General features: G+C 40.3%; 5 protein-coding genes and 1 non-coding gene across 8 annotated transcripts in view; 3 read left to right on the top strand and 3 right to left on the bottom strand.

Annotated features, from left to right (window-relative positions):
* pdcd6 (programmed cell death 6) overlaps positions 1-4,893 on the top strand; it is a 22,655-nt gene extending 17,762 nt beyond the window's left edge. Inside the window, exons 3-6 of one of the 2 annotated variants that reach the window (XM_041065864.1) lie at positions 5-49; positions 2,290-2,448; positions 2,916-3,025; positions 4,061-4,893. In XM_041065864.1, coding sequence (XP_040921798.1) covers positions 5-49; positions 2,290-2,448; positions 2,916-3,025; positions 4,061-4,159 — 413 coding nt within the window. In that variant the 3' untranslated portion in view covers positions 4,160-4,893. Of the gene's footprint in view, positions 1-4; positions 50-2,289; positions 2,461-2,915; positions 3,026-4,060 lie in introns of both variants that reach the window. The other variant, XM_041065863.1, reaches the window with a different exon arrangement.
* A 19,015-nt stretch (positions 4,894-23,908) lies between these two features.
* Positions 23,909-72,918, top strand: bmp6 (bone morphogenetic protein 6). 2 transcript variants are annotated; one of them, XM_041065852.1, is made up of 7 exons: positions 23,909-24,825; positions 50,922-51,111; positions 59,540-59,688; positions 59,796-59,990; positions 67,585-67,661; positions 68,662-68,772; positions 69,285-72,918. In XM_041065852.1, exons 1-7 carry the CDS (start codon positions 24,417-24,419, stop codon positions 69,432-69,434), a joined length of 1,281 nt encoding a protein of 426 aa, XP_040921786.1. In that variant the 5' UTR covers positions 23,909-24,416; the 3' UTR covers positions 69,435-72,918. The 2 variants fall into 2 exon arrangements, with proteins under 2 accessions (XP_040921786.1, XP_040921785.1); XM_041065851.1 differs by having other exon boundaries at positions 50,919-51,111.
* On the top strand, positions 30,598-30,670 carry trnal-uaa. Its single transcript has one exon. It is a non-coding gene; the product is annotated as a tRNA-Leu (tRNA).
* On the bottom strand, positions 72,901-83,775 carry txndc5 (thioredoxin domain containing 5). Its single transcript, XM_041065854.1, has 11 exons — positions 83,545-83,775; positions 81,901-82,053; positions 81,293-81,398; positions 81,090-81,186; positions 78,067-78,182; positions 77,413-77,499; positions 76,988-77,137; positions 76,234-76,316; positions 75,515-75,644; positions 74,435-74,562; positions 72,901-74,345 (listed from the first exon to the last, which is right to left on the bottom strand). Exons 1-10 carry the CDS (start codon positions 83,730-83,732, stop codon positions 74,440-74,442), a joined length of 1,233 nt encoding a protein of 410 aa, XP_040921788.1. The 5' UTR covers positions 83,733-83,775; the 3' UTR covers positions 72,901-74,345; positions 74,435-74,439.
* Positions 83,776-95,765: 11,990 nt separating this feature from the next.
* Positions 95,766-101,671, bottom strand: bloc1s5 (biogenesis of lysosomal organelles complex-1, subunit 5, muted). Its single transcript, XM_041065866.1, has 5 exons — positions 101,376-101,671; positions 100,865-100,947; positions 98,121-98,253; positions 97,488-97,546; positions 95,766-97,046 (listed from the first exon to the last, which is right to left on the bottom strand). Exons 1-5 carry the CDS (start codon positions 101,392-101,394, stop codon positions 96,873-96,875), a joined length of 468 nt encoding a protein of 155 aa, XP_040921800.1. The 5' UTR covers positions 101,395-101,671; the 3' UTR covers positions 95,766-96,872.
* A 27,744-nt stretch (positions 101,672-129,415) lies between these two features.
* Positions 129,416-139,153, bottom strand: eef1e1 (eukaryotic translation elongation factor 1 epsilon 1). Its single transcript, XM_041065865.1, has 4 exons — positions 139,031-139,153; positions 138,033-138,230; positions 134,530-134,625; positions 129,416-131,564 (listed from the first exon to the last, which is right to left on the bottom strand). Exons 1-4 carry the CDS (start codon positions 139,112-139,114, stop codon positions 131,421-131,423), a joined length of 522 nt encoding a protein of 173 aa, XP_040921799.1. The 5' UTR covers positions 139,115-139,153; the 3' UTR covers positions 129,416-131,420.
* Between the last annotated feature and the right edge of the window lie 5,026 nt (positions 139,154-144,179).

Genomic DNA, 144,179 nt, shown 5'->3' with positions numbered 1-144,179 from the left:
ACAGGCACATGGACTCCTTTCAACCCAGTGACGGTCCGCTCCATCATATGTAAGTAACTGCTTCCATTGACATTGACCTCATTTTCACACAAGTGCGTTTTGTTCTCTGACTGTGCAAATTATTTTTTTGCCCCTTTCTCCATGACAACTGGATTAATTCATTAAGCTCTGAGAAATCTGAAGGCGCAGACAAACTTACACTGGCTTCAGTGTTGCTCTCGTGGAAACATGCAGTAAAGGGAGGAGGAGCATCAACAAGGAAATTGGAGAGCTAATCTCAAAAGGCAGCTGCCGATTGCCTCCGATTCCAAATATTGATCTGCACTTTTATGGAAGCTGTGCTATGCATGTGATATTAAAAACTTCTAACTCTGCAGTGTAGTTTAGAACCTTACTGGCAGCTTTTTCACTGCACTACTGTAGGTGAGATTGTACCTCACCTTACACATAAACACTACTTCTTGTACTATGAATATTTGAATTTATTTGCTTTTTGGAATCTGAAAGAATGTGGCCAATTTATTATTATTATTATTATTTTACATATTTTTTCTTACTGCAAACCGTTTGCACATTTCTGTAATTGTCTCCAGTTTAAAAAAAATATGTTAAAAAATGTTATTGCCTGGGTCTCTTACATACTTTGTAGGGCTGGCCTGCAACATCAGGGCCAGCCCTACAATGTTTTTTTCTAAAATGCACTCTGACAGGATATGAGTGCTGGTTAACATGAAGTCTTAACTAGGCAGAATGCAGTGTGATAACGTCATGAGTATTCTGTTACATCACCTTGTAAAATTTTGCGACTTTTCATGTAGGCTTTAGCTACTTTCCACTGAAAGTAGTTGTTCAAGTGCAAAAGTTTTCATCCCCTTACTATGAAATCACAAAAAGAGTAAAACAGAAATTTCAGTTAGTACAAATATTCCTTCATCATCAAAACTAATAAAAATCGTCAAAGAGTGTATCAAGTGAAAGTGATTGTGAAATAATGAAAATTACAATTTCAAATCTGTGTACGGGTTTCCTATTATATTCACATGCGGAAATAGGAAATGCCATGGCAAAACTTTCACCTTATTCTGTTCAAATCATTTCTCATTTGACTTTACTTTGTACTTTGGATCATTATCTTGTTGAAGGATCTACCTCTTGTAGCTTTTTGACTGATGGTAGGAGGCTTTACTTTAAAATCTGTCAATGTTGTCCTGCATTCATTCTTCCCTCCACTATATGCAGAGGTCCAGTGTCTGATGCAGACATACTCCCCCAAAACATCAATGATCCTCCACCATGTTTGACTGTGGGAATGGTTTTCCTCTCCTCACCGGCAATTTTTTTTCTCGCCACTCAAACTTGTTCAAATTATGACCAAATAATTTAACTGGTTTCCTTCAGGCCATATAATCTTGTTCCAAAACTCTTTTGATTTGTTTACATGCTCTTCTCCTTTTGTTTTGGATTCTTTCATAGCTCTTGAGCACATTTATTAGCAGCTCCAGCAGTTATTTTCCACTCCTTCACAGAGTCTTAGTGTGCCATTTCTGGATTATGGTCTTCACAGTTGGTACTAGTATCCCTGAATGCTTTGAAATATCTTTATATCCCTCTAAAGTTTTAAGAAAGTTTGCCAGTTTCAATTTGAGGTCTTCTTAGAGCTATTTCCCTGATCCCATTATTGTTGTTGCTCTCAGCAAACTGCTTGAGACTGTTCCAGGAGATCTGCCCACTTGCAAATATTAAAGTCAGGACTAATTTAACACACCTGGTGCCAGTCATTACCTAGAGGGTTTATCAGAGGGGATTTAAACTTTTGAGCTTGCTATTTAAGATATATTTTGACTTGGACTCAGCTATTTTAACATTTAGGCCATGCCATAAAGGTTTTCAAGGGGGAACCATATTTAAATGACTATGGAAGGCTATTTTGAAGATGAGCTGTGCAACAGACTATTGACTATTCACCCAAGATCTAAAAGGGATGCAAACGTTGCAACTCAACTGTAAATCATTTGTTAAATATTCCCCCAAGAAGCATGTCCTTTGATAAAACTCATTTTGTTGGGAGGTATTTGGAATGGACCAAATGGGGGTGAGGAGTGTGCACTGTGTGGACAATTATTAGGCAAGTTGTATTTTTAAGGATTCATTTTATTATGGAACAACTACAGTGTTTTCTGTCAATCCAAAATGTTAATAAATCTCAAACCTGAATATTTAAGAAAGTAAAAGTGAGGTTTTGGCTTTCTTATAACACCTCATTCTCGACCTGCTCACTCTTTCCTTCAGCCATGTTCGACAGGGAAAATAAAGGTGGGGTGAACTTCAATGAGTTTGCTGGTGTGTGGAAGTACATCACAGACTGGCAGAACATCTTCAGGACCTATGACAGGGACAACTCCGGCTTCATTGATAAGAACGAGCTTAAACAGGCACTGACTGGATTCGGTGAGGATAAAAGTATGCTTGTATATTTAAATTTTACCACTATGGTGAAGGGCTCCTTGGCTGTCTATAGGACTGTCCTTTCTGTGGGTCAGAAAGTCAGATTTCTTTTCAGTAGCTCTGTATGTGCTTGGAAAGACAAGCATGTCATAAGAACACTTGTAATATAGGATTAGTTTGGAATTTTATCCCTACTTTTCACTCACCGCTCATGTAGTAAATATTTTGTTAGTGAGCAACCTATCACTGTTGTATCAGTGATAGGTTAAATTAAAAAAAAAAAAAGAATTTTAGGAACTGTTAAGGTCCAGGCAATTACTAGGTGTTCATAATGAAGGCTAGCCAAGAAGTCAAAAATCAATTTGAGAACTTCACAGTTGTCAAAATATAGACGTTTAAAGGGAGAATGTGTTGGATGCTTTGTGAAATGTTGACTATATTCCCGATGTCACATTTGCTCTTGTGTGCAGGCTATCGTCTATCAGACCACTTCTACAGCACGCTGATAGAGAAGTTTGACCGCCAGAGGAAGGGACAGGTGGCCTTCGATGACTTCATCCAGTGCTGTATTGTACTACAGGTGATACATTTACACTAAATCAAAACAGACTATATATAATACGATTTATCCATTTTGTTCACATGTATGCACATACAATCACTTCAGAAAGTATTCAGACCCGTTCACTTTTGCACACTGTATTGTATGTATATTAAAGATATGATAATATTGATTTATTTTGTCTTTCTCAAACCTGGATGTGTCATGATGTGTCACCCCAGTGAGATACTTCTCCATTCTCCAAAGTTTGCAGAATGAGTTCTCACTTGCCTAGTCAAGTGAGAAATCACCATGGCAACATGGTGCTCCAACTCCAAAACATTTGTTCCGCCTGCAACATGTTCTGACCTAGAACAAAAAAAAAAAAAAAAAAAAAAAAAAAAAAAAAAAACACCCAGGAGGACCTTTCTGTAGGTCTTGAACACCCTTTCTTGGACCTACAGAAAGTGGTCCACAGCTCCGGTGACATCATCATCATGGTCAAAGTGGCAGCCACTGAGCTCCTTCTTCATCTTGGGGAAGATGTAGTGGTCTGACGGTGCCAAATGAGGTCAAATCAGGCCAATGACTTCTTTTGGTGCTAAAACCCTTGAGACTGTGGTATCAGATGACCACATAAAGGCCGATGTTCATTTTCTTTGACTGTTCTAACTTGCAATTTTCAATTACCAGAAACAGAAATACCACAAAAGTTACTCATTTCAAACTTTCTGCATAATCACTCAGAGTTTAACAACATGTGCATGTAACAAGAGCTGTGTACCTCATCCTCTTCTACCTTCAGCCATGAATTTATCAGTCACCCCTTGAATAGGGTAAACAAGCACTTATGCCATTCAGTAAGCCAATGCTGAACATGCTAGTTGTGCTAGTAAATACTTGAAATGCATGTGATATGAAGATGTAAAGTCATGATTGAAACACACAAACACCTAATTTGTGTGAATACATGTATATACATTTGTATTGGAGTCTCTAGAGCAATGAGAAATTAGTTTGGTGTTACAATGTTCAAAAAGTGAAATTTATTATTATTGCCCCTTGTTTCCACAGAGGTTGACCGATGTGTTCAGGCGGTATGATACAGACCAGGATGGCTGGATTCAGGTTTCATATGAGCAGTATCTTTCCATGGTCTTTAATATAGTATAACACACATGGATCACCACAGAAGAGCACAACTGGACACCACTGTGCCAAAGCTACCGGCACCTCCGAATGTTTGCCATGGTGGACACTACAAGTTTTTTTTTAACTTGATTTTTATCCCTGATTTGGCTGTTCACACAAATTTATCATCACACTATTTGTTTGGAAATACAGCTACAGTGCTTGATGTATTTTTTTAAAAATCTTGTAGTGTTTTCTTCGTTGACCAATCTGAAATGTCAGTGTTGGGGCTCTTGGTTGGGGAATATTACGGACACATCTGTCTTTCTGTTTGTCAGTCTGTCTGTTACTGTCAACAAACTTTTTAATGTCTTAACTTTAATTAATACAATTAAAAAAGAACTCTGTTGAGAGTAAAATGATGCATTGTAAATATGATCTAAAATGCATTGCATGATTTTCAGGGAGAATTAGCCCCACTTTGAAGCATGCTTTCCCTTTCTCTTATCTGTCCCTCAGCCCTATTTTGCTCAAAGCCATGTTTACAAAAACTGTGAAAACAGGTGGTGTTCTGCTTTGAGATTCACTGATATGCCAGCTTATATGCCATATTTGTACAAACTTATTTTTAACAGCAAATCTTAAAATGCTAAATTATAGAATTTTTGGTAGAGGGTAAGCATAATGCCTTTAGTATGGCTAATTTTTTTGTGCATGATGCCTTAAAATGTGTAAAAACCAAACAAAACAGATCTTTTATTAAAAAATAAAAATGATATGGAGTCTGCTTTTATTATTTACAGGACAACAAAGTCACGTTGCATTGCAGTGGGAAATGATAGAATCAACATAGCTAAATGTCGCCCTCTGCTGTATGTCTGTAGTTTGTACCACTGCAATGCACCTATATGTGATACAAAACCTTGTGTATGTGTGTTTCCCTTTGAAACATTTTTGTTTGTTGACAGAAATTTTTGGAGCTACCTCCTAAAATTTCTGTCAATAGATATTTAACATTTTATCAAAGTAAAATATCTGGATAGTCAATAAAGGCAAGTTGTAGCAATAAAATCCTACAAGAATGGGTGAAGACACACAAACAGGAATTTGTGTAAGCATGCAGCAATTACTGTAGAAGGCAGCTGAAGCAGCCATAATATCGGTACAAATTTTGCATACCAGTGCTAGCTTCATCCTTCATCAGTTATGATAGTAAATAAATAGAAGCAAAAAGCTGTCATAATTGATAATTTTTTACATTACAGTTGGCATAGAAAAAATGTCAACAATAAAAAAAAGAAGAAAGAAAAAAGCGGCAAAACTCATATTGTATAATTAAACACATCTATAAGTTTAACTTTCACAAACTTTTTTACAGATACTTTCACTTACAAGAGACAAGAGTAAGTAGCCATCATCACTAATATTTTTAGTCCCATCTGTAGTTTTTCTGCAATGACGTGTTAAAATGTGTGCTGTGAAAAGGGCCTATTGTTGCTTAACTAGAATAGCTTCCATTATTTTATTATTGAATAATCAAATTCACGTCATAAAATAGTGAGAAAATGCCACCACATGTTGTCAGCACCTAAGGTAATGTAAATGAATAGTTTTGTTCTGCCAGCAGTCCAAAAACACAAAACTCAAAGCAATCCAGTTCGCAATGAAAATAAGAAAAATCTTCATGTCTGATAAGCTAAAACCAGAAAATCTTTCGAACTTTTTGCTGAAGGCACTTATCAAAATAGTTAACGTTTTTTAACTGACTAATCATTTCAGAGCTATTCATACTGGTTTATACTGTTTAAATTTTTGTTATAGATGAATATGAATAGAATAGCCTGTGTGAGCGAGGTGGCATTCAGTAAGTTTGTTTTCCTCGCTGTTCTATGTTGGATGCAGTTGCCCCTGGCTGCGGTTGACAGTTGGTTCCCTGGAATGACTCTAAACAATGTTTAGAGTCAGCTGTCTGCTGCAACCTTAAGCCGCAATCACTGGCACACTCACACATACTCATAAACACTCACAGAGACAGAGTGAGAGCCAAGGCCCTCACCTCAACCTAGACCATCTCTTTCATTGTCTAATTCTCGTTTTTTTTTATCTAATTTATCCACATAAGATGATTTACATTCCATTGCCTTCTCTCCTACTGTGAGGTTTAAACTTAATGTCTCTGGATCAGCCTCTTTCTAAGTGTTGTGGTCCTTATTAGTTTCTGTCTATGCATCTTTCTTACTCTTTGTCATTAGTTGCAGGTCAGACTGCGGTCTCAGAGTGAAGGGGGTCTGTGGCTACCGTGGCAATGACCGCCCGCCAAGTTGCATAATGTGGTGAACCAGCAGACGGTGAGGTGTCTGCTGGAGGAGGTGCAGACCTTTGATAAAGACTTGAATGTGGCTTTCCTGCATGGGGAAGGTGAGAGATTTGCAAGGGATAGGATAGGATAGTTATTTATGAAGGTAGAGCCAGCGGCCAGTTAGCTTAGCAAAGAAAAGCCTGACTGGAATCAAGGAAAATGGCTAGTCCGGCTCTCTCTAAGGGTCGCAAAATCCACCTACCAGCACCTCTAAAACACCCTAATTAACATGTGATATGTGGTTTGCTTGATTTATGCAAAAAAACAAAAAAGAAAAACACAAACGACTGAAAAACTGTGTATAAAAGATATGTTGTGATTTTACGGGGGTCATAGGGATCTTCAACTTCTTTCATCCTTCCTCAACCCTTAATCTCCTTGTCTTCTCCGTCCTCAGAACTTGACCCAGCTTCTCTGCCTCGTCTTTTTCTTCTGCATCTCTTTTTCCAGCCCTTGCTCTGTCAAGTACTTAGATCTAGCCAAAATGCAGAGGTGACCAGACTTGTGCACACACACTTATGAGGTGTGCTGCTCTGCGTCACCTGCCCAAAGCTAGAATCATTCCACACTCCTAATACCTGTAAAAATAATCATGACACACAGTGAATGAGCTCCTCCCCTCAGTGGAAATACTGTCTTCAACCTGTCTGCTGCATAAAATTTACTGCAGCTTCAACATGCACAAGCACTTTGTTTGTTACTTTAGAGGTTGGATCCTCTCCAGATGCTCCTGAGTGGCACTAGTCTCAGCACACTGAAAACAGTGTGTGTTAGACAGTAATTAGCTTGTATTAAATGGGTTAGCAATGAGCACTACAGTTCATTATTCCTAGGAAAAGTAGCTCTTCCACAATTCCCACAGTGTGTGGATGTAGTGTTTCTAAAAGCATAAGGAATCTATTTTGTTCAAATTAAATCAAATGTGACTAATCTGATCTGTTTTTTTTTTTTTTTTTTTTTTTGAACATATGAAACTAAGAGCACTTGCTTTATGCGACTTTTGAATATACCTACACACATTTGGAGTGTTTGGGATTTGTATTTCTATGGGAGTTCATGGTCAGGGACAATCCGGATGTCAACACAGCTGTGTCACTACAGGCACATGATAGGCTGAACTGAGATGAAGTCAATTTTATTTGTAAACCCTCATTAGTCCCATAAAACCATATTGTACCATCCTAAAAAATTGTTTTTGGTTTCATCAAGTGACAAACTTTTTTTAAAGAGGTCACTTAAACTACAAAAAACGAAAAAACAAAAAACAGCAATTTCACTAACCTCGCAAGACATCAGTGTAGTTTATTTTTATATGTCCAAGAATTGAAAAATACAATCAAGTAAGACACAGATAAATGGAATTTGGTTGTGGTTCTCACAAATTACATTAAAACATTCAGCAGCAACATCTCTTTTATAAGAGAACAGTTGGTGTTTCAGTTTGTCTACAGGGCATAGACAGTTTTCCTAGTTTTTATACTAGGAAAAGCTTATAGCTTATAACATTAACACTTGTTCTTCGCAACTCCCAGTAAGCAATGAGAGTGTGACAGTGAGTCAGCATGCACAATACCTGGACCAGAACTGAAGCAGCTAAATGCAATTCAGGCATCATTCATTATTTATTCATAACAGTGCTTTATCTACTGTGAAATGTCTAAATGTGTTTGGTGAAATAGATATATTGTTGAAACAGGAAAGGGTCTTCCCCAAACTGCTACCTTAATTTTAAACACACACGTCTTAAATAGTGGTTCCCAACACTTCTGGCTTAAGATGAAACCATGTCTGTTTCAATCAGGAGAGACTACAAGGAACAAAAGGAATTAGAAAGTTTGAAGGAACTTACTGAACACAGGTACACAGGCTTAGGCCCCGGCATGAAGCAGATCGCGGTGGGAAGCGATCCTGATGATTACAAGCTTCCCACATGTAAGAAACCCCCCCGCTAAGAAGGCATGCATAAGGATGTAGTCTTCCTGACTGAACTTTCATTACGCTTGATTTGTGACTCTACATCTGTTTCTCAGTTTTGACAAGGTAAACCAAAGACTGATTTTTTCCTTTGTTTTACATGAAACATTTGAGGCTTAAAGTGGTTAAAACAAAAAAACATAAAAGACGACGAATCAGAGGAACATCTGAAAAATCTTCTTCTTACTACCCTGTTGCCCTGTTGCCACATGTTAGAAATATTGACCACTTGAGGGCAGACATGACTGTCCACAAACTTTTGGAAATAATACTTACTTCTATCTATATGCTACAGAAGAAGTAGTCCCTATGCAAACTGTTTACAGTGTGTTCAGCATGGAGATTTTTTTTTCATAGGGAGTTTTGGGAGCTCTGTCACATGGCTGTGCCAATAAACACGACACACACACACACGACACACTGTTTTTCTGTTTGCCCTGCGCTGACCCACAGTTGTAATCAAAGTTCCCAGCTGATGGGTGTTCTTGGCACATGTGTTCATTATAATATTTTCATTTCTTTTTAATTATTGTCACATTTCAGAGGGAGGAGAATTTTATGAGTTCCTGCCTGAGACTGTGACATAGTGCTTGTAGCCCTCTTGGGCAATGTTGTAATTACCACATGACTCTAACATAAGGGGTTGTGGTTGGAGTATGTTAGTCCTCCATTAATGAGAATATTGTGTGTGTGTGTGTGTGTGTGTGTGTGTGTGTGTGTGTGTGTGTGTGTGTGTGTGTGTGTGTGTGTGTGTGTGTGTGTGTGTGTGTGATGATGATATATATATATATATATATATATATATATATATATATATATATATATAGTGGTTTTGCTATAGTTGGAAGGAGTTGGCTCTGCTGGCAGATCTGAGAGCAGTGGAGGAGAGTGGGGTTATGGGGATGTTCTGTCCACCTCATGCTACTGCCACTAGCAATATTGGTGATGGGACAGTACTACTAATCATTGCATACTAATAAACCTCCCTTAAGAGTTCAAATAATTCTTTAAGATTCTGCATGAATGGATCAGTTTCTCATTGCATCTGCTTCTCTTCTCTTTTTCCGAAGGACATAGAGGTTTAGGGAGCTCCATCCCTGAACTGCTGCTGATGTCGGCTTCCATTTTACGCTCAGCTTCTGCCAATATTCATGCTGCTGTTACTACCTCGAGCTACTTTGACTACTTCTATTTCTTATTCTTCCTCTCATACTAGTGATACTAATAGGCATTCTGTTTGTCTTTTAATTTTTCTTATAGTTTTCTCATAGGAGTAGTTCTGCTGCTACCCACTGTAGCTGTAGAAGAACCAGGAGTCTACCAATCTCTCTACCTTATCTTGTTTTGCTGCTCCTTCCTTCTGTCTATATTTGCTTAGCTAATTATATCTGTTCACGAAAGTATCTGTATTTTTTCTCTTTTTTTCTTTGCATCCAAGCATAGATCATCCGTCTCCTAATGCCAGGAAGTCAACACTGTTTCTATTTTTCAACTTTTTCACTCTGTCCTCTGTTATCTCCCCAACCTCCTCTTGTTTGTGAGGGAGGATGGAGTCATAGCGCGATAACACCAATGACCGTGACCTTTTGGCATCACGGCCAGAGTCTGCTGGGCAGTCTTGATAAGTACAAGAGGAAGCAACCAGCTGCCAGGTTTCCATTGCAGGGCCAAACATGGCTTACATATTATTGATGTCACACAGTTTCCTCATAAACAACACTTTTCTTTTTTGGCGTCTCGTAGCTAACTTGGCATGCTTTGCTCGCTGACTCAGCTATAGTTTTTAGAAGAACAAGTAGTACTTTGGATCTTCTGCTGTAAACATTTTAAGCTAATCCTGATCCCAGCAAGTTGTATTTGGCTTCACTATGTAAAAGTGGCCTGTGTTGAACTGTTGCAGCATCTCTCATATAGCTGTCACTGCTTTAGCCATTCTGCTAGAGGGCTTAAAATATGACCATGGTGTTTATAAATACAACTGTTGTATTATAATTTACTGGCAGTACTAGATTTAGAGTGTAAACATATAGGGCTTATCACCCCAGGCCTGTAATTTAACAGGAGAACATCCTGGCAATTCTCTTGCCTGTCTATCTGTTTTTTCTCACAAACAGTCTGGTGGCAAGTTCTCACTGCCAGACTATTCTCCATGTCTCTGCTACATTTCACTGGAGTTAAAGTTCTATTTTTCCATCATTATTCTAGATGTTATGTTCATTTCAGTTAATCTTGTATCCTCTCCTATGTTTTCATTTAGCAGTGTAATTAGAGCATCCATTGTAGTATTAAGTTTTAGTACATTTTTAAATATTCACACGTATCACGTATTTTAAAAATAAAATATGTCTTCTACATGGATGATCACTGAATGTTGCTTGAAAATTAACAGTCAAGTTTATGGTAGATCGATCTTGGATAGGTCTGTCAAAATAAAAAAAAGAGTAGAGGTAGAAATAGAAGATGTTTGAAGGGAGGAACCCTGATTAGGGGAGATACAAAAGATACATGATGCCAGGGTTATAATTTTAACAATAGTTTATCATGCATCTCTAGACACAAACTGACAACTGATTAAAAAATCTCAGTCTGCACTCTGTATGTCCCATTAATGATGAAATTAATCCATCCTTAATACTTGCACTCAAACCTCTTCTACCAGCTTAAAACTACGTTTAGGGAGGGAGAAATGGGCATTTCTGTGGTTTTGATACTTTAAGTTGCACATTTCCTCCCTGTAATTAATTCTTAGCCTCTTGATTGCCACACATCTTCAAGGATTGTTTGCCTTGGTTTGTTAGTCCTCTCTTTCAGCTTAGTTGAAACCTCTGTGGTTTTCATTTAGCAGAGTGATAATTGCTCTGACTGCAAGTTTTGAGCATTTTTATACCCATAACCATACCCTACTGTAGTTGCACACTGCACAACCAGTGTCTTCACCTTTTCATGCCTTTAGTTAGTGTATTTTAAAGCCTGCTTCCAGTGAAGAAATATTGGCAAAATTTAATTGGCCAGAGTTACTAATTTCTCTTCAAGACCTGAAGTAAAAAACAAACAACAAAAAAGTTATATAGTTTATAGTGGAAAACATTCATTTAAACATTCTTAATTTTCCCATCATTAAACAACTGAAAACCCAACTTCCCTCTCCATCTGTATCTCTGTGGGATGAACAGTTTATTTAAAGATCCTGTATTTCTTACAGATTACTTCCTTTTAATGGTTGAATTCTGTACCCATTCATCTGTCGGGCACAGATTTACAGCAGGCGGAGGGAACTGCTGGTGGTTTTGGAGTTGAAAAACCTTCAGAGGCTTGCTGCATCCACTCTGATGTGGGCCAATGGCAACCACAAGGATCTGACAGCTTTCTGACACGTGATTGGCTGCTTAACCTGCGGCTTCCTGTATGGGGGTCCCTCTGCCCCGCCAAGGAGGAAGTGAGAAGGAGGAGATGGCTGCGTCACTGGAATCTGGTATTAGTGTCTAATGCTTGTGCTTGGTGAATTTTGAGAGACGTGAATTAAAAACCACCATGATTACCCAATTCCCTTATGCTATTTAAGTTCCTCTAGAAGATCACAAAGCCAAAAAAAAAAAAAAGCTGACATCAGGAAGGCCAGGAAGGAAAAAGTTTGGTAATACTTCATTCTTCATTTCTTTAAATTGAGAAATTAAATCAACCTAATGTTTGATTTAATTTGATTATTGAAGACCCAGAGGACAAATCCACACTTCGTTTTGCAGATGGTGACTGATAATCTTGTATCAACATTATGACTAGGATCACAACATTTTCTTCTATAAATAGAGGATCTGAAGCCACTATTTTCTGTCTCAGCCATACTCTTTAAGCCAAACATGCCTTTTGAGTTGAAACTACTTCAAGGAATTGCTCTCCAGTCTCTCAGCTTCCACTTGGTGTTGGTCTTTGGAAATTCCCACAAAAAGGACACATCAGAGATGTGAGATGGGGGGGGGGGGGGGGGGGGGGGGTACTGGAGATGAGTGTCGTGGATAAGAAATCCTTCCGATTGCTGATAGCGGTGGTGCCAACAGCAGCACCAAAAGGCAGACAGATTGAAGGTCAGTCTGGCTCTTTATCTATCTGTCTTTGAGACAGGCTCTGTCTTTCTTGCCTCATTCCAGCTCTGTGTGCCTCTTACTGTTTCTGTCCAGTCTCCTGTCTCTCACTCTGTTGCTTCTTTTTAACAACATAAAGAAGCTCTAGATGCACTAATCAACATCACCCCTGAGAAGTAGTTCTAGATGGGTTATGTAGAAAGACTGTGTGTGTGTGTGTGTGTGTGTGTGTGTGTGTGTGTGTGTGTGTGTGTGTGTGTGTGTGTGTGAAAGTTGCTGCACAGACACAGTAGTTTATGAATATTTTTGGGCATGTATGTGTATATAGTTACAACTGGTGCAAGACAAAGTTCCCTGAAGCAGAACCCTGGATGAAACACACTCAACACTCTACAAGGAGCTGTACTATTTTTGTAGCTGGATTACAACAAAAGGAATTAAAGTGCCATTTACTTTGTGTTTCATCAACTCAGAGTTCTCAGCCATAGACTGAGCTGTATATGTAATTTACATTTCAGTCGAATACAATCCTGTAATGTAGGATGACTGAAAAATTTATAGGAACCTACCTGCTCCCCCACCTAATCACAGTCCTCTGTCTGTCAGAGTGCCATATGTGCTGACTAAACCCAAACCGGACCCCTAGATCACATGCATTACCACTATTATTCCATGTATTCCAGTATAATTTATTTAAACAGCATTAAGGCCAGAAGTATATTATGTATTTCTAAGTGTTTCTTTAGCTATTTTCACACAGCTTAAGTGACCTTAAACCAACCTACTGGCACAGTGGCCTACATTTCCTTTGACCTTGTGCTGTTAAGTAAGTTAAATATGTGAAGTAAGACCCCCACCCCGATAGTCTGGTCATATTTTTCACTGGCTCAGGAATTTCCAAATGTGGTAGAGCAATAGTATAGCAGGAAAGTGTAGATATTTCCATTTAGGCTGCAATGCAGACTGCTTTCTGGATGTAAGATGTGGCTACAACTCAAAATTACATTCAAATTGTCCATCAGCATTTCCTGTAACCCAATGTAGTGTTTTTTAATTGCTGGCTTCTTCCAACCAACAGTCCAAAACTCAATCAGATAGTAAATTCATAAAGATATAAAACAGAAAATGCTGACATTTGAGAAGTCGAACTAGAGAATGTTCAATGTTCATTTTCTTATGATAAAAGACTTAAACAATCAATCAAAATTGCTCATTAATTTTCTGCAGAATTTCAGGCTTAGTGACCTTTAAATGTGGTGGAGCACAAAAGCATTGGTGTAGACGTTCCATGGCACATTTTGGCACCTGAGTGACTTTGGTACACACTGCTCTGCACTTGGACAGAGGTATATTTCATATCGAACATCTCATCTTTTTCCAGGAATTCCCCTGATTAATGGAGGCAACAGTGTCACTCCCATGTCTTATTGGTCTGTCAAGAGCCCTTGACCTAATTCCAACTAAACAGCCACAGAAAAGCTTTCACCTACTGACTGGCTAATAGAGTTGTTCTGATGGACAAGGTATTAGAGATAGTCTGTGTGTCCATCATGTGTTGTGTCATGAATTGGACAGGGTGCACACCTCAACAAATTTCAACCAAAATGCATCTTTGGCACTGAGTATTGAAAAGTGTTAAGTCCTGAAAGTTGACATTGAATGCTTGGTTAGATTCTTAAGCTTGTTTGTTTTAACTTTAATCAGATGTTTCTCAATGTAAAACATAAAGATTCTAATTTTGTTAGACTATGTTTTCTTCAGGCAAATTTATTTAACCCTATTCCTGTACACTATGCAATTTGTGATATTCAATGCTTTGTCAAATTTGTTAAATGAAAAAAGAGCTAAAATATGTTTATGCATACAAAAAAGTATTGTATTTGTAGTAGTCAAATATAGTCATCCTGTAGTAGTCAAATATAGTCAGATTCTTCTGCTCAAAAAGCAAAACATGTAGGAGATAAAAAAAAGAAAGAAATTCAGGAAACACTGTTTTAATAAATCATAGTCCAATGCAGCATACAAGAATGTTAAGAGTGTATATTGTAGTTAGTATCGTTGGACATTTGATGGCAAATGGTAGAGATGTGAAGACCAGATATGGGAGAGGCTCAAAGTCACCTGGCTGCTGGGGGGAAGTAGAAATCATTATTCACTGTGGAGAACAGTGTTGTTGACGCCACAACAATCAAGCCTGTTACCCATTTTCATTCAGGAAACAATGTTTTTAAGAAGAACACTTGTAAGCATGATCAAAGCTATGCAAGCATTTCAACATGGCATTCCCAGTATTATATTAATGCATGAATGCTCCCAAATCCTTAAATCCCCAAAAAAAGCCTTTCCATGTGCTCTTCACATTTCGATCTTTGATTCTCTCCCCTTCCTTCGCAGACATTAGGAGAAGATTATCTTAATTCTTTTAGGAAGGTACTGTTCCCACAGTCAGCCCTCAGCCGATTTGGCCTCTCTGAGAGATGATCACTTTGCAGGGATTTAACATCAGAAGGAAACCTGTATGTATATCCTATGTTGTAAAGGGCTGGATTTCCAAGTGCATGCAAAATGTCTTCTATGTGTTCATCTGTGTCACTAACACCATGTTCTAACCACAGGGCTAGGTCAGCTCCTTCCCTCAGCAGTGTCTGCAGGTGGACCACTCCTCGGCCATGTATGGGTTCTATAATGCTCCTTGCTTCATATAGACACTTCTGCCGTAGTAAGTTTTCAGTTGTCAGCTTCATATGACATACTCTACATGCAACATACAACAGAATATCAAAGTATAGGATGTTGTTATGGTGATGTAGATTTTTGCCCTCTTGCCTACCGGTTCTGTTCACTTAAGCACAAACTTTGCAGTGCACCAACTGACTTTTTTTTTTAAAGTAATACAACTATAGTGATGTTGTACTGAAAGGGTAAGAACTTAATTGACCCTGTTGTAATATTTAAATTTTGTTTTAAAATGTAGGTTTTGTGTGTGGGTTGTAACAGTCAGTTGTGAGCAGTAATTTTAGTTTTTCACATCACATCAAGAATATATTGAGGCTTTAACTTTCAATTCTTGATGCAACACACACAGTTATCTCTGTCTTCACCAAACATAGTTTTAACCCAGATTTATCAAACTAAACTGTAGGGGTGTGCCATCTAAGTCACCTCATGATACGATTCGATTATGATTCACAGTGCTACGATTCGACAATTCACCGATTATCGATTTTTTTCCCACATAGAATGTTTCTTTTCTCACTCTGTAGTTACTTGTAAAATAACGTATATTTTTAAATATCCATTCATTCAAGTAAAACACGTTTAGCTCTATCTTTTCTTTATTATTAACTTTAGCAATTTCCCAGCATTTAGAAAATATAAAACTTCTTTTAAACAAAACGCCTCCACACTGTCGCTTTTAAACCTGACATGTGAACTGCACGCTGTGACACATTACACGCCGCCATCTCTTGGACTGAGGTCCATCTCCTAAAATTAGGGCCCTATAAATTCCGTTTTATTTTTTCCCAAATTCAGTTTTTTCCATTTTAATTTTTGGGAATTATGTTTTTTTCCATTATAGTTTTTGGGAATCTTTTTTCGTTTTTAAGTGTACACAAATTAAATAGAAATTAACTGTTGAGTAGTTGCATCTATCAATGAAGACAACATCCACAAAAAAGTATTAGTTTTCAACTCCTCCGATAAAAGAAAAAAACATTAGCTCACACGTACTTCCAAGTGTGTTTGATTTATTGATGTAGATTAAAAACAATAATAGTAATACTAAAATAAAAATATATATTGTGTGGCTGTACTGACATGATTCTGATTTGATTATTTTATTATGAACATGTAACTTAAAAAATATCTGTTAAAAAAGAAAAGAAAAAAATAAGGAAAGGAAATTGACAATAGTTCTATTACAATTTGATATCTTGATTTACATGTCCAGAAAGTAATCCTTTTAAATCGTATTGTATGTGCATGCCAGCCAGATTGTTTCTCATATGGATTTTGGACACTATATGGTCACTACGCGTATTCTTGCGTTTCCAGTCAACGGAGCGTTGACAGAATATGCTACACTCGACGCTGGCCCCTCAGTACAGAGCCGAGCAGTTCGCGTCGAGTTTCGCATTTTTTCGCCGACGAACACAGAGCCGTAGGTAGCAGCTTCGCATTTTCAATTCAATTCAATTCAATTTTATTTATATAGCGCCTTCCACAATCAAAATTGTCTCAAAGCGCTTTACAGAGACCCAGAGCCTGACCCCAGAGCAAGCACTTAAGGCGACAGTGGCAAGAAAAAACCTTTAACCCTTTAACAGGTAGAAACCTTGAGCAGAACCTGGCTCAGATGGGGGACCCTCCTGCCGATGGCCGGGCTGGGTGAAAGGAGGAAGATAGGACAGCTAGGAATGGAGGAGAGGGGGAGAAGGACATGCAGCATAATACAGACAATGGACAATATTAGTGGGTCAGCATTTATATTACAGTTAGTGAACAGTTATTGGATAATGTATGCTCAGCAGATTACAGTTATAATAGGAAACAGAGCACAGAGGCAAAAAGCTGTCATGACTGGTAATTATTTACATTACAGTCTGCAAAGAATATTAATCCAATATTTATCTGTAGCAGAATGGAACATTAAACGTGTAAGAAATGGATCATTGTGAACAATAAACAGCAGCAGGTGGGTGGAGCCAGGACCACAGAACATGCAGCTCCGGAGCCAGAGATACCTGCAGAAAGGTACAGAAAAAGAGAGACCACAGAGAAACAAACACAGGACTACGGGACAGAGAGGACACAGAGTTAATGACATGTAATAAAGGCTTATAAATTTGAGAATGGGACTGAGGAGGGAAAAAGAGAGAAGAAGAAGTACGCAGTAGATCATGGGATGTCCCCCAGCAGCCTAGGCCTATAGCAGCATAACTAGGGGATGATTCAGTTGCCTGAGCCAGCCCTACTAAGGGCGATATCCTTAACTGTAACAGTGTCTATAGAGATAATTGTGACTAACTATAAGTTTAATAAATAACTAACTAGGACTGTAACTACAGCTAATTATAAGCTTTATCAAACAAGAAGGTTTTAAGCTTAGTTTTAAAATTAGAGAGGGCTGCTTCCCGAACCCAAACTGGCAGTTGGTTCCATAGGAGAGGGGCCTGATAGCTAAAGGATCGGCCTCCCATTCTACTTTTAGAGATTTTGGGAACCATAAGCAAACCTGCATTCTGAGAACGAAGCAATCTGTTGGGATGATATGGTACTATCAGCTCTTTAAGATATGAAGGAGCCTGGCCATTGAGGGCCTTATATGTAAGGAGAAGGATTTTAAAATCAATTCTGGATTTTACAGGAAGCCAATGGAAAGAAGTTAGTACAGGAGTAATATGATCTCTCTTGCTAATTCCAGTCAGTACTCTTGCTGCAGCATTTTGGATCAGCTGGAGGCTTTTTAGAGAGTTAACTGGACATCCTGATAATAGGGAATTACAGTAGTCCAGTCTAGAAGTAACAAAAGCATGGACTAATTTTTCAGCATCACTCTGCGACAGAATGTTCCTAATCTTACTGATATTGCGCAGGTGAAAGAAGGCGGTCCTAGAGACTTGTTTTATGTGTGAGTTAAAGGACAAATCCTGATCAAAAATAACTCCAAGGTTTCTCACAGTCGTACTGGAGGCTAAATTAATGCCATCCAGAGTAACTATATGATTAGATAAACTTTTTCTGAGGTGTTTGGGACCAAACAAAATAACCTCAGTTTTGTCTGAATTCAGAAGAAGAAAGTTACAGGTCATCCAGGCCTTTATGCCTTTAAGACATGCCTGAAGTATGGCTAACTGATCTGGTTCGTTTGGCTTCATAGATAAATATAGCTGGGTATCATCCGCATAGCAGTGGAAATTTATTCCATGCTTCCTGATAATATTGCCTAAGGGAAACATGTATAAGGTGAACAATATCGGTCCAAGCACAGAACCCTGTGGAACTCCATGACTTACTCTGGTATATATGGAGGGATCATCATTAACATGAACAAACTGGTATCTATCTGATAGATATGATTTAAACCAGTCTAGTGCTCTTCCTTTAATCCCAATAACATGTTCCAATCTTTCCAATAGGATACTATGATCAATAGTGTCAAATGCAGCACTAAGATCTAGCAGGACAAGTATAGAGGCGAGTCCATTATCTGATGCTATGAGAAGGTCGTTGGTAACTTTCACCAGTGCTGTCTCTGTGCTATGATGAGCTCTGAATCCTGACTGAAAAACTTCAAACAAACCGTTCCTATGTAGATGGTCACACAACTGAGTTGCAACAGCCTTTTCAAGAATTTTAGAATTAAAGGGGAGATTGGATATAGGTCTATAGTTTGCCAAAATGTCAGAGTCCAGAGAAGGCTTTTTAAGTAAAGGTTTGATAACTGCAACCTTAAAAGCCTGTGGAACATATGTTACCAAAGAGTGAATTCAGACAAAAACTCTGAGTAAGCAGCAGGTGGACGATACACCACAGCAAATAGTACTGGTTTTTCTGTCTTCCAATTTGGATGTGAGAGGCTGAGGATAAGGCTTTCAAATGTGCTATATTTCGGCTTAGGTCTAGGATTAATTAGTAAACTTGAGTGGTAGATTGCTGCCACTCCTCCTCCTCGGCCTGTGCCTCGAGGAATGTGATAATTAATATGACTAGCAGGGGTTGACTCATTTAGACTGACATACTCTTCCTCCTGCAGCCAGGTCTCAGTCAGACAGAATAAGTCAATCTGCTGATCCATTATCAAATCATTTACTAACAGAGATTTAGACAAGAGAGATCTAATGTTTAATAGCCCACATCTAATTGTGGTGTCTTTAGGTTCTGATACTTTTGTAGTATTAATTTTTTTTGAGGTTTTTATGAATAACACCTCTTGCATTTTTTAATTTATACACTTTTTGTTCACGGGGAGCAGACACAGTCTCTATATGATAAAGGGAATCGTTAGAATGGTAGGAATAGTAAGAATCATGGGTGGGTGACAGCTCTAGAGAAACTGCAGAGAAGCCTGTAGGACTGCAACTCTGCCTCCTGGTCTCAACTCTGGGTTGTCATGACTTTGGTTGTCTAATAAAATCTGTCATATTTCTAGATATGAGAGCTGCACCATTCAAAGTGGGATGGATGCCGTCTCTCCTAATCAGACCAGGTTTTCCCCAAAAGGTTTTCCAGTTATCAATGAAGGCCACGTCGTTTGCTGGACACCACCTAGACAGCCAGCGACGGAATGAAGACATGCGGCTAAACATGTCATCACTGGTCAAATCGGGCAGGGGTCCAGAGAACACTACGGAGTCCGACATTGTTTTGGCAAAGTTACACACCGATTCCACATTAATTTTTGTGACCTCCGATTGGCGTAATCGGGTGTCATTACCGCCGACGTGAATAACGATCTTACCAAATCTACGTTTATCCTTAGCCAGCAGTTTTAAATACGATTCAACGTCGCCCGCTCTGGCCCCAGGAACGCATTTAACTATGGTCGCTGGAGTCTCTAACTTCACATTTCGCAAAATGGAGCTGCCAATAACCAGAGTTTTTTCCTCAGCGGGTGTGTCGCTGATTGGGGAAAATCTGTTTGAAACATGAAGCGGTTGATGGTGAACCACGGGCCGTTGTTTCATGCTATGCTTCCTTCGGACTGCCACCCAGCCGCCCTGGCTTCCCGGCTGCTCGGGAGCTAACGTAGGACGGCTAGCTGTAGCTAATCTAGGCTGGTCCGCATCAGCTACAGGGGACTGACTAGCTAGCGCTGCTACGGGGCGATTATCTATGGTGCGGAGCCGAGCCTCTACTTCCCTCAGTCTCGCCTCCAATGCTACAAAAATGCTACATTTATTACACATACCATTATCGCTAAAGGAGGCAGAGGAGTAACTAAACATCTCACACACCGTGCAAGAGAGAGGAGAGACAGCAGGAGAGACAGCAGGAGAAAGAGAAGCCATTGCTAACAGCTAGGCTAGCGGACCAGAGATAGAGTGATTAGATTAGAGTGTAGTGTTAGAGTGCATTGTTTTGAAGAGGGGGCTTAGTTTGTGGAAGGGTTGGCTTGTTGTGCCACCCAGATTTGCTTCCCTCCGTGCAGTTTTCCCCAGACACACGTTCCTCTTCCACGCGAAAACAGCATTGCACTCAAATTATGTCAAATATCGATATTCCGATGTCAATATTCCGCGTTAAAAAATAGATTCCGTTTTAGTCGGCCAATTCCGCGATTCAGTGATCGCGGAAATCATAGGGCCCTATAATATGTCCGGGGGGCACGCGCAACTTTTTTTTCTTTCCGACCGCTGCACTTTCCTTCCGTTATTAAAAGAATTGATTTTTGAACATTTATGAATCGATTCTGAATCGTCAAGTGTCGCGTCACGGCACACCCCTACTAAACTGTCATTTTTTCATTTGCATATCAGACTATTACTTTGAATTAAACTTTTTTTTAAATTTGTGAATTAGAAATATACATATTATTTAAAGAAATGGACTTGCACCTTTTATTTATTTGTTATTTCTAAGAAAGAAATCAGTAGGGGGAATCTATGAGACAGCTTTATGTGCTGGGTGATGCAGCGCTATAGGAAGGCTGTGACCACAAAAGTAATTCAACACAAAAGGCTACAAAGGCATCAAAAGCAGCAAACCTGCAACAGCTCACCATTGTTCATTTGACTTAGAGTAAAAAACACTTGATAAGTGGGATAAGACGAGTGCTTGTGTACATGTGCATGCATGTACACAAGCACTCATCAATGCACGTGTGAGTGTACCTTAGTAGATAGATAGATAGATAGATAGATAGATAGAGATACTTTATTAATCCCCGTGGGGAAATTCGTTTGTAGCAGCAGTAACAAGGAGACAATAAATACACTCTATAAAGGAAAAAATAATTTTGTAAAAGAAATGCAATATATACAGGAGGGGGTCTTATATACACATACAGACACACACACACACATAGCAGCAGACAATTGCACATATATATATATATATATATATATACAATATATATATATATATAACAGATATATACAGTTAATGTAACTGATATTTATAGGGCACCCTAGATGATGCATTAGTCCAGGTTTGTGAGCACAGACACAGATGTGTTATAGCGTCTGATGGCGGACGGCAGGAATGACTTCCTGTACCGTTCCTTAGAGCACCGTGGTAGCAGAAGTCTGTTGCTGAAGCTGCTTCCCAGATTGTTCACAGTTTCATGGAGTGGGTGGGAGGGACTGTCCATGATTGTCCTCAGCTTTGACAGCATTCTGTCCCTCGCCACCTCCTCCAGGTTGGCAAGTTTAAAGCCAACAACAGACCCTGCTTTTTTAATGAGTTTATCCAGTCTGTTGGCATCCTTTGCTTTAATGCCAGCACCACAGCAAAGAAGATGGTGCTCGCCATTACAGACTGGTAGAACATGTGGAATAGTAACCATAGGAATATAATTATTGGAGAAGCTTCAGCACTTACTGTCAGATCTGTGCCAGGTAAAAGAATTCTTACGATTCTGGAGAACACTTCCCCTTAATTTTATGTGTTAGAGAGCTGTGTGTGTATTTCAGTCAAGCACATAAAACACATACTCAAAGCACACATTCAGGGCTTGGTGATTATTGTGTGCAAGTGTGTGTGGACCCCTCTGTGATCTTTTAAAGCTCTTTAGTAAAACTGTCCCACAGGAAGAACTAAAACCAAGATGTATAGTGATGTGTGTGTGTGAGTAAAAGAGATAGATATGGACAGACAAAGACCTCATTAGGTCTAAGGAGGTGTCCTGTCTAGACAGTTTGATGACAGGACACAGAATCTCTGTTCAATGCTTCCTCCCCCTCCCTCTGCTTCCAATTCACCATACACACATCCCCTGCTGCATTCAGGGATACACACACACACACACACACACACACACACACACACACACACACACACACACACACACACACACATACACACACAGTTGCTCAATGTCAAGAAAAACATTAAGGACATTTAAATGCTTTTTTGCTGCAATTGTGCAACTCTAGCTCTAGCCAGTAACATACAAAAACATGGATCATTCTGTAATTTATATAAAGAGAAATAGCAGTAATCTGTCCTTTTTTTGAAGGTATACATGCATGAAATCTAGTCAGGGAGTCACTCACCTGTGTGTGAGTGCCTGCGTGCATGCTTGTGTGTGTGTGTTTGGTGGTGATATGTGTTGCTTTGATGCTGGTTCTTGCTTTTCACATACTGATAAGACAGGCTCTGGCAGCAGCAGCAGTAGCAGAGAAGCAGGGAGATATGGACACCTTGGGGCCTTATCACCAGGACTATCACAGTCTTAAGGACCGTGAAGACATAACACAGGTTAGGGTGAAAGAAATGATAGGAAGAAGAGGAAGGAGACAGAGAAATAAGGATTTTAAAGAAGTCCTTTTTCTGTTCAGATATATCTGATGGAGAGAGCGATATAAATAAAGACATTTTATTTATTTATTTAGAGATCTGTGGTATAGCACACAATATATAGCTCCCTGGTTTTCACATAAGGCATTTTAGTTTTATTTTACTTAAAAGGGCGATGACGGAGATGACACGCCATCCTGTAGCTGCTTTAACCTTTTGATTGTAATTAGATCAGCTGGGGGTAATTTTCATAGTATTTTAAATGGGACCAGATCACCTCCGCTCTGCTTACGTTCTCTGTCATTGCTTGCTGTTTCCCACTCCATCGTCAGGGGTCGTAACACACACGGGACATTTACTCTACTTCAACTGAGTAGACACACCTTAATCCTGAATATATAAAGATGTGAACCCTGCGTCATTTTGGCAGATTTCACAATTTCATATACGTCCTAAGCTTTTTAGATTCAAGGAGTAAATTAGGTTTTTATTTTATTAACTAATTACGTTGTTACACGTAAAGCGCAACTACGCAAACTTTATTAGGCAGAAATCTAACCCTAATTTCAAAAACATACTGCAGAAAACTAACGTGCAGCTGGCCAGTTTTAAGTTATAATCATATCCCAACAACACTATTTATAACATATAGTCTTGAGGTTTATAAAAAATGTCATAAAGTAGGCTGTAACTGTAACATGTACTGTACATAATACGCAATACAGTTGCAAAGACTTGACGTGTTTATTATAATAGACGGGCTGTTATTCTGCAGCGAATAAAATATAGAAAAATGATGTTAGAGCTGTCCCTTCAGAATGAAGAGCTCCACCTCTAGTTACGGAGTGGGCGGTTTCTCAGCACACGTACTCACATAGAAGCAAACAGACGTACATGCGCGCGCGCACATATGGAACCTCAACCTGCTGATTTCTGTTAGACCCTCATACACAGCCTGCAGAAGTAGTAGTAATATAGAGCAGTTCAAATATTGTAAGGCGGTCTTAGAACTCAAATTTAGAAACTCATATTTTGGGAAGCAGACATATCCGTATGCGTAAAATGGCTTATTTTAGAGGAGTTCTTTTACTGGTGAACTTCGAGTCTATCGAAGTCTTTTGACCGACTTACCGGAGCGCCCACAATAAACTTTCAGATGGTCCGCTTTATCCTGAGGCACTACAGCGCACTACAGGAATCAGAAATGAAAGCAGCACCCACACTGTTCAGCGCATTTTGTTTTAGGAAGGGTTTCAAATGGCTTGATACGCGACTCTGTTTTCGCTTTTGATCTGTAGCTGCGACAGATAACAGCGCTCGGACAGACACTGGTTACCATTACGCTCGTTTCACATTTTGGACAGGCGACTAGAAGGCTCTAAGGCGGACACACTTGGGACTCCAGAGAGCAGAAGTGGACGACACCATGACCAGCTGCTGGCTTGCCTTGGTCGGATTGTGGTGGAGCGCGTATTACTGCATGTTCCCAGTCGCGGGGAGTAGGTATTCACTGGATGGAAACAACGAAGCGCACCCGGGTTTCATCCACCGGCGGCTGCGGACGCACGAGAAGAGGGAGATGCAGAAGGAGATCCTGTCCATCCTCGGGCTGCCCCACAGACCGAGACCGCATCTGTCTCGCGGAAAGTACAACTCCGCTCCACTTTTCATGTTGGACTTATACAACACCATATCAAGCGACGAGAAAAGCAAAGTGGAAGGCATTCTGGACGGACATCAGTCCGCGCGGACAACCCAGAGTCCTCCTCTGGCCACATATCAAGAAACTGCCTTTCTAAATGATGCAGACATGGTGATGAGCTTCGTTAATTTAGGTAAGTGATTTGAAATTAGTTCATTAGTTCGGGTTATTTGTGAATTCATTGTGTGTAAAGGCGCGTTTGGAAAGTATTTTCTAGTTTCATAAAGCCTGAATCAAAAAAATGAATCAACTGAAAAATCTCAGTAGGGGAGGAAATGTGAGCAGGTGTGGGGAACAAGGGTGAAGACAAGACAAGAAGAATCTTATTTGACACAAATTTGATAAAAACTCAGTTCAGTGGGACGTTTTTTCTAAAACTGACGTATGAATGAATGAGTTAAGCCTTGTGCTTATCATGAAATTAAATCAGCTTTCACACTGTACCTGTGCTCGCCACACCTGGAGCTCATAGTTTACGCACAGAGGAAAAACAGACCTAACATCACGCACGTGTAGTGTTGGAACACGAACTGGCTCATTGTGTAAACCACACAGAGGCCGAATAACTTCCTCATCTCCTCTGTGGGTTAGAAAAACTGATGAGGTTTCTAGCCTATTGTTTCGGAGTTATTTATTGTTACTCCTCTCTCCGGGTAGATTGGCCCTCCTCGGCTCATTTATAGGACCGAAATTCTGCGGTCAGCTTTGCTGTGCAGTGTACTCCTTGATTTATGTCTTTGTGAGAAAAATAGACCTAGGCCTATGTCCTCAGCAAACCATCAACCGACACCACTGCTGTTTGTGTGTGTGTGTGTGTGTGTGTGTGTGTGTGTGTGTGTGTGTGTGTGTGTGTGTGTATAAAGATATTTCTGCTGTTGACCTCCAGCGCAGCGGTTGTGTGTGCGCGTGTAAATTGCGTCGCATTGTTTGTGTTACCCAAACAGATTTATCTTTAATTAGCTCCAGTGACGATAAAGAGTGAGACTTTAACGAGTTTGTAACATAAAAGCCAAAAGCCCTTCCTTCCATTACCATCTCCAGTGTTTACTGGGAGACTCTAAACAGAGCGCTGGAAGATAAACAGAGTCAGAGAGGCTTAAATCCAGATTGATTGTCATTTTGCTTGGGAACTGAGGGCATTGTCATAATATAGCCATGAGAACGGTGGGAGTGTGTCATTGCTGAAGAATGAGGACTCGTATTGTTTTTCTGACTTTCAACAGCTCTTAAAACAGGAAGTGTTTTATATATTTTACGTCCTCACCTTTATAAACCATTTAATCAGAATCAGAATCAGAATCAGAAAACTTTATTGCCAGGTATGTTACACATACAAGGAATTTGACGTGGTGTTGTTGGTGCAAGTTTGAACAAGAAAAGAAAGTTTTAATACTAAAATAAGAGAAAGAGGAAAGTACTAAGTGGAAGAAAGTCTGTACAAATAATAACAATATAATGTCACATAGTACCACACATGAAGAAGAGAATTAGGTTGGAGTGCCATGTTTTTACATATTGATCCTCTGAGTATTGGTGTTGCAAAATGTAGTGATGAAAGCCAGATATCCAGACAGAAGGTGGTCATTGTTTCGATCTCAAATATCGAGAGCCCCTCTGTTGGCTTTTCCTTGGGGGTGTGTCATGGTGATGGTGGGGCATTTGTGTGTCTGCGGTTTTGGTATTCCTGTGCTGTGTCAGTTTGAGGTTCTACTCCAGTGCACATCTGGCTCTCCACTTTGATTAATCACGTCCTGTGCATCTTTTGACGATTCCCTCAGATTTCTGTGGTGACTGGGGGATTAGGTTGCCATCTCTTCCAGCTGTACACAGAGTCCTAACCGCCCTGGAGGAGGAACCAGCTTCCTCCCTGAATGTGATTGTAATTAATGTTGGACAGGCCAAGGCTTTCCATCTGCTTTACAAATAAGGCCTTGCACGACTACCGTGTGTCATCACTGTCCGATTAGTTTTTAATGTGTCTCTTTGCTCAGTTGGAGCAGTTTGTGTGCTGTGACTTAGAGGGCTTCAGAAGAAAGATGATTGAAACACTTCTGGGTGGTCTTTCTTGTTTAAAAACTGGCCTAAAAAAATCTGGATATCATGTGTGGCCAAAGTGAAACTACAAATTAGAATCAAGATAAATGAAAGGAAGAAAGGCAAAGAGGACAAACAATCTGTCTGAAGCAATCTGAAAAATATGGGGCTAGATTAACAGATGGAGCCTAAAGCAGAGTTATCCATGGAAAGGTACTTTACCTGAATAATCTGTTTGTTAAGTCAGATCAAAGTGAGGAAGTCAGCAGTTCTTGTTACACTGATGATCTGATTAAAAACCGGATTCACCTGTTGCATTAGTAGATCATCCCTGTGTGTAGATGTAAGAATCTCAGACTTTAAACTGACCCATAGCAAATAAAATGATGACAGTGATTTAAGCTTTGGCCCTAACTGATGTCTTTCACAGCCAGCTGTGGCAGTAGCACAGATAGAGAGCTCATTTTCTGAGGGTATTCTCCTGGGACACAGATAGATTTAAGAGCCTCTGTGTTACATCCAGTCTCAAGTGCACTCTCTGCAAACTATGCACCCCCCCACCCCCCCTTCAGTCATCTGCTCTTCTTAGCTTTCATCACTTGTTCAGAATCATCCACTGAAAACCAGAAGAATATTTTCCAGCTCCTTTTTCATCTTTATTCCTAGAATAGCATGTTCATCACTGTGTTGTGGACATCCTGCTTTCCATTGAGGTCTAGTGAAGTCACACTGTTTGCTGGATGACTCATACTGTGTGACATGCGACAGCTCTGAACATGTCCTAATGCTCAGCGGTGCACTCAGGTAAAGGCAGTGGTCTTTGAATAAACACACTGACTTTGAACATGAAATTAAGTGATTCTTTTACTCTCAAGAGAAAACAATGATTATCTTACATTAAGCTGTCACATAAAAAGAATTTGGTAGTAGTTGATGTTCAGGACATCCTGAGAAGTCCTGCCACAAATACCCATGCTATGTGCTGTTTTAAATACAAACTCCAGTTGAGATGTCATTAGTAGAAAAACTCCTACCCTTTTTATTTATTTGTCTCCAGTGACAGACCTTCTGTAAGTCTCTCACAGGGCAGTATATTGTAGAGTAAGTGGGGAGACATTGACCAGTAACTGGTGAGGTGCATTCCAGTGGAAAACAAATACGAGAGGTCAGTGCTTGCTAAATTAATGAGGGGCAACATATTGCTGAACAAATATCTGAATCCGCTGTGAGAACTATAATAGCATGCAGGGGAAATCTTTGCTATTCCTATCAGGTTTGGTTTTTGTGGCCGAGCTGTTAGCTGTGAGTCAAGGGTGCACAGAAATGGTTTTGGTTTCATGGGGTCACAGAACAGGAACTCCAAATGTTGTTCGTGTGTCATCTACATTTAACTATGATGAGTTTGCTCGGCCCATAGCTCTCCAATCTCAGGCAGGCAAACAAACAGGTGTGGAGACCTCTCTAAGCGAGGCCTATTGGTTTGTTCTTCCAACCTTTTCTGTTTATTTACCAGGTTTTACCAGGGGGAAGGTCACATAATAATCAAGGGAAATCTATCCATGGATTTAGAGTCATTCTTGTTTTTCTACTTTTCCTACTGTTTTATTTATAATTAACAGGTGAACTAGACCCCACCCATGTGACTGATCAATCTGATTTCTCTTCAAAGGCCTATTTAGATATTGTTGGTTAAAATAATGAATAAAGAATTTTATTCAATACACTTTTGTTTACACTTAGCCACATATATGTGTTCACTGTTTTCCCTGGCTACTGGTGAAATTAGGGTTTGTGATAGTTTTAACGCACCTGAAACTGTTTGATAATGGCCAAAAGTGTATTCAGTTTTGCAGTTTAGTTACCATTAATTATGACTTTGACTTGCCTGGATTATTTTTTAAATTATTTTACGCTATTGTGTACGTCTCTGTCATCATGACTATCCTCATTCTCTTCATTTCCTCTCTCCTGTCTGTCTTTGCACAACCCATCACATGGCTGTAGTTGAGCTGTCATAAGCCCTCTTAGCTCTTACCTAAACACCCAAGCTTTCTACCAACCTACCTCCCACACTTTAAAGGTAAACAAGACAGAAAGCTTTAAGAAGTGGGTTTTCAAGAGATTAGCTTGGTCCAGACAGCCCTAGGCTTATTCTGAACTAAAGCACCCTTTCAGTTACTGTTTTCTTTGTCTTATGATGCCTGGTTGCATTTCTCAGTGCCTAAGCTACTTCCAGTGAAACTTGTTCCAAAGCCCCAGCATGATCAAATAATTAGTTGGCTTCAATCAAAGAGTCAATTGTCTGATGCAGAAGGAAGCTTTAGAAAAAAATCACTAAACTGTCTTGAAACGTTTCCTGCAAAGCCTCAGAGACCAGAACAGAGCAGAACATATGGCCACCCGTTGTCTCACCTCAGCTTCAAATATACCATAAACCCCATTAGCCAGAAGTTAAGCAAGGAATTCAGGATATGCTGAAACAGAATAAAGGATCTTTTTTTGAGAAAGAAACTTGGCAGTTGAAACTGCAATGGTGAGAAAAATGACATTAACAAACTACAAACATCTTTCTGTTTTCATATGTTTACAGAATCAGATATTTGACTGCTGTGAACTTGTAGCAATGTTCAAAATGGCCCAAAATATACAAATAATTCTGGTTATTGAGTTACAGTGTTTGTTTTAAAGTGCTTCCTTTTTCTTATGTTTGGATTGTATTGGTTGTCAAGCTCTCTGGCAAAACATACAGCTGCCTCAAGAAACAAACAGGGTTGATGGGGAAAACATATCGGGTTATGTCTTTTCCAGTCCAGCTTTAAATCTGTCATAAAAGACGAGGTGTTACAGCTCAATTCTATTGTCCTTCTGAGTTCTTGCTTACAGACCTTACAATGTAGATGAGCGTGTGCATGTCTCCCACACCCCACCCCCACTCTGATAATATCTCTCCCTCTCAAGCCATAACCGTTTGACTTGATAAGATAGCAGCTGAGATTGGGGCTACAGTACAGAGATTACTTTTCTTCTCTCTCTCTCTCTCTCTCTCTCTCTCTCTCTCTCTCTCTCTCTCTCTATCTATCTATCTATCTATCTATCAAACCGAGCTGATAACCCTGGTGGAATATATGATTAGGACACGCTACTTCCATTTATCACCTCTGGGTACAGGCATAGGGGAATTTGTTCTGTTTGCTCTGCTGTGCCTCAATGAGGATGGGGTAGAACTTACACTTTCCTCTCTCACATCTGTTGTTTTCTGTTGTAGAACAGTTTCTGCTCTGTCTTCACACGCTTTCTTTGTTTTGCCCATGCTACAAATCATTGCTGTTTTACTTAACATCGGCCTGGAAAACACCTCAGAAGGACTCTTGACCACAAGGGTGTGCAGTAAGAAGCAGCTGATCTGAAACAGGCTGATGGCCTCCTTCAGGAGCTCATATAAACAGACAGCACATGATATATTAGGCCATTGGCCCTGTTATAAACATATTGATGTTGTGCATATTGTGTGATTGAATCTTTTTTAATGATAAGACTGAAGTTTTGAGGATTACTGTGCAGCCATTCAGTGTAAATCAGTAACTGTAGTTTAGTACATTTGCATAGCCCATATACATGTGTATTTTTGTGTATTTTTATGTGTGTATTTTTACTCCAGCTCTTTTTGCAAAAAGTGCTTTAAAACTTTGTGTTAAACATCTATGTAGGAGGAGGCCATGCAGAGGAGATTTTAGCAGACACTAACTTAGTGTCTGAATTAGTGCTTATGTGCTTGTATGAGGCTGGTGTTTGTATATCTGAAGTTTTTAGATGTAAAAAGGGGAGACAAAAAGGCACACAGAGTGGGCACAGATGCCTTTTTCCCTGAGCTGCCCGGTTAGCTCAGTCGGTAGAGCATGAGACTTAATCTCTCGGGGTCGTGGGTTTGAGCCCCACTCCAGGTGGCACCGCCTCCCATGGGTCCACCACCCATGGGAGGTGCCATAGGACTTAGGTGTATTGTGGACTGGGTGGCAGTTGCCCCTGCGACCCGGGCCCAGACCCAGATAAGTGGCAGACGATAACATGAAATTTTCCCCTGATGTCTGTGTTTTTGTCAGGTGGGTTGTGGGGAAGTTTTTGGTTATTGTAAGAAGGGAACATAGGTGTGCATATACACTGCGGAATTATGAACACATGGATACCACAGGTGGCATTAGTGCACACTAAATCTCTGACTGAAGATCTGGACTGAGTTGGAAATCACATCTCATCTCCCTGTTTTTAGAAGGCAATATTAATGATACGTATGTTTGTGTTTTACCTTACATTTTCAAATCCTAACAGCTTAACCAGTGTCACCTTGTTACAGTGGTAACAGCAAGTGTTAGTAGAGTGGGTCATCCACTAATCAGAAGGTTGGTGGTTTGATCCCCACCTCCCCCAGTCTGCATGTTGAAGTGTTTTTGCCCCCAGTGCATCATCTGTGTGTGTGTGTGTGTGTGTGTGTGTGTGTGTATGTGTGTGTATGTGTGCGTGTGTTAGTAAAAGCGCTAGATGAATGTGACTTTTAGTGTAAAGAGTAGTCAACAAAACTAGAATAGTGCTATATAAATGCAGTGCATTTACCATTATAAAATATAATACATACATAAAATATAAATAAATTTAATCTTAGGCTTCACAGTACAGGAGACAAATCTTTTTGTAAACACTGGTAGGTATGTCTTTGGAATTTAGGGTCTGTCACAGTGTTAAAAGAGGTTGTGAACCTATGAACCTCTGACCTCACACTCGGCATGTGCTTGTGTGCCCAGTAAACTCCATTAGTTATTGTAATGGACCCAGTCATTTGCTCTGCCAGAGAGGCTCATTCTAGTAATGGAAATGACCAGTGCCAACAGGAATGGTGTAAATGTCACGGTAAACATTCCTCCAGTCACATTCTTCTGTGATGCCACTGGGAAGCCTGCTGGGATTTATTGCTAGTCAGTAAAAAGCAGAAGAAGCGAGAGAAAGGAGGAAACTGGATGCTTTTTGTTTTTTCATGCCATTCTAATTATAGAGACTGTTGACTGCTGTCTGACACCAACAATTGTTCCATCTCCAAAGTCACTGAATCAGGGGCATGGTGTGACCAGCAAAAATGTTTAGCTGCACTTGACAGATTGACCAAAGACCAAAGTGGTTGCACTCTTGATCTATACATTGCACTGTTGCCACAGGATTGGCTGATTGGATCATTGCATGAATAAGCAGGTGTACAGGTGTTCCTAATAAAGTGCTCTGTGGGCATATTTGTTTAACTACTGGACTGACTTCCATGAAATTTGGTACAGACATTCACAGTCCTCTCAGGATGAATTGCTGTAACTTTGGGGTTCACCTGACTTTTCCTTTTAGTGTCAGGATCAGGCTGAATTTTAAATTGTCCCGGTATTTTGGTTTATGACCATATACTCTGATTGGGCACATCAGCCTGTGCTGTACTTTGTGTTTAGTGTTAATAAGCAAATGTTAGTATGTAAACACCCAAAAGTAAGATGGTTAACATGGTAAACATTATACCTTCTTTGGGGGCAGCCGTGACACAGCAAGTTAAGAGTGCGACTTTGGACCGCCCGGAGATCGGAGGGTCGCCGGTTCTATTTCTCGACCAAGCATTGATATGCACAACGGATATGGGTGGTGATGAAGGAGACGTGCCCCGCCTCTGCGACCATGGCTGTGGTGACCCTGAGCAATGCACCGATACACCCCAGCTCCCCTGGCTGCTCACCAGGGAAGCCCCCTGCCCCAGCGTCTCTAGTGCATGTACATGCTTGTGTGTGTGTTTCATTCACTTGGTGTGGGTAAAATGCAGAGAGTAATTTCCCCAGCTTGAGGGGTTAATAAAGGAAAAAACTTAACCCATCAGTGATAATATGTGCCCTCCAGGAATTATCTTGTGTTAAACTCTTGCAATTCATTTTTGCTGATCAACCCACTTCCCCATAACTGACTTGTTTTTGTGTATGTGATTCCATACCATTTTCCAAAATGCTATGGAATGACTTCTTACACAGATGTTAAGTTGTTGCACTGAGTCTGATGTTTGGACGTTTGCAAGAAAAAGAGAACAAATGTATTTCTGTTGGTGTCAAATTCAACAGGTCTTGTGGCTACACTGCATTCTGGTCCTTGATATTTCTTGTCAGAATTTTAACAAATTTTTAGAGAATATTTTATATTCCTGTAAATAAATTTACTTAACAGCTGGAGTTTTCTTGTAAGGCCAGGGTCAAGGGTTAGGGATTGAACTGAATGTAGTCAAATACAGATGTATGACTTGACGTGTGTGCCTGCAGTGATAATTAGAGCATATTTGAATATACTTGTCAGACAGCATGGATTCCAACCTGGTTATACAAGAAGTCTCCCTCAAACTTTGGTGTCACATCAAAAGCAGCGTCCCTCGGCCCCTCAAATGTTCAGGGGATGGTCATATCTCTAAAGAAGATATGTCTGAACCAACCACAAGGCCATAGTGGATAAAAAGGCCTCCTGTGAGTGCCGATGCTACTCACCCTCCTCCGTTCCAGCTGCGCTGCTGCTGACAAATTTACAAGCCCTAGGCTGACCCACAGGGTGACTTTCCAAACATGATACTGACAGCAAAACAGTTGGAGACAGAAGAGATGCCTGGAGGAAGGAAGAAGAGAGCTGAGAAAAAGAAGAGGAGGACAAGGAAGAGAAGCAAGATGTGTACATGCTGTGTTTGTGTCAGATTATATAATTTTAAAATCATAAAAATACACCATGATTTAGCTAGCAAATGCCATTTCATCACTGTTTATCACATATGTTCTTTACTAAAAAATTTTTTTGGCTTGAATGAAGAATTGAATTCAAATTTGAATGATTTTCATTCCACTTTCCTAATTCAATACATCATTGTTCGCTAATAGTTGTGGAAGACAAGCACTGAGTCATAATAAAACTGCAGGTGCAGAAAAAAAAAGATTAAGGCAAACGCAGGTGAGACAGAAATGAGATGAAAAAGCATGGTGGTATTTATTATCTCAATGGATACAACATTACACTAATTTGTCTGGAGGTTAGGGGTTTGACTGCCAATGAGACCACCCAAAACAAAAATGTATCCACTCCCAGTGCCGTGAGGCTTTCTGGATAAAAGGGTCTTATCACTAAGGATGTGCAGGGGAAACTCTGCCCAGTCTTTCCTCCTGTGTGGACACTGTCCACACCTCCAAGCAGCCAGTCTCCTGGATAGCTTATCAGAGTTTAAAAGTGCAGTATGAATCCTTTTCCAGCAGGAAGCTTTCCATTTTTCAGTACATTTACAGAATGTTTCTCATTGTCAGTGTCTTTGTTATACACGTACTCTATGATATGTACTGTTTAAAATATCTGAGATTAGCTGCTGTCTAAGCCCAGCTGGTACTGTGTACACTCTGACATGAATGTAACTCATGACATTTATCTAATGAACAGAATAACACAGAATTTATTCATTCAGGCTATGAGAAAAAATAGTGCTCAGTCTTTCTCTTTCATAACTGTTATCTGCTATGTTACCTCTAATGTGGTCCAGAAGATCTTCTCCAAAGAACCATGCAAATACATGGCAGTAATCAGTATATGAACCTTCAGCCAGTTAAAGATGAGAATATCTTATTTTTGTAGTTTTGGCTATCTGTTGACTATCAATAATATAAACATGATATCTGCTGTTTTCAAGTGCAGATTAAGAGCATAGAACCTGCCTCATTCTGGGTATTATAGTACTAATGTCAACATGTATGAAAATGCTGTTTCTTCCAAATGTACCTGACACTAGATGTATGCCAGATGTTTTATGTTAGTGCAAAAAATATTAGATGACTGCAGTCAAAACTTCACTCAAACTATTTCAATACAGGATCCACACAGAGACTTCACTACTATTTCATTTTTTCTGACATAATGTGATGCATTTTCCATCCAAAGCTATTTCAATCAGGAGAGACTACAAGAAACAAAATTTATTGAATACAGGTAGAATAGGCTTTTGGTGCTTAGGCCCCAGCAGGAAGCAGATCCCCATGGGAAGCTATCTTGATGATTAGAAGCTTCCCATGTGTAAGAAAACCCCCCCAAGAGCCCAGCCACTGGTGGTGATGAGAATGGGTTTGAGGTTGTGCTGCCTTCTTGGGAGCCTTCAGAGAGGAGGGCTTGATTGGGTATGGCCAGCAACCAAAGTTGAGGTGCTGGAGGGGAGCACTGCTGAAATGACAGCTGAATGACAGCAGAGAAGGAGATTTAAAGTTAATGAGGGATTGGCTAGAGGTGAGCATGTTGGTTTCTGGTTGGATGAAGGCAGGAGAGAGGTGGTGTAGCTTGGAATGAGTGGGAAACTGAGCTTGACAAAGAAGGCATGCGCAAGGATGTAGTCTTCCTGGCTGAACTTTTGCTAAGCTTCATCAGTCTGCACCAACAGAATGTAGGCTGTCAGCAAGTCCCACACTGAAACTCTGAATGCACATCAAAATTTGCACATTTGCAAAAACTGATCATATAGTCTGATAACTACTGGTAGAATTAATTTAAATGCCATAAACAGAATGTAACCATGTGAGCTGTTGTACAATAAAACCTGTGTTTCTTGTGTGCAAATCTATCCACCACCTTCTATTACTCTGTACCATATAAAATTCAAAGCTTTGATCAGAGTGCAGGAGCTGATCGCTAATTCTGCACTATGAGTTAAGCATGGGGCCCTACACCGCAGGACTGAGAGTGAGCTGCTAGCGTCTCATCCACACGTTGATGCTCCTGTCAGTGTCAAAGCCTCCAAGTGGGACACTTTGGTCTCACTCGTTGATTTCAGGGCTGCGGAAAAATGAGCGTGTCCACCCGGCTGTCATGTTTCCATCACTGCTGATGAAAGTTGGAACTGATAAATACCTGGTGGTGAGAACCACATATTTATTTGACCAAGGAATGAATGCTGATTGTACCCTTTACCCCTGAAGACAAAAGACAGATGTTAATGGGTGTTGGCGAGCTTTTTATCCAGTATGAAAGGTTCTCCAGTGTCCTTGAGTGGCCCAGCCAAAGCACAGATTTGAACCCCACAGAGCATCTGTAGAGAGACCTGAAGATAGCAGTTCATCTGACAGAGGCTGAGAGGATCTGCCAGGACAAATTGGGTAAACTACCCAAACTCATGTCTGCAAAGCTTGTAGAGACTTGCCCCAGAAGACTTGAAGCTGTAATTGCCTCCAGATGTGGTTCAACAAAGGGCTGTTTTAAGAGTTTGAATTCTTTTGTGAACGAGAGATTTCAGATTTAGCTACTTTCTGAAGCCACTGTATTTTGGTTTGTTTTCTAGTCCGCTCATGTGAGCGCACTTTACTGACCCATCAATAGTGTCGAAGAGAGGTAAAATCCCTAAATACATACATATGTTTAAAAAACTGTAACAAAGTAGAAAACATTGTCAAGCGGATTTACTTGCTAAATTTCTCCTTTAATGTACTGCATTGTAGATTGAGGGAACAGTGTTTTGGGAACAGTTCCCTCTGGTGTTCCCCATACTGAAATAACACATAATTTTGAAAGGCAGTTTGGATGAGCATTTCTTGCTTTCAGCAAAAACTCAAATAACACGAAGAAAACCAGATTTCTCCTCACTTTCATCTCACCAATATTGTGTTGACATTACGGACAGATGTATTTCTAGGAGCATTGATTATTTTTCTTCGGATTTTCCTCAAGGTCCACCTGCTTTTTGAATATCCATGTATCTGGTTACCACTGCTATTGTTGGAGCTGTGCCGGTGTGTAAAACAAGCAGTAGGTCTAACATGTATGTCAGCGCAGGGGGAGGATTGAGGCTGTGCTAGAGCCGGCATGTGCTCGCACTCTAAGCCAGTGAAATGCATTGTGGTTGTCACAGACTTTCCAAAGGGACTCCCACCAAGGCTCAACTGTCTAAATGACAGAAATAGTGAAGGGGAAAGAAAGGCTGAGAGGTGAGGATTGGGAGACAGAATGGTAGAGATGCAGAGAAGGGGAGGTTAATTGTGTGAGTGGGAGGGAAACTACAGTCCCAAACAGCATCACAGAATGAGCTGGTCTTCTACCTAGTGGATGTGGAATGCAAAGCCACCAATATTTTGACTTCTCCTCTGGAAACAGCTGTGTTTCCCCTTTTTCAAAGATATTTTTTCCTTATTTATCAGATCCCTCAGGAGAAATCCATCTCTTGGCCCTGACACTGGCTTCCTCTGCTAAATCTGGGGGCCAGACTGGCCGATCCCAGTCACACACATTTACACACACACACTCACATACACACCTGCTGCCCAAAAGCAGACATTAACAACAGATCACTATAGCATGCCTTTTTACTGCCTGTACTTGTGCACATTTAAAGAGGCACATGGACACATAAGACACACAGAAGTATGTGCAAACACAGACAAGTGAAGGCACAGGCAAGGACTATTTTAGGTCTACCTGTTATTCTACATTTAAGGATTTCCTTTTGTGACCAAGCAACAGTCAAAAATCACTTTTTTTCTTTACTTTATGCAGTAATTTTTAAGCTGATAGTCACAGACCCAGACAAACCCTCCTCTGCTAGCCATACAAATGTTTTCCCCCTGTATCATATGGCAACCAAAGGACAGCAATTCCTTTTTTGTGCAGTGTATTGAGCGATTAATGATCTGGTGGAAGAGTATTTTTATATATACAATTATGTTTTCTTCTCTCACATTAAGTGAGTTGCTTTTTTTCTGAACCTGGATTTGGGTAGGCTAAGTCAATGGGCCACTTCTCAACAACTGTGTGTATGACTAATGTTTTGATACACACTGCATCTTCTAAGGACTTGTTTTACTCTGGGTTCAGCTGTTTGGACAGCAGTACTGTGTGTTTGTTTTTACAAGGGCTTTAGGTGAAATCTCAACCAGCCATTAACGTCCATTTAGACCTGTAAGTGTTCAAACAGACACAAATGCTGTATAAAGATGGGTTTAAAGTTTGAATGTGTATGTGCACACTGTCATGACTAGGGCAAGGACTGGGACCCAAATGCGCGACCCCACAAATTCAAAAATAATAGTGTTTATTCTAACAAAGTTTCAAACAAGGAACACCCATAAAGGGGAAAAAAAACAAAAACAAAAATACAAAACATGAACTCAAAATCACTCTTAGAGAGGAAAAAGACTGGACAACCTGAGAAACCAAATCCAAACAAGAAACAAAGTAACAAATGATACACAACTTGACTTGAAACACAATGACTTGATCACTGGACAAAAGACAAGACGAGAGACAAGAATGAACTGACAAGAACACAGGGAATCGACGAGACTTAAATACACAAAGAAAGGGGCAACAGGTGAAACCAATTAGGGAGGGGCAGACAATCACAAATGGAGGGAACCAAGAAAAAGACAGGAAGTAGAACAAGACAAGATACACAAGGGCTATGGTTTCAAAATAAAACAGGAACTACTAACAAAATTTAACAACCTAAACAAGATTCCAAGAGTCCACAAAGGGGTTCAAAACATAAAAGTGTTCAGAAAACAGCCCCCCTTAGGGGACATGTAAATCAAGATATCAAATTGTGAATTTCCTTTCCCTATTTTTTTCTTTTCGTTTTTTAACAGATATTTTTTAAATTTACATTTTCATAATAAAATAATCAAATCAGAATCATCAGTACAGCCACACAATATATAATTTTTATTTTAGTATTACTATTATTGTTTTTAATCTACATCAATAAATGAAACACATTTAGAAGTACATGTGTGAGCTAATGTTTTTTTCTTTTATCAGAGGAGTTGAAAACTAATACTTTTTTGTGGATGTTGTCTTCATTGATAGATGCAACTACTCAACAGTTAATTTCAATTTAATTTGTGTACATTTTAGTCATTTACATTAGAAACACTCTGTTTTTGGGTAGATTCCCAAAAACTATAATGGAAAAAACAGAATTTGGGAAAAAATGAAACAGAATTTATAGGGCCCTAATTTTAGGAGATGGACCTCAGTCCAAGAGATGGCGGCGTGTAATGTGTCACGGTTTAAAAGCGATAGTGTGGAGACATTTTGTTTAAAAGAAGTTTTATAGTTTCTAAATGCTGGGAAATTGCTAAAGATAAAGAAAAGTTAAAGAAAAGTTAAAGAAAAGATAGAGATAAATGTGTTTTACTTCAATGAATGGATATTTAAAAATATACATTATTTTACAAGTAACTACAGAGTGAGAAAAGAAACATTCTATGTGTGAAAAAATCGGTGAATTGTCGAATCGAAGCACTGTGAATCATAATCGAATCGTGAGGTGACTTAGATGGCACACCCCTAATTATGATCAGCAGAATTGCTAGAATGACCTAAAGGTAGAGCCAAAATTCTGTCATATCTTCTTGCCAAAGTGTGCAGAGGACAATAGAAGTAATAGCTGAACCTTTAACAATGGCAGCACATTAAACTACATTATGTTAGGTAACATTACATTCAGCTATGTTACGTTAAACTAATTTACGTTATGCTATGTTACAGCTAGGTTATGTTAAAGCTAGGCTAAAAACTAACTTTATATTACATTATGGTATATTACTGTGGTGAAAAACAAGGAAAGAAAAGGGCACAGCATAGTTAGTGGATCTTCATCTTAATCCTAAAAAAACAGTGCTTCAAAAGATGGAATAAAATCTCCTCTTGACACACAGGTATGTCATAAACAGCTACCTGGAGGCTAGCAGGAGAGAGCTGATGACTGCCACCACTCAGCTGTCAGTCCACTGATGGAAATACTGATATTACACAGTCCAACAGCCATACCACGGTTATCTATCTGTTAGCAAAGCCCCAGGAGGGACACAATTACAGCATATTATCTGCATGTCATCAGGGTTAGACACACACACACACACACACACACACACACACAAACCCACACACATTGCACACAAATTTAAAATCTCAAACTGACAAAAGATAGATGTGTATTCAGACCTCATTTTATCATTTTGCATGGAATGCAGGTCAGTAGTGAGAGAGCTTGGGGTGGTGGGAACAAAAGTCAAATACTCTACTCTCTTTTGATGTGTAGGAGTTTGTGTATCCTTTGTGTGTGTGTGTGTGTGTGTGTGTGTGTGTGTGTGTGTGTGTGTGTGTGTGTGTGTGTGTGTGTGTGTGTGTGTGTGTGTGTCTGGGACAGTATGCCTGACCTTATGTGTCATGGTTTTGGATGGGTATTTAGAAAAAGCCCAAATGGTTTTTCAGACATTATATGGAGGAAGATAGCTGTAAAAAAAAAAAAAAAAAGGGATTATATGGTTCAAATGGGGCCTTTGTTCTTGGGGATGCCTGTCCAGTGAGGTCATTATGTACTGTAACCTGTGGGAGGTAACAGAAGAAGAGCAGGCTGGATATCCAGGCCACTCATGAATGTGTTTCTGTGTGTCTGTGTGCTGGAGGAGAAAATGCAGTATGTTCAAAATGCATGCTTTCATGCAACTCTAATTTTTAACATTATATGTTATAACACAACTGATTTCATGTTAGACTGGACTGACATAAAAAGCTTAAATTTCTACACAATTAATCAAGCTCGCATTTAGGTCACTAGAAAGACATCTTTAATGTTTCAGTGCTTAATGTTTCTGCTAGAGATTTCATGTTCTGATGATGTTTTCATTGTTAGTTTGTAGCATTCTCACATAGTTGCTGCTCATACTAGCTACCAGGGTCTTCTTATTTTTGCCCAAATAAATCTGCTGGACACATAAAACACATCACTTCCTGTACACCAGAGGAAGACACCCCTTCACCTTCTGTTTTTAACTGGAAAGTTAAAAGTTTTCATGGAGCCTCTGTAAGTTCAATTACTGTCTTTTCAGTTATCTAACATTGCTGCAAATTGTTACTTTAGCCTGAAATATAACTATCTTTGCTAAAACATTTCTCAGCCTTTCTCAACTGTATGCCATGAACATGGAACATCAAATCATGTAATCATGCAACAGCAAAGTGCTGAAAACACTTAATTGATGTCTGCTGGACACACAGAGTGGAACTTTTGGCTTCCTCTTCTCTATTTGCTAATGGGACCTGACAGTCAGCAAATGGACTGGTCTCACTGCCTCATATCTTTGCTACGGACTGATGCTTCTGCCTGGCCCTGAATTTTCAGACCCCTGACTTCTGCAAGTGTGTGCGTAACAAAATGTGTGTGGAAATGTGAGTGTAAGCCCCTCCGTCCTCTTTTTCTCACGTTTGTGAGTTCCAGTAATGTTGGTCCTGTGGCACTCAGTGTATTGGCTTTGATGCTGGGTCAAGGGAGAAGATCAGAGTAAATAATGACTCCCCAGAGACACACACACACGCATGCACACACCCACCCATGCCACTGATGACTCCCAGCAGACTAGAAGCCCCTTCGTCTGTACCTCAACCCCAGAAGCTACCCTGCCAGCTGCTTGACTACAAAAAGCCAAAACACTCAGCAGAAGGCAGAAACAGCTCTTGGTGGCAGCCAATCTCAGCGGCAACGTATCAGGCAGCTCACACCACTGCGGTGTGTGTGTACAGTAAACTGGCAGTATTCATATGCTTTGCAAGAATCAACAGCTCATTATCTTCCCACATTGCATCAATGCCAAGGTTAAAGACTTTGAAACATAAAATCTGGCTTGAGCCTCTTAAGAAAGACTGTTTACAGCACAAAGATTTCCAGATGTTTTTCTTTCTTAATTCAATAGTAGCAATCTGTGAAGAGTTGTGATTGTATCAACTACAAATGTTTCCAAAGAAAGTCAGTCTGTCCAGCCAAACCCTTAATTAGATGGGACTTTGCAGAAATTAACGATAAATGGAAAACATAGACATATCTGACCTATCCTCAGAAACCATCAAGTCTGAAAGAAAAACCAGACAGATTATGGACTGTAATTACATAAACACAGATGAATTCCTCTCATGCCTTGGACGTCAAGAACATTTTTTTGTTGGTTTAGCCATCCGCAAAGTCTTTAACAATGTTGACAGGTTCTTGGTGTTCAAAAATTAAATTGAGGGGTGTTTTGCTTTTTTCTTTTTACTTTCCTACATTCACTTTCATTTTGTCTCCCTCCTTCCTTTCACTGTGGTGCATTATGGATCAGAGGAAATAGTAATTTATAGACTTAATTAGAAAGTAGAGATGTTTAAGAGGGTCTTCAGGATTCAGTTTAGGCATTCTTTGCATGCATAAAACCCCTAACAAAGAGTGGTTATTCAGAAGATTCTGGAATGGTGTCTGTATAGCAGACAAAAGCTCAATCTCATGTTTTTTCAGCTACACTGGCTTCTTGTTTCCATGATAATTCAAGGTAAGTGGTTAGGTTTAAATCTTGGGTACAATTCAGAATCATCATCCATATGATGATAGAAAAATGCACGGATTGTGGTGGCAGGTGGGCATGGAGTTCACCTCCTGCCACAAACTGGCAATTAACATCAGAGCTTTTATTTAGCATAACCATGTTCTTTCCCAGACTTTAACCATACTGTAGTTGCCATTTGTAGATACTGCAGAAAGCAATAATGCACACTAACAGACTAACACCGTAACAGACCTGCACACCTCCCAAAATCTTTAATCTGGCCTGTAGCACAAACACATAGACTTAACATGCTCCTGTCTGAGGGGAAGAGATTTGCAAGAGTATTTTACATGTCTTCAACTGTGGGAGGATGACAAAATCCTGTTTAACTTGGCAGTGTGGACCAAATCTCATCATCTGTCACCAAACTGGTACTTAGTAAAAGCTTACTGATAGATCTTCCTTAAGACTCTGTTATCTTGGTCACAGGTGTTCAGTAATCTGCATTACTGGTAACTTATCACTGGATACATTCACAGAAGATGCAGTTTTGATGTGAAACCTAATTCTCAAGTAATGTGGACCATATTATTCTCGTGGTTTCCTGCACGACATAAGCTTCAATACCACGATGGAAAAGTTAATTAATTCTCTAGCTTGGAGGCTTGACACCCTGAATAACCCCTATTTTTAAATAGATAGATGTTATCTGATGACATAATTACTTTTGAGAAACCCATCCATAATGTTCCCTGTAGTTACTTTTAACAATTGAGTTTTGATAAAGGTGTGAAAAACTATTTTGGCAAGGGGAGGTGGTTTTTGGTTATTTTACTCTGTGGCTGTGGGACGTCTGAGGGATTGGTCGGACGGCATCAGGAGTGTGAGCTGCAGCGCTGACCACTAACCACAGACCACATACTAGTCAGCCTGTCAACCAGTGCTAGGCCTCTCCTGCACAGTCCTGCTTTTTCTGCTTCACATCCAAGATTTCAGTTTTTCTGTATTCGTTCCTTCTTTCTGTCCTTCCTTCCACTTACAGATTTCATCCCACTCTCTGTTTCTTACTTTTCCATCAGACCTCCAAAGTTGTTGTTGCATCCTCACAAACTGTGTTTATTGACCGCTGCTCTTTATTTTTACTCAGATTCTCTCTGTCAGATTCACTCTTGTCTCTTCTTCTGCCTTTTTCTGCCTGTTTGTGTGCTCATCCAGCTCCCTGCCTTCTGCATAGACAGCCTTCTGTCTACGCAGAGCCTTCTGGCTCAAAGTTTCACACACTGGCCTTTCTTTTCCGCTTTTCCTTCCTTTGCCTCTTAAAGGGGCATGCATCCCAGTTTATGGAAAGCCAGCCTGTTATGCCAAAATATGTCCTACAAAGCTGGTTTGTAGGGGATTGAGATTTTTTTCCCCAAATAATGCAGATTTGCAGGCTGTTCATTTGATTTTTTTTTTTATCCCACTGCAGTTAAATTATGTGTTGTTCAGAAAGTGTAGTATTTCATTCATTTATTTCCAGACATTCCCTTATCGTATAAAGAAAATGATCACTGATGTGATATTTCTATTTTTAGATTTTCCTGTCATAACTTGATGTATTTATCATGTTATCATATGTATCATTGTCCCTTTGGTCTCCATGTCTTCCTCTCTGCGGTAACTGACTAACCAACTAACTTTGTCTTTCTTCACCTGCTCTTGTCATCTTAACTTCTCCCCATGTTATCTTCTTCTGTGATGTCACTTTAACTGACATGTACTTTTATATATTGACATTAACAATATGGTGTTTTGCTCTATTCCATTTCAACTTATATATTACAAATTATTCACCCAAAAACTGTCTACCACAAAAAACATTCATTCATTCCCCTGCCCCCTTCCTGTTTCCTCTTAATATGTTTCTTTCACTGCTTTTCTCTCAATCCTACTTTCCCTGCTTTTGTTACAGGTCTCAGGCTGAGAACCCATAAACAGATAAGGTTTTCTGTTCAATGCAGCTTCGCTCTGTCGAATTTATTTGCCAACATGCAAAATATACTTCTTGCTGTATTCTCTTTTTTTTTCTCTTTATGATTTTATCCATACAAAAATTCACAATATCAAAAATAAACAAAATACTTAATCTGGTTACAATCCTCTACTTTAAAGTAAATCATAATCTTCCTTTACAATAAAAAAATAATTAAGTTCAACCAGTCTACTACTGTGTTAATGTGTCCTTATTCATCATTTAAGCTGAGCTGTATTTACATTTAGTACACAATACTGCACGATTTAGTAGAAAATCCATAGACTGTATAAGACATGGACGTAGCACCCGTGACGTCACCCATTGGTTTCGGGGAGTCGTTTTTGTGACCAAACCATGGGCATTTGAACTGCGCCATCTTGAATTTTAGTGGGAGTGTACTTTCCATATTTGGCGAAGAGGCGGTTACTCTACGGGTCAACCGGGGTCAGCCGGCCGAGAACACGGCCACTTAGCTCGGAGCAACCGAGCTAGCCGAAGGCTAATCAGCTAGGCTAACAAGCTAAGCGGCAGCTACACGCAGCTACATCCATCACACGACAGTCCCCTAGTCCGACCCGACTGCTCGACCCCGTGTAACCGCGACACACAGCATTCAACAGAGATCATAATGTTGCTGCTGTGTTTTAAACATGACTGTTTCAGATAGAGAGGTTTTAGATGGAGCTGCAGGGTTTGGTGGAGTTGTGGGGGGAAATTTATTTCTAGCCTGTTATTTAACTGTGAAACAATCATTATTTCATATTAATAAAATATATTAAAAAGTTAAAACATTATTATTATTATTGTTATTGTTGTCATTATTATTGATGATGTTTAATGAGTGAACGATAAAAAAATAATGATGATAATAATATATTAAAATGTTTAATACTTAATATTTACCGGCTTTCGCTGCTGCCTCCACCCACTATCCACTTACAGTTACAGCAGCACACAAACAACGGCAGCCGCTTACTGATGGAGCTGCTCTGTCCATGTAATGTCGGACTTTTTAAACAGAAAAATGAGACGAAATAAAGTTGTAGCCTTGTATTGCCGCAATAAACGGACTCTGAGAGCACGGAACACACCGCAACAGCGTTCCTAACATTAGCTGCTCCGGTCCTCTATCTGTATCAGCAGCGACCAGAAATCGTCAATTAAGTCATAAGCCAGCGGCAAAATATGCCGGTACTAATTAGCGCAAACATCCAGGTAAAATAGTGAGAAATTTACTTACCAAAAAAACTGCAACACAGACTCCTTAGACGGTCGGTTAGTACAGTCTACGCTACAACAAGCCATACTGTCACAAAAACCTATCCGAACATTGGCAAACAAACACGGACACTGCAGCCCCTGTCAGCCCCTGGAGGTAGCCGGAGGCCTCTGGATGTAGCCGCCTAGCCCAGCCGATGCTTTAGCAAAGAGCTAACTGCCAGTTCCTGTCTATGGGACAGTCACTCAACGTAACCACGCCCCAATTTATTAAGCCTAAATAACACTTAAACGGTTGTGGTACAAAAAAAATCACCCCCCTCACAGTGTTCACGGAGGTGGAAACTATCAATAGAGACCAAAAACAAAAAATGTACCAGGCTGTAAATATGATTTTTTAGGCTGTAAAGTTGGCTATTTTAACATGGGGGTCAATGGAGAATTGCTCACTTCTGGAGCCAGCCCCCAGCGGCAGCCGAGGAACTGCAGCTTTTTGAACGCGGAAGTGATCCTCACTGCTGAAACCTACAGCTCCCCCCTTGAGAAAATCTTTAAAAAAAACTATCAATCATGACAACTGCATGTCAATTTAGAAGAGATGCATGAGCTGAAGACTTGCAAAGTAACCTTCCAAGGTGCTAAACAAAACCAGGAATACATCAGAACCACAACACGGTAACCTAAATAAGCTATCACACCAATAAGATCTCACTTTTACCCAAAATGAAATGTGCTCGAGCCAAAATCAGGACCCTATTTGCATATTATGTTAATTTCAATGAAACGTTTATGGACAGCGCCATCTTAGATCACACAAGAAAAACTAAAGGGAAACAATATCTGTATTACTCTCACAAAATCGATTTCACACTCATTTTAGGTGTTTAATAACACGTGTATGTAGTTATGCAAGGTTTTGTTTTTTTTGTTTTTTAAACTTCACAAACCTGTAGAAAACAGGAGAAAAGGATGAGACAGGCGACACGTACTTCTGTTCAATGCAGCTTTGCTCCATCGAATGCGGAAGCAAGCGAGTCCGCTGGAAAAAGAGGGTCCTTTGGAGAAGCACAGCGCCACACTGCCTCCTACTGGCGATACAGATATGCAACTCTGTTGCAGAGAGGGCTTGCCGAGAAGCCATAATTAACCTTTACGGCTCACATTCAGCTGTTTTCCTCACAGAAATAATACACCCAAAGTAAAATCATGAATTAAAAAAATAATTATTTTGTATACACTATTAAAAATATATAAACAAAATTACAGAAAATGTGACCATACATTTTGTGTGCGTCACACTTTCTTTCCTTCGAAACTTTCATTCATATATCCTCACTCTTTCTCTGCCTGTATCAACATTTGATCAGCCATCATTTACTCTCTCCTCTGCTCTGGTCTTCTTACTCACTCTCTTTCTGCCTCTTGTGTCTATCTGTTTCACGTAGGAGATTAAAATCACCCACAGTGTTTAAGTGAATCATCTGAGAATTTCCCTACTATTGTCAGGTTTTCTGGTTAACTCTACCTCTGTGTGTTTGTGCATGTGTTAAAGGGATTAAGAATGAAAGTAGTGGACTGATGACTTTGTCATTTTACATGTTTTCATATATTTTCCCAAAAATCCTGACCAATTATTGTGGTAATAAAGCAAAGTTATAAATTACACTTACAATTAACACACTTTTCTTACAGTTTCCATTGCACATTGTTTGCACTACATCACTAATATGATTACTTTCTTCCCATCTTTCGAATCACTTTGAATAAAGTCCTCCCTGAGTCATCCAAATATAAATCCCTTTTCCCTTTTTTTGTGTTCCAATCTCAAAGCTCACATCATGGTAGATTAGCACAGAGGTTACGCTCCCTGTACGACTTCCTTTTGATTTTAGATCTGAAGCCTCAGTGGAGTTCAATGGAAATCCAAACTGAGGAGTTGTAGAAGCAGCTGGAATGCTTCTTAGCTGCTAACAGCTGCTCTTCGCTGCTAACAGTGTGCCTCCCAAGCCACTTCACATTGGGCTGCAGTGATAAAGTGTAAGATATGGGAGATGATAGACTGTGGCTATCTTCATATTTCATGGTTGCTGGTGAGTTATTAAATGAGCTGAGGAGTGCCCTGAGATTTTGTTAGAATGTGAAGGGAATAAATGCTACAATAAATACGTCAATGTGAATTTCATTAAAACCTAACAAAATGAGTGCATACGTTTTCCACTTGGTGAAAACAGTTTTCTCCTTTGCCAGAATCTTTTTCATTCCTCTTGTATGATTGCATTAAATTTAGTAACATTTTTGAGGAAATGCAAAGTATAACAAGTTGCCAGCTGAATTCTAGTACCAGGCTATTTACAACCTTGCTGCTTCACTGGAACTGGTTACTGGAAGTCACTGTGGCTGTACAGGACAACTCCCAGAATATGTGCGGGTGTGTTTGTAACAGGCATGTTCCTGGTTACACAAAGTTAAATAATGGCTGTAAACAAGTAAGAAAACCCCACTTGCTGCATTTAAAAGGTATTGGAAAGACATAACTAATGAGCAGCCTGGTGTTGAAAAAAACTTTCAGGTCAAAGAAGAAAGCTAGCAAAGTGGAATTCAGCCTGGAATAATGCATGAAGGCCCCCAAGTCATTTAATATTTTAGCACAGGTGTCTGACATTTTGTACAGTCAACAGCAGATGTAATAAATATTTGATATATGTGGAACTCCTCCTGACTTTGTCACCACCTACGATAAGTTTATAAAAGAGGTTTTGGGCCAAAAGTCAGTAGATTCCTAAACAGGGAATTTGACATTTTAAAGCTGTTGGTCATTCAGCCTGGGGGTGTTGAAGGGAGTGTTGTAAAGTCATTTAGAGTACCATAACCTCTGCTGAAGGCCTCCACACATACACTCACAGAAGCTTAATAATACATCAAATTTATATAGCGCTTTTCCGGGTGCTCAAAGACGCTGGACAACAAGCAGATAGCAACAAGCAGTATACAACAAATGAAAACGAGCTTAGCTGATCCATCTACCCTTCAGCACAAGACCAGACCAGATGTCACACACAGCTACTGTGACATCTGTGTGTGTGTGTTTGTGTGTGTGAGCAGCTTGTGGAGTAAGAAGATGAAATGGTCACTGTTGAATCTGATAGAAGTCACCCCGGTGTGAATAATCTCATTCTCTTTAGGTGGTGTCCTTTGCTTCAGTGGAAGCTGTCTAAAGAACAGAGAGGCAGAACTGGCTGAAAACTGAAATCCTTTAACTATCATAATTTGTTTTGACCGAGTCACATCACACACATTTAAATTTTTCTCAGAAATGCAATGAAGCCAGAATGTCATCCCACCCAGCCTTCTCAGCTCAGTTTGTTACTTAGGTCAGCATTTATGCAATTTGGAAATGTCTGGGGATAAGGGGAACTTTGACCTTCCTAGGTGTGGGAACAAGGTGGGACTGGTACTTTTGGGAGAGTCTGATTGGTTCCAGTGTTTCCACATCAACATTTTCTTTTCAGCTGTGACTCAGGGAATGTGTCATTGGTTCATTTTGGGTAGGTCCCCACATCATGAAATTACCAGAAGGTTTTTATAAATTCTAGTTACCTCAGGTTTGGGCTCTTAAAGTATCCAAAATAAATTGAAATATGTATTGAAAAAAAGTATAAATATTGGCTTCACTTTAACAAATGAGATAGGTGCTAATTAGTGAGTTTAGGGTTGGTAGGTTGATTTTGTGAGCTTCAGATGGAACTAGTACCCAATCTTTATGCTAAGCTAACTAGTTGCTAGCTGAACTTTAATAAGCGTACAGAAATGAGTGATATCAACGTTCTCATCTAACTCTTAACAACAAAGCAAAAGTGTATTTCCCAAATTATTCCTTTAACTAAAATCCTGCATGCTGGGGTAGGTACAGCAGTAGCAGTAGAGGACTACACTGAGTGGAAATTAGAGTGGAGATGGTATGTGTGGTAGTGTGTAGCACACAAGAAAGTATTTAAATCAGTGAGAGTGTGATGGAGTAAGAATAGAGTGTACTGATAAGTGTTTTTTGGTCCTTAAGCAATCATGTTACTAGTTTTTTGTGTGTTTTGCAGACTACAGCACATATATGAGGCTTATCATTTACTGTTTATGTCTGTGTGAATATTTCTGTACATGACCTTCTAGTTGCATTCAACATGCCCACCCTTTATTCATCTCCTTCTTCTCAATTTGTGTGTCTGTTGACTGTTGCTGTGGGAGAAAAACCTCTAGCTGAGACAGGAACCAATTCCCCAGAGAGCATGTTACCATTATGGTGCATATTGCACTTAAAAGCATAGAAGGGAGCACTTTTGTTGGTTTTTGTCATTTCACGCTGTCAGAAGTGGTTGCAGAATGTCTCTAAGTTTGCTGCCACTGAAAAAATCACGGGCCTTTGCTTTGGACTGATGATAACAGGTTTATTTAGGGGAACTGGAAGCCACAAGACCTATTAGAACTGTATAGTATAAATCATATGTGATCATTTTAAAGGCTTCTATGGTTCACCTCAGTGCAGTGTTTGTGAGAAGGATATCCACTTCTATATTTACACAGAAACCCTCTTTGTGAATATGTAGTTTCATCCTATTTGTAGAAAATGCATCATGTATGTGAGACAAGCCATTGAAAAGGCATTGTAAAGCTCAAAAATGGTAATACTGTAAATTCAGATTCAGACTCAGATTCAGAGAACTTTATTTGTCCTTGGGGGACAATGTAAGGCACATGTGAGCAGCTTGACGTGGAAAACAAAACACTTTAAAAAAAAAATAGAACAGTACACAATATAAACAAAAGCTATGCAAAGTGGATAAAGTGCAGACGGGGTATTAAATTACATTTAACTGATCTGCTTAAGTGCAAATCCAATCTAATCATGATTTCCTGTGATGAGCAGGAACGGAAGACTTACATAATAGTATTTAACTTCATGCAGAGAAAATAAATAAGCTTTATCCATGCCAATAAAACTTATTTGAATTTGAAATAACTAGTTTTTCACTTGTCTCTCAGCATTATTATTCCCTGTCTCTTTCAAAGAATCAAAATGCAGTTTATCCAAGTACAGACCAAAGTAAGTAAATAACATGAAGAGCAATATATACAGCATATATTTACAGTATATTATGTGCATTTGTGTGTGTGTCCAGGTCATTCACTATTCCCTCAGGTTGTGGTATGTTGATATATATTGGGCAGAAAGATATACACTGTCTCCTTCTCCTCTGAGTATTTTTATTTTTTTTAAATTTGGAGCTATAGTGTGGTTAAGTAAATGTTCCTTATTTCACTGAATGATTCACAATTTTAGGAGGAAGTGCATCTCTGCCTCAACCTCACTAGTTTAACAGTGACCACATGTTCTGTTTTCTTTTGGTTGCTATGTTCGGGTCCCTGAGCCCATACGTGATTAGGATCTGCCTCTGCTATCTATCTGTCTGTCTATATATCTATCTTTCTATGTAGTTGAGCGATTCTACCAATTCATAATCTCTGTTTAACATTCTAATCTTCTCTGGCTCTTTGTCTTTGTGGATAATATTGTTGCACTTTGTGTATGTGTCTGTTTCCATCCCACAGTAGAGTATGACAGCGAGCTTTCTCCACAGCGGCGTCACCACAGGGAGTTTAAGTTCAACCTCTCGCAGATCCCCGAAGGGGAGGCCATCACGGCAGCTGAGTTTCGTGTCTACAAGGAGTGTGTGAGCCGCACCTTTCGCAACGATACGTTTATACTCAAAGTCTACCAGGTGGTCAAGGAGCACCCCGACAGGTAACACACTCACACACAAAGCTTTTAAGGAAGATAACAGGAAGATGTTCAAATAAATTTTACAATGAAAAGTAAACAAAAAAATAAAACAAATGCTAGAAGTTTATCCCTTTTTTCCTCATTTTCATATTTTCATAGTCTTTCTCCAAGCAAATGGCTAAATTAAACGTTTCTGTTTTTATCTCACTAAACAAAATATAGGCTAGTTCCAGGTTAAAAAAAAAAACACAACAAAAAAACAAAACAATATTGTATTGTTTATCATGTCTTGCACATCATATTATATACATTTCCCTGTACTTCAGCCTGGCAACTTTGGTGTCTCTGGAAACTCTAGGATCATGAGTGAAATCTTCTTTTGTGGGTTTTAACAGTGCTTGGCCATACAACTTGCATGTGCATAGATCCACCCTTTGGGTAATCCAGTAAGTTTGCTGAGGGATTGCGTTGTGGTTGTACTGGGAATCAACAAGTCAGCAAGAAATAAGATTTTGATGAAAACACCAAGTGTGCTCAGTTGACTTTTTCTGGACATAAAAAGGTCAGGAAAATGCCTCTCCAAGCGTGTTTATCTCCATCTCTCTATCAATCTCCTTGTGTGTTCTCCTTGTGCCATGTTTATAATGTAAAGCAAAACCATATCGTAGCAGAAATAGCACAGCTTCAAAATCCTCCCATGCCCAAAATGAGCACAGCTAATGCATGCCAAACATTTACATTACATCTGCGGGGGTAAATAAACATCCAAGAAGATTTCTCAGTGATATTTGTGTTTTATCAAGCCTTTCCAGAGAAAGGAAACACATGAAGAGAACATGAAGAGAATTTCTAAAACACATTTTTCAGGCTAAACTTATGTAGCCCAGAATTGTTTATCAGTGGATATACACCAAAAAAACTTGCTCCTTTAAAGTTGTTGATGTATAGAGAGCCATTACACTTGATTTTATTGTTTTGTGCTGGCCAACATCACATCTGTCAAGGAGTGTCAAGAGCTACTTGTTTGCTGCATTCCTTTATCCCTGCAAAGGGTGATTTGTGCTCCCAAGCTTGGAGGTAAAGCCTTTTATTTTTGGATATTTGGACCCAATCTCCAATTTCTGTATTACTGGTTTTTTTTTTTTTGTTTTGTTTTTTTTAGGCTGCGCAAGATAACGCGTTATTATTGCGTTAACGCATCAATTAAATTAACGCCGACAATTATTTTTATCGCGCATTAACGCCGTTTTTATTATTATTATTATTATTACTTTTAATATTACTATTACTATTATGAATGTCCGTGCTTCACTTGCACCATAGACTGTATAAGACATGGACGTAGCACCCGTGATGTCACCCATTGTTTCGGGGAGTCGGTTTTGTGACCAAACCATGGGCATTTGAGCTGCGCCATCTTAGATTTTAGTGGGACTGTACTTTCCATATTTGGCAGAGAGGCGGTTACTCTATGGGTCAGCCAGGGTCAGCCGTCCGAGAACCCGGCCACTTAGCTTGGAGCAACCGAGCTAGCCTAAGGCTAATCAGCTAGGCTAACAAGCTAAGCGGCAGCTACACGCAGCTACATCCACCACACGACAGTTCCCGAGTCCAACCCGACTAGCTCGACCCCGTACGACCGCGACACAGAGCATACAACAGAGATCATAATGTTGCTACTGTTTTAAACATGACTGTTTCAGATAGAGAGGTTTTAGGTGGAGATGCAGGGTTTGGTGGAGTTGTAGGGGGAAATTTATTTCTAGCCTATTATTTAACTGTGAAACAATCATTATTATTTCATATTGATAAAATATATTAAAACATTATACGTATAACGTATAGCACAGAGGCTTGCGTTGGCCCCGAGTGGCCGCAAGTTACAGCAGCTCCTGCTCACCGTTGAGCTTTTTCCTTCTTCTTAGCTCTTATTAGTTTTTAATAGTTTTTATTTATTAGTTTTCTCTTTTTCTCTTTACCTTAACTGCACTATGAGGACCAAAGTCGCAGTTTTTGCTCTGGCCTTTGTTCTTTTATTAGCGCTATATGGTGCTTCGTAACACAGCGGTGCTGCCCCAGGAGAGACTCGACGTCCCCCGTGAACTGAGAAGGAGGAGACCGGGGAGTCGTGCTGGACTGCAGGAGGAGAAGATACAGACCTGGTTCTTCCGTCTGTAGTCATGGGGAACGTGAGATCTCTTCCCAACAAGATGGACAAGCTGGCAGCACTGACCCGGCACCAGAGGGAATACCAGGAGAGCAGCATCATGATGTTTACGGAGACATGGCTGAATGCGCTAACTCCGGACACCAACATAGCCCTGGATGGATTTCTCTTGGTGCAGTTGGACAGGATAGTGGAGAGCGGTAAGAGGAAGGGTGGAGGGCAGGCTGTGTTTGTAAACAACAGGTGGTGTAACCCTGGGCACATCACTGTTAAAGAACAATTCTGCTGTAAGGACATTGAGCTGCTAGCTGTTAGTATGAGGCCATATTATTTACCGAGGGAATTCTTGCATGTTGTTATCGCGGTGTATGCCCCCCCTTCTGCAAATGGTGATGCGACCCTTGATGTCCTTCACTCAGCAGTCAGCAGGCTGCAGACACAGCACCCTCATGCCCTTTTCCTTATCTCGGGGGACTTCAACCATGTGTCTCCATCGTCCACTCTGACCACTTTCTCACAGTATGTTACCTGTCACACCAGAGAAAATAGGACACTGGACTTATTCTATGCCAACACCAAGGAGGCATACTCATCATCACCACTTCGTCCCCTGGGCAGATCCGATCACAACCTGGTGCACCTCCTGCCTGTGTACAAACCACTCGTGCACAGGCAACCAGCTGTGACCCGCACAGTCAGAAGATGGTCCCCTGAGTCTGAGGAGGCTCTGAGGGACTGCTTTGAAACCACTATGTGGGACGAACTCTGTGATCCTCAGGACATTGACAGCCTGACTCATTGCATAACGGACTACATTAATTTTTGTGTGGACAACACTGTACCCACCAGGACTGTACGGTGTTTTCCAAACAACAAACCGTGGATAAACGTTGACATAAAGGCTCTCCTGAAGAAGAAGAAGAGGGCCTTTAGGTCAGGCAACAGGGAGCAACTGAAGGAGGTGCAGAGAGAGCTGAGGAGGAAGATCAGAGAAGGGAAGAGCAGCTACAAAAAGAAGATGGAGGACCAGCTGCAGAGGAACAACATCTGTGGAGTCTGGAGGGGCCTTAAAACCATCTCGGGGCATCAGAAGTGGGTGAATGGCCTGAACTTGTTCTTCAACAGGTTTGACCAGTCACCTAACCCTCCCTCCCCCCACTTGTCTCCGCTGCAGCCCCCCTTGTCGGCACCTCCAGGTTACTGCTCCATCCCCCCTCCTGCAGGACTCAGCTCGCAACCACCCCCCATAACTTCAATCACCCAGTCCCCGTGTTTCAATCTGTCCCTCTCTACAGACCACGTGAGAAGAGAGCTCAGAAGCATCAGTGCAAGGAAGGCTACGGGTCCAGATGGAATCAGCTCCAGGCTCCCCAAATCCTGTGCAGACCAGCTCTGTGGGATTGTGGGGCATGCCTTCAACCTCAGCCTGTAGTTGGGAAGAGTTCCACAGCTGTGGAAAACATCCTGTGTGGTACCAGTGCCTAAGACAGTGCACCCGAACCACCTCTTCAATAACAATAGGCCTGTGGCACTTACATCACACCTGATGAAGACACTGGAGTGACTAGTACTCACCCATCTCCGCCCCTGGTGAGGCTGTCGATGGACCCGATGCAGTTTGCCTACCAGCCTGGTATTGGAGTGGAGGACGCTGTCATCTTCCTCCTGCACAGAGCTCTCTCTCACCTGGAGAAGCCCGGCAGCACTGTGAGGATCATGTTCTTCGATTTCTCCAGTGCCTTCAATACCATAAAGCCGCTGCTCCTGAAGGACAAGCTGGAGCACTCGGGAGTGGATCACCACATCTCAGTTTGGATACTGTACTACCTGACCAACCGCCCACAGTATGTGAGGACAAAGGACTGCGAGTCTGACATGGTGGTGGCAGTACAGGGGCTCCACAGGGAACAGTTTTGGCTCCTTTCCTGTTCACCCTGTACACGGCAGACTTTATGTACAGGACAACTAACTGCCACCTGCAGAAGTTCTCTGATGACTCTGCCATCGTCGGCCTCATCACAGACGACGATGACAGGGAGTACAGAGAACTGATCCAGGATTTTGTGGACTGGTGTCAGCGGAATCACCTCCAGATCAACTCAGGGAAAACCAAAGAGCTGGTGGTGGACTTCCGCAGACGCAGCCACCCCCCCACCCCCCAACACCAGTGAACATCTAGGGAACGGACATTGAGAGACTGGACTCTTACAGGTACCTGGGTGTTCACCTGAACAATAAACTGGACTGGACTGATAACACTAATGCCCTATACAAGAAGGGTCAGAGCAGGCTCGACCTTCTTAGGAGACTCAGGACCTTTGGAGTGCAGGGGGCTCTCCTCAGATCCTTCTTTGACTCTGCTGTGGCATCAGCTGTTTTCTATGGTATGGTCTGCTGGAGCAGCAGCATCTCTACAGCAGACAGGAAGAGACTGGACAAACTGATCTGGAAGGCCAGCTCAGTCCTGGGTTGCTCCCTCGACCCAGTGCAGGTGGTGGGAGAGGAGGATGGTAGCAAAGCTATCATCAATGATGGTGAATGAGTCCCACTTCATGCAGGACACACTGACTGCACTGAGCAGCTCCTTCAGTGAGAGGCTCCTTCACCCCAAGACAGTGAAGGAGCGTTATCGCAGGTCCTTCCTTCCTGCTGCTGTTAGACTTTACAAATAGCTGTGCTGAGCAAACCACATGCACACAAACCATATGCACACATGCTCACTCCTGGACTTAAAATTGGTGCTATATGTGCAGCCTTTCTTCTTCTTTTTTTCCCTTACTGCTTAAACAGTGCACATGGTCACTTTGGTCATACTGTTTATAGTATTTATTATTATTGTGTCCTCTAATAAGTAAATTTTTCTTGGAGTCTTTATATTCTTATCTGTATCATCGGTATATTATGAGTGCCTGTACTTTATTGCATCTGCTCTTTGCTGCTGTAACAGTGTAATTTCCACATTTACTATTAAAGATTTATCTTATCTTATCTTAAAACATTATTATTAATGATAACCATCAAAATAATGATAATAATAATAATATATTAAAATGTTTAATATTTAATATTTACCGGCTTTCACCGCTGCCTCCAACCACTATCCACTTACACTTACAGCAGCACACAAACAACAGCAGCCGCTTACTGACGGAGCTGCTCTGTCCATGCAATGTTGGACTTTTTAAACAGAAAAATGAGACGAAATAAAATTGTAGCCTAGTATTCCCACAATAAACGGACTCTGAGAACACGGAACACACAACAAAAGCGTTCCTAACATTAGCTGCTCCGGTCCTCTATCTGTATCAGTAGCGACCATAAATCGGCAATGAACTCATAAGCTAGCAGCAAAATATGCTAATACATGCTAATTAGTGCAAACATCTAGGTAAAATAGTGAGAAATTTACTTACCGAAAAAACTGCAACACAGACTCCTTCGATGTTGTCGGTTAGTACAGTCTACACTACAGCAAGCCATACTGTCACAAAAATCTATCCGAACATTGGCAAACAAACACGGACACTGCAGCCTCTGTCAACCGCTGGAGGTAGCCGGAGGCCTCCGGATGTAGCCGCCTAGCCCAGCCGATGCTTTAGCAAAGAGCTAACTGCCAGTGCCTGTCTATGGGGCTGTCACTCAACGTAACCACGCCCTAATTTATGTAAGAATTTTAAGCCTAAATAACACTAAAACGGTTGTGATACAAAAAAATTCACCCCCTCACAGTGTTCACGGAGGTGGAAAGTATCAATAGAGACCAAAAACAAAAAATGTACCAGGCTGTAAATATGTTTTTTTAGGCTGTAAAGTTGGCTATTTTAACATGGGGGTCAATGGAGAATTGCTCAGTTCTGGAGTCATCCCCCAGCGGCAGCCAAGGAACTGCATCTTTTTGAACACGGAAGTGATCCTCACTGCTGAAACCTACAACTGCCCCCTTGGAATACACATACAGACAAATAAAGGGTCACAGGTGAAGTGGGATGTTGATCAGTATTGGCTTGGTGTCTAATAAGAGCGTTTGTGGTGGGCCTAAGACTGCTGCAGCGCTCACATGAACTGGAACAGAAAACAACTGGCCAGAAAATGGAGAAAGGTACCAAACACTTACATGGGCATTTTCATTTTAAATCTCTTCCAGACAGCGGAGTTGATCATGTGATTAATCGCAATTAAAAAATTTAATTGTTGCCCAGCACTTTTTTTTACCCTGAAGAAAATTACAACCTAGATGGTGCAGAATCAGGTGGGGAAAATTGCTCACGCTGCATTACATTATTAACTTCATTTTCCTCAGCGCTGAAAGTAACAGTTTAACTGAGGTTTGGGAGTTTATACAAGACAAGATCAGAAAATCTTTGTTGTTGTTTTTCCCATGTTCAGTCTTTTGCACAAACGTATCCTGTCCTCCCAGTCAGTTGGGAGCCTATTAACTTTCCTGTGCCCCTCCTTCCTGTAAAAACCTGACTCCTGTTTTGACTCTAAGCCATAATGATAGATCACTTAATTAGCCTGATACCCTTTGTACTTTTCATTTGATTGGGGTGGTTTCGCTGACAATGGAATGTGACAGAGTTTACAATGCCAAAAATGTGGCAAGCCGTATTTAGAAAGAACGGCAGTTTGTTGCAAATGCTGTTTTTACTGACCAAAACTCAGAAACATATTGCCAGCAATTATGCTGTGCCTAACAATTTGATTTAATATTTTTCCCATTTACATGTATTTATTCTGATGCATACAGGTGTTTTGATCTAGTTTTAATAAAGTAATAAAGGAGTTAGAATCTCTTTCTTGTATGGAGAACTTCAGCAACCTGTCCCTTCACCTGTCTGACACACATGTTGCTTTAACAATCTTACAAATATTCTTTTTCAGTACTTTAAAAGATGAAAGCACATGCAATAACCAGGCCTGCTGTGAGCTAAAGTCTCCCACCTCGCGTTTTTAACCCTGTGAGCCCGTACGTATCATATATGATACCCACATTTCTGGGACTCATTGCATCACCATCAAGCATAAACTTTGCATTTAACCCTTTTAGATGAACTCTTATGCTCGTATACTGACTCCTGGTGGACCCCCCTCACTTTTCCAAATGTTTTGACATGTGTGATACAAACAAAAAATATAATTAGAATTTATTTTTTTAATTATTTTTTTTTTACATTTTGTCAAAGGGACAAATAAAGAGTTCATATTTGAAAAATTAGAATTTTCTGACCATTCTTTCATAGTTCAGGTCTCACAGGGTTAACAACAGTAACAGACAAGACTTATAAAGGAGATTTATTGTAGCAAAAACTTTGACCCTTGACCTTAGTACTCCAGTTCATTTAAGAAGTCAGTCAATAAGAGGTTTTACAGTAGGCTCTCAGCAGCCTTCACCCTGCAGGCGGCTCACTGATGGACCGCTGTCGTCCTTTGTCAGCCAAGTTCTCTCTGTGTATGTGTGTGAGGAAAAACAAGGTGTAGTGGCTCATATGGGAGCCATCAGAAACGCTCTCATTAATGACCAATAAAGAGAGACTGCTGATGCATGACTGCAGAAGCATTCTACGAACACCTGGATGATTGCAAGGCTTTGATGTTGGCTCTGAAGGAGGGTATGACAGACCCAGTGCTGTGTTATTATTACTATAATGGGACAGGGGAAGGACAGGCCCTCTTATCACTCACATTCTGTCTTTTCTCTGTCTCTTTTTTCTTTAAATGCTCCACAGTCTTACTACATGGATCTTTTTCTTCCCGGTTGACTTGGCAGTTAAAATTTACTTAAAAATCATGGTAGCAAAAGCCAACATGCCTACCAACCAGCTTGACTGTTTTGAACTTTAAAGGTCATCTTAGCTAACCAGAGAAACTAGTCAACTTAGAGTGGTTAGACTGCATCTCTTGTCGCATTAAGTGCACCTTTTCCGTCCTGTTTGAAAGCTTGTAAATATGATATGAACTCTCTGCTTCACTGGCTCTGTCTTCTTATATCTTGTGAAAAATACACTAACCTAACATTCTACATTTGGCATGTTTACAGGACATCTGGATAGTCAGACATTTAATGATGGAGTCAAAAAATGTGAAGATTCGTAATATTCCTTGTCAAGCTTAACAAAGCTTTTTTGAGCCAAAAGGTTCTTTAGGGAATTAGATCCACTCACTTTGACTTTTATAATGATATTATTTCATCCCCAGACTATTTGTTCTCTTGAAAGTTCATATAGCTAAAAATGTATTTTACTCATTGTTTTTAATCCAAGCTATTTTTCTATTATCTCCCAGAGAGGCAGACCTGTTCCTGCTGGAGTCTCGCAGCGTCTGGGCAGCTGAGGAGGGCTGGCTGGAGTTTGACATTACCGCCACCAGCAATCTATGGGTGATGAGCCCAGTGCACAACCTGGGCTTGCAGGTCACCGTGGAGACCACTAGCGGTAAGCGATATGATTACATGCGTCTTTTTATATATATATATAAAAAGTTATTAGTTACAGGTAAATCTTGCCTGTATAGTTTCAAGGTGCTGTGTCCTCTCAAACAGGACAGAGGATCAGTTCCAAGGAGGCAGGACTTGTAGGACGTGACGGTGCACTGGAGAAGCAACCTTTCATGGTGGCCTTCTTCAAAGTCAGCGAAGTGTACATCCGCACCGCCCGCTCCACTGGCAGACGTCGCCAACAGAATCGCAACCGATCCACACAACCACAGGAGGGATCCAGAGGGCAGGGCCTAGCAGGTTAGTCTAACGTCAACTGCTTTGAACTTCAACCAGCCTCATTCACAGTCCAACCATGAACGAAGTCAGACGCAAAACTGACCTCTGGCCTGAACTCACTACAGATCAGTCTATGGATAGTATTTGTTGAAATACTGGTTTGTTGAAAGTCTGGTTGAAAGTCTAGTTCTCTTTGAGACATTTGATAAATTGGACCTGACTTAAGATGAATCTCTCTAATCAACCCCAGACAAAAATCCTAGCCCAGGGATGATGTCCAAAAATCTGTTTACACCGTAGTTTTGCTGTGTGGATTAAGTGTAGTGCAGTGTATCCCAAAACCTGCACCTTTAGCACAGAATATAGTTTTTTCATAGTAATAAATATAAGATGTGTTACTTTCTTGAGAGTTGGATCGAAGGTTTGGTTTCGAATTTAAGCTTAAAAGACTTTGACATAAATACAAGAAAGCTTGATTATGAAATAGGTGGTGTTGGAGTGAGAGTATAGTAGAGAAAGGAATTTAGGAATTGGGGTCAGACAAAATAATAATATCTGTATGACAGGAAAAGACAATTCTGAAAATGGCAAAGACACAAAATGGTGAGCTATATAGTGAATATTAAGACATTTAACCTATGGACTGACCTCGTCCCCTGCACCTCCTCATCATTCCTCCCTGTTTCTCTTCCTATTCAGCAGATGATGTAATTAGCAGGTATAAGCCTGATGTTATGAGCTCTGCAAGCTTTTCAGATTAAACCAAACCCTAATCCTTCTCAGCTTTCACCTGCCTATATTGTCTGACCAGACTTTATAGCTCTTAAAGCTAAGATGCTTGTGTGAGGCTTCATTGTGCAGCGACCACAGTACATAAAAGTAGCACTCAGTGAACCTGCTGTTAATGTCAGCCTGATCCCTGGCTAATTCAACAGATGAAGCATCATTTCATTTTAATAGTAAGCCTTCATTGCTCGAAGCTTTCACGCTGCAATCTGTCAGAACACAGCCCTGAATGGAGAAGTAAATGTCCCCAGCAGTCAACATATATTTGAAATATGAATGATATTTTTAAGAATTAATAAATTCTGTGTATGGTAACCACTGTGTGGTTGAGATCAGGGAAAGACTGTGCTTGTGTTAACTTGATTCCACAAATAAATAATACAGGTAAAACTGCATTCAGGAAAGTTTACAGCACTCTACAGTCTTCGTTTCTCATGGCATTGCTGTTTTTAAACTATCCCATAAGGCTGCTTATCTGCTAACCTAACCTAAGTAACCTAAGTATACTTGCTTAGACCAAAGAGGCTTAGGTCTTCAGCCCCGCCCCCGCTTCCCCCTTTCAGGGCCACAAACTTGACTGGCTACCCGGGAAACGATTTACCTCAGCATTGCTTCCTCTGCTGCTGTGTTTAATGGCTCTACCATCTGTATGGCATACAGATGTATTTGTAGGACAAGTTTGGTTTTGTTTTTAATGCTACTCTCTGAAAATCCTTTGCTGGGATTTCTTGGGTCTGCTTTCTGTTTGTTCAGAGCATCCTCAGTGCTTTTCTCAGGAGGTTACACTGTGCTGCTGTTAACACAAGAATTCCTGCAGGGCTTTTTCTCAGTAATTGCGTTAGATAAAAGCTTTGACTGAAATAACAGAGAACAAAGACTATCATTAGTTATGCTACAGAGTGAACCACAGGTTATATACTCAGCTGTCACCTTTGGCACAATTTGGTGATTATGGGGTACATTTGTGAATCAATGTACAAATCGTGTTTAATGTAGGTGAACATTCCTGCAACAGATATTGTTTCAGCTCTCTTCCAGTATATGACGGAATATTTATGTGAAATGTAAATAAATTCACATTTAATAGCTTAGAGAAATTGTTTAACCCAATCATATATAACAGTCTGCTATTCAACTACTTTTGCAAGCAAATTCACAAGGTAGGTTGACTGTAGTCTGCTTTTGTGTCTCAGTCTGTGTCAGGAAGATGAGAGAACTTTCTGCGAAGTGAATCTGCTCAAAAAATCTGCCCTAACAAGGACAATCTGTTAAATATGTGTCCTGGAGGACTGGACTTTACATAACCCAAAACATCAAGACCTCTCCACCTCGCCACTCGGGACGATGGGGAGTGTAAATATTTAGATCCTACACAGGAAGTAGGGAGGCCCCCCTCGCGACAGCAGAGTGTCCACGGCCAGCAGTGGACTGCTGGGATTGGACGGGTGGGAGGAGCCATGAGGAATTCAGGAGGGCATATGGTTTCAATACCGTATCACTCACTCCAGAGATAGGGAGGAGGACAGGATGGATGGGGAGAGTCTTGTGGAGTGCTCTTGGGGAGAAACAAAATGTGGACAATGTCCCCCAGTTTCTGTTTGGCATGAATCTACAGTATATCAACCCAGGTCACCACAGTTCATGACAGCTAAAAGAAGTATTTCACTGACAATTCACCCTGATACATTCTCTTCTCATGTCAAAAAACATGAGATTTGAGACTGAAAGACAGCCAGTTTGTTTTTAATTGCTCTAGTGTGTACTAGCTTCCATATACAAGCTTTATAAACTTTTTTGAACATTAGTTGACAGGAAAAAACCTGAACTGTGTGGTTAACCTCTGCACTGATTTTATTGCATCCTTTTTTATCAGTTTTGTGCCATTTTGTCATCATCTTAACTATGATATCTTCAGAGCTATTTTTGTTAATGTTGATTTAGATTTTATAAATTTGGCTGTAGTGCTTTGCTTTGTCATAAATAACTAAAATGCCTCTCTCAGTCCGCTAAGGATATAAAGCAACCCTTTAACTGGGAAACATTGTTTTCCCAACTGTGTTCCCTGTGAGATTTTAGGTCTTACTATTTTCTCATTTTTGCAATTTTAGCGAGCTGGATTTAATATGAGATGTGATATTTAATGTCTTCCAGATGACAAAAATGACATATTCAGCCAAATAAAATTTCTGCAGCATTTGTTTTGAGATAATGGCGTGATTATATGAACAATAAATCATCTTTGTTTTTCATTTTTCACTCACAAAGCAGACAATTTGCAGACCAAGCCACTTCTGTCCAATGTCTTGTTTGCTTGTTTAGCAGGTAAATTGGTCTTTTTAATTAGCATTTTCACTTAAATTTGGAGTTATGAGCTAAGTGCATTAATATTTTGTCAACAAGATGCTTCTGATACCTCTGGGATATGCCTAATGTGCATTCTATAGAAAATGCTGCTGTGTACCTTGCAAAAGAACAATACCTTTAAAGATAATTTAGGGGTTTGTGGGAAAAGAAGACTAGGGAGGCAATGGTAGTTGAGTTGAGTTTTGGCTGTGGGAGGGAAGTTAACAACCATCTAGGGAAGGAATATCACATCCTTGCGCAGCACAGGCGGCCTGTAATTAGGCCGAGCCAGTCATTAGCTGCACAGCTAAAAGACTAACAGTATCGCTTAAAGAATTATAATAACACAGCACTTGGCCAGCTGTGTTTTTTCATCTGTCTCTCTTCTTCTCCTCCCTCCTCCTCATTCTCTGTGCTCTTTCCCCACCCGACCTCCTTGTGTTTACTGTTGGAGTAATTAGACATAGTGGAGCTCCCTCACAGGGTTTAATAACATCTGTGATGACAGACAGGAAGAAAGACCAACTTCAGTAATTGTGGTCAGTGGGAGGGAAAAGAGAGGAGAAACATCAGAAACAACAGCGACAGTCTTATTTCATGTCATCATAGCCATTGGGACTCTCTCCTTTCTTCTTATTTTAAACTTTGGGCTCATGGAAACCCAGGTTTTCTGACACCACCACCACCTCTATGGAAATTCATGTAATTTTACTGTAAAAGCTGCAATCTTCTCTTGCCCTAAAATTGATTTGAGAAATAGCTAGAGCAAACTACAGAGTTGCCATGGAGTGGTTTGAGAGATTGTGGCCTGCAGAAGTTTGAAGTCAAATGTCACATACACAGATATTGACCTATGTGGTTATAATCTCTGAATTGGTACAATTTGTTTCTTGTATTTTCATTTATACATGTGGTTAATATAATTTATAGACTTTTTGTCCTGTCAGAGAGGCTGGTGAGCGTGCTTTAGTGGTTTAATGAATGGCAGGTAGTGTAGCACTCTTACAGTGCAGTATATCAAAAGTCTCAGTGTTAAAGGACTACAGTGCTTATGCTCAGTAACGAGCAGTGTTTCCCCTGTATTTGAATAGACAGGGTTTGAACTGGCAGCCATGGTCCCACCTCAATGAATTCAATGTGAACTGGTGCAGCGTTTTAGTGTCACATGGTGGAGTGGATGTTTGTCTACTTGCAGAGAAATATTTCCAGGTTAAACACTGTTAGGTGAGCTTCTGTAAAATGGGAGTAGAGGTCAGTGCTCAGTTCCACTGGCTTCATCACGTTGTAAAAGGAAATACTGCTTTCTTTCCATTTTATATACAAATATTTGGTCTTGACAGTAGTTTAAGAAACAGGTGAAACTTGAGTTCATGGGTATACATATCAGCTTCCTTGCTGAGAGTGAGATAATACTACTTGGGGCAGCTGTGGCTGTGGAGGTAGAGTGGGTCGGCCACTAATCAGATGGTTGGCAGGTCAATTCCCAGCTCCTCCAGTCTGTGTGTGTGTGTGTATGTGTGTGTGTGTGTATATATATATATGTATATATATATATATATATATATATAAAATGCAGTCCATTTACCATTTAATTCCTGGAATACTTACAGAAAGGTAAGGGCAGAATTTTAATTAGTGTAATAGCAATTAGTTGTGTAAATCTTAGAATCACAAGTATAATATGCAGGGTAAGTAATTCAGGTTTCTTCCCACCCTTACTCTCTGTCAAGGAAAGGAAAAAATAAATTATTGGAAGCCTCATGGGAGCCAGAGCTCAGCTGTAACTGTGTGGCATTAAACTTTACAGGCTAGAAGGGGAGATGTGGTTTATGGGCACCACAAATCTTGGCCTTTACACTCAATGAAAAATATCAGCTGTAGTCCTCTTAAAGAGACCAACAAACTGTAAATGCAAATGGCTTTGAAGGCCAAGAGGTGCAAGGAAAATGAGTTGTGTGTAGATATGTTTCTGTGAGAGAAAAAAAAGGAAAAGGGAATACGTTTCTAAATACTGTACCTTGTCCCTCACAGCATACAGCATTACTTGCACTGCAACGTGGGCTCACGCTTCAAAAACTAGACCTGGATGAGCAAGCAGGGGTCCCTGTGAGAATGTCTGTAAATAAGGATGTATACAGTTTGAGGTAGTGTGAATGTCAGTGTTTGGAAGTACTGATTTCTGGAATGTTTAATGGCACACAGATGCTAAAGCCCAAAGTTATTAAAAATCCAAGGGTTCATATTCCAATTCAGACTCATAAATCTCTGTACATTAACTTCTCCATAAACATCAACCTCAAGTTCAAGTCAGGTCACTCCAAGTCACTCAGCCTTTCAGTGGCACTTTTCCGCTGTCCTCAGATGTTTCCTCTTTCCTCCTGTATAAACACTTGCAAATTTGCCTTGCTATGCAAAAAAAAAAAAAAAATTAATAATTCTTATATATTTTTTTAAATTGTAATAATTATAGTAAAAATCAGTGCAATCTTACTGCAGCTGGTCTAGGACCATCCTGTTTCCTCATTTGTGAAGGTCTCCATACAGTAAATCTGTTAAATCCAGATGCTCTTTGCTGTTGAAGACTCTGGCAGATCAGTCAAGTCCACAGGGAGGAGGACAAAAACATTTGACCCAGTATCCGTGTGTATCACTTGCACACACACACTCGACTGTTCACACACATGTAACGCACATATAAACTTTCTACATTAGCATGCATCTAGCAAACTATCTTTCCTTTTCCAAAGGAAGAAACCTCAAAATGGGGAAACACCTGGTAACAGATGGTCGTTTGACGTAACACCGCCACTGACTGTTGTGGTCAGTCTCACCTATCATTTCCTGTCGCTTACAGAATCAGTGTTTCTAGTGAAATTTACACAACTTTAGTTTCACTTTTTACTGCAAGAAAAAGAAACACATTCTCTGGTTCAGGGGACTTTAGATTTTAGTATGTTTGGTAGGTGTTCTCACATGTATTGCCTTATTATTTTAAAACTCCTGCAACTCAGGCAGTGCTTGTACCATGAGCCATTTCCTTCTCCCTCTCTCCTCATTTACTTCAAGCTGAGATGAATCCAAGAGAGTAGTCCAATTCACTCCCTGTTTCTCTGTCTGTCTGTCTGTCTCCTTTTTATATTTGAGATGAATCCAGCTAAAACACATGGGTCTGGGGAGTGCGATCAGTGTTTTTAGTTCAAAATGAAATTTGATGATTTAATCTTAATGTAACTAGTGCTGGTGAATTTAAATTAAAAAAAACCTTCTTTTTAATGAGTGGCTAAGTGGATTTCGCTGTTAAATAAATACGTGACTGAAATTGAAATATCAAGTCAAGTCAGTTTTATTTATACAGCACTGGAGGCTGAACACAACACAACACAAAATTACAAAATTACTTCATATGAATATGGAGCGATGGAGTTGTGTTTGTATCTATGGTTTGTATATGCTGTATGTCTGTGTGTTTATGTGTGTGTGTGTGTGTGTGTTTGTGTGTGTGTGTGTGTGTTTGTGTGTGTGTGTGTGTGTGTGTGTGTGTGAGAGAGAGAGAGAGAGAGAGAGAGAGAGAGAGAGAGAGAGAGAGAGAGAGTGAGTGTGAGACAACTCCAGCTAACAGACTCACTTCTTTTTGACAGTGACAGAGACACACACATATACCAACAGAACACACACACACAAATCTTTCTTTTGGAAAAAAAAAAGACTGTGATTTGCACAAGTCCTTTTTAGGGTGTATAAGGCATTTCTTTTCTTGTAAATGCAAGAAGTTCCTCTCTATTTATTGCATATGACAATAACAGGTTCAAGGCTGAAGGATTACTTAAGGCATCATGTGGCCATCAAATTTAGTTTAGTTATGTCTTTTGTCTTAAGGTGGCTGTCAAGGGACAACCAGTGCCATACATTGCATTTTCTCTCCCTTACGTCTTTCTCTGGGTGGGAAAGTGTGTGAAGAAACAAGTGATCAAAACTGTGAAATCAGTGAGCCCAGACAGAGAAGGTAAGTGAGAGAGAGAGAGAGAGAGAGAGAGAGAGAGAGAAAGAGAGAGCCTTCAAAGTGTCAGTGGAAAGTTGGTGTCAGCGTCTTACAGCATGGTGACTGACGCCAGCAATGACCTTCTTGACTGTAAAAAACAAACCTATACCTGGGTCCGACTGCCAGGCTGCCGGCAGCTGCTGTATGAAATTGAGATAATTAAGTAAAAACTGTTGAGCAGGAGGGTCCATAAACACATTTATCACCATGTCACCACTTGTGCTCATGCCATTCAATATTTTAATGCTGATCAATTAGGTGCATGATTCGTATGGATGTAATGTGGGGCTTTCGTAGGGGTTTTTAAAATCATATTTATCCAGGGAAGAGTTTTTACTGTGTCTTTTAGCATTGATGTGAGAGACACATTCATACTGTGAGGGCCACATCTTTGGGTATGCCTCTTAAGATACAATTTCCTTATAAGTTTCTGTATTTCTGTTGCAGATTACAACAGCAGCGATCAGAAAACAGCATGCAGAAGACATGAACTCTACGTCAGCTTCCGAGAGCTGGACTGGCAGGTAGTAAACATTTCCTCATTACATAGATACAATACATGTTTGCCCACACACACATCTATGAGATTGTTCTTTTAGCTGGAGGACAGGGCCACCTGACCAGTTTATGCACACATTATAAACACCACTAACTTGCCTGATATGAAACTGGTGCTGCCAAGCAAGGGTGGACAAAGAAGAAAAAGTCTGGTAAAGTAGGTTTGTGTGTATTTATACGCATGTGTTTACAAGGAAACAGGCACAGGAAGAAGTAGAAGAGAGCAAACACTGAGCTGTTTACACAGCACTGACATCTAGAGGGAGACTTCCAGCACACACAGCAAAGAGAGAAAATTTGTCAGAGGTAAACAATGAGACACAGTAGAGCAGAGGTGTCCAAACTGTTCCACAAAGGGCCGTGTGGCTGCAGGTTTTTGTTCCAACCAAGCAGCAGCACACCAGACTTGACTCATTTAATCAACAAATCTCAGTCTTCAGACAGTTGATTTGTCAACTGTCAGCTGTGTGCTCTTGATTGGTTGGAACTGAATTTACCAACAGGATTCCAGTGGACTCCTCTGCATGCTCTGTTTTTTAAGGAAACAGAGCAACCTACACTGACAGTATTTGACACATTTATTTTGTGCTCAGATTGGGTTGGTGACTGTATATATATATATATATATATATATATATATATATATATATATATATATACATACTAGTATTAGTATTACTACTATACTACTATATATATATATGTGTATGTATAAAATATAAAATATATATAATATATATAATATATTACATGTTACTAGTAGTAAGTAGTAGTAATACTAATACTGGTATTGTGGAATTATAAAACCAGACCTGACCTTTCTAGTATTTGAAAACAAAGATATATAGTATTACCTCTCTAAAACACCAGTTATTAATATATTAGGATGTTTTATTTACTTGATTTGATTGATTTCATCTGCTGTGACTGTGCTGCTTTTTATGATTAATGCTGTGTTTCTGAAAGGACTGGATCATTGCACCTGAAGGCTACGCAGCCAACTACTGTGATGGAGAGTGCTCTTTCCCCCTTAATGCCCACATGAACGCCACTAACCATGCCATTGTACAGACACTGGTAAGACCAATCCACAGGATGTTACCATCCTCACTACATTCTTTACACAGTACAGAAGTCATTCTAGGTTTGAGTCTCACCTTGTTGCCATTATTTTTAGTGGTCTGAGCCCAAGAGGCTGGGGGTTATGCATGCAAAACAACGTGGCTTTGCAGCGTGGCTGGTAGTGGTAGTGTGTTGGAGTCCAATGAGGTCAATGAATATGCTTTGCATTGCAGTTACTGTTGTACAATTACCTTTGGGCACCCTACCAGTTTTATACATGAAGATAAGTTTACTTGTCATGAAGAATACTACTACACTTGTGAAAAAAGTTATGTCTGATATTGCTCTGTAGGGAGTAGTAAGTCTAGTAGTAGTAAGTCTGAGAAAATGACCCCAAAGATGTCATTAATGTGTACATTTCCCAAACATGGCAGGTCTGTCGAAAGATGCTATTGAATTGCATTCTGGCGAACATAGTGTTTCTTTGGAAGTCTGATGCCTAATGATGTATTTCTTATTATTCTCAGGTGCACCTGATGAACCCGGAGAACGTACCGAAGCCATGTTGCGCCCCCACCAAGCTCCACGCGATCTCAGTGCTCTACTTTGATGAGAACTCCAACGTCATACTGAAGAAATACAAGAACATGGTGGTGCGGACCTGTGGCTGCCACTGACACCATCAAGGGCCAATAATGCTCCACTGAAAAAAATGGGTTGGCAAAGGGCTGCAGCTGTACCAGTGACTCCTGAGTGGGGGTGACCTCAAGTAGACACCTGTTTTATTTCTAGAATTCGCAGGCTGCAAGGAATGTCCATCCTGAGAGATCAATTACATTCTGTTCCAATAATCCTGGACAGCTCAAAACATCCAGCTAACAACATGATTTGTTGTCAAGGCATCAAGGTAAGAGGGGACATCTGCAAAAATGACACCATATGGGTGTCATCTAAAGGCAACTTCAACGTACTTCAGAGCTGAGTTACCAAATGGTCCATTATCTTCTCTACTGGTTTTGGAGTGGAGTTTTTCTTTCATTCTGCAAGTAAATGAATGACTGTGTGTGGAGTGTTTAAGTCTGTATATTATGCGTTTATGAAAGTGTGTGTATGAATGCCTAAGAGGCTTTGGCACCTTCTACCTTACTGAGAGGGTGAGAGCAAAACTGAACTGTTGTGGGACCAGTCCGAGTGCTGCTTTCTTTTCCTTCTAGTATATATGTATGTATATAAATATATATACATATAACTATATATAAACCAGTGGATCAGTTCTCAGAAGAAGCTTGCGTGATTACTAATGAACAAATTCTCTACAGCGCATGACTCCAGGGAGTTGACTCAGTGTTATTGATGTTATTGGTGTAAGTTGTGAGTGTAAGCTGTGAGTATCACTTGGTCAAATTACAACAAATGTGTATAAATGGTTTGAGTCAAATGGGAAAATACGAGCCCAGGAAAAATCCTTTTCAGTGCAAATATTGTAACCCAGTCTAATACTGAAAGAATGATGCATTGGAGTTAGTAGTTTCATATTTCCTTCTTCTTTCCTGATGTGTTTTCTTCTCAAGCCCTACTTGCCTTCCTAAAATATAATATGGACTGAACCAAACTGACCACATTGCTATTTTAGTAGCACACTGCTCCAAAATATCCCCTCCGTGTCAATATTTGCCGGGCTCATGCTGAGCTACGACTCACCAGGCTGGTCCAACATGATGCATGTCCATGCTAAACTGATGTTTTTCTCAGAAGAACTGAAGAATACAGCCTTATCCTTCCCACGTACCACAAACGGCCATTTCCATGTCGCTCAACTCACAAACTTAACAAACTCTTCCACCCTGACAACTCGTCAAGAGATTGTGAAAAAACATTTGGCGAGTCAAAAACAGCCGGCAGGATGGTTTCTTTGCCAACTTCTGAAATTAGCCTTTTTTGCTTTAACCCTAAGAGTAAAATTATGTTGAGATCTGTGTCCAGTGGCAACACTCTCCAATTGAGCATGTTACCGTGAGCTTTGATTGACATAGTCTTTTTAGAGAACATGTTTTAATTAAAAACTAATACCAATAACAATCAAAATACCTTATACCTGTTTATCTAACCAATCATAAATTACAAAAAAATATACCTCTGGTAAGCTGCTGTTTACATTTGTGACCATTTTAAACTTTTTTCTTTTTTTGTAAATACATGTACATTCTCAGCTTATTTATTGCACCTTTTATAAACAAGAAAAATCACATGCCTTATTACAAAGACCAAAGCAAAAACAATAATAAAACTGTAAAACTTATTTTTGAAAACAAATTTTATTATGAAATCTCATGTTACAACTTGCCATTATTTACTCTTTTTTTGTACAAAAATCCATGGGTAGTCACAGCCCAGGATTCACAAGGAAAAAAAAAGTATGTCACTGGAGTTCCTTAGAAGATGTGCTATCCATAAAAACTTTTACTGACAAATAACTGCCGTGTCTCTGACTGTTTGTGTACCTGGATTAGACAATATACGGTACCACACATTATGCACTGATTTTCACTTAGCCTGGGGCAAAGAGCATTTCAGCTGGAATTTGCATGGCCTTGCAGGTGGATGAAAAAACTTTGATTGGTAAAACTGCAAATATTTTTAGAACTAGGGTTGTGACAGATTATATTTCTTGGCCTTTGTTGAATCAATTAACCTTCTGTTCAAGCTGGATTTGTGGGTTGATGGTTTTGATACTGTATCCAGGAAAGATCTTAGTTTGATGAATTCACCTAACCAATGTTTACAGCGAGAACAAGAAGATAAACCAGCCAAATGATGGTTTATTTTAATTGTGTTTGGTGAATGACGTTTCTTTTTCCAAATTATTTAACTGGTAATCAGATAAGATCAGACCCACTAGCAATGTAGCATAAGTAAACTATACCCATCTATTTAATCTATAGGTTTAGATTCTTAAAGATGCTAGCCAGCTGTGAACCTGGCCTAAGAAATGTAGCAAAAAATCTTTACGATTTTACACAAAGCTGTAGTAGTTCCAATTCAGCTGTTGGGTGTTTCAGAATATACAGGCAAAGTGAAACAGAAGAAGCAGAAAGTCTTATGATGTTAAGTAATAGAGATATGGAGCAACATGGCCCAGGCCTCAGATGCTGAATGCTAGGAGGAGTACAGAGGGGTGGATGAGATCACAGGAGTCGCAAATGGAGTAGGGTCCGCGATGAAGATCTTTACCAATTTCCCTTAGATGCCACTGAGCATGAGAAGTTAATCTGATCATTTATTTTAAAAGTCATAGTATAGTAAGTCTTGAAAATCGGCCAAAAAAAGTCATACTTTAGTAAGGTTTCAAAATGTTGTAAAAAAACGCATAGTAAGGCTTCAAAATCGGCCAAAAAAGTCATACTTTAGTAAGTCTCCGAAATGTTGTAAAAAACATCCTAGTATAGTAAGGCTTCAATACAGCCTTATCCTTCCAGCATACCGCAAACAGCCATTTCCATGTCCCTGTACTCACAAACTTAAACATTTCCACCCCTGACAACTCGTCAAGAGATTGTGAAAAAAACATTTGGCGAGTCAAAAACAGTCGGCGGGACAGTTTCTTTGCCAACTTCTGAAATTAGCCTTTTTTGCTTTAAACCCTGAGAGTAAAATTGTGTTGAGATCTGTGTCCAGTGGCAACACTCTCTCCAATTGAGCATGTTACTGTGAGCTTTGATTAACATAGTCTTTTTAGAGAAGATGTTTTAATTAAAAACTAACAACAATCAAAATACCTTACAACTGTATATCTAACCAATCATAAATTACAAAATATACCTCTGGTAAGCTGCTGTTTACATTTGTGTTCATGTTAAACTGTTTTTTTTTTTTGTAAATACGTGTACATTCTCAGCTTATTTATTGCACCTTTTATAAAAAAGAAAAATCACATGCCTTATTAACAAAGACCGAAGCAAAAGCAATGATAAAACTGTAAAACTTATTTTTGAAAACAAATTTTATTATGAAATCTCATGTTACAACTTGCCATTATTTACTCTTTTTTGTACAAAAATCCATGGGTAGTGCACAGCCCATGACTCAAAAGGAAAAAAAAAAGTATGTCACTGGAGTTCCTTAGAAGATGTGCTATCCATAAAAACTTTTACTGACAAATAACTGCCATGTCTCTGACTGTTTGTGTACCTGGATTAGACAATATATGGTACCCCACATTATGCAGTGCTTTTCACTTAGCCTGGGGCAAAGAGCATTTCAGCTGGAATTTGCATGGCCTTGCAAGTGGATGAAAAAACTTTGATTGGTAAAACTGCAAATATTTTTAGAACTAGGGTTGTGACAGATTATATTTCTTGGCCTTTGCTGAATCAATTAACCTTCTGTTCAAGCTGGATTTGTGGGTTGATGGTTTTGATACTGTATCCAGGAAAGATCTTAGTTTGATGAATTCACCTAACCAATGTTTACAGCGAGAACAAGAACATAAACCAGCCAAATGATGGTTTATTTTAATTGTGTTTGGTGAATGACGTTTCTTTTTCCAAATGATTTAACTGGTAATCAGATAAGATCAGACCCACTAGCAATGTAGCATAAGTAAACTATACCCATCTATTTAATCTATAGGTTTAGATTCTTAAAGATGCTAGCCAACTGTGAACCTGGCCTAAGAAATGTAGCAAAAAATCTTTACAATTTTACACAAAGCTGTAGTAGTTCCAATTCAGCTGCATCTGTTGGGTGTTTCAGAATATACAGGCAAAGTGAAACAGAAGAAGCAGAAAGTCTTATGATGTTAAGTAATAGAGATATGGAGCAACATGGTCCAGGCCTCAGATGCTGAATGCTCGGAGGAGCACAGAGGGGTGGATGAGATCACAGGAGTCGCAAATGGAGTAGGGTCCGCGATGAAGATCTTTCCTTTAGATGCCACTGAGCATGAGAAGTTAATCTGATCTTTTATTTTAAAAAATGAAGTCATATCTGTCTACCATATCAGACTCCTGTGACAACAATGAAGCCTCTGTCACAACTCCCTCTAGCCTGCATGTGTGTTTTCCTGAATTAAGTCAGATAGGCCATCGGCCATCGCTGGCATGGATATGAGGTACCCTCAACTTAACTCAACTTCAACTTCACATTTGGTAATGCAAACTTTTACAACCTTTTGAGTGGCCGTACCCTAAATGTGAATGGATCATATTTTAACAACAGATCCCATGTATAAAATTTTACATTTAAAAAAAGTGAAATGGCTACGAAGTTAGGTCAGAAACAATTGATTTTTAACAGGCAGAAACTGGAACATTTTTCCTTCAGCGCTACCCTTTTAAGTGACATTACTTGTGAGAGATATTCTGGTGAGCAGTGCTTGAAAAGTGGATGTCAGACATACAGGATTGCTTTATTTGCAGACCCAACCAATACAATATTTTTGTTCCTATTTGGAGATTTGAGGTTGGGTAACACCAATGAGAAATACATTTACATTCCCAAACATTTTACTAAATCATTCTGTCCTTGAACACTGGAGAAAGAACAGACTGCTTCAGTCTGCCATTGGCTGATTCCTTTCTGAAGAAAACCTGAGTGGAGAGAGATAAAAGAGAGGTCTGGCTACTGTATGAGCGTGGTGTCCTACTGGCCAGATATGCAGAGTGGGCACTGACTTTACCGTTTCTACAGCTCATCTCTTGCTTGCCTCATCACAAAGCTGTGCAAGCTCTCCAGATCCCGCCCACCATGATGCTCATCACCCTGGTTCCCCGCCCGGAAGATGATCAACGTGGGGTAACCTCGCACCTGGAAAGAGAGGACAAAACAACTGCCTGAGTATTCAAGGTGTTTAGATGGACAAAGGACAAAAAAGGAGTGAGTTAGGACACATATTTGTAAGGATTTAGCAGTAGTTTGTGTGGAAGCCTAAAAGTATTTCAGTGTACCAGAAATAATCCAAGGGGTAGTGAAGGAATATTTTCAGAACAGATGTTTCAGATGCTTCACAAGTGCAGAATTTACTCAAGTGTGGCAGCAGCTGGAAATAGGCATCATGGCAGGATGCAAAATTTCACTGTTAATATTACGGCGTCTAAGTGGGTCATAGGAGAAGAGAGGCTTCTGTCAGGGAAGCCCTTCCCACCCATAAGGGTGAATATGGATGACATGGCAACTATTACTACCACTGCACCATGTACCAAAATGTTGCTTTATAAGTTGAACACTAACTAAAAATCAATTCAATTCAATTTTATTTATATAGCTCCTTCTACAATCAAAACTGTCTCAAAGCGCTTTACAGAGACCCAGAGCCTGACCCCAGAGCAAGCACTTAAGGCGACTGTGGCAAGAAAAAACTCCCTTTTAACAGGAAGAAACCTTGGGTAGAACCTGGCTCATATGGGGGACCCTCCAGCTGATGGCTGGGTGAAAGGAGGAAAAGGAGGAAGATAGGACAGCTGGAAATGGAGGAGAGGAGGAGAAGGACATACAGCATTTAAAACATCATACAAACAGGGCTGGAAGTGGACAATGTTATAAGGGCCTTGATAAATCTATGTAATGCCTTTGCCTTTCTTCTCATTCAAGCTCCATATACAATTAAAGCTGATAGTGAGTGTGTGCCAACATCCCTTTACCTATGACAGTGTAGAATATGCTTCAGGACTACACTCTGTAGCATCTAATTAAAGTATGTGGCAGTTCTGCTTAGATGGTGTCATCCACAATTTACACAGCAAGGCATGCCCATACTTACAGAGTATTTGTTGCAGAGTGTGCGCTCAACAGTGCAGTCCACTTTGGCTATCTTGACATCAGTGAGGCCAGGAAACTCCTTCTTGGAAAGATCCTCCCATGTAGGAGCTAGGTTCTTGCAATGGCCGCACCTAGGGCGAAGCATAATAGAGGAATTAGATCATTTCACAAACTAAGAAAAGCTTAAGAAAATTTAATTTTAAGGTTTGACTAAAATTAAGATTCAGCCTCTTGATATTTGATTTTAAATCTTTTGCTTGCACTTAAAGAATTATACAATACGCAATTTAGGTACATTCATCTAGTCTTCAGGATTTTATGTATTAATGTGATATGCTACAAATACTTTAACTTCCTCAAAATATACGGTTGATCCAGCTAAATCGAACATAAAGCTAGGTTAAAGCAGAGTTCCAGTCTGTTAAATGCTGAAGCTCAAGTAGGCACAAGATGCTATAAATGTGAAAATAAAATGTTGCATGATCCTAAACTAAGAGACAGGCCTATATAAACAGGTTTTACTTGATACTGGAATGAATCTTGCTTTTAGATCATGTACACACAGAATTCAAAAAAACATAAAAGAACTTGTAAATTTGTTAACTCAATGTGAAAAGTATGAACCACTGATTCAACTATTAAATTCATTGTACACCTACAGACTAATTAATTCTCCTTTAATATCTGTATGATTTAAATGCCCAAAAATGCTGATCTTACCATGGCGCAAAGAATTTGATGAAGGTATAGCCCTTGGCCACTGTCTCATCAAAGTTGTCCTCTGTCAGGACCAATACGCTGGACTATGGACAGGAAAGAATAGAAATGCTGAAATAGCTTGCCTTACCAAAATGCCAGTTCAGAGCCACATAGTTAAAGGTGGAGTATGTGCTATTAAACATGATTGCAAAATTACAATGTTCTCGTCTATCACTGTAATTTTGTAAAAACAATCCAAACAACTACCTTTTGTCAGTTTTTACTCCGTTGTGTTTTGGATGCTGGGTCTATGTGCATGTTGTTTGTTCAGTGTCACTGTATTATACTATAAAGCGTTTGTTTTGCTTCAGCTATGGGAGAACATTCACCCCCACGCTGTGTAAGATTCTGCCATTGTGTCGGTGCCTTGGCAATGCGTATCCATGAATTTGGTAATGGAGCTCCTGAAGGAGCACTAAAGAAAGAGCTGCATTTGTTGCAATACTGAGTTCAAATATCAACCATTTTTCTCCACATTTAAGTGGCTGCCAAGTTCAGAGATGTACATGTATATGCAGATAAATGTAGATGCCATGTCTAGGGTTCACCCCAAGGAGACATCTGAGTTGTTCTGTAACATGAAGTACTCATGCAAAGCATGCTCCCACTGAAAGTACCCACAGTAACAATGTATGGGCTGTAACCTGCTTTAATACCAGCATTCAAATGCATCACTGAATGCCTGTTAGGATCAGAATTATTTTACATCCCTTACCTCCTCTTTGGCTGGCTCATCAGTGGGGGTCTCATTTGCTTTCTGTTCCTCACTTGGTTCCTGCTCTAGCTTCTCAGTGGCAGCCTTCAGCTGGTTGTCCACAAAGTCTTTGAAAGAGTCCAGGTCTCTCTTTCCTTTGTACTGTTCTGTCTACAAAAATACACATAAGCAAAATTTTTAGCATACTGAATTATACCACTGTACTCAATACTTTTGTCTTTAGAAATCACATATTAGATGTATTGTAATTCAGAGCTACAGAAACGTTTTCACACACTAAGAACACAACATATAGCAAAATCAACACCTAACAATAACCAATAACTGAATGCAGTTTTAGCTGAAGCAAAATGTTCATTTCACAAAATAACAGCCTTGGCATTTAAGAACAGAGAGTTGCTGCTAGTCCAAAACATCTTCCATACCTTCTGCCCATTGTAGAAGAAGAGCAGTGTGGGATATCCCCGTACACCATTGTGAGAGCACACTTCATAGTGCTGTGTACAGTCCACCTAGGCAATAAATACATGAACATGTGTTATAAAACTAAATTGATACATAAATGCAAACACTGACCATGCAAATTTGCTTAAGGTGTGTTAGTTTAATAACCTAAAATACAAACAGGTGGCTTCCCATATGGCCAGTATCATGTTTGAGCAGGCATGCAATCCTAGAAATTTTTTAAAGCTAAGAGGTAACAAAGAGGACAAGTGGAGCTCTGTTTGGAACGTTTAGCATGGCACATTTGGAAACTGGACTCAAAAATTCACAATTATATGGTGAGTTTAAAAAACAAACCAAAAAAAAAAAACAAAAAAAAAAAAACAAACAAAAAAACAAAAACAAACAAAAACAAAAAAACAAAAAAAAACAAAAACAAAACAAAAAAAAAAAACAGCAAACCGCTTTTTGTGGAAGGAAAGGGGGTAATATAAATAGATATTATAAATGCAACTACTTCCGAAGATTTCCTGATTTTACCAATGTCACAGTATGTGGTGTTTTATTGTTTTAACATCTGATTAATTATTTGTGAGTTAGAATCTGTGAACCTGTACATGATCTGAAGGACCCACCTTTGCTATCTTGACATCATCAGAGTGCTCAAAAGTGGTGGCGAGCTGCTCCCAGGTTGGGGCCATGGCTTTGCAGTGGCCACACCACGGGGCAAAGAACTTAACAAAATGAGCCCCTGAAACAAGAGAAAAAAAGATACTGCAGATACCACACAGGGAAAAGAAAAGAATATAAAACAATACATACACTTATTAAGTTTAAAGTAAAATGCATTCTGTACTGAAATGAGGCTGAACAAGTTTATGGGTCATGTGAAAAGTAATATTTGCTAATTAAAAAGTGAAAAGAGCAAATTAAAAAGTTGAATCCACTACAAACTCCACACGGCTAAATTAAATTAAACCTCTTATACTGAGGTTATACACAACCAGCTGCACAATGTTTATTGCAGCTCTGTTGCCAAAATGTGAAGGTGGGATCTGTAAACACTGTTTTAAAAATGCCTGTCATGTCCTACTCTTTTTCGTCTGCAAACAAGAATCATTTACTTTTCTTGAAAACCAAAACATTCAACTTCTGCAGAGCTTGAGAACCATCGTTTTCAAGGGGACAATTATCATGAGCACAGTTTATTTTTGAAGCAGATGTTGGAAAAAATTCCAGAAACATGACGTGACTGGAGACAAGTGTTATAGAGTCGGTATGCGTTGACTGACGTTGAGGATTGTGTTTCAGGTACAGTGGGTACGGAAAGTGTTCAGACCCCCTTAAATTTTTCACTCTTTGTTATATTGCAGCAATTTGCTAAAATTATTAAAGTCCTTTTTATTTCCTCATTAATGTACACACAGCACCCCATATTGGCAGAGAAACACAGAATTGTGGAAATTTTTGCAGATTTATTAAAAAAGAAAAACTGAAATATCACACAGCCATAAGTATTCAGACCCTTTGCTATGACCCTCATATATTTAACTCGGGTGCTGTCCATTTCTTCTGATCATCCTTGAGATGGTTCTACACCTTCATTGGAGCCCAGTTGTGTTTGATTATACTGTTTGGACTTGATTAGGAAGGCCACACACCTGTCTATATAAGATCTTACAGCTCACAGTGCATGTCAGAGCAAATGAGAATCATGGGGTCAAAGGAACTGCCTGAAGAACTCAGAGACAGAATTGTGGCAAGGCACAGATCTGGCCAAGGTTACAAAAAAAATTCTGCTGCACTTAAGGTTCCTAAGAGCAATCAGGGGAGAAGAGCCTTGGTGAGAGAGGTAAAGAAAAACCCAAAGATCACTGTGGCTGAGCTCCAATTTTTTCAGATTTATTAAAAAAAGAAAAACTGAAATATCACACAGCCATAAGTATTCACAGCCTTTGCTATGACCCTCATATATTTAACTCGGGTGCTGTCCATTTCTTCTGATCATCCTTGAGATGGTTCTACACCTTCATTGGAGCACAATCTTTGCAGATTTATTAAAAAAGAAAAACTGAAATATCACACAGCCATAAGTATTCAGACCCTCTGCTCAGTATTAGTAGAAGCACCCTTTTGAGCTAATACAGCCACAAGTCTTTCTGGGAATGATGCAACAAGTTTTTCACACCTGGATTTAGGGATCCCCTGCCATTCCTCCTTGCAGATCCTCTCCAGTTCTGTCAGGTTGGATGGTGAACGCTGGTGGACAGCCATTTTCAGGTCTCTCCAGAGATGCTCAATTGGATTTAAGTCAGGGCTCTGGCTGGGCCATTCAAGAACAGTCACGGAGTTGTCCTCCGAGTTGCCACTCCGTTATTTTAGCTGAGTGCGTAGAGTCATTGTCTTGGACCTCAGGACCTCAGACTGAGCCCAGTCTGAGCCCAGCCTGAGGTCCTGAGCACTCTGGAGAAGGTTTTCATTCAGTATATCCCTGTACTTGGCTGCATTCATCTTTCCTTCGATTGCAACCAGTCGTCCTGTCCCTGTAGCTGAAAAACACCCCCACAGCATGATGCTGCCACCACCATGCTTCACTGTTGGGACTGTATTGGACAGGTGATGAGCAGTGCCTGGTTTTCTCCACACATACCACTTAGAATTAAGGCCAAAAAGTTCTATCTTGGTCTCATCAGACCAGAGATTCTTATTTCTCACCATCTTGGAGTCCTTCAGGTGTTTTTTTTAGCCAACTCCATGCGGGTTTTCATGTGTTTTGCACTGAGGATAGGCTTCCGTCAGGCCACTCTGCCATAAAGCCTCGACTGGTGGAAGGCTGCAGTGATGGTTGACTTTCTAGAACTTTCTCCCATCTCCCAACTGCATCTCTGGAGCTCAGCCACAGTGATCTTTGGGTTTTTCTTTACCTCTCTCACCAAGGCTCTTCTCCCCTGATTGCTCTTAGGAACCTTAAGTGCAGCAGAAATTTTTTTGTAACCTTGGCCAGATCTGTGCCTTGCCACAATTCTGTCTCTGAGCTCTTCAGACAGTTCCTTTGACCTCATGATTCTCATTTGCTCTGACATGCGCTGTGAGCTGTAAGCTCTTATATAGGCAGGTGTGTGGCCTTCCTAATCAAGTCCAAACAGTATAATCAAACACAGCTGGGCTCCAATGAAGGTGTAGAACCATCTCAAGGATGATCAGAAGAAATGGACAGCACCCAAGTTAAATATATGAGGGTCATAGCAAAGGGTCTGAATACTTATTGCTGTGTGATATTTCAGTTTTTCTTTTTTAATAAATCTGCAAAAATTTCCACAATTTCGTGGTTCTCTGTCAATATGGGGTGCTGTGTGTACATTAATGAGGAAAAAAATGAACTTAAATGATTTTAGCAAATGGCTGCAATTTAACTGAAAATTTTAAAGGGGACTGAATACTTTCCGTACCCACTGTACTTGTGTTGAACTGTCAGTTATGTAAATCAAGGCAATGAAGAGTTTCCATTCTCTAACAAATGATCCAGAAACATGGCCCAGTGTGCCTGAAAACTGAAAGTATGTTTAAAAATGAAGACAAAACAGAAACTGTTTATCTGTTAAGGCAAGATACAGCTGTGTATCCTGCCTTAATTGTTACAACTAAGTTAGATCTTTACCTTTGGCTATATGGGCCTTAAAGTTGAGAGCAGTGAGCTCATACATGCCCTGTTTGGGTTCTGGGGCTTTGGGAGGCTCTGGTTCACTCTCTGGTTCCTGGAGGACACACAAGAACATGCATCTATGAAAAACACCTTTCTTACACTGTAAGGGTCGCTGGTTTAGAAACTTGGGGTGTTTACTTAATGAAAACACAAATCACCGAAGGCTCCTCTTGGAGTGTCTTGAGCATCCAGGTCTCCAGAGACTGCAGATCTCTAGGACCCTGGTACTTAACTGCCTCTTGGTCTGGCTTAAACAACTTTAGCCTAGACATAAAACAAACAAAAAAACCCATTTTGAACTGAAAGAACTGTAGCACGGCAGAGTTGCGATTTAAGTCTTAAGTTTCACAAGATAAACAAAAAATAAATAACGATCCATGCATGCACAAAAAAAAAAAAAAAATCCAACCAATTTACTAATCATTACAAGCTATAGGAGTAGTTATACAAGTTTGATAAATCATTACACAGGGATTGCTGTGTTTGCAGGTACAGTATGCTGTGAGCAAGATTTAAGAGGATGTCACCGAGATACTGGCAGAATATTCGACTAAATGCAGGTCAATGTGTGACTTCTCTGTCAATCAGTGATGAAAATGGTTGTGAACTTGTATGTAAGAGTTGTTTAAATGTCACAACTAGTGCGTTTTCATCAAGGTTTCAGTTTCTCTTAGTTGGCTTAAAAATTAAAAATGCCTAAGTTGACCTCATCCATGGCAATACATTGTTATGAAGTGAGGTAATAAGATGTGACTCTAGCACTTACGTAGGGTAGCCTCTAACTCCATGTACATTGGAACAGAACTTGGTGTCCTGGACGCAGTCTACTTTCACCACATACACCGGGGGCTCATCCATGCTGTTGTATTTGTCTGCCAGTTCATTCCATGTTGGCTGTAATCTCTGGCAATGGCCGCACCTGGACATAACAGGGGTACATATACCGTTAGTGAACAACAGAAGCTGATATTGAAGCTTGTACATGGGTTCATCTGGTGAATATATCGTTTCCCCAAACTAAACTGTGATCCTGGTTAAAAGCCATCATTTATACATAACTTTTCCAAACTGACCACACTTTCCAAGGAAGTGTGGAATTACATTTGTTACAGCTCACGAGTTAAAGATGATGGTTCATTGGTTTACAGTGGTGGATCTGAGACACTGTATTGTTAGAAATACCATGTTGCCGATGGTGGCCTGCAACTAAAACATTTGCTTTCTCCACTATCCTCTGAAGGAGAATGAGAAATCAATGACTAGGCTTGCAAGCAAGTATAACGGGGTGCATGCACCCTGGTGAAATTTGTACTCAGAAGCACACCAACCCAAACAGGTGGTCATATGCTAAATCTACCCTGTCAGGAATAAGTCTTTTTAGACATGCAATATAAACTGATAAAACCATTCATTTGAGACCTCTTGTAACTTCACTTACCACTTTTTTTTAGATATGGTATAACAATAATAATAATAATAATCATCATCATCATAATACAAAACCAAAGTTTTAAAGGACCATGCTTCCCATTATACAGTTAAGACTCTTTGGCACACAAAGACACATGGCGTTTAAGTTTCATTTCACCATGCATTCTATTCTCTCATGAATACAGACGCAAATCATGTGTATCCATGTCAATGGAACTGTATGCAACTATAGGGTTATATAACCAATGTAGGGAATACAAATCTCGGTAGTAGCCAAACGTTTGTTACCAGAGGTGCACCTGGTACCCATGGGAAACCCGTGACCCAATGCCATCTTCTGGTTTAATCTTCATAGTAAATCTGTCTTTATCTCCATCTCGCTTTTCTAATTCTACATTACATTATGTACGATAAAATCGCACTACTTCCTGTTTTGTTGCGAATTCCTGGCCCCCCAAGAATCTCCGGAGGTCGGTGGACCCATCAGACATAACATCGGTCAATCAGTGCGCGCCACGTAAGCACAGCTTCCCAAAGTACAACTTCAAACTGACTGACTACCCCGGGGCTAACAGTGAATATGTATAGCACAACAAAATGTGTTTAATTGCTTCACTTCTCTGTTCAACACTCACTGGAAGGTTTACAACTAAATCTAAGCAGAAAGCAAACTGTTAGCACTGTTAGCACCGAGGCTCGAGAAAAGTGCTTCAAGCTTAAGCTGCAGTGGGCTAGCAAACTGTTTGGCTATGCTAGTTAGCAGCTGAGCTAACCACACCGGTTGACCAAAAAAGAAGGGGGGATGTAAGCAACCGGCTTACGTGCTAACTAGCTCTGCTAACTTACCACTTAGTTGTAGCTGTAAAGGGCAGGCCTTTCCATTTTCTGTGCATACGGGGGATATTAAAGAAAGCCTAATGTTATTTGCCAATACATTTATTTAACGTTGTCTGGAAAAACTTGGTAACTATTCACTTACCATGGGGCGTAAAACATGACAAAGTGGGGTGCGGTAGGGACCGCCTCGTTGAACATCTCCACCGTGTATGTGTGTTTGGCATGCTCATCTTCTTCTGCATCCGTGTCACAAAATACACTGGAGAAAAGCAGTGAAAAAATACAAATACAAAAAATCAAACAAGTGGGGCACTTCTGTGATACGGCCATGGTGACTCTCTCGGTGGGCGAACAGTGTTTCTGCCCCAGCAGTGTGACAAACTGGGGGGCGGGTACGACTCAACGTACCCGCCCCCTGGCAGTCTCAATTTAAAGGAATGTGCACTCTGGATGGGACACGTAGTTATGGGGATTCCTGTAGTTCCAGCTACGTGTGCAATCAGGATGTTGTGGAGATCTATGTCAGCCCACAGTTCTTTGCAACGCTATCCAGCCTGACAGTGCCAGTCTTTAAGTATGGAAGCCTATTTGGCAAAACGTTACTAAGGGGAGATAATGCATAAAGATATTTTACTGAAACTAAAGAAGATACAGTTTATCAGTCCCTCAAGAATATATGTATGCGTGTATTTGTCCCCAGGAAATTGCATCATGATAGAATAAATCATTTACTGGGTAATTATTTAATTATCACTCTGGACAATAATATTGATTTTTGTTGATTATTTGCAGCATCCCATTCAGTGTTACCTACTTCACAAAGAGGGTAATCCAAAGAGATAATTGGCAAAAAGTCAAAGATTTCAAACAAACAAACTTAATTACTAAAATCACAAAGTTCTGTTAGCAAAAACATTCTTGGAGCTGTATGTGTGACCTGCATGAAATTCTGTCACACTTTTGGTTTGTGTATTTTTCTTAGGGCCTGTTCAGACCAGAGGCCTGTACTGTAAAGCAAGCTCAGCATTACCCAGGATATCTAGGTAATAATAATGAGCACTACATTGGCAGAGTTGTTAATTACAAGCAATATCATCAATAATATGAGAAGAAACTGTGATACCTGCAGGTTACTTCAGTTATAGTGATGTCTAAAATAGAGAAGAAATGCAAGAAATAATTTACAGTCACTAAAGTCATGCTCTGGATGTTCTGTAAATAAGTACAAGAATTATCATGAAGTTTCTAACTGAATTAGTAACACATTTTTTGAATAAGTGAAGCAGGTTAAAAACTGACTGTTTTTGCTGCCAAAGCAGAGAGGAGAGAAGAGAAGAAGTTCATGTCCGATGGGAAATATTTAACAATGAAGATAATTTTTCTAAAAGATATCAGAGGGTTTAGTTTTAATGAACAATTATCACCACGAAGTCTCTTCAAGTTATTCTGAGCTGCAGTGATGGTATAAGAATAAAAGCATCAACACTGTCAGAAATTCAGTCGGGTTAAAGAATCTTTGTGCAGTTAAAATGAAGCTATAATAGTTATTATGGACATCAAAAACACTTCTCTCAGGTTAGTTTGGTGTAAAAGCACACAGGAAGTTAAGGAAACATTGTAATTAAATTACATGAGTCTCCTTAGTAAAACATAACCTTTATGTAAAACCCTCTTGCTGTGAGGCAACAGTGTTAACCACTACACTACTGCCCGGATACAATTACCTGAACACAGGTAATTTCAGATTGAACAAACAGAATGCATTTTTGTTTTCTGGCATTTAGTTTGATTGTTGTGGTCTATAGGGTCAAAGACTGAGTCAGAATTTGAAAACATTACTATACTTAAATTTTAATCAGTTCTGGTGCTTGCAATTGTGCTTGTATTGTCCAAAGCATTATTCAGAGTTTATTTCCACATATAATAGATACAAATGTGGCAGTCCAGTCTGTTAAAATTCAAAATTTGGGATGATATCCATAGAGGTTCCTCCATTTCTAGTTAGATGAGTAGACCCGTATAACTATTCATAGCTAGGTTGACACATTACTGTATTTCTACTATAGTAATGTTACATTCCTATACATAAGATGATGTATGTGAAGCTAACATAACTTCAAATTTGAAATATCACTTTAAATGTTAAAGGAAAGCCAATAAGGAAGCTCAGCAAGAAAATCATCATTAGGATGTAATTTAGGGGAGTTTGTTCACCTCTGGTAGAGTAACAAGAAGCCAGATTGGTTGATTATAAATAATCCAATAAGTTCCAGCTGACTGCACTTTGTTGGCAGGCAGTGCAATTTTCCTTCACACTTAAAACTGTCTTCCTAGAACAAACTGGGTACTTTATACCTAATGGTATAATTTTTTAAGATATCCATGGAAAGATGAAATATTATGAAAATAGACTCCATATTGAGAAAACACAAAGTTAACATTTTACTTTAACTATAAAAATATAATCACCATAGTTCAGGTGTCATGTCACCGCACATGGACAGTTGGTTTTCTACAACAATGGTCAAATATGACTCAGAGTTACCTCCTCATCACAACTGGGGAAAATCTTTAGCCAAATACAATTAATCCAGTTTATTACATTTAATAAATAGTGCCCCTTGTGGGGACCATAGCCTTGTGTAATGGTGAATATAAGTGAATTTAAATCATGTGCCTGCTTGTGTGTGTCTATTCCCAGAGTAGCAAGTACCTGCTTGCTTGTTGCATTGACAGCTCTTTGGCAAGTCCTTTCCTCTCCTTTCCTCTTTTAATATAGTCATGATTGCATGAAGCCACATTGGAACCTCCATATGTGCAGTCTTTTTTTTTAATCATCCCCTTTTTTCCTTTCATCTGGACAACAGGAAGAGTGGGAAGAGGAAAGGAAGAAGCATGGAAACAGAGGTGTCGCCCAGAGCAGCTCTATGGTACTGTATATAACGCTATGCCTGCCAGACTGTCAAAGCCAGGTCCTCATGAATGTCTATAGTGGGTTCTCGCTACTTTCACATTCCAGCTGCAGCTCAGTGTGAAAAACAAATGCCTTCATAGTTAATTGGAGGTGAAAAATTATATTTGAGATTATTTTCTTTGACTTTCGCACATGACAAATAGCAACTACGTGTAGGCCCAACTCTCCCAAAGGGGTTTTATTGTTACCATGGCAAGTCAACAACCACAGGTCACTATCTAATGTCGACATGTCATATAGCTGTGGTAAATATGACCAAATTGCTGCTGACAAATTTTAAATTTTTCCTGGTGAGGTGGGGGCTGCATATTTGTGGGTGTCTACTGGTTACCCATTGTTGATGGTTAGGCACCTTGCCAGGCCAGCTATAGTATGGTGTAATAGGAAAAAGAAAGATTTATGGACCCAAGGGACCTGAGGGCATTTTGTGTATTTTCTTAATTGCCCGAAGTTAGTTGGGTGGGGTGAAAGTGAGAAGTGAGAGACAGTGAGTAGAGCTCTGTGTGTGTGTGTGTGTGTGAATTTAAAAACAGTCCATGCCGTAGTTACACATTGTCCTAGGCCTCTTAGTTTAGATTGTGTGCAATAACTCAAAGCAGGGAGCTAAAACTTTTTTCATAAGGTGTGTCTATGGCTTACCCAATTACTGGTTAATGCAAACAATATGAATTATTTTCAAATACTTCCCCCATTAAATATTTAAACCAGTTAAATCAGTTAACCTGGCTATCTGCCTACCAGTACCAGAATCAGAATCAGGATCGGTTTTATTGGCCAAATCTAAGCAGACTGATGGTGTTGAACAGTGAGCTTAAGTCCACGAACAGGACCCTTACGTACGTTCCTGGGGAGTCGAGGTGCAGGATGTGTTGCAGTCCCATATTGACTGCATCATCCGCCGACCATTTTAACTTGACATATACTCTCATTTGTCACCATCATTGGTATGTCATGATAAAGTTAGAACAAATGGAAGAAACAACAACTGTTCTCCTCTTTACAGCTGTGGACTACTTATAACAAACAGATTCTGTTTCAAATTGAGGACTGCCTTTCAACACTGCCAAGTAATACACAGAGAAAACCTTTAAGAAGACTTTCTGGAATATTTCAGAGACTATTTCTGACCAAATCTAATTCTGTCATGTAAACATATGGGAATTAATCATTTGGAAACTCAGTCTTTCTGTTGTAATACTTTCAACACTGTCTTCCCACCACTGGACGTCATATAACCCAAAGCCAAAAGTGTTTCCATTAGGAATACAGAGAAGACTCATGGTCATGAGTATCATATCCGGGACACAGGATGTGACCAACGGAGGGGAACCAGTGTCATTTACAGACAACTTATTGGAGTCATTTCAGCAGGCACCTGTGCTGGGAAAAGACAGCGGGAAAAAGGGCTTTCCCACATGTTTGGAACCATCCCAGAAAAAAAACATAAAAGGAATGGAAAACAGAAAATACCATGTCTTTCCACCTAGGTGGCTAATGGAGAGATGAAGGCTCTGACTCTGAGAGTGGAGTGGAAGGAAAGACAATGAGGGAAATGAAAAATGAAAGTGCAAAATAATAATAATAACTATCTTAAAGAAAAGGAAAGAAATGGGTGGCACAGAAAGAGAGAGTGGATAAAGGATAAAGGCTGGAAGGAAGAATGATGTGAGGTTGTGGTGGTTGTGGATTATCTTGACAGCTCCTGCTGTATTTCAAGTGTTATGTTCTCCGCTTTCTGCTGGATTCAGGCAAATGACTAAAGTTGTGGCAATTTTCCTGTGGTATCTACTCTATTGGAATTACCATCATTTTCCACAAGGCCTGTGTACTCATAGGGTCAGCCTCTTTCCCACTGCTGGAAACTCCACACAGAAGCTGTAAAAAAAAAGTTTCATATTGACAGGAAACACTAGAAATTGCTGTTGTTTGAGAAAAACCATGTTCCTACAAAAATGTCCTTGTTTAGGTACATTTGTTTTCTTGTGGAAAGCTATCTCAATAAAAGTATTTGGAGGTTGTTTTTTCTCAACCATCATGAAATAGAATCAGCACAAAAGGTCACAAAAAGCATTAATTAACAGCACCTGTGATCCAGTGGATATGATGCAGGACTATACAGTATGTTAAAAGAACACAATTAATTTGCTGAGGAATTTTAAGGTCACTCTAGAGATAGGCTTGTAAACTTGATAAAAGTTAAAGAATAATGAAGCATTTTGGATCAACTGGAAAGTCTTTAGAGACTTTTTTTGAGCAGTCCGATGATAAGAAATTGCAGTAATTCAACCTAGAAGTAACAAAAGCATGGACAAGTTTTTCTGTATCTTATTGAGACACGATATCCTTGATTTTTGCATGGTAATGTAGATGAAAAAAGGCAGACTCAGACTCATTTACATACTGTGGCAATAATCTCTTGGACTTTGATTTGAGTATCCATGTTCTGTATTCTGCATCTGGGTCCAGTTTGGATAATAACTAGCAGCCGCATAACAGTATACCCCATTAAAACAAATACTATACACATCATTGCATAGTTATTAATACTCTACAAAGAAAAAACTGACTAAGCAAGGCACCATTTTGCTGTGTTTGATCCTCATCATCGCATCATGCATTTGGATGCAGTGGTCATGGAGCACACAGATCCCTTCATTGTAGAAGTCACTGTAGGAGTCTTGGACCGCCAGAAAGTGGTCCATCAGCTCTAATGTCATCATCACTGTCAAAATGACTACCACTGAGCTCCTTTTTCATTTTGGAGGAAGAGGTAGTCTGAGGGTGCCAGTTTAGGTGAATAGGGCACTGTGGACTTGTGGGCTGGAGCATAGTCCTGGTGAAACAAGCAAATTGCTGCTTGTGGCAATATTTGACTTTCTGAACCTGTTTAAATGCAGCAGTGTTGACACTGATCACAATAAAGCGGTGAGCAGCTCTGTCATGAGACACAGGCTATCACTTGCTGCTCTTGTCTGTTTCAAAAAGCAGCGCACCACTGCTCTTTACTGAAAATTCAAACATGCCGCCCGAGGTGAGACATTACAGGTGGTGACACATCCAATTCGACTCGCAGGCTGCCTTTCACAGATGCTTCTTGGTCCAGTGTCATCACTGTAAAAGCCCCATTTCCTACTGATAAAGACATCAAGACAGACTGGCTCTCGAGGTGGACAGAGAGAGGGAGAAAAGGAGAATATTACAGATAGAGGAGAATAAGGTAGAGAACAATGAGCATGAGATAAAATGAGAGAAGAGAACCTGGACTAATGGATTTCCTGGTGTTTCCAAATTGCATGCCAGCAATTCAGTGCTCCATGAAGAGCATTCACTCTGCTTAAGTGTCCTTGAGCCACTGAAATGCTAACATCTCCTTTGGTGCGTCTTTGTAGCTGAGCTCAGCATCTGAAATAGAAAAAAGGATTTCCCCCAAAAAATCAACAAAGGTTGACATACTGTTTCTGTCAAATGCACCCAAATATCACTGACAACCTACAAATTAAACATCTGCCATGGAGGCTTAAAGCTACAAGGTAAGTAGGGCTCTAAAGTGATATTTCAGCAGCCAGTATTTCAAATGAGGCAACCAATATATGTCATCAATAAAGAATGAGGCTTCACTTCTCCTGAGCAAAAGCCGTATATACACTTAAGAACACCCTAGAACCCGACTTCTTCATTGTGTCAAGGCTTGTTTTTATTTTCTCTTTTAAAAAAATGAGACAGATGCTGTCACCCACTTACTGGCACTCCTGCTGGCTCTCATGGAAAATTTAAAAGAGGCCCAGCCTCGCTGAGGTCAGGCTGACATTGCCAGTGAGAGGTGGCCAAGTCACAAAACAGATGTTTACTGTTTTTATAAGGATGATTTGTTCTCTGCTCAGTATTAGTCCAAGCATAACCCAGGTCTTTTTAACAGAGTCCTATGTTAAAGTGGGCAGACAGGCACAGTATGTGAACCAGGTGTTTTATTGTAAATGTGGTATTTATGCTTCATTAGTCTGTGGGTACTGTAACTGAGTATACGATTCTGACAGGTGTCTGGATTTGTCTGTACTAAAGCAGTTGTTTAATAAAACCATCTGATAGATCACACATAGGAAAGTATGTGTGTGCTCTCCTGGATATGTCACTCTGTGTAAGCACTGTTTATAAACTGTGTGTGTGTCACCAAAGCTTGCATCTCTGAGAGTCTGCAAAGGCAGCCAAGGATGCAGTAAAGGTCTCTCCACAGAAGCCATTAAGCAGTGCATCTGGTGGAATAATGTGTTTGATTTGGCTGTGTAGCAGCAGCAGGTGCTGGGAGGACCAGGCTGGAGCTGCCGCTCACTGCCTGCTATGATCTGCAGGCCAGGGACCAGTCTTCCTTTCTCTGCGTCTTACCTTCCCATCTTATCTTTGTCTTCCTCCTTTCTTGTTTTTCCTTCCTCTTTCTCTTCCTCTTTCAGTTTTTCTTATCTCTGTCATTTGCTTTGTCTCTTTTGTATAGCTCTCCTCTGCTTTATCAGATTCTCTTTTACCGTGACTTTTTCTTTCTTAATTACTTGTTTCCCCCCGTTTTCAGGTTTTCCTTCTTCACATGTCCTTTTTATTCTATAGAAGCTTTTTTTCTCCTAGTTTCTCCACAAGTGTTCTTTCTTGTTATACGTGTTTCTTTTCCATTAGGTCATGATATCCAGTGCTTAACATGGGCATGCAGTAGGAGAGTATTACGTTTAGCTCTGGACCCCTCACTACCTCTGTCTCTCTCTCTCTCAGTCACAAGGTAAAGCCATAATGCTTGAAATGAAGCAGCATTATGGCAGCAAAGGAACATCCCGCTTGTGTTCAGAGAAACAAGGGAAGGAAAAGTAAATCTCAAGTAAAGACCCCTGTCCTGGGGTCTCAGAAGAGAGTTGCCTTTATTGAAGGAGTCCATATCCATCCATCTGCAAGCCTCCAGAGGAAGTCTCCCCTGCTCCAAATATGCACACAGAGTCACAGAAACACTGTCTCGAAGAAATTACATTTTATATATAACTAATTCACAAATACTCCAGATAACTGCGCGCTTCTTCAGCCAGCTGTGTTGTCAGATTTTCTGTTAGCTCCCTGACTTGGTTTGCGATAGTGTTTCTTAACAAGCAGACTTTGTTAAAAGCCTTTTTCTGGTCAGGGCACACCTGCTCACATACTTTAAGCATACAACCTTTCTTTTCTTGTACAGTAGAATAGACTCTCCTTCAAGATGGATTCAGAAGAAAGCGAAACCCAACTCCACTGCTGGACAGACAGAACCAAGGATGAAACTGCCACAATGTTTCACTGAATCTCTAACCTGTTCACTACTAGACATCCCAACCTTGACTCCTCCCGATTGCTGCTCCTCAACCAAAGTGTTACCATGCCATGACTTTGGTTCCTTAATCACCTGGGCCAGATTTTCATTCATTCATTCGTTGCATATGTCGTTAGCGTTGTGATAATGTATCATCCTCAGTAATAATAATACAGTAATAGTAATAGTCATGGATTATAAGTGCTTTAAGCGTAAAGTCATTGCTTTTGCTGTCTGTAACTTACTTTCAATTTATGTATCAATTTGTGGATTATATTCATAGGGAGTATAAAACATATAAAAATTTTAAATATGAAGAAGAAATTATGTACTAAGTCTTTTGGGTTTAACGTCATTAAAACCACAACAGGAGATAACAAATACGAAAATGCCTGCCTGGTGCAGAAAACAGGGACAATCAGTGCCATTAAGATGACATGCGGTTGGTAGTAACACCAGACATTCCTCTAAAGTTCAGGAATCTAAACAACAACAAGCTTTTCTTGCTGCTGGTGGCCACTGGCTGATCATAAGCCATTCTTCATGTATTTTCTGGCTATTGTTTGCCCTGGGATCGACTGGGGGAGGTTTTTGTTTTTGCTGGAGTCTTACCTGTTTTTCTTGGACCTGGCAGGAACACAGAGCATTAGCAAGGCTGTCTAATGAAACCGAACAGATGCAAAACGTCATGAAACAGTTCAGCTAATTAGACTTTAAGGCCCTCTATTTCACAAAAGATGAGTGTGTGTCAGTCAAACTTAGAAGGGAAATCTGGTGTTAGGCAGTCTTTGAAAGAGGTTAAGAAACTGACTCTGTTCACTCTACAGAACAAAAACTGACAAGTTACAATATAAACCTTCACCAGGGAGCATATCAGAGTTTGCTAATAAGGGGACGCTGGAATTTATAGTGAAAGGTGGGACGTTTAATTTCCAACCCTTTTCTTTCCAGTTATTGCTTTCATATGCCACCTAGTGCTCATTTTCTAAACCTGCCAGGGTCTGAGACTATCCAGCATGCCTTGCAACCTTCCCTCAGAGAAATATCAATTTCTTCATTTATTTTACTGGGGCTTGTAGAGCTCTCCCTCACTTACTTAACAATCCACTGGGTGAATGTTTGCCATTGCCAAAGAATTCATATTACCCACCTGCATTACCATCCACCCAGCACCCATCACCAACCCAACACCCCTGGGGTGTTGTTGAGCCAGGTTATTAACTTAGAGGCACAGTGCTTTTGTTCATTGGAATTTTCATTTCAGACCCCTCAGTAACTGAGTAACAGGGGCCCATCATGTTACACAAAAGAAAGAGAGTGAGCATGCAGAGGCTGAAAATTCTCATAAGCTGTCTGGAAAGCAAGGGCTAACAGACTAGGTTTCTAATATTCCAACAAAAAATACTGAAATAGTGTTCCCGCTAGAGATGCTTTTTCTCATCAGTTGACTGAGCTGAAAAAGGATCAAGCCAAGGAAAAAACAAAAAAGTGCTTGGTAATGCCAAGAGACTGTAGCAGTCCTCATCATGTAGAATGTGAATTTTTCTTTACGGAAGTTCAAGCTCTGCTGGTATTTATTAGTTTCAAACAGTACAGCAGTAAAAGAAGAGTGAATGGACACATAAATAAGCTTTAGCATGAGCTGTATTTGAACCGTCTCACATTAAGAGTATCATCACAAACATTCATTTAGTCTTATCGACCACTCAAAGCTCTTTACACTACAAGTCACATTTACCCATTCACACACATTCATATAGTGCCTTTTCTATGCTTTTACTAACACACACATTCACACACTGATGGGCATATCAGGGGTAATTTAGGGTTCATTATCTTGCCCAGGGGCATTTAGACACATGGACTAGGGGAGCCAGGGACTGAACTGCCAGCCTTCTGAATAGTGGGCGACAAGCTCTGATTGCTGGTATACTTAAGAGCCTTATAAAGACCAGTATTTATTGAGATAATTCAGCTGCTGATTCAACCCTGTAAGTTGAATTCTGAGGCCTGAAGTGTTGTTATTATATGTATAAATAACTTGGAATATGTACATATATATACATTCCTAAGTGTTATTATTAAGTTGCCTCTGTAAAAGAACAATGTATATTTTTATTATTTTTAAATAAAACTAAGCATGTTCCTAAATCTGTCATTTAAGCATAGCTTCCAAAATTCTTATAGGCTCTCAATGCAACAAGCATTACTAAGATCTTGTTTTTTAGTAAATGTCTTCATTGCATGTTATCTGCACATTTCATCCCTGTGATAGATTTCATTCTGTTCCAGTGGACATGGAAAGCTTTTTCACTTTCAACATCAGATTTCATGAACCAAATCACCCCTTATCGCCATCTCTTTGCCCAGTGGGGCTTCAGCTGGGTGCTGCTGCTTCCTTTACCATTTATGTTGGCACGGGGAATCGCATCTCCATGGCCCTAGTGCACTGCTCCCCCTGCAAAACAGGAAGAACACACTACTCTCTGATGAACACAGGAGACAAAACAAAAGCCGAGACATGAGGAGACATGAGGCAGCAGACCGAGGAGAATGATAACAGGAGATTTCAGGCCGTGCACAGACCCTGTTCTGCACATGGAGTCATTTTACAGGATTGTGTGCTCTAGTCTGTGTATAGGGAAAGTTTCTGTGCCAGCAGCCTAAGTACACTGACAGATCCATCTTAAAGTTTGACCAGATAAACCTGATTCTATTAAAAATGTAAGATAGCTTTAGCCCTTCATATAACAGTTTGACTTTTCGTGTTTCATACCACTAATAATGTTGTTGATCAATACCAGTGACTCAAAAATGACTAATAATGACTAATAATGACCAGATGCTGACATTTCTGGCTTTAGTTTTTTTTTCATCCTGTTCTCTGACTTCAAAGTTCCCATGAATGCTGAAACCTGTTGTTGCACATGTTGATCTAAATTCCAGACTGCTTAATGTCAATTTAGTTTGGCAAATAGAATGTTATTATTGACAGCAATGGTCTCATAAGGCAGTTGCAAATGGTGGAAGGTAGCTTTAACCTCGGAACTTTCCCAGTGTCTCAGCCTCGTCACTGGGCAGCTACTTTCTGGCTTTGTGTATGTGTACAAGAGAAGACCAGGTCCGCCAACAACTAGAAAAGTTAGCTGTCAAAATAACATCCCTGAACCCTGGAAATCCTGGTGTTAAACCCTGGAAGAACTTAGAAAACAAGCCTGGGCTTACGTACAATTTAGTTAACAAAATGATCCAAGATTTTTCTGACCTGAAATTATTTCTGAATCTATTACACAGCGATGTCAAAATTTATTATAACTCATATAACCCCTGTATTTGGTTATATCAAGTCGAACAAATACTTCAGCTTGTGACTCTTTACTTGTGAATAGCGGACAGTCATAAATTTAATGGTGACCTTTTGTGTATTGTGGCTGTTTTCTGTCTGTGCAGGGCAAATGAAAAGGTGCCTCTCTGGCCTGTATACATGCAGATGTACACAGGACAGATTTGAATTGAATTGGCGCTGTTCTTTGCCTCTAAACATCTGATTGCTTGTCTGTGCACACTCTGATCTCTGATGACATGTCAACCACCACTGCTGCAACGCTTGACTCATACACATGTATGCACAGACACAGGCAGAGCAACCAGAGAGCGCCCTTACATGAGAGTGGGAGGGGGCAAGTCACTGCCAAATGGAAAAAAAACCTGTGGCTTCTGTCAAAGAGGGTACAGCAGTGAATTCACTTCAGTTGTGCTGTCAGATGTCAAAAGCTCTGCATAGGACTCCACTGCTGGCTTGTTTTGTTTTTAGTCTAACTTTTCTTACAGAAATGTTCTACTTCAGCTGATGGATGAGGTGAAGTCCAAACCTGCTTGTTCAGATGACAACGGGATATTTCAGAGTTGAGGTGTAAGGGCAGTTTAAAAGGAGTGTGTTGTAGGGAAGTGAAGGGAATTGTGTAAAATATTTGTTCTGTTAGGTTGTTCGAGATACTCTTTGTTCTCAGTCATGCCAAGAATGTTCCCAGTGTGCCCACCCATCCATTAACCTGTCCAACAACCCACCATTGTCTGCAGAAAAAAAACAACACTTTTTATTAGAGGTGTTGAGAGTCTAACATCATCCTCAAGGTTCTTAGCCTAAGGGTGAAGCGACACAAGGATGATTTAACTTCTTTTGTAGTTCGTATTACATACAAAAATACTGTGAATTCACAAAGTATTCAGACCCATTCACTTTTTCACATCTTGTTATGTTGCAGTCTTATGCTAAAATAATCTGAATTCATTTTCCTCTTATCAGTCTACACTCAAAACCCCATGATGACAAAAAACTGAATTTTAGAATTTTTTGTAAATTTAAAACCCCACGCTCTTGATCATGTTTGAGATGTTTCCACACCTTGACTGGATCCACCAATGGTAAATTCAACTGATTGGACATGATTTGGAAAGGCACACACCTGTCTTGTATGAGGTCTCACAAAGCAAAAATCAAGCCATGAGGTTGAATGAACTTCCTGCAAAGCTCCCGAATTGTAGAAAATCCCCAAATGCCAGGTGTGAAAAACTTGCCGCGTCATATCCAAGAAGACACAAAGCTGTAATTGCTGCCAAATAAGCTTCAACTAAGTACTGAGTAAAGGGTCTGAATACTTATGTCAATGTTTTATGTTTTCACTTTGTCAGATGAAAGTCACTTCACAGATAGTTTCCTTAAGCTAAGTTCAGAGGTGAAATGTTCTAAACACAGGAGAGCTGGCAAGGGATGTTTGTTCAGTTCTGTTTGAGCTTGTTTTTATAGCATTCGACCTGCGCTGAGTTCCTTTCAGCTTGAGCTTGATGCAAATTTATCATCAGCGCCCTCCAGGCTGGCCACCATGAAAAATTGTGAAATGCTGACAACTTCATGGCCTTCAATGATTGCTTGTTTAAAAAGTTCCATACGCTACACACACAAATGTGAGTTTTATGGCCTGTGAAATTGCCACACTGTTAATCACATATATACAGGTATTTATGATTTGGAAAATGTTGACAGCAGAACCTCTAGGTTTTTTTCTGCCAACCACCAAGTACATCAATCAAAGCCAATATCTTAATTTCGCATATGCAGAACAGACGACCATGTCCGTAAAAAATAAGTGTTTGTTTTCTCATACTCGCAAACATCAACCGATTAGAGGCATGAAAACTTGTTTAGGTCCATCTTCATTGCACTATAGTGGGTGCTGAGTTGTCCTACAGCCTTGGCATGCTCCTCATCCACCTCCTCCTTTAATCTCTGCTGCTCCTTCAGGAAGTCTGTCCATTCGTCTTTCAAACGCTCCATGTTCATCTGCATCTGGGTGCTCTGGAGGGAATGTGATGATGAGAACACAACAAAGATGGCAGAAAGTTTTTGACTGCACAGCTGTACAAGAAGTTTTAGACAAATGTTGTCATATTTTAACTTTCAACAAGACCGCAGTTTACAAATCAGTGTGTGATGTCCCAAAGTTTGTCTCGCTCCTTGGCACTCACTATATTACATATGCTGATGACGTACGGCAGTGTATGGGGGCTCATTGGATGCTGGCGTTCAGCCTAAATGTGCTATATAGGATCCCTTGAAATCAAGAAGATATATTTCAAGGATTTTATCCTCATATAATAAATTATATATGTGCGTGCGTGTGTGTGTTGAAGACACAACATAGTAAATGCCGGTGTTATCTGCAATCCAATCCAGTTTTATGATATTGCTATGACACTGTATCCACCATGCTGTAAGTCTTTTGTCAGTTATTTTTACCTGTTGTACCTCTAGCTCCCTCTGCTGGACTCTGTCTGCCAGGTGATTAGCAGCCTCCACTGTGGGAGAACAGTCACAAAGTCACTATATACATACATACATACATACATGCACATACATTCATATGCACACACACACACACACACACACACATATCATCACATTCAAATACACAATACACAACACTAATATTAAAAACATTAAGAGTATATATGCAATATATACTGTCTTGAGGAAAAAGACAAAAACTGCGACCATCACTGGCCATAGTAGGTTTAAATCTATCATACAGTCAAAGTATAATTAAAATAAATAATTAGTCAAATTTAGTGTAAAAATTTGAAACAAAGTGTGGATTTTAATGTCTTCAATTGTGAATTTACTTTAAGTGTAAATTGTAAGTTTACATGCATTGCTTGAATATGCCCTTGAATTAGAACCTACATGAAGCTTGTTTAAGATAATGTCAATGTACCGATAAGTGTGTAATACAACAAACCAGTTCTTCCATCTAAATAAAAAGCAAGAAATACAAGTGTTTGTGACTGTGTGTCAGGTTAAGCCTGAAATGAAACAATTTTAGTACAATCCAAAACAAAGCTGCAAGTATGAATCTGTATAGAGGAGACTTACATCGTTTTATGATGTTAGACATCAAATCCTGGTTCACACCTTCTAAATTTGAGGGCAGCATTTGCTCATTTGCTTCCACCACCATTTTATTGAGATTCTCTAGCAGTCTGCTCTCCCTGTGTCCACGTTTCTCCTGATCAGAAGAGAAAAGTGTTGTCGCACACATATCACATAATGCACTGAAAACATGCTACTTTAGTGATGTAGATTGGTATGGGGCCTTAACATGCTGCATCCATTAAAATTAATGGAAAAAAGGACAACAAATGAGTTTAAGTCATTTCCTGGTATTATCTTTTCAAGAACAAAAAATATTTATATCTTTAAACTATATCAATCACTCCACTACTAAATTATTTGGCTTGAGTTTTTCTGAACAAGTCAGTCTGAACTAAAAATATTACAACGTAATTTTGATTTTGTTTTTCTCACTTAATGAAAAAAAAAAAACAAAGAAAATCAAGTACGTTATGAAATTGCTTATAGCAGGGATAAACATGGTATATTGAATTTTACATTTAATATAACTCATGGTAAACATTGTAATAAAAACAACAAAATGAAGTTTTTTGTTTATCTGTGACCCAAAATATGGTGAGTTGTGGATTATGCAAATGGAGAAGATACAGTAAGTGTTTGCACTACTAGAATGTCTACTACTATGTGGAACCACAGAGTTTTTCTCTTTAGCCATATCTGTGCATGTATTTATAGCAGGTATTGCAACTTTTGTGCATTTATAGGAATTTATGTTTATGTCAGTATCTGATGTACTATATTTTGAGAGTTATGTGAAATGATTGGATAAAACTGAGCCTCAGTCATCACTGGTACTGAAACCACAAATACCATGGCATGGTCTTTTGTTTTCATTACAGCTGTAAGTTCATCTAGGTTTATAAGATGGTATACAGCATGACAAAAAACCCCCCAAATAAACCCAAAACAAAACAATGCAATAAAAAATTGTGAAAAAAAGAAAAGGGAACTACAGTGGCTTAGGGGTGTTAAGAGCAACATCCCCAGTTTACGTCTGGCCAGGGACTTTTGTTACATGTTGCTCCCCATCTCTCTACTGTCTATTTTATCAAAGAACGACACTAAATAATAATAAACAATAATAATAATAATAATAACTGTTGAATACAATTTTATTTGTATTCCCTCAGCATGGATGACAGTACCCATGAAGCTCACACAGAGTCAGTGTGTGGCTCTAGAACACTTCAGCATGTAGACACAGGGGTTGAATCTCTACCTTCTAGATAAGACAGGCTCTCATTATAAGAGTTATGGTCCAACGGCACATCATGTCTTGCCTCCCACCGGCATTCGACCCACTTCAGTTTGCATACAGAGCTAACAGATCAACAGAGGACGCCATTGTCACAGCACTCCACACCACCATCTCCCACCTGGAACAGCAGGGGAGCTACGCTAGGCTGCTCTTTGTTGACTTTAGCTCTGCTTTTAATACAATACTCCGAGACAGACTGACAGAAAAACTACTAGACATTGGACTTCCTTTCAACACCTGCTGCTGGATCAGAAACTTTCTCTCTGACCATGTACAGAGAGTCAGAGTGGGTCCCCATCTCTCCACAGCCCTCAGCCTCAACACCGGATCACCACAGGGCTGTGTGCTCAGTCCCCTACTGCACACACTGTACACGTATGACTGTGTCAGCACCCACCCAGACAACACCATCATTAAGTTTGCCAACGATACCACCGTGGTGGGGCTCATCTCTGGTGGAAATGAGACGGCATACAGGGATGAGGTCCAGAAGCTGGTGGGGTGGTGTGCGGACAACAACTTGGTCCTCAACATCTCCAAGACCAAAGAACTGATAATTGATTTCAGGAGGAAGAAGTCCAACCTCATCTGCATCAACGGGGAATGTGTGGAGAGGGTGCCCAGCTTTAAGTTTCTAGGAGTGCACATAGATGCAGACCTCCAATAGAGCTCTAACACCTCAGAGGTTGTGAAGAAGGCTCAGCAGCATCTCCACTTTCTGAGGATTCTCAGGAGGACCAATCTGAAGAGGGAGCTGCTGACCGTCTTCTACCGCTGCTCCATTGAAAGTGTGCTGACATATTGCATCTCTGTGTGGTTCTCAAGCTGCACCACGGCAAACAAGAAGGCACTACAAAGGGTCATTAACACCGCCCAGAAAATCATTCGCCATCCCCTTCCCTCCCTGAAGGACCTCTACCACACCCGCTGTCTCAAGAGGGCACGCAGCATCTTGAGGGACTGCACACACCCAGGACACCGGGTGTTTAATCTGCTGCCCTCTGGCAAGAGATTCAGGGCACTGAGAGTACGAACAAACAGACTCAGGGACAGCTTTTACAAAAGGGCAATAGCCCTAATCAATGCTAACAAATAACCTCACTTAATCTGGTTAGCCACCTTTCCGACAGCAGGTCATGTGCAATAAACAATGTCTTTGTCTTTGTATATATTTTACATACTGTATATTTCTATCCTGGATATATTTATTTTATTTTATTATTTTATTCTACTTTTTCTATTTTACTTTTTTATTCTGCACTGTGATTGTATGTCTTCTTTTGCACTGATGTGGGACAGTACCTCAATTTCGTTGTACTTTTGTACAAAGTATGATTGTGCAATGACAATAAAGATTTATCTTATCTTATCTCTTACAAAAGTTCTGCCGCCAATACCATGTGGGTGTTCGCAAAGTGTAAGTGTATATGTATGTAAGTATGAGTACCTCGAATTCTCTCACAAAGTAGCGGATCTCTGCATTGATAATGGGTCTGTGGTGTAACAGGCGGGACTGGATATCACCCACATCTGTAGAACCAACACACACCAAATTCAATTGTGTTTGAACAAGAAAAACAAAAAAAGAATTTACACCATTAATGTGTCAAATGATCATGCTTTAAAAATTACTTTCAGTGTACCTTAACAGACTATGCATGCTTTTAAGTTTATGTTAGTATACATGCTATAAAAGATATGTTATAATAATTATCATAATTAATTCCAATCAAATTTGCATCTCATTCCGTTTTAGTAGAAACAGCTTCTGAAACTCAGAGATCCCTGTACCAATTGCAGTACTGTCAAATGACATTTTGATTAGCCTCATATCACTCTACACCATATCAAATCACCTGCAGTCTGAAATAAGAGATTTAAAACGTAAACATCGAGGCTAACATGCTAGATTCCGACAATGAGAATGTTTTTTTTTTTCTGTCCTGGGTTTCACTCACCTTTAGCAATCTTGTCCATTTTTTGCAAACTTTGCGGACCTGCTAGTTTCAGTAGTTAATTCAAAGTTTTGTTTCCTTTGAGCAGCTGCTAGACAACTGCAAATTACTTGCGAAATGTCAAGCTAACTAGCAGCCAATTGTAAAAGCAAACGAATTACTTAGCAGAGCGAAAGGAATCAGTCATTAACGTAGCCTTATTATTTAATGATACAGTAATAAATATCAGCTACAATATGAAAAAAAAATAGTTATGGTCTTTTGGTAAATTGTAGTCAGGCGAATGGAAGTCAGCTGACTGCAATGTCAATATTTACAACTACTTCCGGGGACGAAACTGTGGACTGAACCAAACGGTTGAAGGTTTAGGGGTGTCACAGTCCAATTTGGTCTTTTTAACCAGTTCACATAAAATACGCACAATTTGGAGTCTTGATTTGAGGCAGCTTCGTGCTGTGTACTGTAAAACTTTAAAACATCTACAAGTCTGTGTGTGAGAGTGTTGTGCTTGTGTGAGACAAAAGACAGACAGTTGTGTAAATTTCAGTTTTGCGTGGCGGAGGACAGCAGATGTCAGTCTTGCTCTGTCGTGGAACACAGTGGCGCTAGAACTTACTTTTCCAAACTGATTTCCACACATTACTTGACTGATATTGCACTCAATTAACAAATGATAAAGGCATGTGTATTGTTAGAATGATTTACCAACATTCATAACTATAATAGCTATAACATTTACTATTACATTATAGAAAGGATAAACATCAGGCAGAAGGATCTAAAAAAGGGACAGTTGAATTCAGATTTTGTTCATGTAACGGTCACATTTATCATGAAATAAATACAGTGACAATAATTTGAATAGTCATAAATGTATATTTGAGAAATTGTCTTCACCAGCCACCACAAGATGGCACCAAATCTCTCACATTAGTATTTAAAATCCAGTGCCATCAAAACCTTGGATCAGGAAATGCTTTCATTACACTTTATGAAATGCAAATATATTGGCATAAATGCAACACTTGTGGCAAAAGCAAAGTACATGCAGATATTCACTTAGAGTGGGAAGAGGCACTGTTTGGGGCAAACATTGCATATTAGTTGTCAAAAGTTTTGTGATCCTTAAATTCATTAGGACTGCAATGCTCAGTTAAAAGAAAATCATTAAGGCACCACTTGAGTCCCCCATTGTTTAGTTAAGCACTTATTATATGCAGCATTTCTTTTGATTTGGGTCTATAAAAGAGATTAAATGATTGATTGGCAGCTGAAGGAATTAAAACAAGCCCTTCACTGCAGCCTCCTGTTTGTCTGAGGAAACACAAGATCTCTGTGAACAAAACATGTCAGGACCAGCAAAGGTCTCTGTGACAGGAAAGTGCCTTTTTTTTTTTTTTTTTTTTGGTGCTTATTCATTACTCTGCAGGGTGAAATTAAAAAAGATCAGCTCTGAAAATGTAAGAGTTAAATCCATTTATCACCATATTTAAATAAAATCAAAGTAGAATAACATAAAAGGTTTTGTTGTTTAAATATAGAAGAAGAGATATTCATATTATCCCATGAATTACTGTATATATACTGCATATTTTATTTTATTTTTTAAAACTGTTTTCTAATAAGTTTAGCTACTGACAAAAATATCATTTAAAAAAAAAGAAATCTTTCTTGCAGACCAATAAAAACAGCCAACAATAGATTAATAAATAGCATGCTGATTTACATTTGGAGTCAGTCAAATAAGCTATATAATATTTATCTTAAATAAGACTATACATATTCTGATTTTAAATAGGGAGAAAAAAAGTTAAAATCTCCATAACTCTATAACTTTTCCAGAGCTGGGATTTCCACAGCATTAAAGAATTTAGTGAGTCAAGCCAACATGGATACAAATATAAAAATACCGGACCTTTTGTGTCATTATATGCAAGCATTTTGATGTAGGGTGCCCATGAGAGCTTTTTGCATGAAAGCACAAAAACTGTTTCTTTGTATTTCTGTCACACAGGACTATTGAATATGAATCCTGTTTTTCATTTGACACTGCACAGAACACAAAACCTTTCTGGTACCCTCTCCAAAATTGTTAGTGCTCAAAATTTATATCTTTGTAAAACTTACAGAAAATGTGTCAGCACCTAATTCAATTTTCTAGCAGCCGTTAATTGTATTAAATTCAGTTTACATCGGTTTATTTCAATGGTCAGATTTTTTGTAGAGTGGCAAGATGTAGTCACTCCTTATACAGAGAAGATAGAGAGAGTGACAATAAATAAACAATACTATTTCTATATAATTTACCTATCTAATTTATTTTTATTAAATAGTTTGATCAAGTGCTCGTACTGTAAATGACATGATAAAGTTCATTGGAGGAACTCTGCAAATGAGATTCAACTTTATAGTCACTGCACACCAGATCTAACCAGTGCAAGTACAAATACTGTATATGAATGATTAATAGTGACTTCATGATTGAAATTCTAGCTTTTCACTCGACCACAGTAAAAAATAGAGTACACAGTAAATAAATAAAAATTTGTTAAAACTATCTTGAATCCAAAACTATTTTGGGATTTTTAAATACATTTTTAGTGTCAGTTACCAGACCATAGTCTTCATGTATCTATTTTTCCTTGTCATATAAGACATGTTTTCAGTACACTTCCACATAAGATCTGTACACAGTAGGTAGAACCAAAGCAGCAGTGTTTGGCCCCTCCTCTGTACATGATAGCCAGTATCCAGATGACGTCCTGCAGCACTTCCACAAATGTGCTTCAGCAGTGCAGTGGGAGGTCTGTGAGTGTGGTTTACTAAATATGCCCAATGGCCCTGTGAGCTCGCCCTGGTGACACTCTTGCCTCTGTGTCTCTCTCCTCCCCGGCTCGACCACACCGCCCCTGTAAAGATAGTGCTTGCATTACCCAGTGGGTATAATTATTCTACATTTGCTGCTCTCTTTCTCCGACTCATCTTTTCTCTCTCTCTCTCTCTCTCTCTCTCTCTCTCTCTCTCTCTCTCTCTCAGCTTGGCTGGGTCTTGACACCAAGGTCCAGGCGGAGGGCTGCAGGGCCTTACTTTGTGTTCACAACACCCTGAAAGCCACTCACGGCACAGTGGCTCTGAACAGGTGGGGGGCTATGATGGGAAGGGGAAAAGAGATGTGAAGGAAGGGGGTGATACTCACTGGATGCCAAGGCCTCTGGGCTGGATGGGAGGTAGGGGTCGTGGCAGAGGACCTTCTGTCCAGTAGCCCACCTGTCTTCTGCCCTTCTCTCTCTCTAAATTCAGTTTCTTATTTCATTCACTGTCTCTCTCTTATAGTTCGTGGGCAGCAAACAGGTTGTTCGTCCTGACAGCATCACTCTTTTGTCCCTCTGTCTGTTGTCTGTCTGCCATGTAGGTGGGTGTGAAAGAAGAAAAAAAATTAAAGGTATACCATAAAAATGAACAAAGGAGTATAGCGGGAAGGTAAAGACCCAAATAAGCATACTTAAGGCCCTTGTGCAATGGTACTTTACAAGTCACTGTGTAGCATGACACTATCCCGCTGTTGCTCTGTCCCAAGGCCTGATGGGAAGACATAGTGGCGTTACATTGCTAACAGCCAGAAAATCAACATATGTACTCGTCATTCTATGCTTTTCAGGGAAGGAAAGATTTTATTCTCTTTGGCTGCAAAACAGAACAAAATCTTGTCAAACTCTTCTTGCGATGATGATGAACTTCCCCTTTTCCTTCCAGCCTGAGATCGACACTTGGGCATTCAGGGAGGAGTGGAAGTGTGTGTGTGTGTAGGAGGAGACCACTGTGTCGGCTACGATTAGTGTTTGTGATGGGCCCCTGCCGCCATTTCAGAGCTCATCCTGAAGATTAACAGGAACCACACTGTCATTTCTCCCACAGGGGCTGTCCCCTTGTCCTCTCCCGTCCTAACACAGAGAGGGATCGCATCTTTCTCCATGAGGCAGTGTCAAAGTTTACTGAGGGCAACAGGCTGGGGAGGCTCCAAACCTGTTGAGGCAGAGTGTCTTGCAAAGTGCCCACAATCAAAGTGACAGATATGGGGTGGATGGAGCACTCAACAAGGATATCTCTCTGTTTGTGCTGGACAGAATTGCTTCTCCTGGCTTTGGCATTTCAAACACACATAGGCACTTAAATAATGCATAAACATGCATCCACACATACTACAAAGTTTTCTGTAAATTTGAACAAAGGAGGAGCTGAGACTGCGAGCTGGAAGGGAAGCCTCGACTGCACTCCTCTTTATGGTTTTTGAAGTTTTTCTTCAGTTTGTGCATGTGTGAGTGTGTGTGCTGAGTGATACAGGACATGTATTGGGACAGAACAGGAGAGAAAGGCAAGGAGTAGGAAAAAGGGGGTCTGCCCTGGGGTCACACACATGTACACAAACTCAAACACACAGTCATAAGAATGCACAGACACACACATTCTCAGGCTGCTGTGGCATGTTTGGAGCAGTGCCTTGTCAGATTAGGGCCATGCTGGCTGTGTTTGATGGCCAACCTGGACAGACAAGGCCTGCCAGGCACAAACTACTCAGGCACATGATGTCAGGGCGGACACACACACACATGCACACATACACAAAAATTATCCCGCGCCAGACCAAAGAGACAGATGACACCCAGCATGAAGCTAAAGCCAAATCTGTAAGCGTCCACTGCGATCCAGCTGGCTAGCCCTAGGGTACCTGTCTCTGTGAAAGGGAATCAGCGTCACCCCCGTGAGCTGTCAAATTAGCTCACAGGGCTGGAAATGCTGAAGAGATTTGGCCTTGCGCTGTGGAATAGCTGAAAGTGGGGGGAAGGGAGGGTGGTATTAAAAAATGTTGCTAATTCATCTTCCTGTTGGGAAAAAAAAGGTTAAACTCCCAACAACATAAATCAGGAAGCGGGGACTTATTAGTCAAGTCAAGTCAATTTTATTTATATAGCAGCAAATCATAACAGAAGTTACCTCAGGGCACATATCGAGCAGGTCTAGACCATACACTTTACAATGTGTTTACAGAGACAAGCAAGCACTTGGTGACAGTGGCGAGGAAAACTACCTTTTAAAGGAAAAGAACCCTGAGCAGAACCAGGCTCTGGGTGGGCGACCATCTACCTTGGCCAGTTGGGTTGAGAGAGAACGAGAGAGGGGGAAAAGGGGACAGAGAGAGAGAGAGAGTGTGTGTGTGTGTGTCGGGGGGTGCACAGGATGTACACACACACACTAACAAATGGCATATGCATGCGGATACTTACTTGCATATGCACATTATCAGACACAGAAAAAACATTGCTGCATGCACACGTATGCACCTTGCATGCTCATTCACACATACACACAAACAGACTCACATACACAGTGCCAGGGGCAAGCTTTCAATTACTGCCAGTGCTAAACAGTCACCTGGGAGAGATGTACCATGTTTGAGTGGAAAGGCATTTCCAACAAGATTTTTTTTTAAACCTCTTCTTGTCCCAGTTGTAAGACAGCTGTGAATGTCAGGCACATGATCTAAAGGACATTAAACTAAACAGTAAGTGTCTCCTCAATGAGCATTTACTTCAGAGGAAATTATAAAGGAAAGCTCATTTGAGAAGCGAGATTTGTAATGAGATATTGTTGTCGTCACCTCATCACCAGGAAATGTTTTATGTACTTTATGTTTCGAAGAGATTACAGTAAAGGACTGTACAAAAATTACTGGTGTGAGGAGAGAGACCAAACTCTTTGTTAATAACACTATGTCGCTTTATAAAAAAATACAAAATTGGTACAATTTCCTCACAGCTAATGACTAAAAAGGGCATTAGGAATTTAAGACAATGGGACCTCATTAAACTATAATACATTAATGGAGAAATAATTTTCACCATACCCACCAAGTGCCAAAATAATGACCATTTTATTACAAAAATCTCACAAGAGAGGTGTGGAATGACATGTAAATCTGGGATGAGAAACATAAATGATAAATGGACTGCACTTATACAGTGTTTTTCCAGTCTTATCAAGCACTCAAAGTGCTTTAACTACATGCCACATCCACCCATTCACACACACATTCATATATACAATTCACACACTGATGGCACATTTGGGGTTCTGCACCTTGCCCAAAGACGCTTCAACATAGGGAATGGAGGAGTTGGGGAATAAACCACCAACCTTTCGATTATTGGATGACCCACTCTACCTCCAGAGCCACAGCAGGAGAAAGCCAAAAGATGCTCCCCATCCTTTAAAAAGAAATTAGACTGTCTTCCCTTTACCATAAACTAAAATACATAAATCTCCTCTTTTTATGACACCCCTTGCTCCAGCAATTTGTACAGTCCTTTTCTGTATTCTTAAAAATAAAAAATAATAGTTACTTAAACACAAGTCTACCAAAAATTCAAAATGCAGAATTTGTCTACCATTCAACCTATATGAAAAATAGATGTTAGAATAATAAGTGAAAATTTTAATTTAATTTTATTAGCTTTAAATTGGACTTTTCAAAAATGGACAAAAATGTCCTTTATCACTATTATTCATACCAAATTGCCATATTACTGAAAATGATAGACCCAGAAAGGAAAACTTTACCAAGATTACTCTTGCTATTAATCATAATAAGCTATTAAAATAAATAGCTTACTATGATTTTCACTGTATCAAAAAAACATGAGGCCTATTATGTTCTGAATTTAATTAGCACAAACTAGGTTTTGTGCATTTTTGCCCAACTCCTCTTTTATGGCTATGGTGCAATACCTGCAAAAAAAAAAAAAAACCAAGAGAGGAGACTGCTTGAAAAAAAAAAAAAAGATAGCTACTATGTTTTAGCCACAATGAAGTCCTTCAGGGTCTGAAGTGTTCCTGCCATGCTGGCACGCTAATGGCCACAGCGGGGTTCCAGTGGGTGGGGTGACATTGACAATAGTAAATAAGTAAGGACTGCCAATAACAACAACACTACTCCCTGGTGTGTGTAACAACATGATGACCCCCTTGGAGAGCCTGTCCTGCCCTGAGATAGACAGTATATGTGTGTGTAAATGTGTGTAGTTTCGGTATAAGATGGAACCTGACAGGAGTTTAGCGCTGATGACCACCCTGGCGAGAGATGGCAGTACTCTTCCTGGAGGGAGACTCTGTCACTCTCCCATGTTTGAGTCTGGGTCTGTGATTGTTCTCACTTGTTAAGCTTCTTCAGGCTTGAAAAGTGTGTTGAAAATATCACACTTCAATACAAGATCATGTTTTCAACCAGGAAATTTCAGAATTTTCAAATGAGCTATTGACAGACTACATTCCTGCAGAAAATGCTTCTCAATTTGTTATTTAAAGAGACCATATTATGGTAATTTACAAGTTCATAATTTTATTGTGTGATTCTACTATGGTAGGTTTACATGCTTTAGTGTTCAGAAGACACATTATCTTTCTCATACAGTACATTGCTGCAACACCTTTTTTCACCTTGCGTTGGAAATACTTCGTTTTAGCTTTGTCACTCCCTGTCACATGAGTCATGCATCAATGATCCATAATAATATGATTCGAGATTCAAGACTTTATTTGCCATTTTCCCGGGTACTAGTGTACAAGGGCACTGGAATTCTTGTATGGGTCTCTCAGTTTAGTAATAGAAGAATACAATAAAAGATTAGATTAGATTCAACTTTAATGCGATCGCAGAGAGTACAAGTACTGAGACAACAAAATGAGTTTAACATTTAACCTTGAGTGCAAATAGCAGTAAAGTGAGAGTAATTAAATTCAGTTCAGTTTTATTTATATAGCGCCAAATCATAACAGAAGTTATCTCAAGGCTCTTTCCATATAGAGCAGGTCTAGAGGGGAGGAAAGGAACTTGGGACAATGCAGGTTTCATGAAGACAGCAGGATTAAAAGTAATGAGAGGACAACAGCATGATTAGTAATGAGATTAATAGCAATTCAAACAACAACAATAAAAGAACTAATGATGGTAAGACTAATAGTAGTAATAATAATAATAATAATTAATGAGACTAGTAATGGGGAAGTAGAGAGTGTGGGATGAAGAGTGTTTTGTAAAGCATAACCACTCAACAGAGCAGCTATCTAGCATATGACATTATGCACTGAGGATATATGGCAAGTAAGGTATCTCCATGACTACCAAGCAAACTCCATCCACTGAGGTATGCAGTTGAAATGCCCTGAAAAATCTAATGAGCTGACCTTGAGTTAAGATTCTTAGCCATCCTGGCAGCATGGCTCTATTAGTGACAATGCAGTGTTTGATTTTTATTCAGCCTTTATTTAACCAGGTAAATTTCACTGAGGAATTCCTTTTTGCAATACTTAAAAGCAGACACAATATGAAATAGAATAACATTCAAACAAGACTAAAGAAAAAAAGAACAAACAAAGTGAGTAACACAAAATTAACTTCTTTTCTGTCTGTGGGTGCTGCCAAATCTTTTTCCTCTTATCAGTGCAAGAATGCCACTGGATGCATTGCAAAGGTCAGCGCTGCAAAGGTCAGTGGAATCTAAATTTTAGTTTGGTTGAACCTAGGCCACAAAAGCTGGTAGAATATTACTGGTACTTCCTGTTTATAGCTTGCTTAGTTCTTGTCAGTGTTTTCTGTTTTATTTTGAAATCTTTTTTTTCTGTGTCTGTGGTTGTTTTACTTGCTGCCCCTCTGTGTTTCATGTCTTTGCGGTTGGCTGCCCCATGCCCTGATTAGTTTCACTTTCCCAATTATTTAGTCCCTGTGTTCCGCTCACTGTCAGTTTGTTTACCTTCATTCCCAGTTATGATCCCTTCTTTTCCTCATGTGAAGACTCATCTTGCAACTCATCTTTAAGCCTTTAAGCCTGGGTTTCTTCATTAGAATGTCTCCAACCAAACAAACACATGCTCAGGATAGCACAGTTACAGTCTCCACTGAAAATAATGAATAATAAACCTGTACATTTGATATGAACATGGGGTTAGATTACATTTAAGAGTGAACGGTGGGCAGTGACCATGCAGTCAAATTGGATTTCAGTGAAGAAAACGTCCAAATTCATATTATCTGCTTCTATTTTTCACTGAATACCAACAGCATGTCAAAACAACTTCACAAAAGCCACACTAGTATGCTTTGTCTTCTTCAAACACGCTGAAAATTATGGATTATTATGGATTACAGCTTTAAGGCTCTTCTGCATTGCCTTCATGGTTCTTCTCTTCTTTTCCTCTCTTCTCCTCTCTGCTGATGTTTGTCCCTGGAGGTGCTCCCTTAATGTCTTTGACTAAACTTCAGCCAATCTTGACAGTGACAGTGCCCCATAGGAACACAGTTGAAAGGAGACCAATATGATTGTAATGGAGGGTTTGCGGGCAGGGTCTATCACACTGTGTCACCTATAAAAAGCACAACAACCAACTGGCAGGGTGCAAGGCACTTCTGGCTACAGGGATGAAAAAATCATATAAGCTACTCAACTGTTAGGGGGACATTTTCAATTTTGCCTTCTTGTTGTGTCACACTCACCACTGAAGCATTGAATACGGTGGTGTCACATTAGCTGAAGAAGGGAATGTTATAGAACAAAAGCCTTGTGGAAAGGTGACATTATCTTATTTTTGAGTTATAATGAAGAATGTGCTAGTTTTGTAAATGTGAAAGGATTATTGACTTTGATGAAATCCACTCCTCTGAAGTTACAGCAACTATATTTCAGTTATACATGGTTGATTTTGCTGCGTCCGAAATGAATCTAATTTGCATTATTGACATTGTAACAGACAGATCCTTGAGAATGAATAAAATATAAGAACAATAAATTATAACAATGTAAACCAACAATATTAATGAACCTTTATATATAATTAGCCCTAACTAAGAACACCTACCTGATAACAGTCCATATAATTGGCATTGCAATGGTGGAAAACAGTGTGAAATGACATTAGGACAAATAACACACTACATTAAGACCATGTCAGCACTTGGCAAGTGTCTTAACTTTATACTTGTATCTGTGCATCTGTGTACATTAATTATGTGTGTGTTTTTATGCGTTTGCGTGTGTGTTTGAGACATCATCACATGCTCGTTTCCCTGAGGTTAGGGGATGAATGAAGGCTGTAAAGAGGAGCATGACAGCTGTGAAAGTCACAAGGCGAGTCCACTAGCGCCGTAAAGAAGGCAAAGTTTCCCTCCCTCTGGGTATGACCTGTATGAGTGTGTGTGGACATATATGATTCTGTGAAGGAATATAAAAGTGATAGTATAGAGGACTGTCTGTACTGTCTGTGGTTAAAATAGGCTGACTGAATTTATATATGCTGTTGTGTTTGTTTCTGTGTCTGCTTGCTTGCGTGTGGATCATCCTTTAAGCTAAATGCTACACACTGGAATCTATTGTAGAGCCTATCAGCACTCTATCAGCGGCCCACATCCTCACCCATCCCTCGGTCTTATCAACAGCATCTTTCATTGCAGACTCTCCCTCCCACCTTCGTCCCTGAGGCAGGCATTGTGTGTGAGAGAGACTGTGTGTTTGTATCCTCAGGATTTCACTTCAAAGACTGGCGGTTTTGAATGGGTCAAAGTTTGTGAAATGCCGAGGCATGTTTGAGATGGATAGATACTTCTGTGTGTGTTTGTAAATCTCAGCAGCCCAACATTAAGGATCAGGAGATACAGAGATGACTGTGTTTTCCTGTCCAGATGTCAATTTCACGCCACCTTCGTTTATGGGTGCTTTTCAAAGAGGCCAGTGATCAGCTGTGTGTCATGTGCTGTTAAATTTAGCCTGAATGAGGAGAGTTTTTTGGTCTTCCCTCAAGATCAAATGCTATTAACACTGCACTAAAACACACTGTGCGCAAACACACAAATCAGCAAATGTCTCTCTGGGTCACTTTAAGCAGGAGCTTGATCATTTTTTTAGGGCTTACATTCTCTTTATGACATATGAACTTAATATTAGTAATTTTTATCCAACTATCATGCTCTTCACTGACGGCCTTCTTTTCAGATGTAACTGACAATAGGATTGGAGGATGTTAATTGAGGCCCCTGGCCCTTCACTTTGACAATAAGGCCCACTGGCCATTGTACTGCATAGAGAGCTTGTAATTCATTTCATGGGACACTGCTGTGGGAAATAAAAGTGTCTCTCAACAGCACACTACCACACTCTTGCCTTTAACCTTTCAGCGATCTGTTTGTCTTCTACTTATCCATGCCTGTCACTGTTAAACACACTGTTCCTTTTCCAGGAACTCCTCTTTCTCACTGATTTAATTTTGAATTATGACACCTGAAATTAACTTTCAATCTTTTTGTTTCAGAGCTGAAACTAACAGAAGGAAAAGTATTTTCTTCTGCAACACAATTTAATAATTGATTTATTAATTAACATACCAGTCTTCTTGATGGTATTATATACTGTAGTTTAAAAGTGCATTAAATGATTTTTGGCCACTCTGGGTTAACTGATGTCTCTATATACAACACATGTAAATCTTTTTTTTTTTTTTTAATAATTTAATTTTATGAGACAAAAGTAACCTCATCCAAAATTTACAGATCCTTGTCTCTCACAGTGATCATTTAACATTGATTAAAATGTACATATCAAACATTACCATTACCATTACCAAGTTACCATACCACTTGGTTCAGTGTTAGCTCTTCATCGTCCTCCTCCTCACCCATCTTTCTGTCCCTCTGTGCTGTATAACGTAATGACTTAACCCTGTTTCTCTGTGGGATGTTTGTCATGTGTGCATATACTGTGTCAGAGAGAGACAGGGAAGGCAATGGAGAAGCCATTTGAGCAGACTCTAGGTAAGGAAAAATTATATACTGTCTATAAGTGTGTGAATATTGTTGGGGGGACTGTCACTGCCAGATTGCAGCTTCATGCCCTTAGTCCAGTATACAGTGGGTACGGAAAGTATTCAGACCCCCTTAAATTTTTCACTCTTTGTTATATTGCAGCCATTTGCTAAAATCATTTAAGTTCGTTTTTTCCCTCATTAATGTACACACAGCACTCATTATTGACAGAGAAACACAAAATTGTTGAAATTTTTGCAGATTTATTAAAAAAGAAAAACTGAAATATCACACGGCCATAAGTATTCAGACCCTTTGCTGTGACCCTCATATATATAACCCGGGTGCTGTCCATTTCTTCTGATCATCCTTGAGATGGTTCTACACCTTCACTGGAGTCCAGCTGTGTTTGATTATACTGATTGGACACACAGTTTTGTGTTTCTCTGTGCCCACTGTATAACCAGTCACCAGTGAAGCTTTCTGGTTCATAATTATGTTCCATCAACATTAGTCATTTGAAGTACTGTTGACTGGCTGTCCTGTCCCTCACTCCAGCTCATACTGTATGTTTTATTACACTGTATTGCACAGGTGTCATTCATTTTCACAACATCACATCTACTTTACTGTCTTATTGATCTTTGTGTCACTGGACATGAACACAGTATGAGCTATACCCACCTTGGACTAACAGCATCAGAAAGTTTCAACTTGGCAGTGAAAGCACTAAAAGAAAAAGCTCTAAGAGCACTATGCATTTAAGAGTTCATTTTAGAACTTCCACATTCCAATTAAAATTTTGCTTAAAATATTTGATAGTGTTATCCTGCCCATTGTGCATTAAGTTAGTGAAGTATGGTGCCGGCTCAGTCATCACAGATATCCCAGTTGGGATAAATACCCAACACAATTTGTACATGCAGTATTCTGCAGATACATTTCATGCATACTAAGAAAAAAACACCAACAAATGCCTGTTGAACAGAATTAGGCAGATACACACCGATAATTAACATTAAAAAGAGAGCACTCCAATCCTAAGAGCTGAGCTCAGAGAAGAGCCCCAAATATAAGGGAACACTGGAAAGAAGATAAAAGCCAAAGTAGATTAGAATGTTATCTGTCCATAAACAGAGATTATGATTTGGGAGAATATCTCCTAACTGTCAGAGATATAAGAATAAGAATAAGAATAATAAATTGAAAAGTGCCTTTCTCAACACAAAAACACAAAGATAAAACAAATACAAAAGACAACAGATAAAAGCAACACATTATAGAATGGGACAATAATTATAGAGATGATGCTATTTTGAAAAGGTGAGTTTTGAGTTTGGATTTGAACTGACGGAGAGAATCAATGTTTTGGATGTCCGGTGGGAGTGAGTTCCAGAGTTGGGGAGCAGAGCAGCTGAAAGCTCTGGTGCTGAGGTGGGCAGAGGGCAAGGTGGATGGAGGAAGAGGATCTGAGGGAGCAAGGTTGTGGATGGCCTTGAATGTATACAGGAGGATTTTGATCAGGAGCCAGTGGAGTTGCTGAAGGATGGGGGTGATATGATGGAAAGAGGGAGTTTTAGTGATGATACGAGCGGCTGAGTTCTGGACCAGTTGAAGCTTATGAAGGGATTTGTGAGGGAGACCAAAAAGGAGGGAACTGCAATAATCAATACAAGAGGTGACGAGGCTGTGGACAAGGATAGAAGTGATATGTTTGGTGAGGGGGGGGGGGGGGGGGGGGTTATGTTGTGTAAATGGAAATATGCAGACCAAGTAATGTTATTGATGTGAGATTGAAATGATAATGAGCTGTCAAGGATGATGCCCAGACTCTTAACCGGGGGGGCATTGTAAGGGGAAAGCTGTCAACTTTGGGTAATGCAGATTCAGTGCCAATGAGGAGAATTTCTGTTTTTTCACTGTTTAATTGTAGGAAGTTTGAGGTGAACCAGTCTGACATAATCACCACAAATTCAAGTTAGCAACAGCTGTGTTGTAATTTCAGCCATAGTAATTGTAAAATGACGATTCAGAGGGAAAGTTAGAGGCAATGCTGTTGACTCTCTTTGTAGGGAAAGTAGTTAAGGTCTGTTAGATTTGTAAATAGATGCTTTTTGAAAAAGAGTTGCTCTGAAAAGTTGGTCAATCTAGCGACAAAGGCTTTAAGTTGGGAACACTGCCTGTAAACATCCTCCTGATGACATAATTGAAACTGTTCGCACCAATTCATTTTGAAAGAGGAATGGCGATTGGGAAACTGAACAATGGTCTAACTTCATCACTCATTCAGCAACAGGCATTGGCATTTATAGGGCTGGCCCTGCTGTTGTGGCCCAACCAAAAACTAAATTAAGGCAGCTTTGCATTGATGCTCCTAAAACACCAATATGGTATCTTTTTATGCTTTTGAATCTATATACTTTATAAATCTTAAAGCAGATTTATACTTTCAATTTGTGAGAAATCAACAGGATCCAAAGTACAGAGGTGGTAATGCAAATCATGGTAAATAATATTTAAAATGGAAACAGACAAGTTCACAACATGTTTAAGAGAAATACTTTTATAAGAATATACTTTGTTCTTGGATTAAACCCTGCCTGTGGGAAACCAGTGATTCTTGAGGGAGAGTTTATATTTAAATTATAATTTAAGCTCTTAAAAAAATGTCTACAGCTGGACTCCCCTCTTACTTTGAAAAAAATCTTTTATTTTTATGCTGAAACTATTATACCAGTTCATTTCTTTTGCACTGCATTCCCCTGTGTCAGCTGTAACCACCGGGCACCACATCCATGTCCTGATACAAAACCTTGTTTATGTTCTATGAGATTGTTATCAGCCCCGTTTTGTTTTGTTTTTTAATCATTAGGGAAATGAGATGTGTCACAGAGAGAAAGTACTCTGCATTTGACTCCAGGTTTAAATAAATTAGTCATCTCAAATTAAAACCAAACTGTTATAGGAAAAAAAAAAAGATGAGGAAAAAATTCACTGTCCTAATGTATGCAGATGAGTTGGAGAAAAATGCAAATTAGGAGACTGTTGCTGTTTTTTTCCCATGGAGGTCAAATTACAGGAAATGGCTGAGGGCAGTGCTCTCTGCTCCCTGCCCACCAGCAGTCTGCCTGTTATCCTCACCCTCTCTCCCCTTACAAATATCCTCTATGCTTATTTCAAATGCTATCCTTCCTGTGCTGTACTCTCAAAGTACACTTCCCTGTCACAAGGTTTCAGCTGCAATTACTTTTAGTATCACTTCTCAGTGAGAGGTGAACTTCCCTGGAGGCTTCCTATCAGAACCTATTACAGCAGGGGGGCAGTCTGTGGGCTGGTGATGGCTGGGGGGGGATTTATGGAAAATGTAAAAAACAGGAATGGTCTGTCACAGGGTCACACAATGTGACGGCATGGCAAATGAGAAGTCCTTAAATTAACCAAGGCCAAGTGAACTGTAACCATAGAATGTATAAAACATGGATGTAGCACCCGTGACACCACCCATTGGTTTCGGGGAGTCGGTTTTGTGACCAAACCATGGGCATTTGAGCTGCACCATCTCGGATTTTAGTTGGAGTGTACTTTCCATATTTGGTGAAGAGGCGGTTACTCTACGGCCTATATGTCAAAGTCAAGGCCCGCGGGCCACATCCGGCCCGCAAAAGAATTTTCTATGGCCCCCGGGATGATATTTGATTAGTATTAGAACCGGCCCGCTGGCCGTAGCCGCCCGCTGCCGTTTTGCGTGCGCCAATACCACATTACCGACAATGCAACGGTAGCGAACAGACTCACTGCAGTGCTAGCCTGGTTGTCATGACTACCAAAACTCTTTGCGCTATTGCAGTGCAGCTAGCGGGCATCGCTTTAATTATCCATCAGCAGTCAGAGCAGATGTCGACTTTCAGCTACCCCCCTCCCTAAAAAAATGGCTAAACGGAAGGTGGACGCTTGAAATTACTAACAGAGCCATAAGACAATATTGCTTTATTAATTTAATGTACAGGACATGTGATTTCTCTTTAAAGGAAGTTTGTTTTTGTCTATGTGCCTGTTGAAAATGTTTTCACTGGAAATTACTGACAGAGCCATAAAAAATACTGGATTATTCATTTAAACATTAGCCTAAATAGGCTAATGCCCACTGGACCCCTCCCTGGACCCCTCCCTGCCAGAGGCACTAAACAGGTTCTATGCCCGCTTCGAGGATCCTGACTCCCCCCCCTCCTGCACCAGACTCACACCACCCCCCGGTGACACACCCCTCAGAGTGACCACAGCTGACGTGAGGAGAACCCTGATAGGAATTAACCCCCGCAAAGCTGCAGGCCCCGACAACATCCCAGGGCGGGTTCTGAGGGACTGTGTTTATCAGCTGTCTGAGGTGCTGACGGACATTTTCAACACCTCACTGTCACTGGCATCTGTCCCCTCCTGCTTAAAGACTGCCACAATTGTCCCTGTCCCCAAGTGCTCCACAGTGACAGGCCTCAATGACTACCGTCCCATAGCTCTGACCCCTGTAGTCATGAAGTGCTTTGAGAGGCTGGTCATGGGCCACATCAAAGACTTCATCAATGTCACTGTGGACCCCCACCAGTACGCCTACCGGAAGAACCGCTCCACTGATGATGCCATCTCATCAGTGGTCCACACAACCCTCACCCACCTGGAGAGCAGGAACTCGTACGTCCGTCTGCTCTTCCTGGACTTCTCATCTGCCTTCAATACCATCATCCCACAGACCCTGGTACAGAAGCTCTCCCTCCTCGGTCTGAGTCCCACACTGGGGAACTGGGTCCTGGACTTTCTGACCAACAGAACACAGACTGTCAGAATCCACAACACCATCTCCTCCTCCATCACACTGAGCACTGGCTCGCCACAGGGCTGTGTGCTGAGCCCCCTCCTGTTCACCCTGCTGACATATGACTGCTCGGCGAGACACCCCAGCTGTCATATAGTGAAGTTCGCGGACGACACAGCAGTAGTGGGACGCATCACTGACAACGATGAGTCAGAGTACAGAGAGGAGGTGGAACATCTGGAGCAGTGGTGCAGAAACAACAACCTCTGCATCAATGTGAAAAAGACCAAGGAGATGGTGGTGGATTTCAGAAGAGACAGGCGCCCTCTCCCCCCCCTGCACATCGGAGGAGCAGCTGTGGAGGTGGTCTCCAGCTTCAGGTACCTGGGTGTGCACATCACCGAGGACCTCACCTGGAACACCAACACATCCTATCTGGTCAGGAAGGCCCACCAGCGCCTCTACTTCCTCAGGAAGCTGCGGCGAGCTGGACTTGGAGGCTCAGTCCTGAGGAGCTTCTACCACTGTGCGGTGGAGAGCGTCCTCTGCAACTGCATCACTGTGTGGCATGGCAGCTGCACTGCCGCTGAGAGGAAGGCTCTGCAGAGGGTGGTAAAGGCTGCACAGAGGACTGTGGGGAACAGCCTGCCCACCACCTCAGACCTCTACACAGCACGATGCAGAGGGAGGGCCCTCCGCATCATGAAGGACTCCACCCACCCCTCACATAGTCTCTTCCAACCCCTCCCCTCAGGCAGGCGGCTGAGGAGCATCCGGAGCAGGACCACTAGGCTCAGGAACAGCTGTGAGACTGCTGAACTCTAGCCCTGCCCTGTAGACGCACCTGTCCCACTAAGTACAATACCTGGCCATTATAGGGCAACATGTTCTTATAGTGTAATACACGGACCCTTGCACTACCACTACTCCCTACTTGCACGAGTATTTATTTTTTTTGCACATGCTAACTTCGGCCTCTTTACCTTACCTTATCTATTTTTATCTTATTTAATTGTTAGTTGTTAATTTCACAATGTTTATATAATTTCACAATGTTTATATTCTCTGTTTATATTTCTCTAATGTTTATCATTTCTCTAATGTTTATATTTATATTTCTCTAATGTTTATGGCTTAAAACTGGGACCTGAGTACCAATTTCGTACCATAACATGCAAATGTCCTGGTATGACAATAAAGTTCCTTGATCCTTGATCCTTGATACACCTTGTTAGGTATTGGTTCAATAGGCTATGTGTAATCATTTCAATATGTTTTAATAAACATTGAATCAGCCCGGCCCTTGGCTTGTAGCAAATTTGTTTTTTTGGCCCTCTGTGTATTTGACTTTGACATCCCTGCTGTACAGGTCAGCCGGCCGAGAACCCGGCCACTTAGCTCGGAGCAACCAAGCTAGCCAAAGGCTAATCAGCTAGGCTAACAAGCTAAGCGGCAGCTACACACAGACACCTCAGTCCCCAAGTCCGATCCGACAAGCTCGACCCCGTGTAACCGCGACACACAACAGAGATCATAATGTTGCTGCTGTGTTTTAAACATGACTGTTTCAGATAGAGGGGTTTTAGTTGGAGCTGCAGGGTTAGGTGGAGTTGTGGGGGGACATTTATTTCTAGCCTATTATTTAACTGTGAAACAATCATTATTATTTCATATTAATAAAATATATTAAAATGTTAAAAACATAATTATTCTTATTGTCATTATTATTAATGATAACAATAAAATAATGATAATAATATATTAAAATGTTTAATATTTAATATTTACCGGTTTTCACCGCCGCCTCCACCCACTATCCACTTACAGTTACAGCAGCACACAAACAACAGCAGCCGCTTACTGACGGAGCTGCTCTGTCCATGCAATATCTGACTTTTTATACAGAAAAATGAGACAAAATAAAATTGTAGCCTAGTATTCCCACAATAAATGGACTCTGAGAGCCCAGAACACACCGCAACAGTGTTCCTAACATTAGCTGCTCCAGTCCTCTATCTGTATCAGGAGCGACCATAAATCGGCAATGAAGTCATAAGCCAACAGCAAAATATGCTAATACATGCTAATTAGTGCAAACATCTAGGTAAAATAGTGAGAAATTTACTTACCGAAAAAACTGCAACACAGACTCCTTCAACGGTCAGTTAGTACAGTCTACACTACAGCAAGCCATACTGTCACAAAAACCTATCCGAACATTGGCAAACAAACACGGACACTGCAGCCCCTGTCAACCGTTGGAGGTAGCCGGAGGCCTCTGGATGTAGCTGCCTAGCCCAGGCGATGCTTTAGCAAAGAGCTAACTGCTAGTGCCTGTCTATGGGGCTGTCACTCAACGTAACCACTTAGTGCGCATGCGTCACTACTTGTGCAGCCTGTTACGGCAGCTCCCAATTGTCTTTCACTTTTATTCTACTTTTTCTTATCTTTGAGGCACTTTTCATTATTTTTGTTTAATACGTTGGATTACTTTTTTTCAGCGTAGCGATGCAACAACTCCACTCGACCCGCATTGTTTACACCAGAGATCAGCTGTTAGACCTCAAGCCGGCTTTTTCACTGACAAGGCAAGAGGAGATCCCTGTTGAAATTTGGCATAAGACACACCGGGGATGCAGAGGAAACAAAAAGTTACGGAGGAAGAGGGAGGCTCTGAAACATCAAAGGAGAAGTTTTAAGCCTTGTCTCCCCTCTATCATCATGGGGAACGTGAGATCCCTCGCAAATAAGATGGACGAGCTGATGCCACTGGCCCAGAGTCAGAGGGAGTATCGTGAGTGTAGTTTGATGTGCTTCACGGAGACATGGCTGCACCAGGATGTTCCTGATGATAATGCTACCATCAGGGGCTCCCACACGCTCCGTGCCGACAGAGACTGCGTCAGGAGCGGTAAGCACAAAGGGGGAGGGCTTGCCGTTCTGGTGAATAATCGGCGGTGTAAACCCGCTCACATCACCGTGAAGGAGCGCATCTGCGGCCCGGATGTTGAACTGTGTGCTGTCGGTCTTTGTCCATATTATCTGCCCAGGGAGTTTTCTCATGTTATCATGGTGGCAGTTTATGTTCCCCCCTCTGCAAACCTCACGTGACGTGAATGACGTCACAGCGTGTGATGTCATTCACTCTGCAATAGCCCGGTTACAGACTCAGCACCCGAGTGCATTCATTGCTATCTCGGGTGACTTCAACCATGTTAATTTGGACTCCACACTTCCCACTTTCGCACAGTTTGTGAGCTGCCCTACCAGGGAAGGAAGAACAATAGACCTGCTGTATGCTAATGTAAAGGATGCTTACAGCTCTTCCACCCTCCCCCCACTGGGCAGGTCAGATCACAACCTGGTTCACCTCACCCCCTGCTATGTGCCTCTTGTCAAGAGTCAGCCTGTAACTTCAAAGACTGTGAGGAGATGGACAGACGAGGCTAAGGAGACACTTCAGGGCTGCTTTGAGGTGACAGACTGGCAGGCACTTTGTGAGCCCCATAGTGACGACATTGATGGGCTCACTGAGTGCATCACAGGATACATGAACTTCTGTGTGGACACCACTGTCCCAGCCAGGACAGTCAGTTGTTACCCCAACAACAAGCTGTGGGTAACAAGGGATATTAAAGCCATTCTGAACGACAAGAAGAGGGCGTTCAGAGCTGGCAACAAGGAGGAGGTGAGGAAAATACAGGCAACTCTGAAATCCAAGATCAGAGAGGCCAAGGAGAAGTACAGGAAGAAGTTGGAGGGGAAACTTAAGCATAACAACATGAGAGAGGTGTGGAGTGGCATGAGGACGATCACTGGTTACCAGCCAAGAAACGGCAGAGGAGCTGACGGCAGCGTGGAATGGGCAAATGAGCTGAATCTGTTTTTTAACAGATTCGACAGAGTGACCCCAGATCACCCCCAGCGCCCCAGCTATGTGGAGTTTTTCACTATGTCTTCAACATAAGTCTCAGTCTTCAGAAGGTCCCCATGTTGTGGAAGACATCATGCCTTGCTCCTGTACCAAAGACACCGCGTCCCAGCGACCTCAAGGATTACAGACCTGTTGCACTGCCGTCACACATAATGAAGATTCTGGAGAGACTCATCCTGGAGCAGCTCCGACCTGTGGTCCAACCTCTGTTGGATCCCCTTCAATTTGCCTACCAGCCCCGTCTTGGAGTGGACGACGCCATCATCTACCTGCTCAACCAAGTCTACACCCACCTGGACAAGCCGGCGAGCACGGTGAGGGTCATGTTTTTTTACTTCTCCAGTGCATTTGACACCATCAGGCCGACTCTACTGGGTGAGAAGCAGACAACGATGCAGGTGGATGCCCCACTGGTGTCCTGGATTGTGGACTACCTGACTGGCAGACCACAATACGTGCGCTTGCAGTGCTGTATGTCAGACAGAGTGATCAGCAACCCCGGGGCTCCACAGGGGACCGTCCTCTCTCCCTTCCTCTTCACTCTCTACACCACTGATTTCAGATACTGCACAGAGACCTGCCACCTTCAGAAGTTTTCTGACGACTCTGCAGTAGTAGGATGTATTTCAGGTGGTGATGAGAATGAGTACGGGACTGTGGTTGACATCTTTGTCGCATGGAGCAGGAGAAATCACCTGCAGCTCAATGTGACAAAGACAAAGGTGGTGGACTTGAGGAGGACCAAGGCTATGGTGACCCCTGTTCCCATTCAAGGGGTCAATGTGGACATGGTGGAGGAGTACAGGTACCTGGGGGTGTACCTGGATTGCAAACTGGACTGGTCCAAAAACGTGGACAATGTGTACAAAAAGGGCCAGAGCCGTCTCTATTTTCTGAGACGGCTAAGGTCCTTCAACATCTGCCGAACGATGCTGCAGATGTTCTGTGAGTCTGTGGTGGCCAGTGCCATCCTGTACGCTGTTGCCTGCTGGGGCAGCAGCCTGAGGGTAAAGGACACTAACAGACTCAATAAGATCATCGAGAAGGCCAGCCATGTTGTGGGGGAGGAACTGGACTCACTAAATACAGTGTTGGAGAGAAGAGTGTTGTCCAAAGTTAGGACAATATTGGTCTCTCCTTCACACCCTCTCCACCATGTGCTGATCAGTCACAGAAGCTCGTTCAGCAACAGACTCATTGTTCCACGCTGCACAACAGAGCGACACAGGAAATCATTCCTGCCTGTCGCAATCAAGATATATAATTCAGAACTCTAAAAAAAAAACAAACAAAGAAAAAAACCTCATGTATACTGTGTATACATCATTTTGAAACAGTTAAAACACATACCTCATGTATCAAGGAACTTTATTGTCATACCAGGACATTTACATGTCATGGTACGAAATTAGTTCTCAGGTCCCAGTTTAAGCCATTCAGAGCAAGACGTGAACAAGAATGAAATATAAACATAAGGGCAATAATATAGACATTAGAGTAGAAAATATAAACATAAACAGAGTAGAAAAATAAATATGAACATTAGAGAAATAAAATAAACATTAGAGCAGAAATATATAGACACTGTGAAATTTAAACAATTAACAATTAAATAAAGTAAAAATAAGATAAGATAAGGAAGCCGAAGTTAGCACGTGCGTAAATACTCATGTGCAAGTAGGAGGTAGTGGTAGTGCAGAGGTAGTCTGTGTATTGCACCTATAGGAACGTGTTGCCCTATGATGGCCAAGTATTGCACTTAGTGAGACAAATAAAGTGTTGTAGTGCAGGACTGTCAGTGTGTGGTGAGAAGGGGAAGGGGGTGGGGGGGGGGGGGGGGGGGGGGGAATCTACAGGGCAGGGCTAGAGTTCAGCAGTCTTACAGCTTCAGGGAAGAAGCTGTTCCTGAGCCTGGTGGTCCTGCTCCGGATGCTCCTCAGCCGCCTGCCTGAGGGGAGGGGTTGGAAGAGAATAATGCAAATAAGAAGATGTATAGAAGAAGATATATATATATACACATATACACATATACACATACATATATATACATATATATACATATATATCAATGTTCAATTCCTTCTTCATTTTTCACTTGGGAGTGTGTAAGTAACAAAAGAATTTCCCTACGGGGATTAATAAAGTTTTTTCTGATTCTGATTCTGAACCACGCCCTAATTTATGTACGAATTTTAAGCCTAAATAACACTAAAACAGTTGTGGTACAAAAAATCCCCCCCCCCAACAGTGTTCATGGAGGTGGAAACTATCAACAGAGACCAAAAACAAAAAAATGTACCAGGCTGTAAATATGTTTTTTTAGGCTGTAAAGTGGGCTATTTTAACATGGGGGTCAATGGAGGATTGCTCAGTTCTGGAGCCAGCCCCCAGCGGCAGCCGAGGAACTGCAGCTTTTTGAACGCGGAAGTGATCCTCACTGCTGAAACCTACAACTCTCCCCTTGACTGTAACACAGGCTCATTTAAAGGACCAGTGTGTAGGATTTAGTGGTATCTAGCAGTGAGGTTGCAAGCTGCAACCAAATGAACATCCCTCCCCTCACTTCTCCCTTTCCAAGTAGGGGAGGATCTACGGTAGCCTTCAGGTAACATAAAAATGGCCCCTCTCTAGAGCAAGTGTTTGTTTTGTCCGTTCTGGGCTACTGTAGAAATATGGAGGTGCACCCACTCCCTATGCAGATATGAAGGGCTCATTCTAAGCTAACGAAAACAGTTATGCTTGGTTTCAGGTGATTCTACACAAATGAAAACATAGGGGACTAGGACCCAAATGCACGACCCCTCACATGTAGTCAAAAATAATAATTTTATTCTAACAAATTAGCAAAATAAAGGATCACCCAAACGGGGAATAAGACAAGAAACAAAAATACAAAACGTGAACACAAAATCATTCTAGTGAGGAAAAAGACTGAACCACCTGAGAAACCAAATTCAACCAAGAAACAAAGTAACAAAAAATGATACACAACCTGACTTGACACAAGATGACTTGGGATAACTCACTAGATCGTTAGACATGAGACAAGAGACAAGGGCATGAGACAAAAAAAAAACTGACAAAAACACAGGGAAACCACAAGGCTTAAATACACAGGACAAAGGGAAACAGGTGACACCAATTAGGGCAGGGCAGACAATCACAGTCGGGAAACCAAACACAGAGAGGAAGTAAAACAAGACATGATACAAAAGGAATATACTTTCAAAACAAAACAAAACTGAAACTGAAAACGTCCAAAAGTCCACAAAAGAGTTCAAAACAAAATCAGAGTTCCAAAAACAGCCCCCTTAGGGGCTAGTCATGACAGTTAAGAATACTTTTTGTTTCATGTAAATTAGACAGTAAATATATCTAAAATGGCTAAAATTTGTAGTTAAATTTATGTGACTCCGAAAATAATACCATTTTTTAAAAATCGTGAATGAGTTTTTTTTTTTAACTCATTCACGAGTGGGTTGACCATTTTCTTCTCTTTTTTTTGCCTCCTCCACCCTTAATTCACCTCTTACCCCCAGGCCAAAACCATGTTTTCCATCATCATGGTTGCATTGCCACACACACACACACACACACTCAGAAAAATGTGAAGAGGCGGCAGCTGAGCAAGATCAAAAGAACGGGTGAGGAGCGATCGAGGTGGCTAATTCAACAGTCATCTGTGTGTGTGTGTGAAAGTGAGGTGCAATCTTGTGCAAACTCCTTGCCCCAGGTCACACATATGTACTTTAGCACTTACGTGCCGAATCAGCCACCCATCTCTCTGATTGATGAGCTGAGTGGTTGCATCTCGTAAAACTCTCGTCCTGCTGCACACCTGGGATCCTTGTGCAATACAAGGTGAGGCTGTGTCTTGCAAGAGGTAAAGGGAGGTAGAGAGAATAAAAACAACTTGTAAAGTTGTTAGCATGAATACATATGTAAGGTAAAATAGTCTATTTACAGCAGTGATATAAAAACATAATCTGAGGTAAGCAACCGAGCAGATGTCTGATTCACTTGTTACAGTAATGATGTACTATTCTATAGATGATGATGAAAGAGACACACACACATTAGCTATAATGTTATGACTACATTATACGCCTGTGGTGTAGGAACAGACCCTACACATGGAGACACTGCAAGTACCGTATACAGTAAGTCCTTAATGCAGAAGTATAAATGAAGCTAAACAAACTACGAAAGCATGACTTGTAGCAAAATTTAATATCTACATGACTAAGACTATCAAATCATCCCCTGACATCCCAGGTGTTTTATTAGGTGAGGGTTTCCACAACCCCAGAAGAATAAAAGGAAGTCTAATAAGGAAGTTTAATATTGTATTTGCTGAGCATCACTTGCCATTTTGACACTAACACCACCCCAGGAAAAAAAAAAAAAAACACCCCAAAACAGATAAACCAAGAATTAAGAGTGTATAAACAGTGTATAAATGCTCATAAGAAGTTAAAGAAGGTATTGTGTACTGGAGGTAGTAAATACTAATGATTGTCTATATTTTTATTATTTAGCATTTTTTCCAACAGTGACGTGCATGTATGTGAGCACATACAGCACGTCCCCACTCTTTGAGAGGTAAAGACACATCTCTCTCCTTCGTTTCTATAGGAATAACTTCACTGCAAGAACATGTGAAAAACTCCTTCATAGTGTCCTTCATAATTGCATTCTTGCTAATACACTCATGTAACTGCAACAGACAATCAGATGCCATCTTTACAGGCACATGGTACAACTGTCACAATGTGTAACAGCATGATGAAGCAAGTCCTGTCGAAAGATCTTAAGACATGCTAACACTCCCCTCACCACCGCAGTGTTGATTGTACCACTGAATCGCTGAGCGAGACACGGCAAGCCCTGTCTTAGCCATGTCATGGAAGGTGTATTTTCTTCTCCCTGATGTTAAGAATTAATGAAGGGTGGCGGTGTGGGTAGAGTGGGGTTGTCTATGCTAATATGGTTAGTAAACTTGAGGCGACAAAGGTGTTGGGCAGTGGAGCGACATTGATAAAACGTAAACCCTTCACTCTTTACTCTCATCATTAAGTGAAAGCTGTGGCACCCGCTAGAAATGTATCCTGCTTTTGGCTTCCTGCAGGACACTGACTGTACTCATCATGTCACGATCGCAATGAGTACATATCGCCTCCAAATTTTCAGGAATGAACTCCCATTTTCCATTCTTTTCCCTGTTTCATAGTACAATACAGTATCACTTTTATGCATGGATGATCCAAGATTTTCTCCAAGATAGCGTATTGTCTGATTGTCAACTTTTGGGTAGGACAGACCAATATCGCACAGTGTATGGGGGCCTTCAGACCACTATGACCCCCCTGTTTATTAGATTTAGTGGGACTTCTGAATCTGTGCTGTAGGAGTTGATAATGAATCTTTCATTGGCACATGAAATATAAACTTTTGCAGTTCAGTTGAACCTGCACGCTGGTTAAAAGGCAAAGCTAAGTGCCATTTTTATGAAGTTGTCACCTTTTTTTTTTACCTTCTGCTCTTTTATATCTTGCTCAAGAGAGAAGGAGCCAAGGAGAGAGAGCACCACTCTTTTCCATAGCTCCATTGTGAGAGAAGTCATCAGTAAATCTTGATGATAACCATTCCTTAATGACTTTGAATGAAGTGAAGAAATTTTGTTTTATAAATAGGCCTAAATGTGGGAATGCATTGGTTTTTATTTTGAAAATATAAAAATCTGATAAAAGAAGAAACTATTTTTGCAACACAAACTCAATGTATTTTTAGTGATTTTAATTATTTTGAGCTGTCCTTTCAGAAACTGAAAAGCTCTAGCTTCATTTGTGGTGCCACTCAACAAGTAGCCCTATTTCTTTTTTTTTGTACCATAAATAGCAATTCTTCTAAGCTGTAAAACAATACAACATGTTTAAAAACTATTCCAGTGGTTCTTTCTGTAAAAAGTAGTGTAGATGCTGCCATTCCTCTGAGTCTAAATGAAAATTGCTAGCATCTAAAAGCAGGGGTCCACATTTCCTTGTGAGTTACTCAGGTGAGTACCAGGAGATGGTGTTTGGTACTCACCCCATATGTAGCGTGGCCTAAATAAGTGCAGTCTTCCTCACTGTCTTCCTCGGTGTTGCCCCCACTGTCTTGTTCACTGTTTTGTGATGTCCTCAGAACCATCAAAAAGCATCCCCAAAAATTCAGCAGACTGCAGCTTGGCTCATAACTCCCTGCTGATGGTGTGAGCGATGCTCTGCACGATCTGTGTGGCCCCTTCGCGTTAATGATATGTCATTAGTTGGTAGGTGGTGGGAGCCCAGTTGGTGAGTGACTGGGTCTTGAGTGTGTTAATTCAAGGCCATGGCAGAGGGCGATTTCTGCAGAGGGTCATTTCTTTTGTCTTCAGAAGTTGGTGGGCAGGCCATCACTAATTGGTGCCTCTGTGCTGGCTACCTGCTGTGGCCTCATCACTGCAACTGTGGAACCTGACTGTGAGACCATACCACAAGAGCATTTTTAGATCCTGCCAACAGCGGGCACAGAGCCACACAAAAACACAAGTCTTGCAAAAATTTACTGATTAATCATCACTGTATATTTAAGAGTTGGAGTCATTTTTAAATACCTTGAAGAATATCTTGTAGAAACACATTAATGGTAATAAAAGGTCCACTCCAGACTTCCGGTGCTGCTGCTGCGAGTGGCAGCCTTTGAAGCAGCCCTGTGTGTGTTTTGTGCTTTTGTCACATTTGTTTACTTTCTATACTATGGATATGCTTTCTTGAATTTCCCTTGGGGATGAATAAAGTATCTATCTATCTAAAGTTTAGCTTAGGCTTTATAATGAGGTGGTGGGGGGTGGGGGTATGTGATAGACACAAGATACTCAAAATAAAGTTTTCCAGATTTCATGAAAATATTGGCATATACATATATATGTGTGTGTATAAAAAATCAGCCAGAACGGAGTACGCATGGGTCAGAACATCAACATGTCGATGGATGTCCATCACAGCTGGTGTGATCCCATGGCAAGGTGGTCTCTAGTTTGAATATTTAAAGAGATCAGTCACATTTAAAGAGATTTGAACTGACCCCAATATTCATTATTTAAATCTTGCTGTTTTTAACTCAATTTTTTTACATTCTTTCTAATTTAATGGTCTATAGATTTAAGTGTATTGTATTTAAATATCTATATTAAGATACTGTGATAGGTACAATAAAGAGTGCATCTTTACTTTTTTAGTGAAGTATTTTGCAAAAAAAAAAAAAGTCCTCTCTGCTCTCCATAACAAAAATATTTTTAACCTTGGAAGGTCTTTAACCATGGCATGACACAAACACAAGTGATTTTTTCAAGCTGCAATTTTTGCGGGCAAAACTTGATTATTTACACCTCAAAAATAAGAACAACTTGTCTAATGCTGCGCATTTGAAACTGCATTCCAACTGAATGTTTACATAATCAAGAGGACAAGGGCTTCTTTAATGATAGACCACACCATATACTGTTCCAACTAGTCACAAGCCTCTCTCAGTTGACTCCAAGCTGTTTTTATCTTTCACATCTTCTTCTTAACACTTGCCACAAACACACAAGCGAGCTGTCTTACGGAAGTTCATTGAACAATAACTCTGTCTTCTGGCTGGTTTATACACAAACCAAATTCTTGGAGAATACAAAAAGTAAACTGAAAGAGATGCGAAAAATCAGGGGTCATGAGTTGCATATCCCTTTGATTTACTGGCACAGGATGAACATCATACAACAGATAATGAAATCACTGCTGCTGTAAGAAACAGACGCAGCGATATGTAGAGCCTGGCTGAAGTGGGAGCACTTAAAAAGAGGAAGACAGTAAAGAATAACAAACACTGACGCAAAAACAAAACCCGCCAAGAAATATCCTTAGACTAGCAATGTCAATTTTTGTGCTCAATGATTTTAGTCAGTATGTTTCTTGTAAAAGTTTGATTTATCTGCAAAAGCAATGGAACTAAGATTCCAATAAGAGTTATTTCTCTAATCAGAACTCTTTTTCCTTTGTCTAACTACCTTCACATTACTTTACAGATTCTCCTGCCGTAACTTGACCTGTTAATGATGCTAACAGCAAACACTGAGCCAGCAACAGTAAGGCTTTCGGAGCCACGGATCATTGTTCACATGTCACCAAAAGATCCCTCGGCCTCTGGGTGCTCTTTTTCTCTCTGTGTGGCCTCCCTCCCTCTCTCTCCAGTAGCCCCATGGGAGCGTAAGGGTTGAAATGACACACAGTGGCTGACTGTCGCCCAGGGGCCTGGGTTCTGGCCTTGGCTGGCTGGATCTGTGTGGCAGCTGGTGAGCCCGCTGCCCTCTCTCTGGCCTGCAGCATCAACAGTGGTGGTAGTGGGACTGATTGGAACCTCACTCTGATCTCTGACTCTGCGGCTGATGCTCAACTGCTCACTACTGCCCACACAGCTGGTGAGGATGTGGTACAGAGAGCGGTATGTAATCAGGAACACACACACACACAAAAAGAGAAACTAAACTGTCCAGAGAAATGGCTGTGAGTTGGAGTTGTGACAGACATAAAATCCTAACAAAAAATAAAAACACCACAGTCCTGATAGGGTGACTGATTAGATTCATCAGGGCAGAGAGATGGCAGAGAATTGTGGACTCAGTACTTGCTGTGGTCATTATGGGGTTATGGTATTGAACCAACCACCACATTTATTCGGACAAACTGTTGAAGTAAGATGAAGGAAGATGCTTTTCCTAAGGACATGATGCACAACTAGTTAAAGTCTTCTTGGAACCTGTAATACTTCTAATTGCATTCTCAGTGCTCAGATGCACAAGATTTACCTGCTAATAGTATTTGCTTTTCACTTCACTGTGAAATGTACAGCCTTCCCTTAGAAAACAAACATAGAACTGTAGGGTTCCAAAGTCCCGCAAAATTTGCCAACAAAAAACACCAACTGTGTCACATCATTGCTCCCTCACTACCGAGGACAACAAAGTTCTTATAAATAGTGTTAGCATGATTAAATAATTGGTTAAGAGATTCTTCTTGCTTCTACTCCCAACTTATTCCACTCCCAAATTATTAAAAACACTGACATTTTTTGTAAGATTATGAACCAAGCTACATTTTTATTACCAAGTATTCCCTTAATAGAATTTCTGTACCTCAAACAGACCTCCCTGGATAAATACGTTTTAAAAGAGCTAACAGAGTTCAGAAATATCACAAGAAAAAGACATAAAGGCAGGAATCATGACCCAAAAAACTAAAAAAAAAAAAAAAAAAAAAAGACAGCTAGAAATAACTGGGGAAACATCCTCAACTTGTAACAATGATGGAATACACTCTTGCATTTTAGAAAATAATTTGCCAGGGACCGGTCAAAAGGACAGAGTTGCGACGGGCTGGGTCAGCCTGGGTTGGGTCTGATCAAGTCTCAGTGATGCCTAGTGCTATAAATTCTGTTCCTGAGCACAACTACTGGAGAGAGGTGGCGTCGGACACCAGGGTAATGCTGGATGTGGTCGAACCACCGCGTCACATTCACATACTGTTCCTTCTCCTGGATGGCTAAGTCCACCTGGGTGTGACATGAAAGAAAGGAAAACAATTTGCCACTGAACATGAAAGGTACTGAGTATACAGTATATAATGCTGGCTTTAAAATGACCTATGCAGAGAGCGCTTTCACTGTGCGTGCAACTCTTTTACTAACACACTCATTTCACACATCAATGGGCACATGGCAGCTTTGCCCATTGATGACCAAGGACACCTCAATACAGTGGACAACCCACTCTGCCTCCTGAGCCACAGCAGCCCATGAAAGATGTAGGATATCCACTTAACAATACTAAGGCTATACCTGAACCAGAACTTTCCAGGTAGTATCGGAGTCTCCAGTTCAGGTCGGGTGTTGTACTCAATCTCTGTATTTTATTTTGTCTGCTCTTTTTTATTTATAGATACAGTATGTTTTAATGTTTGCAAATAAGGCTGATTATTTAGTACTGACAGTCTCTGACAGAAAAGTAATTTTGCTGGCTTTGCTAGCATACAGCACCAGAGCAGAGAGCACTGAAGTACCAAACAGGAATGAGTTGTGTTGCCCTCTATTTCCTTTATTTGCTGTTCTGTGATTTTAAGACTAGGTTTGTAAAGGTTTATAGCCTGCCATGCTGTTATTCTGCACTGCTCTGTGTACTATGACGAAAAAAAAAAAAAAAAAAAAATAAAATAAAATAAAATTTAAAAAAAGTCCAGTGATTTGATGGACAAAGTAAGCACTCACCCGGGGGCTTTTCCACTGATTATTCGATTCATAGACACTGGGCAGCCATTCATTGGGTTGGCAGCCATAACAAAATACCATGTATAGTGTTACAAATTTCCTGTGAATGCCTTTAAGGTCATTAAAATTAGTCTGCTATATATGAGGACACTGTATACAGGCTTTTGAAAAAAAGATGCCCTTGACCACAGAGTAAAGGGATGGCTTTAATAATACTACTACTACTACTACTAATAATAATAATAGTACTTTGAGCCCATCAGGAAAATGGCAGTCACGGCGTAAATGCAAGACAATTTCAGCCAGTTCTGATGTGAGCTTTTGAGTATCCAAAGCCCCTCAAAAAGGCAATTAAGCTAAGGAATATAAACAATAATGACAATGACAGTAACAATAATAATAAAAATAATGATAGTACTAATAATAGATTCTGGAGGAGTTCGGAAAAGTTGGTTTTATTTTGCAATTTTGCAAAAGTCAAAAAAGGGGAAAAAAAAGAAATGGGAGCAGCCTATGTGGGCTAGCCACTCTGCGTTGCATGGGTCGGGCCCAGCCCCCTCAGACTTGGACCCTAATTAGAAAACAAACACTGTTCTATAAGTAAGCTGAGACAGGATTGAGATAGAATGTCTTGCAGTTTTGCTAAGTCGGTGGTGTCAAATTTATACATAGAGCATATTTTAAGACCAAAGAGAAATTTTAGAAATAGGTAAATAATTAAATCTAACAAAAAATAAATATATAAATAATTGTATCAAATAAAACTAAAACATTTTTATCAAGACATCAAAACACCAAGCATGATAACACAACTGTTGTTGCGGTGATAAAGGGATAATTCACTTTTTAAATAAGCTTCTTTGATGACACAGTTTGACTGTTATCCAGTTTTTAAGTCAAAGATTATTCATGTGTTGGCCGATTAATTGACTATTAGGTTTTTCCTGCTCCAAACTATCATTATTATATCACCCTTTAAAAATCCACTATTGGTCAACCTGTGTCTCACTCCTCACACAGAATTAGTATTGCGAAAGCAGTGCAGGATGGAAAAAGCATCAACTGACTGTAGTGCAAAGCTTATTAAAGTGATCTAGGAACTGTCAATGTTTAACAAATTTCTGTCAAAGTCACGCCTTCCTTTTACTGCACAATGCAGGATGTCCTTGGAAAATAAATCATTATTTAGGTGTGTGCTTTTTCATTATCTAATTAACTGAAATATGTAAATTCCTCACTAAGACAACAATCCAGCCTAAAACCATTCTAGCATCAGTCAGGTTTAATGTCTGTGCCGCTCTGTTCTCCATGAATTGAACATCAGGACAGGCTGTGGTTAAGGGTTGGGCTAGCTGACCCCTTGTCCCCGAGGTTAAAAAGCACACTGACTGCAAACCAAAGTGACGCTCCTCTGCCTGGTGGCGGAAGGCAATCTTTCATTTCTGCCACAACCACTGACATCTCTCAACATGTGATGTCTTCCTCCCTCCATCTTCCTCTGTCTTTCCCATTTCTGAACTCACTTTTTTTTTAAATCCTGGAAGGCATAACAAACTTACTTGTCCCTGGTCTGGCTGAAGGCTGAAGACATTACTTTGTGCCACATCACTTTATTTCTTTGAAGAGAAGTGAGAATGTGTTTATAATCCGTGTGTTCATTGCCAACTTGTTCTTGATGCCCTTTGGCCATGTGACTGGTCTAATTGTGTGTTATGCACTGTGACAAATTGCTTATTAAAGTTGTGATTTGACTGAAATAAGGGCTGATAGGGTAGGAAAAGGATATGTGAAGGGATGGATGGATGGGTAACTCCTTGGTAAATGGTGGTGAGAACAGTATGAGGACACAATAAATCAGTCAAATTTATCCCTGAATTTACAATCCCACAGGACTTTGGGAAAGTTCTGTGGGATTTCATATTCTTCTAAGTGTTTCTTCAAAGTTTAGCTTCAGTCATTATTATTTACAAAAATATTTAAATAAATCCTAGTGGTGTACCTAAATAAGTGACTCTATTTGAGAAGCATGTTAACCCTGGCCATTGTTTAAACTTTGCCAATTTTTTTTTTTACCCTAACCCAAAATCTAAGTAATCCATACCATTAACTAGCTCTAGATTGCTTTTCATTAAGCTGCAGCACTTGAAACTCATACGTTTTAGCATCACATTACAGTTTAAGTAATTGTAAGCACCCAGAAAACCTGCAATTCTGTGACACGTGGGTGAAATAAGTGAGAAAAAAGGCAACTTACTATTAGAGGTTGAATTCCATAGTAGACGAGAATATCGGATAATGTGAGCTGGTTTTCGGCTAGGTAAGCCTTGTCTTGCAGGTAGAGGTTGAGGTCCTAAAAGAGAAGATTTCAACACATAATCACCTATGCAAATTTCATGTCTTACAATTAAACAATGCATTATGGTAAGTATTTCTATCTAAGTACATTTTAGATAAAGAAAAGAAGTTGGATGGGGGGGCAGGGGGCTATATTAAGTGGTTAAGTATTTGTGGTTTGTTGGTTGATGCTTCTCCTTCCACATTGTTACTGATGCCTTTTCTTCATTATACCCTATGTACAAATAGAGGCACATCTAGCGTGAATTCAGCTGCCATACACCACACTCTTGCACATGACTGTAATGTTTTACCTAAAAACCCATATTTGAATGTCTTTGTTCATCAGCTGAGATATTGAAACGTGAAATTTTAACACAGTCAGAGAAAGTAAAAGTTGGCTTTCCTTCTGGGTTGCTGACACTGGCGTCATCCAGACATGGGAGCTGCGTGTAACAGAATGGTCAACGGAAACAATCTGTGCTGCTCTGCCTTGCACTGTCTGCTGTCACGCTGCCCTCTGCCCTCTGCTTTCATCATCCATTTCTACTTCTTCCACCAAATGGAAAAAGTAGACCAAACCACGTTTTGTGGTTTGGTCATGTTAAGACAACTTCGTTTGTAAACTTTAAAGCCTGCCACACTGTTGCTCCTGCTCTGTGTACTGTGAGGTAACAAAAAAAAACAAAAAAAAGGACTGCAGTTAGTTGACTTGGGGTTTTCTCAACTGATGAATCGACTCATCGACTTTCAGAAGATTGCCCTAGATCCTAGTTTGCATGTATGTCTGTTTGTTGTGCTATGTGAATAGGAATAATATGTAACCTGAGGGGGTAAGGCCTCTCTTCTTGTGACTTTGTACAGATGCGTACAAAAAAGGCTATTTGTTAACTCCACTACCAAATGGCTACAGCTCTTGCTTGCAAATCTAATGAAGCTGTCCTAAACTTGGACAGCATGATGTTTATTTTTCAGTCTATGTCTGTGTGTTCAAAGCTGTGCATGGAAGTGCTGGTCCCAAGGGAAGGGACCATCTTTAGCACTTGTACATTGTGCGAAGGAAACCCTCTATGCACACAGAACATCTTGGGGGCAAATGGAGTTATTGTGCAAGAGTGGGTGATGCCAAACAAAGCATGAAGACTGCAGACTTCCTCCCCTTCCACAATCAGATCCTCGCTTTTCCTCGCCAACAGCCATGGAGCTGAAGCCCAGTCAAGCATCACAGGAGAGACCGTTCTCCTGCCACCCCCACCCAGCACATGGAAGTCTAAACCTGGTCTCTTATCTACCTGCACCGTCCTTAACTGCACACTCTTATCATTAGTATATTCATACAAATGAATGCTGGCAAAACAGAAGGGTTTTAAACAGAGTACCACTGTACTACAATAGTTACACTTTCAGAAATTCCAACAAATATGAAAAAGTGAGCAAGAACTTGTCTGAATTTTTCATCCTATGAGTAGGTCATGTACAGGCTACATTACTACAGAAACAACTACTACTACTTCTGCTATTACAATTGCAATTCATTGCAAGTCTCTGTGCCCTTTTCTTTATGATGTACCACAATCTTGACACTGCAGAGACCATTTCCATTGTTGCTGCCTTTCTGTCTGTTTTCTATCTTTCATTTTGAGGGTGCATATGTTTCTTCCAAAAAAGAGACAGCCATCACAATTCAGAAATCACAAAACCTGTGATGAAGTACAAGGAGTTTGACTAAAGACAAAGTGGGAACTGACTAAGATGTATTAAGCTGTATGCTAGTGAATTTGCATCATAAAACCAATGATAAGAGTCATCTACCAAGCTAGCAGAAGATCATCCAGTACTAGCATAATTGGTTTAAGGTGGTGTGACAGACTTTTCCGACACTCAGCTAACTTTGGGTTCAGGGCCAAAGTGGCTCAGCTTGTTTACAGTCACATTACATGAGTGACAAGATGTTTACTTCTAAAGCAAGCCTGAGCTTGAAAAAAACATGAATTTATTATTTGCATCCTGGGGTGAGAAAGTTTAAGAACTCATGCCGTTGACAGTTTTTGTCTCTAGATAATTTAATGGGAGATGACTGGTGTGCTTGAAAGAAGAGCGTTAAGGATGTAGCTAAAGCAGCAGGACAGAACAGGGGGCCAACGGGCACCAGAGCTGAGCTGCTCAGGGCAACTTCCTTCTGTAAGTGGCACCATTAAAATATTTAAGAGGCCTGTCCAGATAACATGCTGCCACACAGCATGACTCCTCACCCATGCCACAACAGTGTGTTATGCTGAGAAGTGTGTGCACACATACACATAGACCAACACACACACACACACAGCCACTTCATGCTGACAGGACAGCGCCAAGAGGCGCCTAGCATCCAGCAGACCAATGGCTGACGATCCATCTCATGCTGACTGGCGTCAGGCATATTAAAACATTTTTCTCTGTCTTGTGGGGCCATGTCACTGAAGGGCAATACATCAGTCTGTATTCCTGTTGCTTGTGCCCACACACACACACACACACACACACACAGTAGGGCTGGGTGGTATAATGTCTTTTTAAGGTTTATACTGATATATTTTCAACCAAGATATAAGATGAGACAATACCGGTTATATCGATATAGTTTGATGTTGCATTACATAACCTCTTTCTTCTGTAAAGCTGAAGACCACACTACTAATTGTACCCTATTTTAAATTCAGTCTGTTCTTGCTGCTGAAAACAACTGAAAGAGATTCAGCGTTTCCCATACATAGGCTCTATTTGGGTGGCCTGATTAAGACCCACCCAGGTAGATAAAATCATGCAGAGTTTCATGCGCTTCAGTAACTGAGTGGAGACTAGCATCTAGTGGAGACTAGGCTAGCATCTGCCAATATGATTGCAAGTGAGGTGTTTAGGGGACATCTGTAAATTCTAACTAACCTGCATGAGTCTCTGCAAGCAGGCTGGTTACATGCTGCACCACCAACGCAAGTAAATTTTGAACCTGTAGGAAACACTGGATGGGCCTATTTCTATTTTTCATTTACATGTTTTGCATGAAACCCTGCAAAATTCTGATCACAGTCTTCTTTAACAAAATTGCCAGTGACATCTCACATGTGGCTTTGACTTACAACTGAACATTCAGCCCACTTTGTAGAAAATACCAAGATATATACTGTGAGTCGCCATTTGGCCTAAAAACACTGAGATATGATTGTTGGTTTATATTGCCCAGCCCTGGTGCATCATGGTTTAGCATTAGGGCTGACAGAGGGACATGAGAGAAACTGAGATGCTGGGAAGCATAATTCCAAGCAAGAAAAAAAAAACTGGGACAATCATAGAAATACCATACAGATTTAAGGCAAGGCAATACAACAGTATTTTCAAAGAACAAGAAAAAAATTTAAAGATTTCCTTGAATATAAGCTTCTCTACCTTAAGGATGGTCCTGATATCATCCTTTGTGCAGCCATTAAGCTTGGTGACCCTGTACTCCAGCCACTGCTGCACCACAGCCCTGCTCTCTGCAGTGTCACCCAACAGCTCTGGGCGCTTGGCCTCTTTCACCAGGTAACACGCAATTGTCACCAGCCCCACCAGTGGGGGGCCATTATTATTCTGTAACACAGGTACCTGAAGAGAGAGGTGAGACAGAGAGGGCAGTAAGATGGAGAGAGAGTGAAATAAGGAGGACAAAAATTGTGATTTCATTTTATTTAATTCAAGTTCAGACACAATTAACATTTCAACATTTCCACTTCTGTTTCAAAGACAGCAAAATGTCCTCTTGCCAAGTTCACAAATTCATGCAAGAACCCATTTCATGGAGTGTCACATATGACAAGTGATTGTTCACATTTCACTTGATCAAATATATTAATTAAATGAGACTGAAAATCTAAGCCAATATCCAGCTATGCAGTTTAATATCCAGATGTGTGCTCAATATAGAGATGAAGAAATAAAGCTGTTTTAGAAGCAACACATTTTGTTTATGCCTTTCTCGCTCTCTTTTACTCTCCTCCTTCTTTCAGTCGTAAGCATTGAAGATACAAACCGTTCAACTCCGTACAATCAACCTATGATAGACAGCTCACTGCACGCCTCGCTTTAGTTCAATAAATGGGCATGCGCAAAGCATGGAGCTATTTCTATTGTGCTAACGTATAGAAATAAATCAGCTGTCACCAAGTGCAGCTGCTTCGATTTAATCTGAATATCAAACTAATGAATAAAACCCACTGGGTATCAACTGATAATACAAGGTAGACTATTCTAAGAGTTCTGCCTATATTTCCAGCACACGAGTGCTGCTTGTTAGCATTCCCATGCTAACTGCCTTGTAGTCATACAGCAGCTTGCTAGCTTCCTTTCAAATAAAATAGCGGTTTAACGTCAGCAGTGGAAGTCACAACAATAAACCGTCATATCACCTTCTTTTCTCCTTGAGTACTGTACTTGTTCGGCTTTTTAAGTCCTAAATATTTCTCCAGCGATGATAACTCCCGTAACGCCATATCTGTGACAGTCGAATGGGGCAGACAGTACAATGTACGTGCGACCTGATTGGGTAGTGTCAGCGTAGAGTTTCATTGACAGGAAACTTAACCAATGAAAACATACAACGTGAGTCTGTCATCACGTTGCATCAGTGAATTCAGAATGAATGAGCCACCTAAAATAAAATAAAATAAAATAGTTAAAGAAAGGCACATTAACATATAAGAAAAATACTGGTATAAAGGTATTCAGAAATTGTATGCAAAAGAGTATGCTGTTAACTATAATAATTCTGTTCTAGTTATCAAAAAGCTGTATCGAAGTTATAGAAGAACAGAAAGTTTTGTGACCTGTTTAAAGCTTAAACGAAGTCTGAAGAACTGAAAGTATTCTGGCGTAGTTGAATTTTAAAAGTGGAGTAAGTTTCCAGGATTTGAACATTCCCTCCATTCACACTGTTGCTATCGCAACAATTTTTCACCATGTGAAATATTTCACCTTAGACAAGCTGTCTGTAAAGTTTAAATTTTGTGGCCTTTACAGGTTTTCAGATATTGGTGATTTTATGCTCTCCTTATCTAAAAAAATTAATTAATTATAAGAGATGCCATGAAGCGAATATGGCCCATTCATGTCTGACTTTTTAAAAGTAGAAGACTGAGACTATGGTTTTATTTGTGGTTTCAGTCTGTACACTTGACCCACTTGCAATTGGATAAAGCATTCAAGAGTTATAAAATTTGACCACACCCACAGAAGTTTGTTACATGATATTGTAAATCAGGCATATGGACAGTCTCCAGGGTCATCCAAACAAGGTATGTCCCAAATTTGGTGAACCTTGGGTGAAGGATGTAGGATAGGGAGTCAAAAGTATTTCTAACAAATTATTCAAAAGGACCAAAATTTGCAAATACAAATGGACTTGGCCTATTTTTCTTCTACTCTTTAAGGTTGAGCTCAGAACCTCTTCCACCCTAAAATGGGTCCTTGGTAGTAAGGAGGCTAGAGTTCAAGAGATCTTGAGAAGCTGAGCATGAGAATATACAGCAGGGTTCCACACTCCAAATACAAAACATATTACAAGTTTAAGAACTGGGAAGCTGAGGAGAAAGTGGGCCTTCAAATCACACAACTAGACTGAACACAGCTGCAGAAATTTGCAGCTGCTGCAGTTTTCTTTTGGCTGTTGAAACTAGCAACAGCCTGGAGATTTAACCAGCTGAGCATTGAGAATTGGAAGCATTTGCAGCGGTAAGCATGTAGGATATAGGGAAAGTGTGAAAATTTTATTATTGATTGTTTGACTTTTTTTTTTTTATTGTGTCATGAACAAAAAGTATAGTATTGTGAACAGGCTTAGAATATACCAATATTTAGGAAAATAAACCAGATCGTGTACAGCCAAATAAAACACGACCAACAACCATTTAGTTCTGTCATTGTCAGTGCATCAAAATGTGTGGATTCTTAACAGACATTTCATTAAAAATAAATATTCAAGTTAATCCATATAAACTAGTTTTCATAATTCACACATCCGTTTTCCTCCTGGATGTTTTATTCGCCATATTCAAGAGCCAGAAGAAGGATCCCTATTCTCAACTGTGTAACTAAAGATTTCTGACTCCTTTACAACTTTACTGTAATATAAGGCTCAGAGCCATTATTTTATTTATTTTGAATATTTATTTGTGATGCTGTTTTTCACATGATGTCTTTTAATAATTTTTCTTTGACGCTAGCAAGTAACCGTTGTGTATCTATAGTGTGATGCACTGCACTAAAATACAAACACACATTGCACCCTACAAATACATTATGTTGTTATTGGATTTGAACATTTCCCAGCATTCCCTAGATGGGCTGAACTTTGTAATCCACCCCCCGCCTCACCCCCCTTCCCTCAGTGCAGTGTGGGCTGAACTGATCAAAGTTGTGTTATGCAGACCTGCCAGTTCACAGTAACATGCCTGGTTTCACAAGACTTCTCCATGAAGATTTGTGGTTAAATGGAATCAAAGTTTGAGTTTCAGTCTGAAGTCCTGCAGCAAAGTTTTCCTCTCCTGTGCGTCTGTCTCTGCAGTATGTCCTGGCTTTGACATTGTGTGTGTACCGTTGTCTGTTTGGATTTGTTCTGTGCCTATTTGATTTCTCCGTAACGACATGTCACCTGCCAGTCAAAACAGGCCTTGTAAACTACTATCCAGGTGTGTTTGTGTTAGTATGTACTTGTTTGTGTATGTGCTGACACCAGATAGAATGACAGCTGGGCTGAGGTGTCACACGTCAAGCTGTCTTTCTATTCCCGGTGGTTCTTCTTTGTTACAGCTCACGTGAATGAAAAAGCTTGAGGTGATGTCGGTGGCTGCAGCAATATTTTTTCTCCAGATTTTTACTGACTTTATTCAGACTACAATAAAATAGACAAGGAGATGATGAGTAGGGAAGACAAATGCTGGCGAGTTTGAACTGAAGCCCTTCTTGGTTATTTTTCACTGTACTTTACAAGGACTACTTTTACTTACAGTGGCTGGGCAAATTTGTGCAGTGGTAGAAGAAGTATTCAGATAATTTACTTCAGTTTGAGAGGCAATATCAAAATGTACCTGCATTATGCATGATGCACTAATACTTTCCAGTGGCACTGAAAATCATGCATTCAAAATTTGACGTAAAAGCACACAAAATTACACAGCAGACTTTACACAGGACTTTACTAAGGCAGAATTTCCCTTGTCGGTGTAATGTTATTATGTAATATTGAATTATTATTTTTTATCATTTTTCTTTTACTACATTAAACACACAGGTGCACACTGCAGGTGTGTTAAACACACTGCAAGTGCAGTAATATAATATCACATCGCCATAAATCAGCATATACATTGTATGTCCCCACAGCACACAGCATGCCCCCATTTTTCCGAATTCCTGCCATGGTGACATGGCATAACAACCCTATTACTAGTGCAATAAGCTGTGAATATTCTAAGCATTTTAATATTGTAGTTGGGTAATGTTGGATACATTTTTACTGTTAATGTTTTCAAAGAATTAAGATAAGATAAACCTTTAATAGTCCCACAATGGGGAAATTACACTGTTACAGCAGCAAAGAGAAGATTCAATAGGGTACAGGCACTCAGAATTTACAGATAGTACAAATAGGAATATAAAGACTCCAAGAAAAGAGGACACAATAATAATAATAATAAATACTATAAACAGTAAACAGTATGACCAAAGTGACCATGTGCACTGTTTGAGCAGTAAGGGAAAAAAAGAAGAAAGAAGAAAGGCTGCACATAGAGCACCAGTTTTTAAGTCCAGGAGTGAGTATGTGTGCATGAGGTTTGCTCAGCACAGCTGGTTGTACAGTCTAACAGCAGCAGGAAGGAAGGACCTGTGATAACGCTCCTTCACTGTCTTGGGGTGAAGCAGCCTCTCACTGAAGGAGCTGCTCAGTGCAGTCAGTGTGTCCTGCATGGGGTGGGACTCATTCACCATCATTGATGATAGCTTTGCTACCATCCTCCTCTCTCCCACCACCTGCACTGGGTCGAGGGAGCAACCCAGGACTGAGCTGGCCTTCCTGATCAGTTTGTCCAGTCTCTTCCTGTCCGCCATAGAGATGCTGCTGCTCCAGCAGACCACACCATAGAAAACGGCTGATGCCACAATAGAGTCAAAGAAGGACCTGAGGAGAGCCCCCTGCACTTCTGACCCTCTTGTATAGGGCATTAGTGTTATCAGTCCAGTCCAGTTTATTGTTCAGGTGAACACCCAGGTACCTGTAAGAGTCCACTCTCTCAATGTCCGTTCCCTGGATGTTCACTGGTGTTGGGGGGTTCTCTGTACTCCCTGTCATCGTCGTCTGTGATGAGGCAGAAGATGGCAGAGTCATCAGAGAACTTCTGCAGGTGGCAGTTGGTTGTCCTGTACATGAAGTCTGCCGTGTACAGGGTGAACAGGAAAGGAGCCCAGACTGTTCCCTGTGGAGCCCCTGTACTGCTGACTACCATGTCAGACTCGCAGTCCTTTGTCCTCACATACTGTGGGCGGTTGGTGAGGTAGTCCAGTTTCCAGGCTGAAATGTGGTGATCCACTGGTATGGTATTGAAGGCACTGGAGAAATCGAAGAACATGATCCTCACAGTGCTGCCGGGCTTCTCCAGGTGAGAGAGAGCTCTGTGCAGGAGGAAGATGACAGCGTCCTCCACTCCAATACCAGACTGGTAGGCAAACTGCAACAGGTCCATCGACGGCCTCACCAGGGGGCGGAGATGGGAGAGTACTAGTCGGAATTGGACATAAGCACAGTACTGTGCTTTCGTTATTTTTCTTTAATACGTTGGATTACTTTCTTTTCATCACACTGAGACATGTGGGTTGTGAGATTTTTGGGGCTTTTGTTTGCCGTTGCGTTACTTTTTTTCGGCGTAGCGACGCAACAACACCACATGGCCCGCATTGTTTACACCAGGGATCAGCTGTTAGACCTCAAGCCGGCTTTTTCACTGACAAGGCAAGAGGAGATCCCTGTTGAAATTTGGCGCAAGACACACCGGGGATGCAGAGGAAACAAAAAGTTACGGAGGAAGAGGGAGGCTCTGAAACATCAAGGGAGAAGTATTAAGCCGTGTCTCCCCTCTATCATCATGGGGAACGTGAGGTCCCTTGCAAATAAGATGGACGAGCTGATGACGCTGGCCCAGAGTCAGAGGGAGTATCGTGAGTGTAGTGTGATGTGCTTCACAGAGACATGACTGCACCAGGATGTTCCTGATGATAACGCTACCATCAGGGGCTTCCACACGGTCCGTGCCGACAGAGACTGCGTCAGGAGCGGTAAGCGCAAAGGAGGAGGGCTTGCCATTCTGGTGAATAATCGGTGGTGTAACCCCGCTCACATCACCGTGAAGGAGCGCATCTGTGGCCCGGATGTTGAACTGTGTGCTGTCGGAATTCGTCCATATTATCTGCCCAGGGAGTTTTCTCATGTTATCATGGTGGCAGTTTATGTTCCCCCCTCTGCAAACCCAAACACCGCGTGTGACGTCATTCACTCTGCAATTGCCC

This window comes from Toxotes jaculatrix, chromosome 20, assembly GCF_017976425.1.
Source record: "Toxotes jaculatrix isolate fToxJac2 chromosome 20, fToxJac2.pri, whole genome shotgun sequence".
In the NCBI taxonomy this organism is placed as follows: Eukaryota; Metazoa; Chordata; class Actinopteri; family Toxotidae; genus Toxotes; species Toxotes jaculatrix.
Note: the sequence above shows the minus strand (reverse complement) of the source record. Positions and strands in the feature narration are given on the sequence as shown.

What these genes read in the sequence shown, in the direction of transcription:
- bmp6 (XM_041065851.1), top strand. Translation starts at nt 24,417, where the DNA reads ATGACCAGCTGCTGGCTTGCCTTGGTCGGATTGTGGTGGAGCGCGTAT. An exon ending in GATGAGCTTCGTTAATTTAG is followed by an intron (nt 24,826 to 50,918) that starts GTAAGTGATTTG and finishes TCCATCCCACAG; the next exon opens with TAGAGTATGACAGCGAGCTT. An exon ending in TCCGAGAGCTGGACTGGCAG is followed by an intron (nt 67,662 to 68,661) that starts GTAGTAAACATT and finishes TGTTTCTGAAAG; the next exon opens with GACTGGATCATTGCACCTGA.
- txndc5 (XM_041065854.1), bottom strand. Translation starts at nt 83,732, where the DNA reads ATGGCCGTATCACAGAAGTGCCCCACTTGTTTGATTTTTTGTATTTGT. An exon ending in ATGAGCCAGCCAAAGAGGAG is followed by an intron (nt 76,317 to 76,987) that starts GTAAGGGATGTA and finishes TCCTGTCCATAG; the next exon opens with TCCAGCGTATTGGTCCTGAC. An exon ending in CACTCTGCAACAAATACTCT is followed by an intron (nt 74,563 to 75,514) that starts GTAAGTATGGGC and finishes CTCTCTTTCCAG; the next exon opens with GTGCGAGGTTACCCCACGTT.
- bloc1s5 (XM_041065866.1), bottom strand. An exon ending in ACTTTGTGAGAGAATTCGAG is followed by an intron (nt 98,254 to 100,864) that starts GTACTCATACTT and finishes TCTTCTGATCAG; the next exon opens with GAGAAACGTGGACACAGGGA. An exon ending in GGGAGCTAGAGGTACAACAG is followed by an intron (nt 97,047 to 97,487) that starts GTAAAAATAACT and finishes CATTCCCTCCAG; the next exon opens with AGCACCCAGATGCAGATGAA.
- eef1e1 (XM_041065865.1), bottom strand. Translation starts at nt 139,114, where the DNA reads ATGGCGTTACGGGAGTTATCATCGCTGGAGAAATATTTAGGACTTAAA. An exon ending in ATATCAGGACCATCCTTAAG is followed by an intron (nt 134,626 to 138,032) that starts GTAGAGAAGCTT and finishes CTTCTCTTTTAG; the next exon opens with GACCTCAACCTCTACCTGCA. An exon ending in ATGGAATTCAACCTCTAATA is followed by an intron (nt 131,565 to 134,529) that starts GTAAGTTGCCTT and finishes TGTCACACCCAG; the next exon opens with GTGGACTTAGCCATCCAGGA.